This window comes from Salvia hispanica, chromosome 1 (genome assembly GCF_029641045.1).
Source record: "Salvia hispanica isolate PSC_SH4W2 chromosome 1, Shi_PSC_v1, whole genome shotgun sequence".
Lineage (NCBI taxonomy): Eukaryota > Viridiplantae > Streptophyta > Magnoliopsida > Lamiales > Lamiaceae > Salvia > Salvia hispanica.
Window position 1 is genome coordinate 65,973,574 of NC_142692.1, and position 139,326 is coordinate 66,112,899.

Consider the following 139,326-nt stretch of genomic DNA (forward strand, 5'->3'; position numbering starts at 1 on the left):
ATCAGCATCTTCATCATCCTCCAAACTTTTTATGATAAGAAATATGTCACACATCTCCATTAAAAATGAATGTGATGTGGCATACGTGGTGCCAGAGACCAGACGAGTCATAACATAAAACGATCTGAGAAAACTACATATCTTCTTCACTTCAATCCAATCTTCTTCCCCAGGAACGCCAACTGTGAGGTCGTTGTGTTTCAGGTTTCTCAAATCCCTACCAAACTGGGGAGTGATGTTGTTGTACAGCTTCATAGCCGGCTCATATGGCAATGCCGCCTCGAGCATTAAGTAAGTCGAGTTCCATCTAGTAGGTACATCTTGACACAAGATTTTTTTGGTATCAACCTTACATACCTTGGCAATATCCTTGAAGGTCTTAGACTTGTGGATGAACCCCTTATCCATTTCACGGCTTCTCTAACTCGTACAACTGCCACGCCTATTTGTTTCATGCCTTCTTCGACAATCAAGTTAAGTATGTGTGCAACACACCTCTGATGAAAATATTGCCCATTGGCAACAAGCATGCCTCTTGCACTGAAGGTGGACTTCATTTCCTTGATTGCCACACCATTGTTTTTAGCGTTATCAATGGTGCAACAAAATAACCTCTGAATGCCCCAGTTCGTAAGGGCCTTTATCAACACCTTAGCAATGTCATCCCCCTTATGACTAGTAATGTCAAAGAAGTTGATTATTTTCTTTTGCAGCCTTCATTCCTTGTCGATGAAATGTGATGTAACACAAATAAAACATGTGTTATTGACTCCGGTCCAACAGTCGGTGGTGATTGATACTCTACTCATGCCTGGTCTGGAGAAAACCACTTTCACCAGTTCTCTCTCCTCTAGAAACATCTTCACACAATCCGATCTTATCGTGTATCTGCTCGGGATATTAAGGTTTGGTACCATATCACGGCAAAATAAACGAAATCCCTCTCGTTCCACCAATCTGAATGGTTGTTCATCAAGAACAATCATCCTGCATAATGCGTATCTGCCCTTTTCTTGGATATCTTTCCTCAATTCATCTTGGCTGAGTGGTGTTTGATTCTTTTCCGCTTCATTTTTCTTCAAACATGAAGCATGATGCTTCCACATAGCGGATGTGCCATTGTGCTTCGGATCAGCAAGTATACACGTTCCACACAGTTTGCATTTCCCTTTTTGAATTGAATCTTCAAAAACTCTATCAAATTTTTTCCATATAGCTGATCTTACTACTTGTTTACGCTTTTTTGATGCCGGCGGCACCATTTCCTCTCCCTCTTCCTCTCCCTCGAGCCCTAGTTCTTCAACCTCAATATCTTCAAGCATATCTTTAGGTGGCTGATTGCTCCCTATGTTTTGGGTGCAAGACTCTAAATTTGACATCGTCAACTACAAGTATGAACAAAAACAATTGTTATGAAAGAAACACACAAAGTAATTTAAAACTAACTGGAACATGGATTTTTGGTAGCATATACTGTACTACTAAAAGTCTAAACCGGAGGAATGCCACAAGCCATAGAGAAACCACAACTTCTCAATTTCAGAAACCACAGTTTCACTAAAACGATGATATGAAAATGGTTGTCACAAATAGTGTTATAAAATTACAATTTAAGAAACTTAACAAATTAAATATTACTACAACTGTGCCACCATAGACAAACAAATTAACATTGTTTATGAAGAAACCATCCATCATAGATGGAGAATTTTTGAAAAAACCAAATAATGACGAGAAAAAGAAAAAGGCCACCATAAGAAATACTCAAGAAACAAAACAACAGATTTTATACTACAATTTTAAGAATGACGATGATGCTGTCTAGATTTTATACTACAATTTATACTGTATTAATCTATACTACAATCTTCATAATGATAAATTTATACGATGATGAATTGATGATAATCCCATTGTCCCAGAATCAAATTCAAAACATAAATTGAAAATTCCTCACAAAAGCTTCACAAAATTGGATAAAAACCAACTAAAAATCCAAAATTAATACTGACCGCTGACCGGGCTTGACGGAAACCGCCGGAGCGCCGCTGGTTGTGGACTCGTGGGGAAGGAGGAGTTGCTGCGAAGATTGAAGGAGGAGCGCCAAGCCGCTTTTGAAATTATAAGACAGTAAGACAAGTTAGGGCTCCGTTTATTTTCTCTGCTAAGTTTATATTTTTTTAATAATAAAAATAAAAGTAATCATAATTTAATACTCCTTCATCGGTTCTTTAATTGACTATTCGGTTAACCGATCGGTTATCGGTTAGAACCGATAACCAATCAATACATGCAGATTGGAACCGAATATGACCGATAACCGAAATTGGGCGAATGGAGCGGTTCTCGGTTAACCGAGAACCGAGGTGTTCGGTTCGGTCATCGGTTAACCGACTAACCGATGACCGAATTATCAGCCCTACTTTTAGTGAAATCTTATTCAGGATATAATTTGTCGTTAACACAGCCTCCCCCCACATGTTCTGGGTAAACCTGAATTAATCAACAGAGCATTCATCATCTCTTTCAGTGTTCGATTTTTGCGTTCAGCAACTCCATTCGATTGAGGAGAATATGGAGCCGTGGTTTGGTGAATTATACCACTTGCATGACATAATTCTGCAAACGGCGCCACATATTCACCACCTCTATCACTTCGAACACACTTAATTCGACAATTAAGTTGATTTTTGGCTTCATTTTTGAAGTTTTTAAACGCTTCAATTGCCTCATCTTTACTTCTTAATAAGTAAAGGTAACAATACCTTGTGCAATCATCTATAAATGTGATGAAATACCTTTTTACCACCTCTTATTTGCACAAATTTCAAATCACATACGTCTGTATGGATCAACTCAAGAGGTTTTATGCTCCGCTCTACCGAATGGAACGGCAGTTTAGCCATTTTGGCTTCAACACACACTTCACATCTTTCTTGTGAGTTAAACTTATCAACTTTTAGTAAATTAAGATTTACTAATCTTTTTATAACATTTAGATTTACATGTCTCAATCTATTATGCCATAAATCAGAGCTCTCAAGCAAATAAGAGGATGTGTCATCTTCCTTATTGCATATTCCTTTTTCACGGTGAATGACCGTAACATTTAGCTCAAAAAGCCCATTCACTAGGTGGCCTTCACCTATGAATTTTCCATTCTTGGTCAATATAACCTTTTCGCACTCAGATTCTAGTGAAAATCCATTATTTACTAGAAGTGAGCCTGACACCAAATTATTTCGGATGTCTGGGACATGCAGCACAATCCTTAAGGGTAAGAACCTTTCCAGATCCTAGTTTTAGAAACACATTACCCACACCAACCACCTCAGAAGAGGCTTGGTTTTCCATACGTACTTTTCCACCTCCAACAGATTTGTAAGTAGAAAAAACACTTCTCTCGGAGCACACATGACATGTGGCACTCGTATCAACAAACCATTCATTTGGATTGTTACCATGGTTCACGTCGGAAACCATTGCGACCATCTCGTGATCTTTGTTGTTTATAACAACACGTTCAAATAATTTGTACAATATTGTCTCCAACAATAAGTACACAATTATATTGGACCATATGTGCATTGGTATATATAACCCCACATGCATCCCAATTATAACTACCAAGTCTAAATTGGTCTTGTTTATCAAATGACAAACGATAAACACATTTCTCAAGAAAAAAGATCTCAAGGAATTAACCACTTCAGTGCGCATCGACATTGCGACTGTTCGTTTCTTCATTCCAGCTTTGGAGCTCATGTTTCCTCCAATTTTGATTGGTATAACCCTGTCTTAGAAGAGTACACTAATTTGTCTTGCGATTGTTAGAAATAAAGGGATAAAATTCCCAAGCCGTTACAGGCGGTACTCTAACTATTACAATCGAAGGAAGATAATAGCAATAAGTGGAATAAAAATTACAACAGAAATAATAAAACAAACCGAACTATAAGTCGAGTCGAGGGAAGCCCTTTTTCCGCAAGACAAATTACGCCCCGGCTAGTGCTCACGGAATGACGTATTGTCCCCAAAGATAAAACGACTTCCTCCTAGCGTGTAGAAGCACCTCAAACCCGCTAGGCACCGGCGAACTTGATGAAGTTCCGAGAATCGAGCTATGCAATGCTACTATGATGTAGAGAACTAGAGAGAAGAGATAGTGTTTTTGTTGGTATCAACTCTCAAAACCACACTATTTATAGGATAGGAGTGAACATATGAGAGGTCTTGCCATGAAGGCACCTCATAAACACTTGGAGGTTACAAAGGCCTTTCTCTTTTCCCCCATATTTCACACGTTTTTTCCAACATAAGATTCATCATGACTCATATAGCAATTTCTATATTTCAAATAGGGATGTCAATTGAATCTGAAATCCGTGGGTCAGCCTGAATAGCCCGGTAAAATGAGCGGGTTAGGGTTGTAATTTTATAATCCGAATACAAAACAGGCTAAACGAGTTGTTCCGAATGGATTGACAGGTTAAACGGGCTGGCCCGAATGGGTTGTGGGTTGGTCCGATGGGTTGCAACTTTTAATTAAAAAATATTGAGTTTTAGGGATTTTTTGTATTTTTAAATTTCATGTGACACAATCATTAGTCCTTTTCAATCTACATTCTGCACGTTTCTACTCAATCCCACGCTATCAACTTTCAAGTTCCACCTCAACTCATTATTCCATCGTCTCATCACCTGCCATTATTGTTTTACTACCACCAACACCAAAATTAAGAATTAACCCATCAAAATCTCAATATATTTATCATTTTAATAATTATTCATGTAAGATATGATTTTTATTTTTAAAATAATCAATTATGACCAATGCCAAAATAATGACACGAACACAAGCTTTAATTGAAATTAATCGATTTAACATTAATTTATCTTTGTTTAGATTATAGTTATTGAGATGAAAGATTTCTCTCCCAACTATCGTGGAAAACTATGAAAATTTTGAAGATTTTATATGATTCTATCACTAAGAAGAAGAAAATAATTAAAATTTAAAATCATTTTATTGAGGAAAATTTGATTACAAGAGATTATTTTTGAAAGTTCTTAGGCCCGAATAGCCCGATGGGTTAGCCCGAAATCCGGCGGATTAGGGTAAGGGTTGAAAATTTATGACCCGAAAATTTCATAACCCGAATAGCACGGACTCAAATAGCCCGACAACCCAAGTGGGTTGGCCCGAACCGAATGGGTTAGCCCGATTGACATCCCTAATTTCGAACTCTGATTTGATTTTTGATGTCGTTGATATTCCTATTACATTTGATTTATTTAGATTATTGGATATTTGGAATATATTTAGAAATTGGTTTACATATTTATAGGTGAAAATATTTTAATATTAAGAGGATATTTCAAATTTTATTAGAAAATATAGGTCTCCATTCTTTAAATTTGTACGAATTGTATGATACATTACGCATAAATTTCAATTCCACCTATATCTTCATTACAAAAATAAAATTCAAGTAATCAATTAATAAAATGCAAATTTTTTAATTTGATTGGTTTTACCCGCCAATGTATGGTGTGTGGCCACTTTTGGCCAAAGTCGGTTAAACAACCTCATGCTTCAATTTATCCCCAGGGGTCAAAGCCTTTTCAATGTTATATTTGATTATGTTTTTCCATTTTTTATTATCATAAATACTTGTGAAAAGTATTAGAGTATATAACAAAAAGTAAGAATAGCATTGCTTACACCGTTTATCATTTCACAACATATGCATTTTCCACTTAATCACACAGTTGACATTAAAAAGTGATATTTTTTCCACTCAAAACTATCATTAATTAACTCCCATGCTCATAAATAGTGTACACACTGTTAAAATATATTTTTAACATGAAATGTTTAAATTGAGAATATACTTTGCGCTTAATAGGAAAAACGTGAATTACCCTTTATCCGAAAGCTACTCAAGTAGTCTAAAGAAGTCGTCGTTTGAGTTTAGAGTCGGTAAACGCGCTCTCTCTAAGGCCTAAGCTATAGCAGCATAAAACTGGTAGCTTTTGGCCGGAAAATGAGAGAGAAGCCATTAAATTACCTTCACCAATGATCGTGTGAACCAAAAGCCCGAATTCGAAGACGAGAATGGAGATAGATTCGGTCCCGATTAGCCGGTGCTCCAAGGAGCACCAGAAGATTTATCAACTCTGGTTCTCTTGCGCTGATTCTGGTGCTTTGCTCTTCACACTTTAATTTCATTATATTTTTTTCTGTATTTACCGAGCTTCACATTGATTAATCAATGGTGAAATTTGTCAGATGGCGATGGGCGGCTAACTGGAGCTGATGCCACCAAGTTTTTTTCCCTCTCTAACATACCTCGTCAAGATCTCAAACAGGTAACTATTTATGCTGTTGCTTTTCTATGCTTTCTATTGATTTTGCACGCGGGGATTGGGAGTTTATGATTTTTCTGATTGTTATCAGATTATTTTCTGAAACATTTACTTATGTATGTACCAACTTTTATTTTGGGGGTTTTTGAAGCCCCTTGTGTATGTTTTGTGATTTATCGTACAAATGATGGCTTGAATTGCAATGTGATATACTTCGATTATTGTGCTCATATAAGGTCTTGCTGAGCAATATGTGTTTCCTTGTCTTGATTTGGTTGTCCCATTCTATGTTTGATTCTGCTGATCATGAACTTATGCTTCTTCCGTTTTGACAAGGTTTGGGCTATTGCTGATACAAAACGGCAAGGCTTTCTTGGATTTAAAGAATTTGTTACAGCAATGCAGGTTCGAATTCGATCACATTTGTTGTTCCATCCTTTTTGCAAGAACTATTGTTACTTTGATCCTGATCTTTCTTTACAATTTGCAACATAGTTAATCTCTTTGGCACAAGCCGGGCAAACTCTCACCGCCAATATCATAAGCTCTATAGGTAAGCTCAGGAGTCTCAGATTCTTTTCAGCATCATTAACTGACATGATTTCTCTGTATGTCTTTTTATTATGTTCCGGTCATAATATAAGTGACTGTGACGTGGTTGAATTATTCAATTTATCTGCAGTTGACTTTGAAAGCATACAACCTCCGACCATGGAAGGTCTGGATGCTCTACTTGCAGTAAGTGTTTTTTCTTCATATTCGTGCTTTTATTAAGTTTATATAACAGATATTAAAGCTTTCTTTCTCTTTATTGCAGAAGAAAAAACGTTTATCAAGAGAACCTGAAGATAACGGTGATGGTGAGATGTATGGTAGTATTTGAACTAGTAGAGTAGGATTCAGTATTTAACACTGGTTTCTCATGATTTAGGGACTCCTAAAGAGCAATCACCTGCTGCTGGTTGGTTTTCTTCTACAAAGTCCGCAAAGAAGGTAATCTAGCTCATGGCATTACCATGGCTTCTTTCTTGTTTATTTCATCTATATGCCGTCATTTCAATGCCAGTCACTCTCTACGATGTATAAATTGATTTTTGCAAGGCATCACTCTTTTTCATAGCTCCAGTGCATATGCCGTTCATATTCTAAAATATCCACTGCCTGTAGTGTATCTTAGCCTCTAATATCTTACCCTGATTGCTTTCCACTGAGTTATTTTTTTAGGTCTAACTCAACATGGTTTATTTATGCAGTCGGTTTTCCCAAGTGTTGATTGGCTGCTTTTCGGTGTCTATTTCAATAGATTTGACTTTATGATTTCCAAGTGCATGAGAACGTGATTGAATAACAATTTCTTTGAGTCTATTATCAATTTCTTCGATTTTTCCGCCTCTATAAGATCTTTCTACTTGGTATGTCTATGCACAGGTTAACTTCATTGTTCTATATTTTGCGGAGTAGCTAGATTTCTGCTTCTTCTTTTATCCCTTTTGTTATTTTTCAAAATTTCACTTTCTTCAGTAGATACGCTTCAGCAGTTCGGAATTCTGGAAATAAAAAATTGAATCTCTCAGCCATGAGCTTGTCCTATCTTTTTTTTATCTCTTCACCTGGCGACACCACATGCAGGGGTAAAGTCATGTTCATTATGTTGTATCAGTCACTTCCATGCATTTATGCTTTAGATCTTATTTATTACTAGGATACCTATCGATTCAAATATTGTTGTGTCGTCTTTATGAATGCTTACTGCCTCCTCTCTTCAACTCCTTGCTTTCATATGCACTATCAAATTGTTTGGTTCCTTGAATGGTTCTTCCTCCTTTATATTAGGTATCTCTGAGCTCTGTCACATCAATTATCGATGGCTTGAAAAAGCTGTATGTGCAGAAGCTGAAGCCCCTGGAAATGACCTATAAGTTTAACGATTTTGTTTCTCCTTTACTGGTAACTTCCCATCTCTGCCCCTTAGACTAAAAACACAAATTGCAATTGTCTGTTACTGTTTCAGTTCATATAATAATTTAGCTGATAATGTATGGCGGGTTGGCACTGACTCTGCAATAATGTGCATGTTCTGGTAGACCAATAGTGATTTTGATGCTAAACCCATGGTAATGCTACTGGGTCAATACTCCACTGGGAAAACTACATTTATCAAGCATTTGCTTAGGTCAAGCTATCCAGGTATGAGGTATCTGCCAAATAATATCCATTTCCTTTTCCCGATTGAACTTAATTTATTTTATTTCTTCTCCATGCAAATAGGTGCTCACATTGGACCTGAGCCTACAACGGATAGGTTTGTTGTTGTGATGGTATGCTATTTTCTTTCCTGTAATTCATGCCATATGAACTGTGTTAGTTATTACCAGCAATTTGCACCAGCTATATGATTCTGCATTTGATCATCGGTGGTATCCAATCCCAATTTGTGTGTACGAAATTCAGTTGAAGATATCACTTTATTACTACTATTATAGTTTTAAATGCCCAACATGGTTTTGTTTCAGTTTATTTATGCCGCCAATTGGTTCTTTTGTTTGGTCCTGATGTGTACTTTCTGCTTTAAGAACCTTTATATTTCGATTCAAGTTCAGCTGGTAAGGCATCCTGTGCACCTTTAGTTACTGGGGATTACTTTTCTTTGGACAGAATGGACCTGATGAGAGAAGTATTCCAGGGAACACTGTTGCTGTTCAAGCAGACATGCCGTTCGGTGGCCTAACTAGTTTTGGAACGTCGTTCTTGTCAAAGTTTGAATGTTCTCAAATGCCACATCCTGTGAGAACAAGCTCTATCTTTTAGGATCTTGAGTCCCTGCTCCTCCTTGCATGCTGCCTCATGGTTTTGGGGCTCTTTTCTTTGTTCTCTCGATTTTTGGATAGTAAGTAGTAACCCAAATAGAGAAGTCAAAAACCTTCCTCCTGCTAATCCAGCCTCGGCATACTGGCCATGCCTATAGCTAAAAGCATTTTGATCATTAGATAAATTATGAGTCAACCCTAGCTAACAATTGATTGACTCAAACTTGAACGTAAAAAAAGAAAGCATGAAACAACCTTCAGAAAAGACATTTGAAGATGGAATAATCTGACAATACCAAAAAGCATGTTGGCGGGAGCAGGAATTTTTTCTAGCTTTTATTATTTCTTAACATTGCAGCAAGTGACTTTTTTTTGTTTAACTATTGAAAGCTACTGGAACATATTACCTTCGTGGATACTCCTGGAGTTTTATCCGGAGAAAAGCAACGCACACAAAGAAGCTATGACTTCACTGGTGTGACATCTTGGTTCGCTGCTAAGTGTGATCTCATCCTGCTTTTATTTGACCCTCACAAGCTTGATATTAGTGATGAATTTAAACGAGTAATTGGATCTTTACGAGGACATGACGATAAGATACGTGTAGTTTTGAATAAGGCTGACCAAGTTGATACACAGCAGGTACGCCTAATTAGGGATGCTCCTGAGCTCATGTTGTTGCCTTTCTATTGTCACAAAGAAAGTTATGCTGTCTGTGCTAAATTGATTGCAATGGTTTCTCTCATTTTGCAGCTTATGCGTGTATATGGAGCTTTGATGTGGTCCCTCGGGAAAGTGTTAAACACTCCTGAGGTTAATCGTGTTTATATTGGGTAAGTTCTATGCTACTGTTTTTCTGTTGTGATTCTATAGTACGTAAACACTTTTCTGAGAAGCTCTAACAGTTGTGTAACAGCTACATTGTCACCAGACCACATACATATATGACAACTGTTGTAAACTATGCAGCATGTTAAATTTTCATTTATCTATTGTGATATTATGGCCTGGACTTTAATATCTTGAAGATTTGGCAATTGGAAAGTAGGCTGCATTTTTTCTGTTCCCTCGTTCCGAGCTCTTTTGGTTTTTGTTTTATCATTAGGATTACTCTGCCGTTACATTAGGGTGGTTCTTTTATGATCCTTATACCTTTTCGGATATATTTGTCTGATATCCCCTATATAATCTTGTAATGGATGGACTCTCACTTTGTCCTGTTTGTTACGAAGAAGTTCTTTGTTGAATTTTCTGTTTAGCCATTTATTTCTTGACACGACATTTTCCAAATATTCTTTCTTTGGTGGTTAAGACGGATGCTAGAGTTACTCTTTTATTGTCCTCCATCTTGAGTCACCTTCAACCTGATGATTCTCCTTTCCTGTTACACACTGCGGTCTAGGCATTTTCATGTTTATTTTCTATCTTGAAGATATTTTCTTTCGACTATCACCTGATGTGTTTTTCTGTTGTCACAGTTCATTTAATGACAAGCCTATAAATGAGGGTGCTATAGGTCCCATCGGTAAAGAGCTCTTTGAGAGAGAACAAGAAGATCTTCTGAATGATTTGAAGGACATACCAAAGAAGGCCTGTGATCGTCGGGTACGTTCAAGATCCCTATATTATGTAGATTTCCACTGCGAAGTGAAGTGTGATATATATATATGCAATGATCTTTACATTTTGCAGATCAATGAATTTGTAAAACGTGCTAGGGCTGCTAAAATCCATGCTTACATAATCAGTCACCTGAAAAAGGAGATGCCCGCAATGATGGGTAAAGCTAAGACACAGCAAAGGCTCATCGATAATCTGGCCGATGAATTTGCAAAGGTGTCTCTCTAGTCTCTACACGCACACACATCCACAGACACATAACTGTTATTGGTTGCTCATGACGACTATGAATTCTTACTTCATCATCTCGTCGCATTTTGTAGGTTCAGAGAGAACACCATCTACCGGCGGGGGATTTCCCTCACGTCGAGCACTTCAAGGAGAGTTTGAGTGGGTACAACTTAGATAAGTTTGAGAAGCTGAAGCCTAAAATGATACAGAATGTTGATGAAATGCTCGGATACGACATCCCCGACCTCTTGAAGAACTTTCGGAATCCTTATGATTAACAATGGCTGGAGATGATATGTTCTACCACACTGTGTTTGTAACAATAGCAACATGAAATTGGTTCATCATTTTTATATAAACTGTCACATGTATAGACTTTAGTCGGATTTAATACTGTATTTGCTGTACACCTGCGTTTGTTAATAAGGGTGTTAATTTGGATTTGTTAAAAAATTAGTATGGTTTTGACTTTTGTTATCTCGATAAGTTTATGGAGTCAAGTATGAAGAAGACCTAATAGCATTACTCATCCGATGTCATTTTTTATGGCCACGATTAAATATTAGCGATATCATTATACACAATTGTGAAATTTATAGTCGCTTTTGAGAATTTTGGAGAAATTATAAAAAAGTTGGATATATGTTATACTGTACTAGTATTATCTTAGGTTCATTTAGTTCAATTAGATTTTATTATTTAAATAATTTTAATGAATAATTTTTAAAATCAAGCTTATTATTGTCGTCGTAATGATGAGTAGAGTAATAGTTTAGATAAAAGTTTCAATCATCAATATTATATATGTATTATTCGTATAAACATTAACCGTATTATGTCTATAACTATGTAAATTCGAATGCTTATTGTATTAAAAATATTGCCAAATTTGGAAGCAATTTAATTGCTAAAGTAATATTATTGCCAAAAAACTATTTTTAGTAGTAGATTTGATTTATGCATATTGATTGCATAAAAATAATAATTTCAGAATTTGCATATTCCCCTAATTTCCAGCCAATATACTAGTATATCGCCGATTTCACAAAACCTTCTCAAATTAGAACGTCAATTAAGCAAATTGGTCAACCATCAATTGGCATGTTTCTCAATTATTGAAGGAATGTAGATGTATCATATATTGTCTATATAAGTAAATCATTTTCGTTAATATCCCTCAAATTATTTTAACCTATATATAATCAGTAAGATTTGTAACATATAATCCGCGTGTTGAATTATAACTACAAATATATACTCCTAAATAACCGGAAAGAATATTCATTTATATCGTATATTATCTTCCCTCGAATTTGCAACTTCACTTCAATTCAAAATTCTAATTATGGACAAGATTAAAATGTGCTCATGATTGAAGCATTTCCATTTGTCTGTAAACAAAAAATACACTATAAATATGTATCCCTAAACCACAATGTAAGCAGAAAACAAAAAAATACAATGAAGAAAATTCTCTTGTTATTTCTCTTTGTGCAAATCTGCCTTGTGAGCGAGTTTGTTTTTGTGAATGGATGTTTTCTCACAGCAAAGCATCATATCCACATTCTTAGCAATTTGCCTTCAAATTCTCCACAGTTAAAAGTTCACTGTGCATCTGGAGATGATGATCTCGGAGATCACGTCCTTTATCCAAATCAAGATTATCAATGGAGTTTTTGTGCCGACTTTTTGCCAACTACGTTATACTTCTGTCATTTTTGGTGGGGTAAAAAGAATCAAGCCTTTGAAGTTTTTCATGAAAAACTCACTAAACTCATAACGCATGAGTCGGTGTGGATACCGAAGAGTGATGGTATTTATTTTAGTAATCACACTAGATATATAAATCAGGCACAGAAGAAATATGATTGGAATAATAGTTAGATTTATAGATGAGGCGATTGGAATAATTAATTAGTAATATGACTTTGTGCTAGCTTTGCAGTGTAAGACATTTGAGACTATTTTGCGTACGAAACCATATTAATTTGAGCCATATTTCTCTCTTTTACATCGTATTGTCTTATCTTATCGTTTTATCGTTTACATTGTTCTATTATTCAACATTGGTGTTTATCTTCTTTTGTTGTTGGCCATTTAATAATTTGTTATTCGATTTTTGGTGGATGAAATTGTTTCAAAATTCAAATCCAAATATTTGAATTGTGATTATAATAGAACACGCACTTTTAGTTGCATATTTGTATTCACAATCCAAATATTTTATATAAGGAGAAAGATAAAAAATAGTTATAATATTATTTGTGAAAAGACAAATCACAGAACTTTTCATAATCTAGTGATAGTCTTATTGGAGTATATATTAAATACTAGTACTACTTAGTATATAAAAAAATTCGTTTCCAAATATCACTGAGCATTTTCCGAGCACATCTACATAGTCACAAAATATGTAAAATGATGTACTCCGTCCGTCCATGAAATAAGGTCTCAATTTACTATTTTGGAACGTCGATAATTTAAAGACCCACTTACTTTTTCCATTTTAGGTAGTGGACCTCACACTTTACTAAATTATTACAAACACAAATGACTATATCTTCACATTTTTTTAAAACATGTGACAAGTCAAACTGAGTCTTTAAATGAGAGACGGAGGGAGTATATAACAAGCGGTTTCCGAGCACCATCAGTGGTGCTCGGAAGCAATTTCGGCCTTAATAGGGCGATAGAAAAACTTTCATTGAAATAAGCACAATCTTTTATATTCTAATGAGCTCTATTAGATAATTACACTCTATTCATACAATAATAAAGTGTAACATTTCATTACTATATATTTGTAGTTAGAATATTTAAATAGCAGCACGCTTGTTTATAAGAAAATCTGTAAAAGAAAGACAATAAAAAGAAAAAAAGTAACAAGAGAAAAAAGGAACATAACAATAATAGCACCATTATAAATGAATAAACTATTAAGGATAGAAAGAAGTAAAATTGGAAACTCATATTTGTAATAAAACGACCGTGTTTCATTCCACAGCACAGGGTGCTGTGTTTAATACACAGCAGAGGATCCACTCCCGCGATAGAAATTATACTCCCAATTACCGAAATTGTGAAATTTATAGTCGCTTTTCAGAATTTTAATTGTAAAAAAGTTGGATAAATGTTATGCTGTACTATTATCTTAGGCTCATTTAGTTCAATTAGATTTTTATTATTTAAATAGTAAATATTAATGAATAATGTTTAAAAATCAAGCTTGTTATTGTCTTCGTAATGAGTAGAGTAATAGTTTAGATAAAAGTTTTAATCATCAATATTATATTTGTATTATTTTTGTATAAACATTAACCGTATTATGTCTATAACTATAGAGATGTAATCAATTGCTAACTAATTAGCAATCTCAAATTGAGACCAATTTTTAACCATTAGATTAGAAGATCTTGTGGTTAATATAATGCCAAGTGTAATATATTTTAAATTTAAATAATTATTAATTAAATTAAAAGGGTATTAATGTCAAATCCTATATGTAGTAATTATAACTAACTATTTTCTCTCTCCTCAAAATCATCTCAAATCTTTAAATTTACGTAACTCTCTCAATTTAAATTATTTTTTCGCAAAAAATATATTAAATTAAAGATAATTTAATAAGGATTCCAACGAGATCTCAATTGCATATGTTCCGACGACGTTCGGATGATGAAATTTGATATTTTTTATTTTAGTTTTCGTAAATGTTGATACCCAGATTTTTATCAATAAATACATCAAAAAATCTCAATAAAACCATGTAAAAATCTCAATAAATATGTGTTGATATTTTCTTGTACTAATGTTGATATTCTTATATCATATTGTTGATATTTGTAATACACAATGTTGATATAAAAAAACACCCACGAAAATTATCATATGATAACATAATGATGATATTACCCTTTTGTTGATATTTTGTCTACTATTTATTGAGATTTGTGAACTTTAATCTCATCCACTCGTTTTAAAATCCAAGGGTGGAGATTTAGTCTTGATTTTGGATTAGGGTGCTATAAGCATTAGAATAAGACCCTATAACTATATTATTGGTATGTAGATTCGAAAGTTTATTGTATTAAAAATATTGCCAAATTTGGAAGCACTTAAATTGCTAAAGTAATATTATTGCCAAATTTGAGACATACAGTTATGCGCAGGGGGGGAAACTATTTTTGGTAGTAGATTTGATTTTATGCATATTGATTGCACAAAAATAATAATTTCAGAAATTGCATATTCCCCTAATTTCCAGCCAATATACTAGTATATCGCCGATTTCACTTAACCTTCTCAAATTAGAACGTCAATTAAGCAAATTGGTCAACCATCAATTGACATGTTTTTCAATTATTGAAGGAATGTAGATGATCATATATTGTCTATATAAGTAAATCATTTTCTTTAATATCCCTCAAATTATTTTAACCTATAATCAGTAAGCAAATAAGTACCCCAAGTATAAATTTTCCTCAAAATCAGTAGATTTATAACATATAATCCGCGTATTGAATTATAACTATAAATATAACTGGAATAATATCATTTATATCGTATATTATCTTCCCTCGAATTTTCAACTTCACCTCAATTCAAAATTCTAATTATGGACAAGATTAAAATGTGCTCAAGATTGAAGAATTTCCATATGTCTGTAAACAAAAAATACAAACCCCTAAACCACAATGTAAGCAGAAAATAATAAAAAAAATACAATGAAGAAAAATCTCTTGTTATTTCTCTTTGTGCAAATCTGCCTTGTCAATGGATGTTTTTTCACAGAAAAGCATCATATCCACATTCTTAGCAATTTGCCTTCAAATTCTCCACCGTTAAAAGTTCATTGTGCATCTGGAGACGATGATCTCGGAGATCACATCCTTTATCCAAATTAAGATTATCAATGGTGTTTTTGTGCTAACTTTTTGCCAACTACGTTATACTTCTGCCATTTTTGGTGGGGTTAAAAGGTTCAAGTCTTTGAAGTTTTTCATGATAAACTCAATAGTAAACACATAACGAATGAGTCTTTGTGGATACCGAAGAGTGATGGTATTTATTTCAGTAATCACACCAGATATATCAATCAGGCACATGCACAGAATAAATATGATTGGAATAATAGTTAGATTTATAGATGAGCCAATTGGAATAATTAATTAGCAATATGACTTTTAGTGCTAGCTTTGCAGTGTAAGACATTCGAGACTATTGCGTATGAAACCATATTAATTTGAGTTACATCGTATTGCCTTATTTTAATGATTTATCTTTTACATTGTTTTATTATTCAACATTGGTGTTTATCTTCTTTTGTTATGGTTGACCATTTAATAATTTGTTATTCGATTTGTGGTGGATGAAATGATTTCTAATTTCAATTACTTATTCATTTAGGCGACAAATGATCGGTTAATTGTGATTATAATAGAACACACAATATGTACATTTTAGTTGCATATTTGTATCCACAATTCAAATATTTTATATAAAGAGAAAAAGATAAAAAAATAGTTAAAATATTATTTGTGAAAATACAAATGACTGAAAACTTTTCATAAATATTTTTAACTAATTTTAATGGAAAGATGAAAATAGTAAAATATGATACTTTTTGTAGACAAAGATAATTTAAGAATGCATGAGCAAACATAGTCACTTTAACTATAAAATTCGAATATATAGTCACTCAAAAAATACATTAGAATCTATAGATTGCATACATAAGCATTTAAAACAATTCCTATCCAACTCAATATAATCTGTCATAAGAAAATAATCATCAAGAGTGTATACTGTGAAATGCTATTCATTTATTTGTAGTTACTTTCTTTTGACATTTGTCTTTCTTTTGTTATGATTGGCCATTTGATTTGATAGGCAAATATTTTATCTACCAAATCGTTTAAAAATTGCATTAATGATCGGTTAATCATACTGCACTCACTCCTAATATAACTCCCAAGAATAAATTTCACATATATAAAATGGTTTCAACTTTCAATTGAAGTGAATACAACGAAGCTAAAACGCTAAATAACATTGGGTTGAAAATATTGTGACATGAGATAAGTTTAAAAGCAACATGCACCAGTAATCTAGTGAAAGAATAGTACCCTGATTATTTAGCCCACGAGCGCAATTGTATATATGGTTTTTGCACCATGGAAAAATCAAATAAAGGAAAGATTACTCAAGGATGGAGTACAAAGGATCAGTGATGACAGATGTGCATTATGCAAGGACGAAAGTGAAACCATATATCATCTCTTTTCTAAATGCAGTACTATTGTTTTCATCAATGAAACTTCTCTTACTGACCATAAACCAAGCAAAGGCAATTCTCCTCTCTTGGAATGAGGCGCCATTTGTAAAGTTTGATAGGAAGATTTATATGTTATTGTTCTATGTCATTACATAGTCCAATTGGTATATCCGTAATAAGGTGGTCTTTCAAAGCTTGAATCCAAATTGAGATTTTGAAAAAAGGAAACTGTTAGGATTGAAGCTTAGTATGTGAGTGTGAGGTAAGATTGAGAGATGTTGATGAGACGCGAAGAATCAAAAAGTTTATTGATTGAATCGGAGCTCGTATTGAGAGAGAACAATTTGGGGAAAAATCTGTTTCAACTAACTAAACAAAACTCACTTTTAAACTGTTGTAGCTCCGAAGCTTGATTGAGCTTCAACCTTGATCCTCGGCTTCACGGCTGAACTATCATCACCACAAATCTCAACCTTGATTGCTCAGCCGATCATCAACCTATTTTGCATAAACTCACAAGCTTCATACACAACTCAAGCTTGCTTCTTGGCAGAGGCTTTGTAAGCATATCTGCAGGATTTTCTATAGTATCCACCTTGAAAATCTTCACCTCTCCTTCATCTATCTTCTCCCGAATGAAGTGAAGACGCACATCTATGTACTTACTCCTCTCGTGATACACTTGGTGCTTAGCTAAAAACAATGCACTGTTGTTATCACAACCAATAGCCACTGACTCTTGAGCCACACCAAAATCTCCCAAGATACCCCTCAACCAATAGCTCTCCTTCACAGCAGCTGTTAAGGCCATGAATTCAGCCTCGGTTGTGGATAGAGCCACCACTGCTTGCTGACTACTCTTCCAGCTCACAGCAGCTCCATATAAAGTAAACACATATCCAGATTGGGACCTCCTTGTATCTACATTTCCAGCAAAATCAGAGTCTGGCCACCCCACCAAAGCATCACCAGAAACCTCCTTTCCTCCATCAAACAAGATCCCAATATCACTGGCCCCCTTCATGTATCTCATCAACCACTTCAAGGCTGACCAATGATCACTTCCATGGTTAGACATGTATCTGCTTGTAGCAGAAACGGCTTGAGCTATATCTGGTCTTGTGCTAATCATAGCATACATCACACTGCCAACTATGGATGCATAAAGAATCTTCTGCATCTCCTTTCTTTAAGCTTCAGTCTTTGGTGTTTGGTCAGCTGATAGCTTGTAGCGTTGCCCCATAGGAACTGAGACTTTCTTGAGATTATCCAAGGCAAATTTCTTAAGAATTCTTGAAAGATAGTCTGCCTGAGTCAGCCAAATCCTTTTCCCTTTTCTGTCTCTAATTATGGACATTCCCAAAATTCTCCTTGCTGGACCCAGATCCTTCATTTCAAATACTGCTCTAAGATCCTCCTTTACTTTCTCCACCCCATTCTTGCAAGCACCAGCCAAAAGCATATCATCAACATAGAGCAAAAGATAGGCTACATCAGCTCCACCTTCATGTTTAATGTATACACACTCATCATATTTTGAACTTGTGAAGCCACTGCTAACCATGTGATCATCAAATTCTCTATGTCATTGTCTACTAGCTTGCTTTAAGCCATAGAGACTCTTTTTCAGGAGACGCACCTTTCCTTTATTCTCTGGCTTGATGAAGCCCTCTGGCTGCATCATATAAATTATTTCCTTCAAATCCCCATGCAAGAATGCGGTTTTAACATCAAGTTGTTCAAGTTCCCAGTTGCTTCTAGCCCCGATAGCCAACAACACTCTGATGGAAGCATGCTTCACCACAGGGCTAAATACCTCATCAAAAACAACACCATGCTCCTGTGTGAAGCCTCTTGCCACCAGCCTAGCTTTGAATCTTACACCATCAGGCTCAGCAGCTTCAAGCTTTTTCTTAAAAACCCATTTGCAGCTCACAACTCTTCTACTATCTAGTTTGTCAACCAGAACCCATGTTCCATTCTTCAACAATGACTCTATCTCCTCAATCAGTGCATGCATCCATCTTTCCCATTCCTCAAATTGCATAGTTTCATTATATGAACTAGGCTCATAATGCTCTACTTCTTCAGCCACTAATAGAGCATAGAAGAGAAATTCAACATCTGAGTACTTCTTTGATGGTTTAGCAGCTCTCCTGGTTCTGTCTCTAGCCAATTTCCAAATCCTCAGACCACCTTCTGCCTCATCTTGCTGAACAGGTGCATCATTCATTACTGGAGCAGGAAAATCATCAGCCTGACTTTCATCAGACTTCTCAGGCTCCACCTCAATTGCAGATGTAAGCCGAATTGCACTTGTATCTCTCTTGAAAAGCAACTCAGCACCTCATAGTATTTTCGGGGCGTCTGAAGATTCGATCATTTCTCTACGATTTCTCTTGCACTGCCCCTTCCAACGGGTTTCGAAGAGAAAATCCTTTATTGGACCCCAAACTGACCTGGGGAAATCCACGAACTCAATTTGATTATTCTTTGCAGAAACGCGTCTATTTTTAGAGTCTGTCTCTGTAAATCGAAAGTGGAATTCATTTTCCTTTCCATTCACTCGGATTTCTTCCGTTTTATCGATTTTGTTCGGATCCGCCAGAAGACCACATCCCTACTAATGACAATCTTCCATTGCCCAGGTTCAACACACCAGAGCCTATAGCCTTTCACTCATGGCTGATAACCCAACATTACACATCTCAATGCCCTGGCTTCTAGCTTCCCCTGCTTTATATGTGCAAAAGCTCTGCACCCAAAAGTCCTCAACTCTGAGTAACCACCATAGCTTCCAAACCATCTAAAGTCAGGAGTATCACCATTAATGCTAGAAGATGGACACTTACTGATGAGCTTTACTGCAGTAGATGCTGCTTCTGCCCAGAATTTCTTCTCCATACCAGATACCAGAAGCATGCATCTCACTCTTTCTAGGATGGTCCTGTTAGCCCTCTCTGCTACCCCATTTTGTTGGGGGTACATGGGCACAGTCCTATGCTGCTTTATACCTTTCAATTTACAATACTCATCAAACTCCTTAGATAGGTATTCAAGGCCATTGTCAGTCCTAAGGCACTTTAGACTAACTCCCTTCTCAGCCTCTACCTCTACACACCATTCTTTGAATCTGATGAAAGCCTCAGATTTCTCCTTCAACACATATAACCATATTCTCCTAGAATAGTCATCAATTATGCTCATGTAATATCTCCTTCCTCCAATTGATTTTTCTTGAGCAGGGCCCCACAAGTCACTATGTGCATAATCTAAAGGTTGTGTAGAAGTATGAGTACCTTTAGGATAGGGCATCTTCTTGGCCTTTCCCAGAACACAGTCCTCACATGAGACTGCTCCCTTAGCATCTGTGCACTGAAGAACTCCCTTCTTCACAAGCTCCTGTAGGGTGGCCAAGTCTGGAGTGCCATTGAATCAGAGAGCTGGCCTCCACAGCATGGGCCTCACCCATGTTTTTACTGCAAACAAAAGCAGTCAGATAATACAAACTGCCCCTCCTCTCTGCCTTCATCAGAGCTTTTCCATCTCTGCTAACTTCCATCTTTCCACCAATAGAACTAAACGAGCAACCCTTTCTCTCAAGAAAACCAAGTGAGATAAGATTTCTCTTTACATCTGGGATATACCTCACTCCTGTTAGAGCCACCATTACTCCATCATCCCCCTTCAACCTCACTGTGCCAATTCCCTTTATATAGCAGACTTGGTTGTTTCCAAGGATGACTGACCCAGTGGCTTCCTCAATCTCCTCAAACCATCCAAGATTATGACTCATATGGAAACTACACCCCGAGTCATAATCCAAGATGACAACACCCTCCCCTCCATTACATTTAGGACTTCATGGGCCTCATCATCTTCAGCTCCTTTCGTGGAATTCACAGCCTTGCCTTCACTCTCTTGCTTTCTCTTCTAGGCAAAACAATCCTTCTTCAAGTGTCCTGGCTTCTTGCACCAATGACAAGAGCTGGTTTCCTTTTGCTCAGACGAATTAGCATTCTTGGATGATTCTTGAGGTTTCTTGAAAAGTTTCTTCCCCTTAAACTTCTTCACTTTGAGACTTTCAGCACTGCTATCACAAGCCTTCAACTCACCCTTTTGAAGCTCCTTAGCCCTCAGGGCTGTCTGAACCTCAAGCAATGTGATAGTTCTATCTCGGCCATATAGAAAAGCATCTCGAAATTGATCAAAAGAGTGTGGCAGATCATTCAACAATAGGATCACCTTGTCTTCATCCTCAAGCGTTACATCGATGTTTTCAAGATCGTCTACCGCCTTGTTGAATTGCTCTAGCTGCTCTAAGATTCCACTTCCTTCCAAGAACTTGTAGGAATAGAGGCGCTGCTTCATAAACAGCCTATTTACGAGAGATTTCGTAAGATAAAGTTCTTCCAACTTCACCAAGATACTCGCCGCAGTCTTTTCCTTTGCTACTTCACGAAGTACCTTATCGCCGAGACATAGAACGATCGCGCTATGTGCCTTCGCCTCAATTTCAGCTTTCTTGGTAATCGCCTTCTCATCAAGGACCTCATTTCCTTTATCATCCTTGTCTTCAACCGATAGAGCCAACGTCAAGCCTTGCTGAATCAACATCGCCCTCATCTTCATTCTCCAAAGGGAAAAATCGTTCTTGCCGGTAAATTTTTCCGCCTCAAATCTAGAGGCCATCGTCTTCGTGGATCCGCTTCCAAATCGAGAAAACAGAACAGCTCAAAACACCTTTCACTTCCGGTAGACGGCGCCAATTTATTAGGATTGAAGCTTAGTTTGTGAGCGTGAGGTAAGATTGAGAGATGATGATGAGACGCGAAGAATCAAGAAGTTTATTGATTGAATCGGAGCTCGTATTGAGAGAGAACAATTTGGGGAAAAATCTGTTTCAACTTACTAAACAAAACTCACTTTTAAACTCCTAAAGATCAACTGCTAGTTTGATCTAACGGCTCACATTAAATCGCCAAAACTAAAGCTTAATCTAACGGTTGTTGTAGCTCCGAAGCTTGATTGAGCTTCAACCTTGATCCTCGGCTGAACTATCATCACCACAGAAACTATTCTGGCAGCTTGGTCTATGGACTTGACGTTGGTGCCATGATTTTCCTTTCTATCCAGAAAAAGTTCTTGGAAATATAAATGAATTAAGGAGATGGTCAGACAAAAGACAAAGCTCGGCGAATTAGGGAATGATCTTCAGGCTTGACAGCTTTATCTTTGTGAGCTGTCTGTTTTTGTGTTGGTGTTGGTGTTGATTTGTTTGCTTTTGCAGGTTTGTTGTTGGGTTTTTACTTGGGTTGTTTTGGTTTTGTTTTTTGGCTTGGTTTTATTCTAGCTGCTTGATTGTGTGCTTTGTTTCTCTTTGTTCTTAGTATCAGTTACTAACCTTTTTTCATACGTGACCATTTTTATTTATACAAAAAAAAGAATAATGCCCTGATTTATAAATTTATTAAAAAACAAAATAAATAAATTATTTTTTTATATAAATTTTCAAAAGCAAGTAGTAAAATTGAATAATAAAATATATAATGTTCAACTATTAAAATTAAAATTTACAAAATTAAACAACAAAAATAAGCAAATGAAATCAAACAGAAGTTACTTTACGATTTTAAATTTACAAAATAAACAAAATTAAAATGGAGAATAAAATAAAGAATTTTTTATCATATAGAATGTAACAAAGTTAAGAAATTCTCCAAATTTTCGCTTAAAAGAAGTTGAATGTAGAACTGATGAAAAATACCGAAATATCATAATACTGCACTTACCGTACCAAAAAACTAACGAAAATATTGAATTTTTGGTATACCGCAATTTTTGGTACGATATGATACCTTACCGATAGATTTCGGTACAGTATAGATATTTGTATATGGCGGAATACCGTAATACACCAAACATACGGTATATACTGAAAACGGCAAAGATCTTTGATGTCATTGACGAAAACAGCAAAGATCTTTGAAATTCCTGTTAGCAACACCTTCGATAACGCCGTGACGCCTCTTGTGCATATTTATCAATCGTTGGGCAATCTGCACCATTAAACTTCTCAGATATGTATTGAGTATTAAAGCTTCGATGATCCATCGATAAAATAGTTTGAGACACTCATACCTCATTGAATCGACGACGATGTGTTTGCACGCACGTCCGTATGATTGGTTTACAGGTGGCACGCCCACATGCAGTTTAGACCGTGCACCTCTAACAGCAACGCTACGCAGATGTCCTAATAAATCATTTTTTTGGATTATTGAGTGATACATTTGTAGAAAGCATTACTTCCTCCGTCCCACATAACTCGTCCTATTTTAACCGGACTCGGGTTTTAAAAAATGTAATAAAAAATAAGTTGAAAAAGTTTGTGGAATGTGGCTCCTACATTTATATATTAGTTTTATAATAAAATGTGAGTATGAATGAGTTGGTGGAATATGTAGTCCACTACCAAATATGATAAAAATGAAATGGGACAAATTATGTAGGACGGACCAAAATGGAATACTGAGTCAAATTATGTGGGGTCAAATAATGCGGGACAAAGGGAGTATAAAGTAATAGCTCACGATTAAAAATGTACACCCTCCATCCCACGTTACTTGCAGCGTTTCTATTTTTAAAACAACATAATAGAATAATTTAGATTTTTATTCTCAAACATAAGATAATAAATATTTACTATATTTTTTTTCTCACAATTAACAAATTAAATCCATTTGTTAATCTGTACCAAAAAAGAGAATGCATCTACTAAAAAAAGGAATGAGTAATAAAGCGAGTCGAGAATCTGGTGAAATTGAGAGCTCAGAATCCATAAACTACAACACAGATTTTAAATCGGAAAAAAAAAACAAAATATCTTAAAAGAACTAGTATTGAAATCATGATAAAACCAAACAAAACATGGACATCTCTAGGCACCAACAAGCTCAGTTGGCTCAGCAACTGGCTCCTCTGCAGGCCTATCCAACTTTGATCCAATATCTTCTGTGTAATCACCATGAACCTATACGACAAAACATTCATGAATAATTCAGGTGGCATTGGCTCATTGAACAAACAAAAACATTTCAATCAACCAAGATATGATATCCTAGGAGCAAGGTCTAAGTACTTAGTTTAGGAATTATCAACATTAAGAAAATTCATGATAGGAAAAACATAGCTTACCTCCATCAACTTGCCAAGGTCAAATTTGGGTGCTTTCAAGATCTTCACTTTTCTGATGTACACATTCTGCAGGGGATAGATGCTTGAAGTAGCCTTTTCAATCTCTTTCCCAATTGACTCGGGAATGAACTTTAGAACCAATTCCTTCAGACTGCAGGACTGTGCTTGGTTAGCCATGATCTCACGCATCTTCCTCCGAATCTGAAAAAAATACAAGATAAAATTATACTGAGTACAGTTGCTTGATAACCTATTGATGATATATCATGAGTAATGGATAACATAAAGTTCAGTCAAATGCAATGACAACTGTATAAGCAAATCTATAAAGATAATTTACCTGGCGGACTTGGCTAGCCTTAGCATAGCATGTAACTTTCTGCTGGTTTACACGCTTCTTAGTGAAGGCAATGCAAAACATCCTAAGGGTGTATGCATCAGTAGTCTTCACATCGATATGGGCCTCAATAAGTGATTGCCTTTTCCTTACAAGTGATCTCAACTTGTCTGTGGTGAAGTCCATCCCCTAAAAGTGAATACCATAGGTTTAAGATTACAAATGTAATCATGTGAGAAACCCAAGTAAGATTTTTTTATGATTATGCGTACCCAGAAGTTAGTGAGAACATTCTTTCCCTGAACATCTTCGACTCTCAAGCGGATCTTCCTGTAAGCGTGATCCTCATCACCTTGAAGATCAGCCAAGGACGCCTCAATCACACGGTGCTTGAGACCTTCAGATGCGATCTGATGAGATGTAATAATGCCATTAACAAACAAATAAGACTACAGGTGAAAGACCATAGGCCAATGAGGGAATCCCACAGTATCTAAATTTGGATTATAGGCGCAAATCACATCTTTACAAGAAAGAACTACTTCTACCAAAGAAGGATCCATAACTTCCAACCGATCAAAGCTTTTCTATGTTTAGTAATGACATAAAAGTGTCTAATCACTAGTTCCCATATGTAATGCACTGAAATTAGTTCTAATAAAGATCCGGAGTAAATTATAGAATGCAAAATACACACACATTTTCATGTCTACAAGGTTATACATTCAAATGAAAAAATCGGGTAAAAATTGTAGTTATCATATATGCGTAAAACCGAAGGAATAAAATTAGTACCTTTGTACCCTGTGTTCGGGTAATTAGGGTTTTCCCAACGTTTTTGTTGCTGAAAACTGATGGAGCCTTGATATCATACCATTCCTTCTTTGCGAATGGATCAACACTAAACCAACACGAAATATTTTGTTTTAGTACGGGAAATCAGGATACTGAAAACTTCAACACTTAATAAACAATAGTAATTCACACAATCGAAATTAAGCAAAAGTAGCAACTCACGCCTTCTTCTTTCCTCCCTTCTTTCCCTTTGAAATCCTCTTGTTCTTTCTGCATTATATCAAACAAAAAATCAGCAATCGAAGATAATAAGTTAAAGAGTGGGCGGATTGGTTGTATGGTGATGAAGAAGGAAATATACCCGACGGCCATGGTAGAATCGCAGCCGAGCTTCTGCTTGAGATAGAAAGCTGATGAAGATCACATAAACCCTAATTGCAATTGCGGCTTTTTATGTTAAGAAACTATTGGGCTTTTTAAATGCTGTTGGGCTGAGTAATATTTTCTATTTGGGCTTTTTCAGTGCTAATGGGCTTAAAATATTTGGAATCACTTTTTACTCATATGTGCAGCCATATTTCAAAAAAAAAAAAAACATAAGATTTCTTGATTTAATTCTTCTCTTAGTTAATAATCAATCTCCAAATTTAAGGCGAGGTGTGAACATTATTTTTGATGTTTTTAGGGATTTGATTTCATTATTCTTAGTAAACTAGATTAGATTCGTTACATAAATGCCGTCCATCGAAGCCTATAAGAAAAATACACAAAGTTGTAAATGACACGAGTTTTAATGTATAATTGATAAAGTAAGATAGAGAAAGAGAAAATGCGGTGGAAGTAGTGTTAGTGGATTGTAGAATCCACATTTAGTAGAATTTGTGGATCCCTAACTAGGAGAATGGCTCTAACTAGATGCCCTTATTGAACGTTGTGTTATTGGTTTGGTACTACATCCTAGCTATAATGATTGTTAAACCCTTGAGAAATTGATTTGACTTCCGGCTCTTATTGAAGCATACAATTCACACAAGGCAGAAACAAATAATGTATATATCTACTTAAATGATGTAACCAACATATGATGTATCAAAACATAACCAATGAATGTACGTAACTGCCTAAATCTCATTTTTAGTGTAAAAAATTCTCCAACTATACACCATACTCAAACTCATTTTTGAGTTTTTTAATGAAACAACACTAAATTTAAGTAAACACCAAAATGAATAGCTACTGTATATATTTTTAAGATGTTGCATATCAGTCCTAATCATTATTTTGAGATGTTCAAAAAGTCGGGCATATTTTGATAATGTAGTATTAATGTAAATGAGTCTGCCATATTTTACACCTAACTTTTTTTGGAAATTTCAAAAGCTTTTTTATTGAAAAATAAATAAATACTAGGATTAGCAAGCTATCGTGAGACTATCATATTAGTGAAGTATGTTTTTTTTGCAAGTAGTAATTAATAAATTTAAAAGTAGTGTAATTTTTTGAATATAAAGTATATTTAATAAGTACAAAATATATTAATAAGAAAATTTTGTTTAATTATTTAATCTATACAAATTATTCTTAAAATATTGTGGGATTAATATGTAAATTAAATAAGTATGGAGGCATAATTGAAAAAGTACAGATATGGTGAATATTTTTTTGGGTGTAAGTTTGATGTAAATGATTGGAGTATAATTACTTTTTGGTATGATCCAAATTCAAAACTGGATTTGAGCTCAGTGTAAATGGTTGGATATGGCCTTAGCGTCGTTAGTTTTGTTATGTATATTTAGTTTGATTTTAATACAATAAAAATTGATATTGTCAATTTTTCATTTTACAAAATTCATAAAAATCCAATCTTGATTTATCGACAGTCAATTTTGACGGTTCCGTCAAAAAAAAGATCGAATCGACAACGATTTCGCTTGTTTAGGAGCCAATTTTTAAAAAAAGTGAATATTTTGGACCAACTTCTTATTTTGGCCATATGTTTAGGACCAATTTTGATCTTTATCAATAATATATCACCAGAAGTTTCTGAACAAAAACTTAAATACATTTGAGGAATTTTTATACTCTTTCTTTCCACAATAAGAGTCACATTTTTGCCATTTTATTCTGCCCCACAATAAAAGTCACATTTTACTTTACCATAAACGGTAAGTAGGTCTCACATTTCACTAACTCACTCCACTCACTATCTATTATAAAAGCAATATAAAAAAATGGAACCAATATTACACTAATTTTCCAACTCACAATTCTTTACACTTCTTTAAATCCTTGTCCACACCAAATGTGACTCTTATTGTGGGACAAAGGGAATACTATTTTCAGGCTTTTGTAATATTTAATTTTGTGCCACATTCAGTAAACAATTAATTTGGGGAAGTTGTTGTTGTACATAAAAAGTAACCCAATTATAAAATTACCTCAAAATCAATTATATTTATAACATGTAATCCGGAGTATTCATTTATATCATTATATGGTATTTGTTTGCCCCAGTTAATTTTAAGAAAAAACAAATATATTTTCCCCATATTTGCGTATTCGCTTCAATTCAAAATTCTAAGTATGGCAGTGAAAGCAAATCAAATGCCAATTAATTGACAAGAAGAATGAATCATTTCCATTTCTCTGTAAACAAAAATAAACTATATATATATAAATCCCTAAACCATAATATACACAGAAAATTTACGAAGGAAAAAGAAATACAATGAAGAAAATTTTGTTGTTATTTCTTTTAGCGGAAATCTGCCTTTTTGGCGATGGATGTTTTCTCACATCAAAGCATCATGTCCATATCCTTAGCAATTTGCCTTCAAATTCTCCATCTTTAAAAGTTCATTGTGAATCTGGAGATGATGATCTCGGAGACCACTTCCTTTACCCAAACCAAGATTATCAGTGGAGTTTTTGTCCAGATGTCACACCAACCACGATATTTTTCTGTCGTTTTTTTTGGGGCAAAAAGAAACAAAATTTTGAAGTTTATCACGAAAAATTCTTCAAGGCCAGACCAAATGAGTCATGGTGGATAGCGAAGAGCGGTGGTATTTACTTTAGTAATCACTCCGAATATAATAGTCAAGCACAGAAGAAATATGATTGGCAAAATCAATCGGGAATAAGAGTTTTGTGATATTTTGGCAATGTATGTATGTATTTGAGACTATTGCCTATGAAATAATCATAATTTGAGCTATACTTCTCTCTCTTTCAATCGTATTTGTAATTCAACACTGTGCCGGTCTTGTCTTGTTTTGTTTTGGTTACCACTTAATAATCGGTTATTCCATTTTTGGTGGACTAAATCATTTCAAAATGGGATTATTGGTTCATTTAGACGACAATTGATCGGTTAATCAAACTCCTAATATAACTCCTTTGTGGAAAACTGCGATTATAATAGAACAAAGTACATTTAGGTGCATATTCGGATTAACAATGCATATATTTTATATAAAAGATAAATAGGAAAAATAGTTAAAAGTATTATTATTAACGAAAAATAAGAATCGTCAAAAAATTATAAACTAATTTTAATAGAAAGATCAAAATAGAAAAATATAACTATTTTTCTTGGACAAATGTAGTGTAAGAATGCACGAGCAAACATAGTTGCTTAACTAAGAGATCAACTTTATCTCGTTGTGAGTTTTTTCTTTTGTCCTCTGTAACACGTCAAATAGCAGTATTATGTAACTGCATCCTGAGATTTAATTTTTCCCATTAATTCTATTTTCATTTCTCTTAACGTAGTATTAAACATAGATTAATTTGCTATAGTAACATATGTATTTATTAACTAATTTGTGCAACGTAACACGTGTGTTTTTTATACTGTAAGCCTTTGCAAACATATGTGAGGCATTTATATCATGTCATTTCGTTTGTAATTTTAGATGAAATGGTTATATCTATCATCAATTCGACACGTCATGTTTCATTAATATATGTAAGTTTCGTGTATATGAATTAATTTCATATATCCTTCATCTTGTGAATACCTCTATATATATGAAACAGCAATAACATACATTTGTGTAAAAGACTAATGGCTTCTCCAAAATTGATCATTGTGTTCGCTTTCTTGCTTGCCACTCTAGGTTCTTTCTCTGTATATTTATCTCTCTATTTATCTATCTGTTTCATGCATAACTTGACTCTTTTATTTTTTTACGATTGACAGAGTTAGCAAAAGGTGTGGGACTAACGTGCCAGAAGGTCGAGGATTGCTACGATCAATTGAAATGTCTCACATTTGAAACTGAAATATTGGCATGTGATAATGGGGAGTGCGTTTGTATCAAACAAAGCTTGATTGAAGCCGATGCCCCGGACACCCTCCCCCAGCAAGACGATGGCTTTCCAACGTGCCAGATAGACAAGGACTGCGAGCTTCTCGTAGCATGTATCGATGCCACAATCAGGTGCTTTGAAGGAAGGTGCCGTTGCATCAAGGATGAAAGCATTTGAGGAGTCATTTGATGATGGATCGAGGAGAAGAAATCATTTTTACGTATATTTTGCTAATAATTGAGTATAAGTTAGTATCAAACGTAGCTAATAAAATGAATAAACCTTTGAATGGATAGTTTATGTCAGTCTCTCTTTATAATCATAATTATTCACACAAAACAAACAAAAAATTACTTGAAATGTTTCTTATTTGTTTATAATGAAATCTAACGAATTCATATATTTAAATAACTATAAAATTCATTTAAATAGCATGATCAAAGTCCGATTTATAAAGTAAGTAAATAAAATCAACATAAAGAAATTGATCAATAAAAGTACTACAAGTAGGATTATGTAAAGATGACAACCCTATGTAAAGATGACAACCCTTTTTAAAGATGACAACCATTTTTAAAGTAACATAAAAGTAATTAAAATTAACATAAAGAAATTGATCTATAAAAGAACTAAAAGTAAATAGGAAAAAATGTAACCACGGAGTGAGTTAGAGCATAAGAATGTACTACGGAGTACTTCTCAAGTTTTTTTTACCCAGAAAATCATGATTTTTACTATTAGGTTTTGTAACAAAATTATATGCAGATAACTCATAACTTAGTACTCCGTATGCGAATATGTTTCAGATATGCATATATAATCACTAATAACGATTGATAACTATTTAAAAATTTTGACATAGGGTATCCGATTAAAATAGTTGACACTCTTAGTTAGTCTTAAAATTCTAAATATTAAATATAATGCTGTTAAGCTTTTTCTGTCTCTCTTCTTCTTTGATCTCTCTACATATTTTAGCCGGCCGAGATCTACCCACTTTCATTTAAGTCTTGTCTGACACTTAGGGTCTGTTTGGTACATGAAATTTCAAATTAAATTTGAATTTCATGGAATTGAATTTGAAGAAATTGAATAATAATTCAACTCGAAATCATTTGTTCGGTTGTCAAAATGATAAAATTGATATGAAAGTGTGTGTAATATGTGTTTGTATGTGTAGTATGTGAAGATGCTCAATTTTACTAACTACTTAGAATTTCAATTATCTATTTCTGACGTGAAATTCAAATTATGGAATTGGAAGAAATTAGAATTGTAATTCAATTCCAAATGTAAATATTTTGTGGCACCAAATATTGATTTTGGAATTGAAAACTCCAATTCGAATTCCGCAGACCTAGTTACTTGATATCGAAGGAATAGTATGTCTTACAATCTTGATGTAAATTGGTTAAATTCGTATCGGTATGCTAGAGTGAGTTTATGATAATCATGGAATAAATTAGCTGTGTGAGCAAACTCCGACAAAGGCACAAAGATCAACAAGGTCACAAAAGGCGAAGAAGTTTGTAGTTTTATCGCAACATCAGTAGTTGAGACAGCATCTCGGGTTACTCTATCGGATCGCCCACGGTCTCTTATCGGTATTTCATTGTCTATTCTGTGGTGTACATTGTCGAAACCAAAGTTCCAAAGTCATTGCCACAAAGAATGCTTGGAACCAATGGTATTGGTGGAAAGATGAGACTCCCAAAAGAGTTTTGGGGTCTTAGTCACAAAGCAATAATGTTCAAATCAAATACAAAATCATGACATTATAGTGCAATATAGGCAAGTTGAATAGTATTTGGTATTAGTAAGAGTAATAAACAGGGATAGGATTAAGAGATTCAGCTGAGTTACACTTACATACATGCCTACTTAATAAGTACTTACACCATTTAAAACACAAAGCTACTACTAACTAAACCATAGTTAATGTTAATCCTCCTCACTTTGCTCTTCACATCTCAGGCTCAGCAGTGTTTGACTCTGCTTCTTCATCTTCATTGATTTCCTACAGATGAAAACAGATGTTGAGCAACTCACATTTTCATCAAATTGAGGAACAAAAAAAGTAACCTGAGGTGGTTCTTCCTTTTCATTCTCCACACTTTTCATTTTCCCCTTCTCAATGGGAACAATCTGCATAAATCAAAATTCACTCAAATTCGCCTTCTAAATTAAGCCCCAAAATCAAAATCAGAGTGACTAGTACCGGAGCGTAGCGGAATTGGCGGCGCTTGGGCGGGTCATCGGCGGCGGATAGGGGGGTCCAGCGGCAGAGACGGAGGGGCGGCGCGTCGTTGCGCTTGCCGGATTTGGAAACGGTGGCGGCGGGGGAGGTGACCCACTGCTTCCTCCACTTCCTGACGCGGCCGGTGAAGACCGGCGGCGAGGGGCCGGAGGCGTAGCGGGAGGAGGCGCGGCTCTGTCTGGACCCCACGGCTTCCATGGAGGGGTGTCGTGGCAGATGGGGAAGACACGAGAGAGCTTCTCTTTACTTCGGTTTAGTACTAGGTATTGGTAATGCCAACACTAATTAATTCACGTTTCCCCAATTTTTAGATTCTCCTTTCCTTTTCCACCTTTGCTTTGGAACCGTTGGATGCATCTTTCAGATAATTTTTTTGTCATTTCTCGCACGAGTCACACCGACTCACACTCACACCCCCCCCATTTTATTCGGATATGGATCCCGTGTTGTGGCTTCAAGCACAAAAGGGGCTGCTGTTACACATAATAATTTTTTTAAATTAAAAAAATTACTCTCTCCGTCCCACGTTTGGAGTCACTTATTGTTATAGCTCGAATTTTAAAAAAAAGTTGAAGTGTGTAATAAATGAAGTGAGCTGGTGGAGTGTGTAATAAATGAAGTGAGATGGTGGAGTTGGTTGAAGGTGGTTCCCTTTTGACTTTTGATTTTTGTTTTGATTTATTTTAATGTCGATAATGACATTTTTATGTAATTTTGATGAAGAATGGAGTAAAATTGTATGACCAAATATGGAAAATTCTAAAAATGACTCTTAAACTGGGACGAACTTTTATGGTAAAAAGTGACTCTTAATCTGGGACGGAGGGAGTAATATATTATACTCCATCCGTCCACGATTAAGAGTCTCATTTCTAAATGGCGCGGGTTTAAGAAATGTTAGGAAAAGTGGGTGGAAGAAAGTTAGTGGAATATGGGTCTCACTTGTATATATTAGTTTTAAATGATACGTGAGTGAAATGAGTTAGTGGAATGTGGGGTCTCTTTACCATTTATGGTAATTATGAACCGAGACTCTTATTCGTTGACGGACAAAAATAGAAAAACGGAACTATTATTCGTGGACGGAGGGAGTATATTATTATAATTTATTATTACATATGTAACCGCAGCCCTTGTTGTGCTTGGAGTCACAGCAGGAGATCCAAACTCATTTTATTCATTGTCTCGTCTTTTCTTTCTCAAATTAAATATAGTAACCAATAACTCTTAAATTCTCATCTTAAATTCTCATGATAATTAAATATTGAATATCATCTTAACTAGAATATAAAGAGAATTAGAAAAGGATATTCTTTTTATTAGTATGTAATTATTATTATTATTATAAAAATCATAATGTATATTGACTAAAAAAATTCAAAAAGAAAACATTTATTTTTGGTAGTAATAATTTTATTTGGTGATGTTGTATATATTAAATGACGATGTTTTATAACGCAAAGAAATAGATATGTCTATTTTTATAAAAAGTCTATCAACTTTGTAACCTTAACAATTTAGCAATGTAAATTTGAATTTTGAGTTAGGCTTAGACCATCTCCAATTATACACCAAAAGTTATTTTTGGTGAAGATAAGATCTCCAACCATATATTAAATCCAAACTCATTTTTAAATTTTTCAATGGAATAACACCATATCAGGTGTTACTGGGAAATTTTTGTGACAAATACTCCAAAATGGTGTAAATGGTTAGAGTAAAACTACTTTTTTGGCATAACATATACTCAAAAATTGATTTGAGTTTAGCGTAAATGATTATAGAGATGACCTTAAAAGCGTGGGCAGAGCCAACATATGTTAAAATGGGGTAAATGCACCTCCTCAAATCATTAGTAACATGCCTCATCTGTCCCATTGGAGATGACTCATTTTTCTTTTTTATTTGTCCTAATCAAGATGACTCATTACTATAAATGAAAGCACTTTTATATTTACTTTATTTCATCTTTCTCAGGAGTACTTTATCCTCTCCACTTAACACAAAAATAAAATTGCATAAATTCTCGCTGTCCAAGAAATGAGTCATCTTTCTTGAAACAGAGGGAGTACTATTTTTTCCCCCAATTTTACAAATTTTTAAAATTTCTTTATATTTGTTCTTCTCACATTCTCAAATTTTCTTTGCATATAATTTTGCTCTCCATTCATTTATATTCCTGGGTCAGCCCTTACTTAAACGCATTATTGTTCCATTCAAAATTTTAAGCTTTAATTTTTTAAACTTCAAACAAAGCAAAAGAAACCAAGAGTACAATATCAAAAATTACGAAGAAAAAAATATAGAAAGAAGAAGGGAAATAAAAAGAAACGACGTCGCATTTTGTTAGATTAAAATATCTTATCCTGTTTATCTATCTTTCCATTGTATTGCAGCCTGAAGAAGAAGAAGAAGGTGGTGCTGCAATAACAAAGATGGAGTCTTTCTGTGCTACCACTGTCCAAACCTTCTTCCATCTCAAGCCCTCTTCTTCCTTTTCTCCTCCTTCTTATTCCGCTGTTTCTTTCCTCAAATCCCACTTCAAGCAATCACCACTAACTCATTCTTCCCGCCAATTCTCCCGAAGAACAAATTCCACCCCATTTGTAGCGTCGGCCGCCCCCGCCACTGCTGACGGCGCCGTTTCCGACAAGCTCCCCGCCGACCTCATTGTTACAGAAACCCCCGAACCCAACTCAAGAGTCAGTTTTCTTTTTCCCATGATCATCTCTCCACGTTTATTCCCTCTTTAGTACTAATTGAATTTCTTGTTCTGAAACATCTTTACGGATACTTGACACCACAATAAGTCAATTTTTGTTTGTGGCAGTTATTAGCAGTCCACAATTCTGATTCTCATATGTCTGCAGGTAAAGTTGAGTGTTGAGGTTCCCGCAGAGGTATGTGAGGATTGTTACAGAAGAGTCATGAGGGAGTTCACCAAACAAGCAAAGGTAGTAACTTGGACTTCTTAGCTTTTGATGCTTTGTCTTTATGGGAATATTCATATATTAGCCTAATTCAAGAACAGAATTTCACAAGGTTGTGTGAGGGTTGATTTATATCTATTTGATGTTAGCATCTGTTGGATTTGTTTTGTTTGGAGAATACTAGGAATTCTGTCAACTAATCATATTTGAGGTTTCTAGTTTTCTTTATTCTCTGGATGTTCAAGAAAGTATCTACAAACAATGGTGATGAGTCTCCAGATGTTCAAGAAATTATTGAGATTAGATTGATTTTTTTGGTGTTCACCTTTCATCAGAGATCACTCTCTCACTTGCCAATGTGCTAACTATCTTTTAGTACATCCCCTTGCAATTTTTCTATCTATTCAGCTGTATTGACCAGAGGATTTGAATAATGTTTGTTCTATCGTTGCAGATCCCAGGGTTTCGTCCAGGGAAGAATGTCCCAGAAAGTATACTTATTAGTTATATTGGGAAGGAGACTGTTAAAGGAGCCACAATAGAATCTATCTTAAAGAGAACACTTCCGCATGCCTTGTCTTCAGTGAGATTCATTTAATAGTTTCTAAAAATTGCTTCCCTTAAGATAAATTGTGATTATATTGATATGCGACTGGGATATCTTGTAAACTTGTTTATCGGTTCTTTTATGCACGTAACAATTGCTCATTTTAAGAAATTAAAATGAAGTAAATGTTGTCACAGCATTTGATATGATAGATTCAAATAAGACTGTTCTGTTACTATTTTTTTTTATCATACTTATAAAATACTGCAGGTTTAGTGTATTTGTTAACCATTTTTAATTCCTTTTATTTTGTAGGTAAGCGGAAAAGCCTTGGAAGATTCAATCCGCATTTCAACTAAATTTTCGGAGATGGAGAGTTCGTTTTCGTCAATGAAATCTCTGAGGTACATTAGCTATTTCAAGAAAAAAATCTCCTCACAATTGATGCATCAAAACAATGAGTTATGCTTGGCAAGTAGTATGTAAATACTATGTACTGAGATATCAGAGATTCTGACCTCTTGACCTTTACTTTGTTTTTTGGCAAGTAGTGATGATGGGAGTGGATCTCATTTTATGAGTTTTGCCTTGACCTTATAGTGCGTATGTGTAAAATATGAAATGATGTTCCTGGTACTAGGATATTTCATATATACCATGCATTTATGACATAATTCACCTAAAGATTGCTAATACACTATTATAAAAGTTATCATCTTAACACTCACAGCTGGAGTTCATGCTTCCGAACTTGTGGTCAGATATGATATATTTGTTGATGTTGCTCCTGAACTCATATGGAATCCTGAAGATGGATACAAGAATTTAAAGGTTGTTGTTGAGATTGATAAGGAGATAGATGCTCAGACTGCAGCTGAACAAGAACTACGGCGCCGTCACAAGGCTCTCGGTGCTTTAAAAATCGTAGTTGACAGAGGACTTCAGGTAAATTCAAAACAATATAGTTGCAATTCATTTCAAGATTTTGTGAAACATAAATTTCTTTTGTAAGATTTGAGGTTCCTGGAAAATGCAGTGTCTTGTGTTAAACTCCTGTAGTAGTAATTTTTTTGAATGTCTATCTTAGATCATGATCTTTTGCTACCACTGTGCTGAATTTTTCTTTCATTTCTTACGTAACTGAACATGCTAAACTTCTTTTTCACGTTCATCTAATACTTTTTGTTGCAAGTTTAGTTTTTATGTTCCTTATTTACAGTGATTATTCTGTTGATCGCATGAAGCTGACATAAGCAGTTGCTTCTGTTGTTAGTCTTGTAATTTGGTTCTTTCTCATTCGATGAAGTTATTTATAAGCTGAAAACCTGTTCAGCTAGGTGATGTTGCAATTCTTGACATATCAGCTGCGACGATTGAGCAAGATGAATCAACTGGTAAAAGTATACCATCTGCTGAGAGCAAAGGTTTGTTTCAATTTCTTTCTGTCATTCTTTATATTGAGACTCACAAACATATTCCTACGCATATTTTTCATCGTTGGTTTTTTGTTTCTTGAAGTGCTTATGCGGAAACTGCAGAATTTTGATTTACAATAGAATAGGGGATTGACAGATGAGAGTGAAAACATGAGCTTTCTGGTTTGATATTTATTCTTTTCTGTTTAGGTTGACACCAAATGTCTATCCTTCTGAGAGAGTAGACTGTAGATTGTATAGATTTTTGCAAAAAAGTGAATGCATCTTCATAAATGTGAAAGAGTTTTGTGAAGTTTAAATAAGTGGATGTTTGATTCGGCAGTTCCATGTATACATTGAGTTATGAAATTAGTTTTACATTCAATATTTAACATATTCCCTTATAGGTACTTACTATGATGATTATGGAAGTCATTCCTACCTCAAATCCATTAAAGGTTTATTATATTATTTTGCAATTTTATTTTTTCAGGATTTCGGTTTGACACTGAAGACGAAGATAAAGTCCTTCCAGATTTTATGAATTCAATTGTTGGAATAAAACGTGGCGAAACTAAGATATTCCCTTATACCTTCCCTGATACATGGGAACAAGAAGATCTCCGTGGTGTCCGCGCTCTGTTCACAGTTAGTTCTTTCATCATCACGCGCATGATGCACACTTGCTCGTATCTTTTTATACAGATTCCTGTCAGTTTGACTGTATTATCATTTTTCTTATTGCGCTTCATAACTCAGTCCAAACATAAAACATGTAGATATTATTGTTCTACTTTACATTGTTTAGCAGACTGAGTGAACATAAAACATGTAGTTCTTGACTAGAATTGATTTTCAAAAGTCATATATCAATGTGAAGCCGTGTAGATATTATTGTTCTACTTTACATAGTTCACATTTCCAATCCATATTTCTGGATAAATATATCAAGAGGTGTTTTGTGGTCGAAACATTTCATAGTTCGTAAGATGTGAACTGCACGTACAAATTTTCAATGAATATAATCTTTCATGTACGGAAATGGTATGTACGAAGTGATTCCCTAACCTTAATCTTTCATTACTTGTTCTTTTTAAGGTGGAATGCAAGGAATTGTTCTTCAGAGATCTGCCCGAATTGAATGACGCAACTGCTGAAAAGATTCTGGCAGGTTGCTCCACCATTGAGGAGGCAAGTTGTTGCACCAAACTTTTGCACATATAGCGAATTACAATTGGTATGTTTATCTGCACGGGACACACGACTTGAGATTTAATGTTGATTGTATCTTGATTTTATGCAGGTTAAGGAAACATTGTTGCAAAAGTTTCTTGAGCTGGAGCAAACAGCTAAAGAGCAAGCTGCAGACAATGCAATTTTGGATCAGTTACACAAAGTAATCTCTCTTTTTCTGTAAAAATAAATAAATAAATAAATAAAAAATCATGTGGTTATCGAGCTGATATACGACCAGTTCATGTCCTCGTTACTAAAGACTGCTCATCTTATCCTTGCTCATGCATTTGAACTGATACTGATGCATTCTTTGATTCGATTCAGATGGTTGAAGTCGATATTCCTCCATCTTTGTTTGAGGAACAAGGAAGGCAGCTTTATGGAGCACAACTTCTGCAAATTCAGGTTAGGCTTGCTGGAAATCTAACTGGTTATTTAGAACATCAGCAGTTTTCCGTTGAAAAAGTACTCACTAGATCGATTATTTACTTTTTCAGGCTAATATGAAACTCAATGAAAAACAACTGGAAGCCCTATCAAGTCCCAAGGCAGTGAAGGATTTCCTCGAAAACCAGAGAGAAAATATAACGAATATTATCAAGCAGAATCTAGCTGTTGGTGACATATTCAAACGCGAAAACTTGCAGGTATCGTAAAAATTTCCTCTTTCTTGAACCTATTTTATGCGGTTATCTATGTAGTTGTGATAAACTTGGTGGCACATTGAGAAATCGAACATGGATGAAGTTCTCGTGAATCATATTAGTGTAGGGGGTGTTAGCCTATGTTTATCGCAGACATGGTGGGGTTTTCATATTAAAAAACAGCAGAGTGTATATATACATACATTCGACTCCAAATTTCGTTCAGTTCAGTTTAAATCCCTCCCGTGTGTCACGAGCTGTTTTGAATGTGGTTATTGTGATTTGGTGTGATGCAGATAGTAACAGACGAGATAGTGAAGGAGGTTGAGAATTCGATCGATGAGTTTAAACGCCACAACCAAGAGTACGATGAGGAACGAGTCCGGGAACAGGTTACTATAACTATGTTATTCATTTTCTGCAATCTGTAATCAGAAAAAATAAACCTTGAAATCAAAAGCTTCTCATCCTGAAAAGAAGAGTGATGTTTTGTTGGTCAGGTACAAGAGGTGCTTGAGGGAGCAAAAGTACTAGAATGGCTGAAAGAGCGTGCAGACATCCAGTTCATAAACAAGTAAGAGAGCCAGAGACGGTCACACCCGATTTTGAAGGGAGAGGTATGAGATATATCAAGGTTTACACCCTTCCATTTCTCAGGTTTAGTATAGATTTGCACATTCTTTTTCGACGATTGGACATGTTCTTGAGCTTTTTTGGATCCATTTTAGCAATAATATAATGAAAATCAATTCTAGTTGTGTTTCATTTGCTTTGAGTTCGTTCCTACTCATAATATAATGAACTAAGGATCAAACAGTAATAGCTAGGCAGCTTATAAAGTTGGAATCTGTTTAAAGTTTGATTCACTTTGAATAGCCTTGAGAGATTTCTTGTAGTTAAATCTATTGAACTCGTTTCGAACCAATAATTCGACCGTATTAGACCGCGTGCGTCTTGACCATCGCGTGGAGCGTGCATGACAAGAGCCTGACTGAGCCGAATTTTTAAAAATATAAAACAACTAAATTCGACCGTATTTTATAGTAATTTTTTGCAATTTAACATCGGCGTGCTCACTTTCTCATATTTTATTTCTATCAATTTGGGCCCGTCAAGATTTGAGCCACAATTGGCCACATATCTCATATGTTCCCTCTTGTTTAGTATATTAGAATTGGCCCAAGAATTGATCCAAATATTATGGAGTATAAAATAAAGACTTTGACTTAATAGAATTATAGATTGACAAATTTATCCCTTTAAGTGGAAATGTGGAAAGGTGAAAAAGTGAAAATGTGGGATAAATGTAAAAAACCAAATCCATTTCTTGGTGCACTTTTCAATGCACACCCAAATCTTACCTATTTTGCAAGATTGAATGAAAATCGTTAATTATAACTATAATTTTAAATATGTAGCAAATTGAGTGTGACGTTGATTGATTGTATGCGACACCTAGCATCGATTTAGACATGTTGGCAGTCCGATCACATTATCCCTTCGCTGCATCTCAATCATTTTTATGTTTAACCAATTAATTTTAAAAGAATATTTGTTGGGACAAGACTAGTACACAGATTAAATCCTAAATAAATTTGGTTTACATCAAAAATATTTTAAAACTTGAATTATTAGTATTAATAAAACATTCAAATTATTAATATTGTTCTAAAAATATAGTCATTACTGTAACTATGTAATTTCAGCATTTCATTTTAGTACTATTATTTAGATTTGCAGCCAATCTTAGATTTTTGGCAAATACTACTAAAATTAACTTGCTATAGTATTTAATTACCAATATGCATATTGTGTTTTTAAAAGTTTATAAGTTTAAGAAATACTAAATTAATTTAGTAACTTGCTATTAAGAAATATTTTCATACTGCTTTTATTTGCTATTATAAAAAAAATTGGAGTATAGTTTTGTATTCATGAAAATGCTCGGTTGCTCTTTCAAAATCCAAGGGATAAAATTTACAATTTTTTCTACTACATTCATATTAAAGCATATGTATTAACTATTAACATATATTTTCATATTATTTATGAAATTTAGTACTCGTATTTCTAAGTACGTATCAAATTTTTTTAACATATGTATCTTGGGGTGAAATGAAATACTTTATGGTATAAATTCGATTTTATTATATGCCGTAGTCTCAAAAAATAATCGAGCCTAGAAAATAAAAAACACGACAAGATCAATTCTATCATCATGCATTGTGATTGATGTGTATATAATTGTCATGTTTCCCACCGAATATATGTCTTTTTTTCCAAAATACCCATCTTCTCCCGAGTCCCGTGATCACATTATTTTGGAATGTTTTAATTCTACCTACATTATTTTCCAGTCTAATAAAAAAAGGAGAAAGGAAAATGTTCGGCGGCCGACTGCTACAGTGGCCGCGTGCTGCCGCGAAATCAGCCGTGCAACTGGGCATTCCACCCCACACAAGACTAAAATTAGGGCCGCAGTGGCGCCTCGTTCTAGCCTCGTCAAGAGCAACCAAATCTAACCTCCAAAGTTCAAGAGCAACCTCGTCAAGAGCAACCAAATCTACCATCCACGAATAGATGTCTCATATTTGATCGATTTGAATTTTAAGAAATTATTTGATTTTGTAAAAGAAAATGGTTAATAGAAATAATTATTAGAATGTTGGTCCTATTTTTTTTTAATTTTATAATATGATATGAGTAGAGTAAGTTAATGGAACTTGAGGGTCATTTGCCAAAAATGATAAAAATAAAATAAATTATTTAATAATGGACAGACTAAAAAAAATAGAATATTTAATGGTTGTGATGGAGTAATTCTTTTGTGCAAAATGAATAATACTACTCCATATAGAATCGAATGATGGCTTTGTGGGGTGATAAAAAATGCAATTAATATTTCATAGAGCTCCAAGCCGTATTAAATTATTAAAATAGAACGGCTGATGATTGGCTATTCCTAAGACGTGATTTAGTAAGTGGCTCCAAATAATTTTTAAATGGACAAATAAACACACGAAAAAGTTAGGAGGTATTCATATTAAATAGGTTGTGAACATATTCCATTATCAATTGAATATACAATGGTTAGGGGCTCGAATCTGTTGGTCATATTCTATAATGCTACATATGTTGTTCCTATAATATTGCGCCGCAGGGTGGCTTGTGTTTTTATTTATTTTATTTTTGTTATATTTAATTAATTTATTTTTGTTTAAAGTTAATATTATAATTAAATAATTATGTCCAACAAAATAATTTATAGAGTTGTATTTTTTTTTATTCAAGTAATAATTGTAAGTGCTGAAATAGAAAATTACACTACCAAAAAAATTACTCAACATACAATTATTTATATGGGTTTGCTTGTTCTTTTTGTAATGTCTCAAATATAGTACTACTCCATTTGTTATCATAAATCCTATCAAGAAATGAGATTTTTGAAGAACCAATGACTCCGCCGCTAGCTTAATCGGTTGTAATGCATACCCCAGTTAGCCCAACCTATACACTTGGATGAAACGAAAAGTAGCATACCTTATTGCAAGTCCAAGTTTAAAGCTTAGATTATTATTGTTATGCTATGGAGAAAGGACTTTTTATCTTTTTATAGATGTTGAGGTTGAGTCACGGGTATTGAGCTTAAAGGCTGGAATATTAGGTTGGATTTTTTAGATCAAAGAGGAATAGGTTGGTAGATAGAGAGAGGTGGTACAGTCTAATCTTTCCATTAATGTCTAAGTAGGGTGAGTGATTTGGCGATCAAATTTAAAATTGATTGTATCTTTTTCTATTCGACTTTATCCACCTCAACCCTAAGAGCATCTACAATGGATGCAGAGAGGCTGCGCCGCCTGGGTTGTCCCAACGGGTGGCGGCGTCCATTGCAGGAGGGGGTGAGATGCGGGTGGATAGGGGAACGGGTCTTGGGGTTAGTGAAGGGTGTGGTGGAGAAAATATTTAGTGGTTCTTCCATACCAATATAACATCATGAAGTGGTGTGTCCAACCAATTATCTATTAATAAATAGGAATATAAAAAGTCACTCATCCAACTAGACATGCAATTATTTAGGAAACATTCATTATACTACTTTTATAGAAAATTGCATAATATAAATATGGACATTACCAATATATTTTCAGCTTTCTATATGTATTTCATATATATATTTGCACTTACTATAATAATAATAGCTAATATGTATCCCCATAAAATATGTAATCCTACATCATTTTGTTAATATTATTTTACGTGTATGATTTTCTTTTTCTTACTTATATACATACATAAATAGGGGCATGTTAGGGTGCCACCACCCCTTAAAATAACACCATACCACCATTTCTAGCCAATCATTTGTACACGTGGACGAATAATAAGCTGCCACGTGGCAAAAAAAAAATCTGGAAAAAGACGGGCAGCAATCTGCTGTTCTTTAAACAGCAATTTTTCTTGAACAGCAATATCCGACACACTATACAGCAATCTATAGATTGCTGTCTACCGTATTGAATATTGCTGTGTAGCGTTAATAATATTGCTGTATAAGCGTTGTCACGTTGTCATTTTAAGAGGAGTTGTCATTTTAACACAAACCTACATAAATATACGTAAGTATATAATTGAAAATTCTACACTAATTAAAAAAAGTATGCCCATAATGTAATTTTTCTATCTTTTTCTAGTGCATATAAATGATTATATGTTTACTAAATAGTTGGTTAATATTGCAAATAAAATTAAATTATGGTCATGTATAATACCATATGTATTTATTTATATGCATAATAAATAAGAAAAAAGATAATCATATTCACACCCAATATTCACACCCAAAAGAATATACTCGCAAGTGTTAGGATATGATTTTATTTTTTTTATTATATTATAAATAGGAGTATGCAATATACCAGTAGTAGTAATTTCCATATTTATATCATTCAATTTTTCATAAAAGTGGTATAATGAATGTTTCCTAAATGCTTGAATGTCTAGTTGGATGCGTACCTTTTTATATTCCTATTTGTCAATAGATAATTGGTTGGACACATCATCTCATGGTGTCATGGTGGTGTGGAAGAACCACTGAATATTTTCTCAGCGTGGTGGGCGTTGATCGCTTTTATTTCAAATCAACTTTCCATTAATATACTACACTTTTTTTTATACTCCAAATTAATATAGTATAAATACAACCCCATTTTTCTTTCATTAATTCCAATCTACTTTCAATTTTAGCAAATTTTGCTTTTATTACGGAAAAAGATTGATCCCAACAATATTTTCTTGTTCAACCTAAACGATCAAGAAAAGATGGAGGACTTTGCTTTGAGGTAGGGTTGGAACATGATAGGTTGTCAGAATCTAATTTAGCGTAGATGAAGTAATTTCACTACTTATTCTTTTTTCATATTTTAAATTTGCAATTATTTGAAGTGAAAACAAAATGCAAATTAATTTGAGAAGGGTGATACAATGCAAGTGTTATGGTTTGGCGCAGAAAAATAGAGGAATGCTATTATGGCGGAGGAGATAGATGATTAAGGATGCTTTAAGCAGTAATTAAGGTTATCTCTAACCATTTTATATCCATTTTAGTCCCAACTTTATATCAAACCCATTTTCTGAAATATCGATTTTAGTCCATACTTTATATGAAACTCAAATGTATATTCTCCACTTATACTTTTTCAATCATATCAATATAGTACATTTTATTTACATCACACATTAACTCACAATACTTTATTGATAAATCTTATAAAATTAATACTGTAATAATAGGATTTTTATTTAATATATTTATATATTGTACGTTATTTAGTAAAAAAAGTACACCACTATAAAATTTAATACGTTAAACATCAATAACGTTCAAACTTAAATTAAAATATATTTAAAGATACCATAATAACATAAACACATTATTTAATTGTTATAATTTATTTATTTTTCATCTATTTGTGTTTTTTATTTTTATAATTTCTATATTTTATACCTTTTTAATTATTAATATTATTTTAACTATTGCTTTGTCAAATTTCATACTAGATTAAATGAGATAATTAATTAAATAACAGTATTTATTAAATTAAATAAAGTAATTCATTTCATTATGTCAAATTATTTATTTAATTTCTCAATAAAACTTTAAAAGATAATTAACTAAACTCTTTATTAAATTGGATCAACTTATTAAACTAATCTAATTCAATACACATTTTTTTTATTTCTCTTGCACTCCTTTTCTATTTTGATAAAATATACAATTATTTGAATTATAATGTAATAAATAATCAAAAATTTAAAAAAGTGATTTTAGTTTATCATATAATATAAACCTTAAGATTAGTATTTAATTGTCAAAAATCTAAAATAGAATGAAGCTTGAGATGCGATTGAAATTATTTTCTTATTCTATTTTGGTATTTGGGATACTATTGGATAAGGTCTAAAATATCAATTAAATATGCATATTAAATTACTATTTTGGTATTTGGGATACTATTGGATAAGGTCTAAAATATCAATTAAATATGCATATTAAATTACTATGAAGTTTTTTTTAAGTAAGATTTTAAATTGTTGTGAAAATTAGAAATATGCAATTAAAACTGGGAGCAACTATTTTAGTAGGTAGTTTTTAGTTAATGCAATAAATACACTGACTCTGACAACACTTATAAATCCCAATCACGACTCCGACAAGGGCAAAATTGTCTTTCGCACATGCTAAATTCGCCCCAAACGCGGGCAATAAAACATGTTCCGCCCAAATACGACGTCGTATGGAGCCCCCCGACCCCACCACCCCATCCGTCCCCTTCCCAATTTATTAATCTCTCTTTTTCTTCTATCCTTTGCATCTCTCTCTCTCTCTCACTCACTCAACCATCACTCAAGCTACCATCAAAGTACAGTAGATCTGAGCCTACATATCCCGCTACCCGGCCCGCCTACTACGATCCGGTAACTTTCATCTTCATTTTCAGCTCTTTCTTCTGTAATTTGTTCAAAATGTTGAGAATGCTCGTGTAGCTTTGAGTGTTTTCACTGTTGTGGAGTTATATCTCGATTCAATCGACAATGTTCTTTTTAAAAGAGATCCACTTGCTCCGAAGTTGACTTTACCGATTATGTGCGTGTGCAGTGCTGCATTGAGTTTCTGATTATTGCCAATTTTTTTGTCGATGCTGCTATTAGATTAAGCCCTACCTGTACATTGATATTCAAAATTGCAGCTTTTGATCTTTTGTGAATTAGGTCGAGTTGATTTAAAGTGATTTTTGTGGGGTTTAAGTTTAACTCACATTAGGTGGTGGTTTACTAGAATATGGTGAAATTCATGATTTATCTTTTCTTTTCTTTTTTTTCCTTTCAGGTTTTCTTTGAACTAGTAGAATGGATATGAAGCAAACCACTTGCGGATCTTTGCTGCAGCAACTGCAGGTAATTCCTCATTAAAGGCTAATTTGGGAACTTTGCTGAGTGTTTCAGTTGCCCTCGAGTTGTTGCATTCTGACAAAGAAATGAATCTTTTTTCCTGCAGCAAATTTGGGATGAAGTTGGCGAAAATGACGAAGAGCGAGACAGGATTCTTCTTCAATTGGATCAGGAGTGCTTGGATGTGTACAAGAGAAAAGTTGACCTGGCTGTGAAATCTAGAGCCCACCTTCTTCAGACATTGGCAGATGCTAGAGTTGAACTCACTAATCTCTTATCAGCTTTTGGAGAAAAGACTTATGTCGGAATAGTAAGTGATGATGTTCGATAATGACATTTTCTTAAAGCTCTAGATGTTATAGTAATGCGGCAATCATTTCAAGCTAGTGGCATTTGTGTAAAATTATTCTTGCTGAAGAGTGTCAATTTACAAAGTTTGGTTTGTTTGCTTTTTTCGCAGCCTGAGAAGACGTCAGGAACGATCAAGGAACAACTTGAAGCTATAGCTCCTGCACTGGATAAACTATGGAAACAAAAGGATGAGAAGATAAAAGAGTTTTCTGATGTTCAATCTCAAATACAGAAGATATCTGCGGAGATTGCTGGAACTAGTGCCCAGGTTGAGAATATCACAGTTGATGAGTCCAATCTATCCATGAAAAAGTTAGATGAGTTTAATGCTCAGCTTCAAGATCTTCAAAAGGAAAAGGTAACGACTTTTTTACATGCGGAGTTTGTTAAATGCTTTTGGAGCATTTCTCTAAACAGTGAACTGTTCTTGGCTTTTCTTTCTTGTTTTTCTAGAGTGACAGGCTGCACAAGGTTCTTGAATTTGTCAGCACAGTTCACGATCTTTGTGCTGTCCTTGGCATGGACTTCTTTACTACTGTCACAGAAGTGCATCCAAGCCTGAATGACGCCACTGGTGTTCAGTCCAAAAGCATCAGCAATGACACCCTAGCTGGGCTGGCGAAGACTGTTTTAGCACTAAAGGAAGACAAGAAGCAGAGATTGCAAAAGGTTGTCACTTTTGGATGATTTATGATAATGAACTATGAACATTATACAACCACTCTTTTTACATTGGTCGAATGAGGCACACTTGATCAATCCATTCGATTATCGAAGCTCAACCCTCTGCATTTTGTCACCATACTACCTAATTCTCTCTCTTATTATAGAAAAATTAAAACCTACGGAAATACTCCAATTCCCATCCCCATTCCCATTTTGTTGATTCCATTGATTATGAACTTCACATATTAGTCTTTATTGCATATGTTTTATACTCTTAACTATATATTGCTGCATTGAGAATTTTGTGTTTGCATTGTAGACACTAGACAATGACAGCTAACTCGAACTTTTATGTTGACAGCTTCAAGAATTAGCAACTCAGCTAATTGACCTTTGGAATTTGATGGACACCCCCCCTGAAGAGCGCAGCCTGTTTGACCACGTTACTTGTAATATTTCAGCTTCAGTGGATGAAGTTACTATTCCTGGGGCTCTTGCTTTGGACCTAATTGAACAGGTACGTCAATGTATTTATTTGTTGAATGCTGTATGGCATAGGCAATCATTGGCTGATGTTATCCTGTTCCTTAAAAGGCTGAAGTGGAGGTTGAGAGGCTTGATCAGCTGAAAGCAAGCAGAATGAAGGAGATTGCTTTTAAGAGGCAATCTGAGCTTGAAGAGATATTTTCTCATGCACATGTAGAGATTGATGGTGAGGCAGCTCGAGAAAAGATTTTGTCACTCATTGATTCAGGGAACATTGAGCCTGTAGAGTTATTGGCTGACATGGATAATCAGATACTAAAAGCAAAAGAAGAGGCTTTGAGCAGGAAGGAGATATTGGATAAGGTTGAAAAATGGATGTCAGCTTGTGAAGAAGAAAGTTGGCTCGAAGATTACAATAGGGTAATACTGTCTATTGCATCCTTCGTTTTTATTCACTCTCACATTCTATATCTCACTTGTCTATGGCAATTAGAACTTGGATATATACACAACTATCATGAGGTTTCCTAAATCCTTAGTTATCTTGCTGAATTCTCAAGGTTGTGTATTTTGATCTTTTCTTTCGGAAATAGTGAATAGCAATTAGTACAGTGATTATATTTGCTGAAGTTGTGAAGAATCACATGAGTAGGAGTTCCACCAATCTCTTCCTCTCCTAGTTTGTCATATCCTATGAATCACTCTGTTTATGCTACATGCTATGCATTACTTGCTACGTACATGTGTTAATTTGATGGTTTCTTTAGTCATTTACATGCTGCTACACTAAGCTATTTTGTCAAACCGTTTCCTTTATCTGAAGCGCAACAGTGACTTTGTATATTCTCTCATTTCAGAATCAAGTATTGCCAATTATTTAAGCAGCCCTCATTTTTCACTTGGTCATCCTGATATGATCTTTGGTTTATGCAATTCTATCATTCATCAAGTGATTAAAAATAACACTCTGTATCTTCTGTAACTAAAGATGTCTTTTGAACTACAAGGCTTAAACTAAATCTGCTATCTCATTCACTTCTATAGTTCCCTAAAACTTGAATTGAAACTCACAATAAGGATTTCATTTGTGAAAACAGGATGAAAACAGGTACAATGCTAGCAGAGGTGCTCACTTGAATCTGAAGAGAGCTGAAAAGGCACGCATCCTGGTTAATAAGATTCCAGGTACTGACCTAATTATGCAATAATGTATTGCCATAGGAACTTCCAATTATTTGATCCTTAGCTCTATCTACTAGATAAGCCGATATGGAAGTACTCCATATGTTAATAATAGTTGCATTTCGTAGTCAGTAAAGGGTGGATCAATTTTTAATTTCATATGTTTTATGTATTTTTATCTTATTTTGAGTCCTTATGAGCAGTTAAGGCTAAATAAGGTTTGCCACCACTCTTGCATATTTGATGACTTCATGACTCTCTTCATTTTCTGGTTCTGCAGCCCTAGTAGACAGCTTAGTAGCTAAAACTCGTGCTTGGGAACAAGATCGTGGCATTACGTTTACTTATGATGGTGTTCCTCTACTTGCAATGCTAGACGAGTATGCAATGCTCAGACAAGACAGGGAGGAGGAGAAGAAGAGAATGCGGGTAGGCCTGGTTCCCTAGATTGTGGCTGTGCTTGCTTATGATTTATGACCATTCATTTGAAGTCAAATGTTATCAACTATGTTTGTGCTCTTTGCAGGATCAGAAGAAGTCCCATGAACAGTTCACTAAAGACCCGGAAGCATTTAGCACAACGCCAAGCCCAGCTCGACAGCCTAGCACGAAGAAGGCGGTGGGCCCACGTGCCAACGGAAGTGCCAATGGAAGCTCCACTAGGCGTCATTCGCTTAACTCTCACCAGAATGGTTCGAGGTCTATAAACAGAGATGGGAAGAGAGACACGAGGCAGGTCACCCCAGTGAACTACGTGGCCATGTCGAAAGAGGATGCAGCATCCCACATCTCTGGGACGGATACCCTGCCCGCCACACCATAGGTGTTCAAATCAAAACGTGTTGTTTAATAATATATATGTATAATGTATGTTGTTGAGATACCGGAGTAGTGATGATACTTGTTAGTGATTTGAGGGTAGAGTCTGCATGAGGTGTATGTTTTTATAAGGAGGCTAACTGCTAGTACTTGATAATGTTCTTAGGCGGTTATTAATATGAAATAAATAAAGAGCATGGCAGAGTGAGTGAGTTTATTTGTTTTACTGAAAATTTTTTATCTACTTTTACTGACTACGAAAGTAATATACTATTATTACCTATACTTACTCATTCCTTATCTAAGTACTCCCTCCATTCCATAGTAATGGAGGCAAAAATTTTCGGCAAGAAGATTAAGAAAAATTGTGTTATGTAAGCTAAGTAAAGGGAGAATAAAGTGAAAGATGAAAAAAGCTAGAGAGATGAAGAGAGGAAAAAGTAAGAGAGAGTAAAGTAGGTATAGAAAAATGTGTTGACTTTTAGTAAAAAGGGAAATGACTCTGTTACTATGGAACGTATCAAAATAGCAAAATAACTAGTATATTACTATGGAATGGAGAGAATAGAAAGAGGTCCAAACTCCAGACACCATATATCTACCTGCTCTTTTCAGAAAACTGCCTTGGTCGTCCCTCCATCTAATTTACTCCCTCCGTCCCGGATAATTCGGGTCACTTTGACCGGGCACGGGTTTTAAGAATTGTAATGAAAAATAGGTTGAAAAAGTTAGTGGAACGTGGGTCCTACATTTATATATTAGTTTTATAATAAAATGTGAATAGGAATGAGTTACTGGAATATGAGGTCCACTACTAAAAATGATAAAAGTGAAATGAGACAAATTACGTGGGACGGACCAAAATGAAAAACTGAGACAAATTATCCGAGATGGAGAGAGTATTTTTTTGGAGAGAAAAAACGACAAAAAGAAATGCAGACATAATTAAATGGAGAAGAAATGAGAACATAATTGGGTGTTTGGGCAAGTTATTATGTGCCGAGGTATCACCAATTCACCATATTCCTACGAAGAAAAGAGAAAATGTGTGCATAGGGAGTGGGGACGTGAGAAGAAAGAGCTTCCTACTCCTAATGTGAATTACATAGTCCCTCCATCCCCGCGTCAAAGAATCCTAATGTGAATTAGGATATTACATAATCCCTCCGTCCCAAGTTGAGTCGTACTATTTCTTTTTAATTTGTTTAGTTCAGTCATTTCTTAGAACTTCAATTTTATCTCTTATTTGATTTTTCTTCTCTTTTATACCTATTTTTTTGCCACTTTAACTTTTAACAAATCAATTTATTGAATCTAATACCCAAAAGAAATGCGCCAATTACTTTGGAACGAAGAGAGTACTAATTAGTGGTGGAAAAATTACCGAAATACCGCACTTACTATACAAAAAAAATATCGAAAATACCTTTTTTGGGGTATACCGCAATTTTCGGTACGTATGATACCGTATTGAAAAATTTTGGTACGGTAACGATATTAATTTTTCTATACCACGGTATGCCGTGGTATACCGAATATTCGGTATATCGCGTATACCGAATAATCGATATATGTTAAAATATTATTATATTATATTTAATATATTTATAATATAAATAGAATTAAAAAGAAAAATCTTTGAAAATTCTACTTTTAAATATTTTTGGTATAAAATTGACTTTTTTTTTGCAGTATTACAACGATATACAATACTGTATTTCGATATATTGTAAAAATACGGTATAATGGTATAAAAAAAATTAACCATACCGAAGTTGTTATATACAAAAAATTCGGTATGCTAGTGGTATAATATTTTGCCATAGTACAGTTTTCGATACAGTAAAGTGTATACCGACCCATACCTGGTTTTGCCCCTAATTAAACCATTAATAAATAGATATACAGTAAATCGGATTTGGCGTGTTTTATTATTCTGCAGGCATCTGTATCTATCTCCTTCCTTTGCACCTCTGCTAAGCTACTACTTTCCTCTGTCGTCCATGGCGGCGGAAAATGAACCGGCGAAGCTACTTCTCCCCTATCTTCAGCGGGCCGATGAGCTCCAGAAACACGAACACCTCGTTGCCTACTACTGTAAAACCCATCTCTCTCTCTCTCTCTCTCGCTCCATTAATTTCCAATTAGGTTTTGTTGTTGAAACAACAAAACGATTATGATAGAGAATCATGATTTTATCTAATCAAACAACGCCATCTACCTTTTTTTTAAATTATTTTATCAGGTCGATTGTACGCGATGGAACGAGGGTTACGGATTCCTCAGAGCGATCGCACTAAGATGACCAATTCCGTCCTTATTTCCCTCATGAATCAGCTCGAAAAGGTTTTTGACCTTGTTTCCCTTTTTCCTTTGCCTGATTAATGATTAAGCGAGTTCCGATTGGTTTTTATGATTAATCAGTAATTATGCATTTGATTGCCTAGTTAGACTCCAAATATGACCAAATTTTACAACTGAGATTGCCTGTGTTTGCTGAATTCTAATTCAGCTTTGTGTGGTTCCATCTTTTGAAGACATGAGTTGGATCTTCTCTTGCAGGATAAAAAGTCTCTGCAGTTGGGACCTGATGATCATCTACACGTTGAGGGATTTGCCTTGAATGTCTTTTCCAAAGCTGACAAACAAGATAGGGCTGGGCGAGCTGATCTGTATGCAAACTTCTTTCATGCTGTCATATCAATTTAGTAGTTTATGGGATTAATTATTACTATTGTGGGATGTGTGTGTGTGTATTTGTTAATTTCTTCAATGCATGAGCTTCTCTACCATGAGGTATAGTATCTAACTGATGATGATGCATTTTACCATATGGAACCATATCTGATGCTTTACAAGTCTTGTACTTTTGTATATAAATAATTTCTGTAGAGATTCTGTTGTATTTCTCTACAAAAATTGTTTGGTAACTCTCTTTATTGTACATTGTTTCTGCTGCATTATGAATGTTTGGGAATGTTTCACGAAGCTGTGATTGTTTTCTTTAGAAAAATCGGTTAGTGAGTCTTAATTTGAACTTAGGACTTTCTAGCCCATGGAGTTTCAAGTATTTTTGCAACTGTACCCCTGATTCATATGTAGATATATCACTTCCATTATGTGTTTTCTGTTGCGGAATTGTTTTGATGGGTTCATATCTCATATTTTTGACAAGTGATTCATACGAGGGACATATGTTAGAAATTTTGTTCCCCTTCTCATTGTCTATAGGATATGAACTCTCTGTCAGGAAATATGATTTATGATTTCATTTGGCGTATATGATAAATTATACCTCCTGCTACTGCTTGGTAAAATTTAATTCGCATTTCTAGTCTAAGCATACTTCATATCATACTCAATCAACTATGCCGAATCTTCATCATTCTGATATTTCTCCAATTCAGTATTCCTAGCATACTCTAAAATAATCCGAGCAAACTGATGGGGTTCATTTTTATTTTCTCTTGCTATTTCTGATCTAATTACTTTTTCCTTGTACAGAAATACCGCAAAAACTTTCTATGCTGCAAGCATTTTTTTTGAAATCCTGAATCAATTTGGCGAACTTCAGCCTGATGTAAGCACTATTATATTCACTAAAATATTTTAACGTTTTATATGTCTTATTCCTTGATCATCTTTGTTACAGCTTGAACAGAAACAGAAGTACGCAGCATGGAAAGCAGCTGATATAAGGAAAGCACTAAAAGAAGGGAGAAAGCCTATTCCCGGTCCTCCTGGTGGAGAGACAGATTTATCAGTGCCATCAAGTACATATAATGGCGTAAATGTAAGTGTAATATGTGATTTTCCTTTTCTTAGTGATATCTTCTATGAAGCATGTTGTATGTGCTTCTGGTGTATTAAAATAAGGTGAAGCTTTCAATTTGCTGTTTGATTGCTGATGTCGGTCAGGTCAACTGAACTTTATACTCCCTCTGTCCCATTAGAAATGAAATGTTTTCCTTTTTGTTTGTCCCATTAGAAATGAAACGTTTCTAAAAATGGAAACAATACTCTCTCTATTTTTTCTTCTCACTTACTTTACTCTCTCTTCATTAACTCACAAAATAACATTACATAAAATTCCGTGCCGAAAAGCAAATGTTGCATATTTAATGGGACGGAGGGAGTATTTCCCAATCTTTTTCCTTCCCACAGATAGATATCATATTATCTCTAATGTCTTCGAAAACAAATGCGTTTGTTGTTCCTAGCCAGTAATGAAAAATTCATATCTGAGATCAAACCGTTAAGGTGAAACCAAGTTGGAAAGAGTTAATCGCGTCTTGGGTTCTTATAATTTAGATGTTGTTTCAGGATCTTGAACCAAGTAGAAGTGACGCAGCTGATTCAAGCACCAGATCCAGCCTGGCGAGATCAGATTCTGCCGCAAGAAGTGCACCAGGTCCAGATTCATTTCCTCAAACATACGATCATGATAGTCATCAGCAATCTACAGATTTCTCTCAACCACCGTCAAATGTTATGGGATCACCTCCTTCGGGCCTTCCGCCCCAATCTCATCACCCTTCTGACAATTACTCTGGAGTAGATTCTGCTGCTAGAATGCCACCAGATTCAGATTCATTTCCTCAAGCCTATAATCATGATAATTTTCAACATCCTGCTAGTTTCTCTCGACTACCCTCCAATGTTACACCCCCACCTCCTCCGCCAACTCATTATCCTACCGACAATTATTCACCTGAAAACATCCACCAACCACCAAATGGCTCTGAGAATTCTGTTTATCATCACCAGTCACATCCTCACCCGCCATATCAGCCTGAACCTCATCAGAACATCCCCCAACACTACCCTTCCCATGACATACCCTCCTTCTCATCATACCCCAATTTCCAATCCTACCCGAGTTTCACTGAGAGTAGCCTCCCTGCAGCTCCTTCTCATTACCCTTCCTATTATCAAGGTTCTGATGGTGCTCCCTACACCAGTTCACCAGCCTCTAACTCAGCAGCAGCATATGCTTCAACTCCTCAGTATAATTCTGGTGGCGTGAACGGGAACCATCCAGAAGTTCCACCGCCAGCCTCGGAAAAATACGAGTACGACAGCAGTTACCAGCCTCCACCTGAGAAAATCGCAGAAGCACACAAGGAGGCGAGATTTGCAGTCGGGGCCTTGGCATTTGATGAAGTTTCTACTGCAGTGGACCATCTTAAGAAAGCTCTTGATTTGTTGACAAATCAATCAACTGCCCACTAAATCCTCTTTCAAATGGATTCCATACAAAGATTGATATTTCTTGCTTCATTCACTTGCATGTGAATCTACTTGTTAATTGTCCAAGTTGTTGCATGGATTGTATTGTATTGTATATAAGTATTTGTTTATCTTTATTTTCTTGAAGCTTCCCTTGATGCACTTTCCTATGTATTTATTTTTTATGTTATAACATTCGCTTTCGTAAATATCAGGGTTATGCATGGGCTTCGAGATTTATGGATTGTACTGAAAATCGAACTGAAAATATCATGTTGATTATATGATTTTCTTTGAAATTGCATCAACACGAGTATTGCCCCCAAACAAGCGTGTTGGGGCTCATTTGGTTTTCTAGTTTTATAAAGAAAAAGATCCTTATAAATTCAGATAATAGCTTAATTGTCCTATCAAGTCAAGCAAATAATGAATTATTCCATATAGTACTATGCTAATTGCTGACACATTCCACCAAACATTATATAAGTGGAGTATGTATACTACTTATAACGCTTTACATACTACAACCATTTTCTTGTGAAGATGTAGCCTTTATCCCATAATAATTTAAAAGTACAATAATATAATAATTCATGGAGCAAATTATAATACTATAGTTTGTGTTTTTTATTTTAATTTTGCTAATATAGATTTTATCTTTTGGGAGGTGAAATCGTCAAATCGAAGATTCGATTGGTAGCATGCTTGAGATGCCCTTGTTACTCTATATGATCAAATGGGATCGCATTGCACATTCTAACAATTTACTAGTGAAGGGTAGACAAAATAACACGACAAATTTGTGCATTGGCTTTACATTCCTCCTTGTTTTCACGAATACTAAGGTTTGAACAGCCTTGTTCTAAGTTAGATTCAGACAAAACTACATAGGATCTTATTGAGTTACAACGGTGAATACAATGTTGATTCTCACTCCACTACTCTACTTATCTGCTATGCTCACCTAAATTAAGCCAAATATCGAAATGGGTGTAAGTTTCTGCGGTCTCCTGTGTAATGGTCCTAGTGGATCGTTGCAGAAGGAAGCCGTAGAACCGGAGAGAAAGGAAGGTGAGAAGAAAGTGGTAACTCTTGAGGAATTGATCCTATCTTCACCAGGTTTCAACAACACAAATTTTCTTGATGCTGATGATGATGCTGATGTTGACGACGATGATGATGAGTACTATGTCAATATGATGCATACGCAAGCATCTTCTTCGTCAAGAAAAATCCATCCATCCTTATGTGGCTCATGCTCATGCGATGGAGAAACCAAACTGAAGAAGAAGGTACGGTTCAGATCGCCTGAAATAGCAGATATAATCAGATACAAGGCTGCAACGGAAATCACTCTTTGATTTGCCTAGAAGATATTCATGCATGCATGGATTATTAACACATTCTTCATCTACTTATCTCTCATTTCCAGAAATGGGACTTGTTTTAATTGAGGTACATTTTTTTTATACTCGCTCAAAACAATGTGTTTCATGAATTGATAAATTCCTCTCTAGTTTGTATAAATAATGTATGTAATCACTTGCCTTCCTCTTCTCAATCGCTCTACAGAGGAACATGATTATTGGGTTGATAAGCCCATATTTGTTCAAATTTATTCCTAAAATAGCTTTTTGATAATGTATAAACTTAATTCACTTGTCCTTATATTGCTAAATTTTGTTCCTTATGAATTGCCCCAATTTTTTCAATTATCTGAATATGTACTCAAAGCAGAATAGAAAATAATTTTATTGTGTCGTCGTAGAAGTCGGCAACATTTATTAGCGTGACAAGAGAAATATTAGTACTCCTCCGTCCCATAATAAATGTCACACTTCTTTTTTAGTTTGTCTCATAAAATATGTCACATTTGATTTTTTGAAAAAAAATTCTCACATTAATAGAAGTATTTTTTTTTTCTCCAATTAACACACAAAACATCTTTTAAAATCTAATGACACTCCCGAAGTATGTCATTTATTATGGGACGGAAGGAGTATAATTAATAACAACAATTGATATAAAATCAGATTTGTAGTTAACATGCATATGTTAAAAATCATGTTTAATCAATTGTGGCCCAGGAATCATGATGTCATGCTAATGGGCTGAGCCCACTAGGGTAGGGGCCTGTCTTAACTATAACAAGGCTACTACCAATTTCATGATTACAGCTTTTTATAGGTATATCTGGGCCTGACATGAGTTTATGATTATACTTTTCCACCCCAACCAATACCATGCACGAGATATCGTTATCCTTATCTTAAATGATGAATAATACTTCTCCGTAAAGAACATGCATTTTGAGCTCGTCACGGATTTTAATATAAAATTGGTTAAGTACGAGAGAAATAGAGAGAACAAATAATTAAGGTATTGTTATTGGGGAATGGTCTCACCTCATTAGAAAGAAATGCATTTCCAAAAAAGTGCATATTCTTGGAGACGGACTAAAAAGGAAAGAGTGTATATTTTTGTGAGACGGACTAAAAAGAGAAGAGTGCATATTTTTGTGAGACAGACTAAAAAGGGAAGAGTGCATATTTTTGTAGGACGAAGCTAGTAGTATATAGATTAGTCACGTGGTGTTTGAATTTATAGTCCCATTATATGTAAATCCTCTCCTTTTTGCCGAACCGCAGAAATAATTAAATTAGGGTTTTAGGATCTGGTTTTTTATGGATGAGATGCACTGATATATAAATTATCTTCGCCTTCGTCACGAGTCTATTTTACATCAACTTGGGGCAAATAAGTCATATAATATTAGGAAGATTTAACTTCATTCCAGTAGGTTTTTACTTCATTCCAATAGGATTATTACTTCATTCCAGTATATACAGGCGGTTTTGCCGTTGCGTACCGTTTTTTCTCTCTACAATGTCTATCACCGCCACCACGACGTTGACAATAAAATGGAATGATAGCCTAATTGAATGGTGTAATAAGGACATGGAATGATGTAATAAACTATTTGAATGAAGTATGTGTAGAAACATTTAAAGTCCTGCTGAAATAAAGTAAAAAAGCTTGTCCAATGAAGTAATAATGTTATTGAATTAAGTAATAAACCTACTGGAGTAAATTATCTTTTTAAAATTGAATAAAGAAAAAACTTAGTTCAATGAATTCAAATAAAGCATGTGTTGAATCATTTCACCTACGGGAAGTAAGTAAAAACATACTGTAGTTTCAAGGTATTACATACAGAAATGATGTAATAAACCGGTTAGAATGAAGTAAAATGGGCTTGTAATGAAGACCGAAATAATTTACACATCAACGAATCTCATCAAAAAACTAGATCTAATGCACCTAATTTGATCTTTAGTTCGGTCTTTAAAATTGGTTCGACATTGATTAGAACTCTGAATTTATATACTTATATTAGTATTCAAACAAAATTACCACTATATTTTGTTTTTGGGGTTGACCACTAGTGTGCAGCAGCATACTGTTGCCCTGCCATTATTGTTGTCATCAACCTAAATGAACTGATCACATTGATCAGGAGAAATTAAGATGAAAGATGAAAAGTAAATTATAGAAACATTTAATTTGTACATCTATATGTAAACATCATGTATGTTTATCATATACTAACATTTTGCATGAAATCAACGTGCCTTTATGAATAGTAAAAATCTAACAATTTTTAATGGACAAGAAAACTCAATTGTGTGTTTTTTCCTAAAAAGCCTTTGACAAGTGAAGCATCCTTCATGTGTTCATGTAATAATGTGTGGTCTATTTTTGAATCTTTATGAAGGGGGATGAATCCATATATATTGCTCCATACATCTGTATACTGAAAAAGAATATAGTGCAAAATAGTAGAAGTATTTACCTTTACATTTATTCCCTGTCCATCCCATTAAGATAAGCTTTTATTTTTCAAGATTGAACGATGGTGACTTAACATGCGACAATATTATGTAGACACATCTTCTTGCTTACATTTTCAAATCCAAATTCCACTATTCAAGGCTGTTTCAAAAGCTTAAAGTCGATGTTACTGTTGCAATTAATCTCTAGACATAATCATGACTTTTACCCAACTTTATAAATTCAGCTTGACTTTGATCAGAGCTCAAAAAGCCCAAAATGATAACTAAAAATCAACTGCCACATACACCTCTACTACACTACAACACATTCACTAATTAATTAATAACACAAATTAATCAATATTAAGATACTACTAAACAACACAATTAATTAAAGAGTAGTTGATTAATTAATTAACCTGCCAACAACATAGCTAGACAGTTTTTTTAGGTCTCTAATTTTTCTAATCAAGCTAAAGATAGGGACGCCACAATGTGAAAGAACTGGAGCTGGTCGAGGAGCTCCTTGGCTTGGCTCGTGGCTCGGCTCGCGACGCGCGAGAAAAGCTCGTCGCTGAGCTGGTCGCCGATGTGCGCGTCGACGAGGACGCCGCTGACGCTGCGGCAGCTGTTGGCGAGGGCGCGGCCGATCTCTGCCGCGTCGTCCGGGTGGTTCACCACAAGCGGGCTCCCGCCTCGGAAGACTTCCAGCTTGTTTATCACGAGCGAGCCGTCGGCTTCCACCACCTCCTTGAAATCCTCTAGGCTCGGCGCGTAAACCGGAATGTTGAACTTGTCGCGTTGTTCGCTTGTGATTAGGCCCTGCAAATCGGTCACACCACACTTTTTTTAAAACGTGTCTTTTATTCGCGGACAGATGAATTATTATATTGAAATAGTGTGCATGTGCCACACACACAACTGTTGACTATTGACTATTTACCAATTACTTTAATCAATCAATGTGTCACACACACTACTATTAAGTGAAAAATTGGAACACTAGATTTTATCCTAATTAATGTTAAGATCAACGAGAGTAGGAAGTACCTCTTGAACAAGATCTTCCCAAGCATCTTGAAAATGAGTACCGAAGAGAAGGCCGGCGCCGCCCTGGTCGGTGGGGTCGGGGCAGGTCCGGCCCAAACAAACCAAGAACATGGATCCACCTCTTTTGATCTCTTTGGCCCTTGACCTCAAAAATCCACCCAAATCACTCTGAAATTGCTTCTTGTAGGCATTAGCTGTGCTCTCATTAGCACCGTGGATGAATATTCTCCCTTTATTGTACGCCGTTGATCTCTTGTCCAACACAACATCAGGCACCTGCATCCATATTTAATTTATCAAACACTGCTCACAAAAAAAATACTACACTTTTTTGTATTTTTTGAAAATCATGCATGCATGAATACAAGTAATTTAGCATAAGAATATTTGACTACTAAAATAGTGTATACTCCTATAAGAATATTAGTAGTAATTTATATACTTATGTTTTTGATTGGGACATATCATCGTGTAACACAAACCAAGAATAAATTTATAAGGGCAAAAAGTTAGATCATTGAACAAGTCCATAAAGTGGTTTGTGATGAAACTAGGGGCCATTCTCAAACTACTTTTATTCAATATTTTTTCACCTTTTTTCAAAGGCTTAACCACCATAACACAATAATCATCCTCGATAATCGACAAAACCCAGTCAAAATTATTCATTTTTAATTATACCTAACCTATTTAGAGGACAGACATTAACCTAATTTCCGGCGTCATAGCTTGAATGAAATTAACTCTAGTTACATCCGTGACACGATTTTATTAAAAAGTAGTAGTAAAAAAATTTGTTAACTTTTGATAATTGTGAACTAAATTAAAGTACATCTATAAATCAAGTTCAATAACATGCCCAAAATTAGATGAGTAATTAAATCTAACAAAAACAAGTACGACAACAAAAATTACTAAATGAGACTTTAAATCGCGGACGTTACAAAAATGGCAAAATGAGTCATTATTTAGTTACCTGAGATAGCCAGTGGAGAGAAAAGGCGGAATAGAAGACGTCGACGGACTTGGCCGGGAAGAGGCGGCGGTAGAAGGTGCCGGGGACTCCAGCAGCAAAGTAAGAGCGGTGGGTGTCGGAGGCGAGGCACTCCTCCATGCTGACGCCGCCGTAGGGGGGGAGGAGCTGGAAGAGGACGTTGAAGTCGTTGGAGGGGAGATCGGAGAAGAAGGCCGAGAACTCGGGCGGGTGGAGGCCGGCCGCCTCGTGGCGCTTCATCATGTGCTTTATGATGAAGTCCACCATGTATATGGTGTTGCTCCCGCACGAGCACCCGAGGTCCGCCACCACGAAGGGCACCTCCTCCTCCGCCTCGCTCAGCCGCACCCGGTCGAGGGTCTCCCTCAACAGGTGCACCATCGACCGGGCATGTTGCGCCTAATTAATTAAACACACACATGCATCAAATTAGTAACATTCTAGAATCTTCTATTATCAGATCATCAGAAATAGGTCACTCAGCCCCTTAAAAATAAAATGTCTTATAAAGAAAAAGTTGTTATAGAATATAGTACTATAAAAGAGACAAAATCATTAACAAGACGATGTGGGATAAGAAATTGAAATAAACCTGGGCTTGAGAGTTGTTGACGTAGCTAGCTTCGCCTTTGCCACCTTTCATGCTGAGCATTCGCTCGAGTTTGATGTTGGAAACTACAACATTTTCAGCAGTGGGAGCCATGGATATGAATAGAGAGAATTAAGAGAGGTGAATTTGGGAGTGATGATTGATTGGAGTGAGCAAGAAAAATGGGGAGTGAAGTGGGGTTTATATAGGGAGGGTGAGAGAGTGGATAGGGATCAAAATTCATGTACAGATTTCTTTACTTCCTGACATTGTCGGCTCTCTCTCATATTTCAACACCATCAACGAATTATGCTTCTATTCATTGTGTCACCATAAAGATACATGTATAAATTATTGATTTGTTTTTTGCAGATGAAATTATAGATTAAATCTTAATTAAGTTTGGTAGTAATAAAGTTGAAAAGCGAGAATGGGCCTCACATGCAGATTCAAGAAATCAGGCCCAAGATTGACGCCGGGTTTCAATGTTTGAATCTCTACGTAATTCTCATTTAATCACTTTAGGGTTTTCTTACTAAAAGATTGATAATACTATTTCTATACTATATAGGAAGCTCAATAGCTAATCATATAGATCATCCTTTTTATGTACTATTATATAGCTCGAATTTGTACTACACATGGTATAATGTCATAACACTAGTTAGATGTACAATGTCATCACACATGATATACAATGTTATATAGTGTGCTTTATATACAATGCCATCACATCATGTAGCATATCAGTTGTACAATATCATCACATCAGTTATACAAAATAAACACATGAATTTGTACAATGCAATTCTAGCTCTAACTGTCAAGAAGGTGTCATCATAACTATTATATGTTCATCCAAAATTCATTTTATGAACTTATTCAATTATGATTTTGTTAGACTACTTATAAAATTATACTCCCTTCGTCCTAAGCTTGAGCAAGAGATTTAAGAATTAAATGATGTTTAAAGGTTAAGGGAGGAGTGGAAAGGAGACGAAAATGGCGATGGATGAGAGGGAACGAGTCCGCCGTGGAGAGGAGGAGAAAGGAAGGGACGTTGGGAGGGGAGAGGGGGAAATAAGTCTTTACATTTTCAAATTCCTTTTAACAAATTAAGTAGATTCATATCTTCAGATTGATTCCCCTCCAATAAATGGGACCAATGTACAAGCAAGCAACATATCTTTTTTTAAATTAATTGAGATGATTTTATTTTATAGTTTTCGATTTGAGATTTGGTCCATGGAGCTTGACCATTTCTGAAGAAAAGATGATCACGCAACATCCGGATATTCAAAAAAGAGAAAAAGGTGTTTTCATTCTTTATTTCACAATAAGACTTTTCTAGGTGGATTTTACTATATAGTTAATTAGTACAATTGTAAATGCCGGAAAGAGTTTTACAATATGTGATGTTAAATGAGTTTTATTTTGATTATATGTTACTTCGATATGACGCTTTTGAATGACATATGTGATTTTTCGATGTAGAAATTAACGATCATATGAAATTACTAATTAAACTAAATACTAACAATAACAATTTTCGATTTTTTTTTCTTGCCTCAAATTTCAAGATCGCAATTAGCTCCGCCGAGTAATATTAAGATCAGAGGTACCTCTGATCTTTTTTATAACTCTAATTTTTCCAATAATTTTTATTTATTTTAGATATACATGTGCTGCTCAAGTGAACTAACCAATTTGGACAATCAGTTTATAAGTTATTGTACTGCTTTTATTTAGTTAAATGAAAATGGAACCAGAAAGGTTAGTAGCAAGATTGAAGGAAGATTCTAATCATCAAATTCATAGTTAATAGTATAATAAATTTCAAATCAAGTTAAAGATATAACTGATTCAACGGCTTGCACTAATTAAGTGAACTTTGCTAGTTAATGGACATAGGGTTTGACTTAAGAGGTTGCAATGTCTCATGAATTACGCAGCGCAGTCACGGGGATTGAAATTTTAACCCTACACAAATTAAATTTCATTAAATAAAACAAAACTTGTGATGGTTTTTTAGCATAATAGAAATTTATGTGTGTAAAAGGAATATAAAATATAAAATAAATTGTTTTCAACCATTAAAATGAGGAATTATATTATACAGATAATATGAAAGTTTGATTGATCTTAGGTTTCGTATATTAAATTATTGGGAATCGCATTGTGTGGGCCCTGCATTTTTTCTGATTATTAAGCCAATGCTACTTAATAAATTAACTACCAACGGTAAAACTGATTTCGCCATATCTAATTAATCATGATTAAGAGACTAATCAGTGTAGTCTACCGTTCATAATCTTTGTCATGTTCTAAAAAGTGGGATCATTATTTAAATAGTTATACTGTAATGAATTTAAAGGGACGTACTAATAAACAGTTCTTTCCACTTAATTTTCTCATCGGTATGATTGAGAGATTAGAGAGATCTCAGCAAAGATCACATGTTTCCCAACAAACTAGTCGAAATTCTTTTTCAACTTAATACTCGTAAGAAATAAGTAATAAAATGATAGTTTCGAATCTTTTTATTAGTACATAGTCGTCTTTACGCAAATTTGAAATGTCATTCCCCAATTCGTTGAGATATTAATTATAGATATTTTGAGATTAATCTATTTCCCCATATTAATCTAGCATATTTTTGTTTTCAATAATATCAAATTCATCAAATTAGACACATCTTTTAATAATAAAAACATAGTACTCCATGGACTACTTGGCATATCACTAAGTTTGATATTTTTTTACTCACAGCCTCAAATTTATGTAAATACTTAGTTTTTATCCATTGTTTGATAGGCACTTGCTCAAAAATGTATCACAAATTCAGATATTAGTATCATTTAGTACTTATTTCATTTTTCAGAATAAAGTTGCTCTACAAATAATTCTAATGATCGTAATATCAACGTTCCCGCTTAAAATTACACATCGATTGAGTAATTGGTGCGTAATTTTGGATAATCAACGTGAAATTTCAGTTGAAATGTCGATATTTTGTCGATATTTCGATAGCTAGAGAACTTTTCCCTGCATTCTATTACCACAAAAATTTAATTTCAACATACCCAAAACAGGATAAAATCGAACATTTACCCTCGTCAAATTTATTACTATACTACACTTGAAATCTCCTAAATATGAGTATGACTCTCTCGATGCAAACAAGACATTAAATAACTCCATAAAAGACAAGAAAAAAGGCAGATGATATTTGAATCCGACTACACAGTTGTGCATGGTGGCAATGTGGCAGCCATTACAACAATGCTGTCGTCTCAAATAGCATCATATTTATCATCTTCCTTTTTATCATTCCACATCTATGATATTAATTATAACTAACTCATGCCATTTTAATTAATATCTATCCCAATTCCCAAACAATAATAACCAAGCCTTAGTCCCCACACCTTGAAATCGATTTATAATTGATTAAAATGGAGATTAGAGGTGAGTAGTGCGCGGAATTGTGTCTGTGTTTATTTTGTCGGACCAAACAGTAGCTTTTCACTTTATAGCCATTTTATTCAACCTAATATTATTACAACACTTGGCCACGATAATCGCCTAAATCCAAATCGCCCATCCCTATCTCTACCGACATCTTATACAACCTATATTGTACATACTTCGATTTAATAAGATGTAATGTCAACTTCTCAAAAAAAAATATGTAAAGTCTCAATGACTCGTGGCATGTTGGTTTGGTCGGATTATGTTCTGGAAAAGTAATCTGATTTCATATTTATATTTAGGGGTGGCGAAACGGGTTACCCGTGGGTACCCGCACCCGACAAGTCGGGTACCCCGTACCCGATTTTAGCCAAATTTGTTGTTCCATTACCCGCCCCATGACATATTGGGATTACCCGATACCCGTGTCGGGTATCCCGTACCCGACATTGCGGGTACCCACACCCGACCCGAAATCCTAATAAAAAATTTGAAAACCATAATAACCGTCAATATTCCTTAATTTACTTTATTAATATCGATGGTAAACGTTGAATAGATATAGAATAAAAGTGAGGGGACACTATAGCTAGTTCCGGTGAGTTTTCAATTGTATGTTCGTTGGAATATAAAATGTTTCAAAACAACTCTTAGATTATATAAATAAAGTACTCCCATTGTTCGGCCTTAATAGAGTCATTTCATTTTCTTCACTCATTTTAACAATATAATAATATAAATACTCTTCTCTACATTATTATCTCTCTTACTTAATTTTTTCTCTATTCTAACTATTTATTTTTAATTTTTCAAAATGAGTGTGTGTATGACTATTATTACTTAACTATTTATTTTTTTTCTCCACTTTAAATATTGAAACACCTCTATTAATATGGAACGGAGGGAGTGTTAAAAGATGGAATATGGCTATGACTAATAATAACGGGTATTATTGGGACTAACGGGTATACCCGTGCGGGTAATGGGTATACCCGCTACCCGCAAAAATCTAAAACACACTATCCGATCCCGCCCCGTTTCCCGTTATCATCGGGTAGCGAGTACCCAATACCCGGCGGGTAGCGGGTCGAGATGGGAATTACCCACTACCCGCTACCCATTTTGCCACCCCTATTTATAATATACAGCATGTTTCGAGCGGCATGTATATGTAATTCTACACACTTTTATCCAATTATGTGAATAAATAACTTTTGAACACATTGTGTTTTGATTACCGTTTATGTTGTGTTTTACAGGTAATTTTGTCTAAAAGTAAACAAATGTAAGTCTTTTGCATTGCATGCAGAGGGTGAGTGAGTCGGTTCCTCGCAAAAGTAAAGCAGTAATTCACAAACTATATAAGTTCTGATTATCTATCGTGAAAGGTAATTTATATTTCTATCCGAAAAATTTCTTGACTTAAGACCAAAAATCTTTGTGGAGGAATGTAAAAGGAACAATTTTGAACTTAAGTCTTAAGATTATACTAGTTGCTAGTTGAAGTACGTCTTTTATCAATGAACAAGATGTTATCATGACAAGCTAAAGTGGCAAATTAATGATATGGTTGCTAGTTGAAGTACGCCATTGTGTACATTGGTTGTTTAAGCCATGTAGATGTTTTGGACATCCATTTGTGGCATTAATTTGTAAACAATTGACAAGTTTATTGGACTAAAGTTTATGTATTGAAGCCCAAATATCCTCATATAACTCATTTGAAGCTTTTATGGCACAAGAAAGAAGAAAATAAAATCCATTATCAGAAATATCAATGATCAGGGTTATTCAAACAAAACACATTCGTCTTTTGTTTATACTATAAAAGTACTCACTATTGAGTATTGATCCTCTAGAATTTGTTATGTATTTGTTGTGTTTTAATTATCGTCATAGCATTCTTGCATTATACGCTGGATTTTATAGGAAATAATTGCATGCAGACAGCTTGGAGTAGCAGCAATTATTTGTGCATAAATATAGTGTAGTTATTATGTTTGAGCACTGGCCCATATTAATATATATTTTCTTTTTATAAAATTATTATATACGGACGTACTGAAAGTTATTGTTTGTTGCATTCGGCCTTTTTTCCTTTTCATTTGTTTTTTATATTTTATTTTGTTTGCCTTTTTGGATTGAATTGCCCAAGTACTACTAATTAATTGAGTGTTCGAATATTATTATTGCATTGCATATTTTTTTGTTTTGAATTAATATTATTACGAACGAAAGCAAATTAATTGAATTGGCATCTTACGTTATGTGGGGCATCAGTGTCACAGGTGCAATTTCTTGGTGGGTCAAAAGCTGGATTTGCAACTGTAAAACACTGTTGTAAAGAAAAATATAATTATGCTTAATGTTTTTGCAAGGAAATTTTTTTCAGGCTTTGTATCATTTGTCCTCCTTGAATATGACCCATGTCGCACGCACAACCAATTTTGGCAACCATTCTTTTTTCAAAAACAAAAATAATTTAGATGAAATTCCGACAACAAAATCTTTTCAAGAATTATAGCCTTATTTTTGCAATGCAATCTTACTATCACATTGTCAACTTTTGGTTATTTAAATTTACTAAGTTCGCTTCTTCTTCATATTCTGTCGCAATTTTTTGCATGTTAAGCGTATATAAATACTACTTCCTAATAATTAATTATTTGGAAATGTGATTTACTAAAGTTGATTTTGTAAAAAAAATACATAAATTCACAGGCCTTTTTGGTACGATAGGATGGAATGAAGATAGGAATGAAATGACAATTTCTTTGTATTTTCATTTCGTTATCTTCTTCGTTCCATCTCATCAAGCAAATGAATATAATGGAAGTAGGGCCTGAGGAATTTTATGGCATAATCCAACGATGAAACAATCTTGAGACAGCGGCAGTAGCAACAGGCAGAGCAGTTCATAAAGATGTTCATAGCAGTTGTGTTTGTCGCCCTTATATTTAAATCCTTTTAATATACATCACTAATACTACACTCTCTTTCTTGTTTGTATCTCCAATTGAAGGTCTACCTTTAAGAACTTGTGTACGTTAGATTCTATTAACACATATATAGTAGTAGTATTTGACTTTTAATTGGCACAATCCAAAGTTGATTCTTGCATCAAATTTCTCCACGCTAAACTTTGCAAAACTTGAAGTATATATCTGATGTATTAATGTTTATTCATCTTAATTGAATGGTCGTCTCACAAGAGGCACTTGGACATTTATCAGGAAATCACTTATGAAGAGGAAGATAAAAAACAACATTGCAACCACTGAGCACATTTAAAATATTAAGAGACTTGGACTTGCTCTAATACCACTCTTGGAAAATCAAACAAAAAATAAGAATAATATACTTCCTCCGTCCCATAATAGATGGCATAATTTACAGAATGACGTGAGATTTAAAATAATGTTTTGTGCTTTAGGTGGAGAGAAAATAACATATTTATATTAACGTAAGAGGGAGCTTTTTCTAAAAATATAATGTGATATCTTATGTAGGACAAACTAAAAAAAGAAAAGTGTGACATCTATTATGGGACAAGCAATTTAACTTGAAAAGTGGAAACGGTAAAGTTGGATAAAACCACAACTCATAAAGAAAATTCACAATATGATAACAATATTCTACAATGACACATTATTTCTCTCACGAGAGAAACTAGCATCAACGAATTTTGAGTATAGTTAATCACAATTACAAAATAGTGATAGGTGCAATTGTAATAAAGACACTTAGGCTTCTTACATAACTTAAGAAGTACTAGCTCCCTTTGATCACAAAATAGACATGAGACAAACTACATTTATAATACAAGCAAAATGAAAATATAAAGAGTGTGTATAAATCATTGTCTCAGTTAAGAGTTGCACATGCCTACGTATTAGTATTATATTTACATTGATTTCATTTTTTTCAGGAAAAAAAAAGAGAGAAGACAAATACATAAGTTGTAGGAGGCTAGATAGGTAGATGTGTATATATAATATATATGAAGTACTATTAGATAGCAATTATTTAGACAAGGGTTTCTATTTCCAATAGAACAGCATGCAGGTCTGTAAGGAACACATTTTCCTATATTATTCAATTATTTCAACTTTGTGTTGGGGATTTTCAGGCATAATTCCAACATGGCCCCGGTTATTTGGTCAATTAATCAACAGCAGTTAATTCAATTGTCAACTATAATTGTATAGTTTACTATACTTAACTATCACCAACAGAAAAGAGAGTAAGAGATATTTTTGTTTATGTAATTTTGTGGCAGTTTCTTGATAAATTATTTATAGGTTGCATCACTCAACAATAAATTTCAACTGCAGAGAGCTGCCGATTAGTAAAAGAATATATAATCATCCAAAAAAGTCAATAACTGATGTTTTAAATAGAAAAGGGAAAACATAGACTATAATCTTTCAAATAGGAGTACACATTAAAACACTTATTGTGATTCATAATTTTATTTCACAAAATTCTATGAGCAACGAAGACTGAGGGGTTTTCTTGAAAAGGGAAACTGTGGGGTGTCTCCATCAGTTTATACATGATATGCATACATGTAGGGAATATATGAGACTAACAAATCTTGAAACTTGAATGAATTTAATGGAGATCTATTTAATTATAGTAGATTTTGTTTTCTTCTTTTTTTGGATCTTATGAGTAGTAACAAAGATATTAGGTTTAGTAGACCCTATCCTCTATTGCGTGTTGTGAGTAATCAAATCCGCACTTAATTTTGGACTTGTTCAAAAATATTAAGTTGTGTTGATCGGCGTGGATTGAGCTGCCATCACTTCATCTCGAGGCACAATCAATCCTTTTGTTTTTATATCACATATGATTAGGGGTGCAAATTGAATAGGTTAGATTGTTATCGGATCAACATGATTACAACCGAACTCAAAACACTTATTCAAAATTCGACATGTTTAAAAATCCTCAATCCGAACACGAATCTGGCATACTCCCTTCAAACTCGATGAGTTGACACAACAGAATATGACATGAATCTAATTTACACGTTTAAAACTTATTACTACACAACTAAACCTGATTCACATGATCAAAACGTAATTTACACGATTAAAACCTGATATTACATGATTAAAACCTTAATACACAAACCTAGAGAATAAAACCAAAGTATATCTTTTTTTAAGAGAATACAATTAATTAAATAATATAATTTTTTTAATTGGCTACTAAAACCCAACCCGAAATTATCAAGTGCCTAAGGGATGGATTAACCTGATAAGGAGACAACCCCAATAAAGTTTGACACAAACCCATAAATTTTGAGTGCATTCATGTTGGTATCTTGACTAAAATTGTTAGCTCAATGCTTGGCTAAATTCATAATCTTCCCATTCTATTTCAATTATGTCAATTGGCAATATTGTAGTAGTGAAATTGGAGTTGGCAATGTCTACAACCTACTTCACAGATGCATTCCATCTGGCAAAGAGAAGATATGATGTTATGTTATATCTATATGACACCTCACTTTAAATCTGTGAAATAATTCGTATGCAATTGATATGGATAATATGGATTGTAGAAAAGTAGAGAAAACGTTAGCAGCCACAAATATAAGTATGTTGAAGTTGCTGAATAGGAATGATATGATACTCTTGGGTAGCCGACAGCGTAATTACTGTTCCACAAAGACAAGCATCCAACAAATTTGTATAGGCTTAGGCTTGTTCAAATTTGAGGTCGAATTGAATCATGTTCATCTCCTATCATTACTGTTTATGTGGATGTGACAACCCACCTCCATAACTAAATTATGAATTCACATCATGCCTCACCTTTATTTGGACGTCAATTCAACATATAATGCAAAGTATACAACCTAACTATATGGACTACTTTCCTCAGAGAAAAAAATTCTATGAAATTTGGGCCCAATCACCAAGACAAGAAGCCCAGAACCAGTGAGGCCAAAGGACAGCATATGTTTCTTCTTAGTGTACATTTTTAATGTAGAATCAGTTTGTATCTAAATAAGTAGGAGCTAACAAAAGTAGTAGTCACATTTACATTCAACAATCATATATTATTGGGAATGCGCGTTAAAAGGGTTGCAAGTAAATCCGCCTAACCACATAATGATACACTACAGAGTCTACAGGCTACAATTAAGAGCTACCTATTGTACACAAAACTGGATTTCAGCATCATCCCGTTTGCTATACCCGTTACAAACTGCTCCATGTTACACCGAATTGCGCAACCTTCTGCCGATCTAGCACGAGGTTACTACGGGTTAACGACAGCAGAAACATTCATAATCAGAAGTGTAATTTACTGAGGACATGATGAGATTTGAGATGGAACAGTGTAAGATGCACAGCTTAATGGACTATCGAATCATATAAGGTACACAGCAAAACATTATAAAGACGAAACTTGACCACCCGGAATATTGTGTGATTCCTAACAGGTATGCATGTGCTCACTTGATAAGAATGAGATGTGCTAAAAGAGATCAATATAATTAACTCACTCACCTAATATGATCGCAACATTCTTTAACAGGAAATGTCCCGGAATAGTCCTTTTGCTTCATCATAAATCCATCTGTCACACGAGAGATGTATTTAACAGAAGGTACCAAGAATGCATGTATATATGTATATATGCAGCCGTTTTTATTAGGTAATTCACTTGACAAACAGGTGAGCTTTTATGATCAATCCTACTAAATGTATCTCTTATTGCAAGTAACTACTAAAGCTGATAATCCATTGGGTTCTTCATAACCTACTCTCATCTTCGAATATCATAATGTATTGTAATTAAAACCAGCTCAGAAGACCAGCCACCATTACAGAACAGATACATACAGTGGAGACTGGGAACTGAAGAGTATGGGTAGCAACAAAGGCATATATGCTACTAGTAAATATGTCATGGTATCCATTTACTCGCATAACCTGAATAATAGCTAGTAAGGAAATTTTGGTTACTATTGAGGAGCAACAGGCTTCTAGCCCTAGAATACATCTCACAATCAAAAAGCCAAATTTATGACCAGCCATGCACACTGTTTCTCATAGTGAAAGAGATGTAACTCAGTAGTAGCTACGCATTTAGCAAATTAACTCACTTGCACAGATAAACTGGAGGCAAATTGTCAATAATTTGTCTCCCGGAACGAATTCTCCTATCACTTTCTTCAGCAAATCTTCTTGGAGTGAGGACTTCACAAGGGCCTTCTATTAAGCCAGCCATCACTGATCTACTACAAGTTGACTCATAAACCTGAAAAATTCACAAGAACAAGATGTCTATAAATGGAGCTTCACAAACCACTCATTCTAGTTAATAAACCATGTCAGTAAGTCACCACATTGACAACATAAGAAACCAAAAAATATCGACAAACTAAACAGGACTTCACCTCACTGCTTTCAAGGCCGCATGGACGGCCAACAGCCTTAGGCAAATCACCAGGAAAGTAACATTGATTCACCATTACCCACTTTGTTGCGGTACTTTTATCCTCCCACATAGCCTGCAACAATGAGGCAATGTTCATGATGTAAGAAAACCAACACACAAAATATAGCATATTTTGTCCCTAACATAAAAAATTAGGAAAACAGTTCTGAAAAATACATCATTCCGATCAATCCAACAAAATCTATATGGCGGCCTCATCAAGGTTAGTCAGTCATTTCAGTAGATTATCTTGGCATAAAGCACTGGTCAAACCAAGAGCAGATTTATACTTATTAAATATTAGTAAAATTTAGGCCCTATAACATGATGGATAGTACAGACTCCAGAAAAATCCATAAATGCATGATGCACAGATGCTAAAATCTCTCTCTTTGAAAAAATAATTCAGAGTTCCACAACTAATCACAATTGTGCTGTAAGAACAATGTTGAAGAATGCAAAACCATCTTTTATGCACGGTATCCTAAACTCATAGGTGCAAATTGAGTAACAAAATCCAAACATAAATAAAATTATACGGAGTAGCAATTTCCTTGCATTGAATTTTCTCTTGTCATAAAAACAGCTGTCTCAATTATCACCAGGAATCAATTCAACAAATTCATCAGGAATCATAAGAGTGAATTTGTAGGCCCATTATCAGATTTCATAATATAGTATCACTATCTTAACTAGCTTGATTGGGAAAAGGTGCCTGAAATATTTTTTTTAAGACAAGCATGTAAGACAATACTAGTCAATCACTTTAAGCAAGTAACAAAAGATTACAGGGGAAATTATCACAAGCTGACCTGTAGCTTTGAAGGTGTAAGTTTGCCATTGTCAAAGTGAATAAGAACATAATCCATAAGTTTATATAGATGTCCACTGATGCAGCAAGATGAATAATAAATTTTTTCATCCAAAATCTGGACAGGGTCACCAGTCCAGTTGACAGAATGCAAACTGCGTGATGAAGAGTTTTCCTGGTTTGTTTCCTCAACATTCGCAGCAATTTCTGGAAGATTACCATACACAACCTCTCGATCGTTCAGGTGATCTGTGTTGTTTGAAGATTCATCACCATGAGATTCTTTTGCATCTGTTGGCAAGAATTGATTTTCCAGAGATTTCTCCTGCGGACTTGCTTCTACAGACTTCGGAATTTCCTCCAACTTATCAGATGTGTTAAGAGCTATTGCTGGCTCAGTCAAAGAATTTAATTTTATTTCAGCAGATTTCACGTCATCTGAGTTTATAGATGAAACATTTGCAGAATCGGTGGTTATCACCTTTTTTGGGAAATTCCCAGATGATACTAGGTCATCCATCTTAGCACCAATAGAGGCATTAGCATTCTCCGGCATTGGTTTATTTTCTTCTTTCTCAGATCCAGATGTCTGGTGGCTATCTTTATCACCTACAACTCCACTTGAACTGTTTTCCACAGTAGCACTCCCATTAAATATTTCTTTCATCTGGCTGACTTTTTCTTCTGAAGTACCATGTAATTTACTTGAAGTAGATGTAATAGATGCTGGATTTGATGGCAGTTTTGGTGTATTGACATTTCTCATGACACGGCCATATTTAGGAGGCAAAGGTTTGCCATTGCTTGCAGATAAACACGTTCCACAATGCCACTCCCCTCTTGGAACTCCCTTTTGATTAGTAGTTTGGAGGCACTTTATATGATACCCTTTCTCACAATTATCACAAATGAGTATACTATCTATCTCTGTTACCATCGACTTGCAAATCTGACAAGTCAAAGCCTTACTCATGTAGTCCCTAGAAGGAGGAATCCAAGTAGGTCGTTCAGTGATCCGTGGTTGCAATAATTTCTGGACAATCTTACAAATCTCAGAATGTGTATTTCCCAGTGGAGAAGGAGGCTGGACATGGCTAGTGCCTTGTGACAGTGGTCCTATCTGAGAACCAACTGCCCTAGCTGTTGCTTGGGGGGCTAGTACAGCCCCTCCCTCAACCTTAAGGGACATATTTACAGGCACCTTATTATCTGATGCCTGATGGGAAGGAAGTACAGGCTGTGGGTGCACTGACCATGTTGAAGTCCTCACAGTTGAGTTAGTAGAGTAATTAGCTGCAAAATGACATATTGCAAAAGTTTGAATATCAAATAATGAGCAATGAAGTACACTGAGAAAATGCTACATGGTCCTACAACTCCTATTGCAGTACAAAATAAGACACCTTATTAGATTACAATAGAATAGATATCTACACTGGATTACCTAATCTACGTTTAAAGTGATGTGCTAGCAGAGTAAGGTTTCAGCATAAGTATTAACCTTGTGCAAGCAGAAGCTATTATCTACGATGAACAGTTTTCAAAGATTTAACTACACAGCAGAGGAATTAATCCTTCAACACTTAAAAGCAAGCTTCATTTTACCTTGAATTTGCTGAGGGTGTGAAGAACCATTTGGTCTTCCATCTGATCTGATGTGTGACCGGTCAACTCTTGGTAGTGCTGCAGAATTCAAATGGCTAGGTACTGGTCTTATCTCGCTAGTAGGAAGCTGATATGGTAATGGTGCAGAATTTACTGCCGCAGTATGGACTAAAGGAGATTGGAAACTTCCAGAAGATATTGTCATGTGAATTGATTTGTCAGACTGAGGCATTCGAATTGGATGTGCCATGTTTCGACTTTCAGCAGCTGATCCAGAGTTTGGATGAAGACGAGATGAATGAGGAGTAGATGGCAGTGAGAAATTTTCTGCTTTCTCCATCTAACAATAAAACACAGGATAAAGCACATGTTACTGGGAATTCAGTGCTGTGAGAGAAATGCAACAAACCTCCTATATTAATTCTGCCAATGGACTATACAAGCTTTTAAAAGCAAATGCAGGATCCTATATGTTGTAGCTATTAGCTAAGCGCAAAAAATATTTGTTACAGTACTACCACTACAAAGAAACCGTATAAGATGGGAAGTAATATTTCAGACCACAGATCCGATTATGAAAGATATTGTAAATAAACCATGTTTTAACAAAACAAGATGCCATGCAATCCAGCAATCCCTATATTTTACATTTTCCTTTACTGTCATTAGCACTATTTTGCTAAGCGTCTAATATTTTCAGAACAATCCCTGGAATTCATCATATGCACATAGAATAAACAAAATGAAATTCACACATTAAAAACTTGAAAATCTTAGATGTACATACTTTGTAAATTTTAAGCCACTCTCATCTTATCAAATCTTGTTTATTGCCAGATATAATCTTCTCGGATTATAGTAGTCCAAACTTTAAACCAAATATCCATAAAGCATGGAAGAATTATTCCTTGAAGTTTTGACATCTTTTAAACGAATCACCACAAAAGCAAATGTGGATGGTTCAGGATTCAGATAACGAAAACTAAAAGCTAAGATTTCCAACATGTAGAAATCTGTCACCTAGTGTGACTGTTTTGTCTTGTCATAAAACTATCTAGTCAAGGTAACCTGAGCTTCAGTTTGCTGCAACGAATAATTGATAGTAACCATCCATTAAATTCCCATGAATATGAATTATGAACTAAGAAAGTTTTAAGATTAATGCTGAAAAAGACGCACAAATGCACACATGGGATTCAACTTTATGATGAAAACACAAAAATGTAGAAGCAAAATTTGAGTAATCGAATATAACAACTGTAAGCCTATTTGTGCAAGTGTAGGTGTACAATGTATCAGTGTAATCAAGTCAAACATGGAATTATGTTGCACCGGGTTTAACAGATACCCATAATGACTAATCTCTATCTTAAAGTTACCATCCTAAGCATAATGTGCATAATACTCTATCCTACTCCTTGGGCCATGGCGTTTGATATTAGTAAGATTATACCACTAACAAGTTTCATATAATTTTCTTTTTTCTTGAAACTTGATGACTTCCACGTCTAATCCACATACTTAATCACATCTTAGCGAGTATATAAGTAGATTTATTTACTGCACAGCTGAGGGGCCGCAAAATTATACGCATAAATGGGTACAAAAGCACGAAGAATTAAATGATTCAAATTACTGTACATTACACTTGAGAAACACAAATATTTCAAGCAAAACTTTCTACTTAAAAGGTACAAGAACGGGGGTAACATTCATAGCACATTAAACGAGACACTGGGAGGCTTCCACCAAACACAGAAACACTAGAAGCATGAGAATGATTGCATGTGTAGAACAGTTTATGAATTGAATATCCTCTAACAGTGGAATTCCAAATCTATAATCCATCCAAAATCCTCATGAAGACAATTTTCACTGTTATTAGAGGCATGATCCCTAGATTACCACAAACAGCACCAAACAAAGTAGTCAAAATCTCAAAAATCAAAGAGCAAACCTTTTTCTTAGATGCCAATAGCTTCTCCGCTATGGACATTTTAGGAGGCCGAAACCCTTGGTTCTGCTCTTTCAATCTATTAAGCCCCAAATCCTCAATAACACCCCCAAAACCCTCGCTCGGGAAAACGTCCTTGGGGGCAAAACCCTCACAAACCAGGGCCAACTTGTTCCGGGCCTCCGCCATCAATTCCTTCTCAACATCAGTGGGGCCCTTTCCTCCCCGCATTTTCCCCATGGCAGCTAACACCAAGACCATCTCAGCTACCTTCCGAACATCCCCAACCAAATGCCGGTCGCCCAATCCTCTACTCCTCTTCGGAGGCGGCGGCGAGGCTTCTTTAGAGACATCCAGGTCCTCCTCCGCTGCCCTCTTTTCAGCGACAGGCTCCGATCTCGCCTCCGGAGCGGTGCCGACCGCTGATTCCATCCGAGAAAGAGCAGTCGCGTGGAATCGGGGCAAGAATCCGGTGAAACCTGCAATCAAGAGAGCGAGCCATGATAATTGACACTGAGAGAGGGGAAAACAAACCCTAGGGGGATGGGAGAGGGGGGAAGATGAAATTAGGAATCGTAATCGTAAAAAAAAAAACTTAAAAATAAACCTTTTGGCGGGTAATAGAGAGGTAGAGAGTGGAGCTTTGAGCGGTGAGTAAATCAAAAATCAAATCGCATGTAAGTGAATAGGGGTTTGGGGGTCGTGGCCAGCAAAAAAACTTGAACCAGAGAGGAGAGAGAGAGAGACAGGGTTTGGGTGTTTTTACGTTTTAATTTTCCCTTTTTTCTTATTTTCGCCTTTTATATTTGCTGATTTCCAATTGGCTGATGCTACAGTCGCATTCACCTACTAGTATCACCAACGGGTGACTTACTTTTTCTACATTTATTTTCTAATTATTTATAGAGGGAACGTCTTTTTAAGTCTATGAACTTTGCCAAAGTATCATTTTAGATCTATCAACTATGGGTTAATATCATTTGAAATATTTTGAAATTTTTTTGGACAAAAATGCCCTTAAGACCTTCAAAAATGAATTTGGACAATTCGTTCGCCAATCATCTTGCGTCAGAGACATAGAATCCAACTATTTTTAACGGCACATTTTTATATTTAAATTCAATTTAGATGTTAATTGATCGAAATTCATCTCCAAATGACAATCCAAATTAATAGCTATCTAATTTCAAAATAAATAAACTAAAAAAATTCACTCATCACCTATTGCAAGTTATTAAAATGCAGTATAGATTGAAAAAATAAAATAAAGTATCAAGTCCCAATTCACTATCATTAAATAATTAGTCATCTAATAATTGGAAAACTAACACATATTTTTTACGGCAAATTTTAATTATATTTAAATTCAATTTGGATGGTAACTGAATTAAATAGTAGTAAAAAAATTGTTGGACTCTAAGTCTTTGACGCAAGATGAGTAGCGAAAGAATTGTCCAAATTGCCCTTTGAAGGCCTTAAGGGTATTTTCGTCCAATTTTTTTTTCAAAATACCTCAAATGATATTAACTTGTAGTTCACGGACCTAAAATGATATTTTCAAAGTTCACGGACCTAAAATGATACTTTGGCAAAATTCGTGGACCTAAAAATATGTTCCCTCTTATTTATAAATAAAATTTAGAGATTTAGAGGGAACATCATTTTTGGTCCACGAACTTTGTCAAAGTATCATTTTAGGTCTGTGAACTTTGAAAATATCATTTGAGGTCCATCAACTATAGAGTAATATCATTTGAAGTATTTTTTTTACTATTTTCAAGTCTTTTTGGACGAAGATACCCTCAATATTTTTAAGGGTATATATTTTTAATAAACTTATGATATACTCATATTTTTTATAAATATCTTACTATATATTTTTGATGAATTTTCTAAATATAATTTGACCTTCAATATTATCACTTAATTTTGTGACATGCAAGAAATAATCCTTATTCAAATTTTTTATTATTAAAGAAGTTCTATATACAATTTTAAAATTCTTTAATATAAATAATTGAAGAAGCAATTTAACTTGTATGTCACAAAATTAAGTGATAATATTGAAGGTCAAATTATATTTAGAAAAATCGTCAAAAATATATTGTAAATATATTTATAAAAAATATGAGTATATGATAAGTTTATTAAAAATATATACCCTTTATAGTATTGAGGGTATTTTCGTCCAGAAAAACTTGGAAATAGTAAAAGAGTACTTCAAATGATATTATCTCATAGTTGATGGACCTCAAATGATATTTTCAAAGTTTACGAACCTAAAATGATACTTTGGCAAAGTTCGTGAACCAAAAAAGAAGTTCCCTCTAAATTTAATACTCTGTATTTCATTTTGTCTCGTTATTTCGAGTTTATGTATCATTTGAGAAAAAAAATGTTACGTAAAAAAATTCAACGAATATTGATATAGCAACTGAAATTATACTGCTACTTCACTTAATTACGTGGACATAAACATATGATGTGTTCTAAATTGTACTACCTCCGTCCCCCAAAATTTGCTACACTTTGACCCGACACGGGTTTTAAGAAATGTAATGAAAAGTGAGTTGAAAAAGTTGGTGGGATGTGGATCTACTTTTAAAGTATTAGTTTTATAATAAAATGTGAGTAGGAATGAGTTAGTGGAATATGGGGTCCACTACTAAAAATGGTAAAAATGAAGTGTATCAAATTTTCAGGGACGGACCGAAATGGTAATATGTATCAAATTTTCAGGGACAGAGGTAGTAATTAGCTTGAAATATGATGTGCAATCTACATTTTAGCTTACTCGATTTTGCCTTTTCGTTTATTCAATTTTGTCCATAACGGAGAATTATAATTACATTAGTAATTATTATATTGTTCTATGTAGAAATACCAAAATATACATTTAAGGGTTCGTTTGTTTGGTATGATAGTCCTAGATAAGACCTTCTATCTAGGTTCTTCCTCCACTTTGTTTGGTATGAAATGCCACCTCAAGAACCCGGTAAAGTATGCACGACCCGGTACGGAATAAGATACCTACATGCAAAACCCATACAACCCTACCCAGGTCGATAACACACTATGGCACCGATCCAGATTGTGTGATAAACTCAGCATTGTCTAAAACACCCCTCTCTTCTTCCTCACACCATCTAATTCAACCATATTTTGGGCGACACTGCGGTCGGCCTTCCACTCCGACCTCCACTGGCAGCGAACATTGTATGTGACTGCCGCTAGACCTACCCAAGGTTTATCGAAATGGCGGTTAAAACCGAAACCGTAATCGTCGGTTACGGTTCCGAACCGAAACCGTCGATTTTTGAACCGTGGTTCGGTTCAGGTTCAAAAATTTTCGAACCGAAACCGTATCGGAACAGCCGGTTCCGCGCGGTTTCGAACCAGAACCGCGAAAAATCATCGGAAAACCGTGAAATCAAGCCGGAACCGCAAAAAACCGACGGTTTGGAACCGTGAAAAACCGTAAAAAAAATCGCCGGAAAACCGCCGGTTCGGAACCGAAACCGAAATCGGCGGTTTTGGAACCGTAACCGTAACCGCGAAACACCCTCGCGGTTCGGTTCCGGTTCAACAATTTCCAAAACCAGAACCGGCGGTTCCGAACCGTAACCGTCGGTTCCTGAACCGTGGGCACCTCTAACTGCCTCCGACGAATGTAAGTAATTCACAATCTTATTTAACTGTTCAATTTGCTAATTTCCGGTAACACCTTTATGAATCCAAACGCCGACGAAAACGCAGTTTCCTCTACGGTGAAGTTTCTATTTGGAGATTCTCTTCCTGGAGAACTCGTTGCTGTTGGATAGGACATTAGCTTCTGCTCTTGCCAAGTGCAAGTACCAACGGAATTTGATCGAGGATTGCTTCCGGCTGCTCTGCGAAGAGTATGGCGGTGGGAGAAATGCTTAGTAATGGTTCGAGATTCTGTGTTTCAAGAGCAGCGCTGTCGATGATGGACACGCCCAAATTGGGGTATGTGGTTGAAGTGGTGGATCAATGCGCCATTTTGGTGGCATTAGATGTGATTTGTGGATTGCAGAGTATTGTTAAGGCAATACTTTATGATGCTATTTTGCCTGAATTATGTTTCTATGCTGAAAATACTAGAGATAGTCATTCTAATTTTCATGCATTAACTGTGATGCAAATATGTCTCCTGCAGATAAAAACATTACTATTTTAGGTGATAGTAATGCAGAGAGAGGTCAGGAGTCGGGAGTGGAGCCCTCTTGGAGACTTGTTCACCCGAAACGCGGATAATTATGATCCGATACCTGAGGAGATGGGTGCAAGGATATTAAATAGTGTGGAATAATTTGGAAGACCCTCTGTCTAGGGCCGCGTTGCAAGGGAAGATATGTTCCTTTAGCCTAGAAATGAATACGGATTTGATGTTCGAAACTGCAAATGCTTAAATTGATGATGATGTTTGATGTGCTTCCACAACATTTCTCAAGTGTTTACTTGAGTGTTTAAGAGATGAATATTGGAGCAGTGATGGTGTTGAAAATGGGTATACAAAATATAGACGTCTCTGCTTGTTGCCATTTTCACAAGGGCTCGTGTTTGGAGTCGCCAAGCTGCTCTCCAACATGAATACTTATGCGCTGCCAGCTCTACTTGTAAGTTACTCCCTCCGTCCCCCATTAAAAGTCACACTTTTCCATTTCGGTCCGTCCCCAATTAAGAGTCACACTTCATTTTTACCATAAATAGTAAGTAGGTCCCACATTACACTAACTCAATTCACTCACATTTTATTATAAAATCAATATAAAAAAATGGATCCCACATTCCACTAACTTTTTCAACCAACTTTTCTTTACAATTCTTAAAACCCGTGTTCGGTCAAAGAGTGACTCCTAATAGGGGACGGAAGGAGTATATGACATTACTTATTGATTGCTTGCTCGGCGACCGCTCTTTAATTTTCGTTAATCTCTTCCGACCAAGGATCGATCTTGGCTAAAATTTGAGAGAGACGCGATTTTTAATTGGGCGCCATTTTGATTTTGGAGTGTATGACGTAGGATTTTCCAAGGACAAACTGGTCATTACAAAAATTTAATGAGGGCATAGTAGTAAAATCTCGTTGCTATTAGTAGTTTTTTTAGGCCAAATCAAAAACCACATAAGTTATCCGAGATGCACTGTCAGGCCAACCAAACATCCACATGAGATATATATATCATAGCACTATCATGTAAAACCAATTTAAATAACCATATCAAGGTTTGCACTATCAAGGCAATCAATAGCACCCTAACTTTTTACAAACTAAAAAAATGTGTACGTTGAACGTACAATGTCACATTCGCAATTAATTGATTGTACTTATGGAAAAATAAATTTAATTATTTTTTAATATTCGAACAAGTGTTTCACTTATAATCAAAGAAATGCATCGATCTCTTTAATTTTTGCAAATGATTACTAAAAATGGTTATCCGTTTTCATAACTAAAAGTGTGAGTATTTAAACATCTTCGTATATTGAAATCTTTTGCTTCATTTCAGATAGTTTTTCCGATTTCTTTTTTTATATCTATTTTTGTTTAGTTTCGATTGAATAGCAACATGTTTAAAAATTACTCGTAATTATTAACTTCCAAAATTAATTGGTATATTAAGTATATACTAAGACGTTAGTCGCACGAATGGCTTTACCGGTTAGTCGCACTTTGCTAAGGATAGCAAACGCGGTTTATCGTGACTAGGGGAAAGGGACGGAACCACCAGCGGCCAAGCCCCTGCTCCCGGAACTTCCCCCACCCATGGTCTCCCTCCGTCGCCGTTGCACTGAATCCAAAATGTTTACGGTTAGACGCTGCGGCGCATAAAAATTTGGGAAAGAAGATGATTATAATTGGGCTTTTAGCATATTATTATTTTATTGAGCCTTAACTTTTATTGTGTTTGCTGGACTAGTATTAAATTCTAAACAATTACACCGTTGTCGAGCCGACAAATTCTATTTCACCAATTTTGTTTTATTCTTTTGATTTACTTGCTACCTTTTTTTTCATCCCATTTTATTTTCATTTCTTCCATCAAGATCTTCCAAATTATAGTTCCTAAAAGAACATAATGTTTGCAAGCACAATAATTTCAATCTCCTCACCTTAAAATTGATATTTCATTGATAAAATTATAATGAATCCGTTCATCGGCAATCTATACCGGTTAATTTGACGAGCGGTCTCCGCCACCTCTCCAACAAGTAGAGTCCTGTCATGTCCCCCAAGCTAGGATTCGGCCTTGGTTTAGATGGATTTACCTTTATACTTACAAAAAAATATATACATGTGACCACGGTTGCGAGCGGCGTTGTATGGGCTGACGGTATGAGACAGCTCATACGAAAGGGAAAACTGGCGACCGCTCGCCTGACGTACGCGGTACATGTTGCACGCTCAACTATTGAGATGGTGTCAATGCCGACATTCCCTGGAATGCGAGCATTCGAGCATTATCTACCGATTTTTTTTTTTTTAAAACAATTTTTAATTATAGACATCTAAATAGTTTATGAACAATTAAAAAGAATAAGCAATTGCTAAAATTCACAATGATCCATGCATACATAAGTCGGCCCCTGAATCTGTAAAACATTATACTTTGTGAGATACGGTACTTAAGTAAATCCTACACATTTGGAAAGTTTTTATCAGTTATTTTTTCACCCCATTTGTTAGTCTATTTGTTGTGGCATATATAGACTAAATTAATCATGCACATTTAGGGAAGTTTTTATAAGTGTTTCTCCACCTCATATCTCTATGTATTTGGAAATAGTCTTCCCACACGAGGGAAACTAATAGTGTAATCAACTTTATAATTTTGTATATTCTATCAACATAATAATATTGTAATTGATTAGTTTGTTCATTTGAATGTAACCGTTTCAATTCATATGAATGTAACATTTTCAATATTGGAGTCATTTATATTTCAGCGGTTATTTCATGTTTTATTTCACACCCTATATTTACAAATATTTAAATTTATACTCAAAATTCATAAATATTTAAAAACGGCCCAAAACTCACCTTTTATATATGTACAGATTTTTATACTTATTTTTTAATACTAAAATAATTATGTGTATTAAATAGTAAGTACTTAGTATTTATTTTTATAGCGAGTACTAGGAAGTAAGAGATCATGCAAGAAAATAAACTAAAAACATATGTGGAGAATATCTTGTAATAAGAGATTATGAAAAAAGAAAGATAGGTTATATGCGGAGAAAAGTAGCAGTGATTTTTGTTAGAAATATAGGAAATTGGATCTTTATTTATAAAAAATGAAAAAATTATGAATTTTTATATAAAATTTTTATGTTTGGTAGATTATATTAATGATTAATGAATATTAGTAAAAATATTTAAGCACCACTAAAATTGTACCCAGTGATAATAGTTTTTTGTTGCACGAAGACCAAGTGGTCTCTTTTCAACATTTGGTGACCATAGATCTTTCATCTTGAAGTGAGAGGGAGACCATCTTGGATTTTATAATTTTTTAAAGAAATTTATATTGAGAAATTGCAGGTCATTCATAATGGTACTGGTCTAATTTATTTATAACTAGGGTAATTATACTGATTATTGAGACATAATTGTCTCGAATGTAATAAAGTTAAATTAGTAGTAATTTTATATTTTCTATTAATGTCTCCAAGTTTTACACGCACAGATTTTATATGTATAACTTTCTTATTTTGTTTGTGTCCCATTTTTCGATTGCCGTTTTATGTGGTTAATTTTATAATTACTAGTATGATTTTAATTATTCCAATAAAAGCATAGATATTTAAAATTTTAATCGTGGTTAATTAGTAGTAGTAGTTTAAGCTTCGTTTTTAATTACAAATAGTAATTCAGGCTAATAACAATAATAATAATATAATTGGAAAAATATGAGATGTGAAAAAGGACATAGAATTTGAATCGGTTAAATTAGGAATTTATTGATTTCCATAATTTCAAAATTTATTGTTGTTATCAATTTATTTATCTATATCCAAAAATAGTTCTAGGCGCATTAATTAAAACATGAAATATAATTCTATATTGATTATTGATTATTGCTAAAATGATTATTATTATTATTATTATTATTATTATTATTATTAAAATAAATAAATAAATAAAGTGCTTTGGTTTGGACCCAACCCAATCCAGATTCTCGACCTCGAAATAAGTGAAAGACAACCAAACAGTCGACTTTGCTACTTTATAGAGAGATTTCAAAATTTCCTATTCAATAAACTTTTTCCATATAGATATTTGTGTTTCCCCACTCAAAATTCATATCTCCTTGAAAAATGAAATAAAATTAGCACACTCCCCCAACTCTAAAACCTCCATTAACATAAGTTTAGCACAAATGTTAAATCTATCTTCTTAATAATGCAAAAAAGCAAAAGTAGTAAAATTAAATTTTAATCTTATAACGACAGGTCTGGTTGGAAACCATACGTGTGGCGAGGCGAATATCCAGATCGCAGCTCGTGTACGACACCACGCGGAAATCCAAAACCACCCGCACTTTCCCCGCCATCCTGATCGCCGTCTCGAACCGCAGCGTGCCGGAGAACGCCTCCGCGTAGAAATCGGAGTCGAAGATCAGCCGATCCGTCATCAGCGCCAGCGTCAGGTCCAGATTCCTCGTGTCGCGCGCCCCGATCTCGCCGCCGGGGATCGGAACCTCGCCGACGTCGCCGCCGCGGAACCGGAGGACCGCGCGGCTGTCGCCGTACCGGAATCCGACGCGGTTGGGGTTCCGCACGGTGACGTTGGTGCCGAGGCTGAGGTTGAGGCGCACGCCGAGCCTCGCGACGTCGAAGGAGAAATTGAGGCCGGAGACGGCGATTGAGTTGACGGTGATGACCGGATGCCTGGCCTTGAAGACGGTGAGCGCGAGGATGAGGATCAGCAGCGCTACGGCTAGGGCGGCGGCGATTACCGCCGCCAGCCATTTCAGTAGTCTTCTTCTTCTCTTGTGGGGAAAAGCCATTTCCCCTGCCTTGGGGTTTAAGTAGGGAACGTCAACACTTATATACCTGCGTTTTATTTAATTCAATTGGCTGATTACTTGCTAATCATAGCGCTCTAATATGAATTCCGGATTTTGCATTTATTCCTAATTGTTTATCTCCTTCTATATAGATTTGATGTTATGCGGTAATTACGTGCTAACATTTTGTGATTAGCAATGTCATTGATTTTGTCTTTTAATAATATTGATCGTTTTTTTTATATATGGGGATGTGTTAAGATAATAATTTTTTATATATAGGGATGTGTTAAATAACAATCCTCTTTGTTGTAACACCATATCGCTATTTTAGGTCATTGGATCTAAAAATTGCATGCTTGTCATGCTGCTACGTGTAAAAACACGGAGGGGTAAAATAAGAATTTCTAATTTTACGTTACTAGATTGCAGTGTTGTTCATTGAATATTGCAGTTTTACCACAACAATATTGCAGTTTACCACGACTGCAATATCTAATACAATAGACTGCAAACCCGTATTTTTTCACGAAACTTAATCCCAGACGTCCATAAATGAGATCTAACGAACTACATTAGTGGTATGGTATAGTCCTATCTATGATAGCACCATAGTACATCCCTAGTAATAATAAATATTTGATGAGCATGGCTGTTGTGTTTCATTGAAAATGTTATACTATAATTTACTTGGTATTTAGTTGAATGTGGTCAAACAGAAAATCTCCTTATAATTTAACAAAAAATTCAATAAAAATATCATTTTTTATCCGGAACTTTTCGAATAAATTTATCACGTCATAAATTATTCTTTTTTTGTTCCTTCACTATCAAACAAAAAGAGAGATAAGATAACGATGATGTAGTTCGGAGACGAGGATGAAAAAGAGATTACGATGGCAGCAAATGGTATGGGAGAAGGAACAATATTTCATTGTAATGATATGCTTAGATGGTTAGAATAACCTTGAAATTAATGGAAGATTCAGGATATAATCTTGGAGGGGTGAACCAAGAATGAAAGTGAATAAACGGTGAATATTTTGTCTATTGATTAACATGTTTCATAAAATCTACATGGGTTTTGTTAGACTCCGAATTGAGGTTAAGAATATACGTCCAAGATTTACTTGTCATTACCTAATAAAAATTTGAAGTTAACAACAAATCTTATATGATTACTATATTTCCGAAAGTTCTCAAACTTATAATAGTAGTACAATTTTGATTGAGTATACTGGAGTACTTCATATCACTGAATTATATACGAGGAGAAATAAGTATTATGACTTCATTTTCAATATTTGGTCAAATTAATTTACTAATGATGTACTAACAATTAAGTTAGTGAAATGCATAAATAGATTTTAATATTACAAACATACTCCTATTTAATAATAAGATATTTTAGCACAAAATAAAATATGGAGTCCGATATAAAATATCATCAAATTTTATTTTAATTAATAAATAAAAACATAAAGACAATATAAATAAAATAGTATTCCTACTCGTCAAATATTTTAAATATTTATTTTGGTAGGGGTGCTTTATATTGGTATCTCACCCTTAAATTGCTAACTATAACATAGTTGTCATAATATATCAATCTAACGTCAATGTTAAATTGATTGTGTTGACATATTTAAGGAATCTTATTGATATGTTTAGTACACTATATTGACAATTTGATTCAAAATCCTAATTTTCGTAATTTTCTTATTTTTTAAATTTAAATAATAATAAAAAATGAAATTACACATGACGATTTATAGACCATTAGATCTCTAAAAAGAGTAAATGCCAAAAGTGGTCCATAACATATAGTCGTTTTATCAATTTGGTCCTTAACATTATCTTTTTGATTATTTGGTCCCTCACAAATGAATTCTGACCCGAATCGGTCCCCAATTAACAGATCCGTTAAAAAATAGACGGTGATTGCAAATTTGACTAAATTAAATTACTAATTGTAGTTAATTTGGTCGGTGGGCGCCCACCGCCATGGGCGGTGCTTCCCCTTTCCCCAAATTCCCCCAAATGAAACATCTCGATCGGGTCAGCTTGATGCAGGCGAACGTCGCCGATTTGGTCAGGGATGCTGTGTGTTTAATTTTGTTAAGATTAAGAATTTTAATTAAGTGTAATTAATTACAATTAGTAATTTAATTTAGTCAAATTTGCAATCACCGTCTATTTTTTAACGGATCTGTTAATTGAGGGATGGATTCGGGTCAGAATTCATTTGTGAGGGACCAAATAATCAAAAAGATAATGTTAAGGACCAAATTGATAAAACAGTCATATATTAGGAACCACTTTTGGCTTTTACTCCTCTAAAAATCTTATGGTCTTAGATTAATTGTAGTTAGCCGTTAAAAATAGAGTTAACAATTGATCACACCTCTATTTTGGTACACAGAATAATACTCCATGTAATATGGTTTACCAAATTGGCATTGTATATAATTGCAATTACACGCTATGCTTTATTTTGTTTCACAATGTTTTACTTTGAAGCTTAGAGCATCGTGGTCATCATATACGAAATTCTGTTATATATGCATGTACTAAACTACCAACTCATGAATTTTGTAACACGTGACAGTTGGATACTTTAATTCAACATTCGTATGAAAATCAGAAAAGCTGTACAAAATGATGCATCCAATTACAGTTATGCTCAAAACTACATAAAATGCTCGAAACAATTTCCCATTAAGTTTGTCAGAGAAATTACCCATTTTTACCTGCTTCTGAGAATGGCCACGTCTGTATACAATGATCATCTGAAATACAACACCTCTATTCTAACAGCAAACAATTTAGAAAATACAACAGAATCTAGCACTAAGTAAGGTTGTGAGCAACCATTGCCTGCAGATTTACAACTCACCTAATATTGTTGCCACAATCTCCAATAAATTAGCACTTCACTCCTACAAGAAGTAATCGGGAGGTGGCTTTTTCACAGGCGCTCCTCTTGATTCCTGAAATATCAAGAGGTTATAATCATGGCTACTCAATAACATATCATACTACTACAACAGAAAATCTTTCATGTAGATGCAACACCTATCGGTGCACATGTACAATCGAACGATCAATCGTATCTAAGTTGTACCTGTGGTGCAGCTTCAAAAACACGGAATTCACTTTCGAGGTTTTCATTCAGCTCCAGGATTGCAGCCACATTTCCACATCTGTAGCGCAGGCACAATACATAGATGGTTCAAGGAAAATCAGAAGACAGGGCCGAAACGAATTGCAGTTTACCTGTAACAGTAATTTGGGGCTGACCAGACCGTAACTATCTGGCTGTTAAACATCCATTTATAACCTTCCATTACCAACTGATGAGCACGGCATATGTAGTCGATATTATTGGTGTGATTGAACGAACTGACGACACTTCCACCAAATAGGAAACCTGCTCCACGAGGGCTCAAACCCCAACCATCAACAATATCTTCTGGATCTGACCATAAAAGATCACACATGGCCCCATCATGAGGAACTTCTTGCTTGCGGTCTATTACACGTATCTAAAATATCAATGATGTCAATGCCTATAAACGTTGTACAACAAATAGTGGAATTTTGGATTCAAAATAAAACTTAGACCTGGTCTAATGTGGAAATGGCAGGTGAAAGACCCCCATGAACACTAAATATTTTGTTCTCGATGAGCGCTGAAAGGCTGCAAAAGATGGGCATGGAGGAAAAGATATCATACTATTGCAGCAGCCTTTCCAATTATAAACTATGCCAAGGACAACCGGAATGTTAAGATATGCTCATGAATACATAAGTGGAGGTTATATTATGCATGTCTATTTATGACCGTGTATCACTATCTAACTGAATTATTAATCCATTCAGCCTTCATTTCTATTTCTTTTGTTATATTTTAGCAGCCTGTAAATATGCAATTCAAGAGTGCACCAATTTTTTCACTTTCATTTCACAAAGACCTGATGAAACATCTAAAACCCTCAACCTTAAGTAATCAAAAATATCAGTGCAATATCTCCAAACATTGACAGAACCATATTTCCGTAGGCACTCATCATAGAAACCGTACACCTGGAAGAAGAGAGCAGTCATAAATATTTATGCGACATCATAGCTTAAACTTCACACAGAACAGAAACTAAACCTGTGTTATCTGCCGGCTCTCATGGTTCCCTCTTATAAGAGTTATCCTATCAGGATATCTTACCTGTTCATTGCCCATATGCACTATCTTTTAGCAAACGTGAAGCATTATACCATAATTGCCAAACATAGAATACTAGATAAGTGTTCATCGCATATACTGAGAGTCTGAGACCACTCAATATATAAGTAAAAAAAAAGTAGTTACCTTCAGTGCAAGCAGAAGCAAAAAGGTCTCGACTGAGTAAAATCCTCTATCAACAAAATCTCCAAGAAACAAGTAATTTGTCTTCGGACAATCACCACCTACTCTAAAAAGTTCTTTCAAGTCATAGAATTGCCCATGTATGTCACCACAGATCTATGTCAACCAATTTACAAAAAGAGAAATATTTAGAATTAAACCAATTAGTAACAGAAAATAAATAGATGAAAGCAAATGCATGGCAGAACATCTTCAAATGTGGAAATACAGCATCTATATCAGTAGCATCAGTGATTTAGCACAAAACTACAGTATATACTAGATAAACGGTTGGGTAAGAGCCTAAGAGGACAAATTTGGATTTTTGTTTTTCAAATCTTCTCTTTTTCTACACGTGCGCGCACACACCCACTCACACACCCATATCACTCTCAGAGTTATTGGACTTAGTACACAGGCTACAAAATTACTTAAATGCATAATCAATTCAACTGTCACAGCAATTAGAGGGAAATCATGCCATTGTGAATCTGTGATAAGGAAAAGTCAGCAATTTCAAACAAAAGGCCACACATATTACTATCAAGGAGTAAGTTACTTCAATGCAAGGACTAGACTGACTTCCTAGTAATTATTAGCCCCTGCAATACATGTTGCATTTATTTCTCTGACTATTGCCTTAATACAGAAAGCTATATAAAATTCCTGAGGTAATCTTATTTGAAAGCTTCTGTATTGATTGGGAGGTAAAAGGGGTTAAAGAGTTATCCCAATATTGAAGCCCTAACCAGAATTGCCTAATTGTCTTCTAATGAAAATGTAAATACTCTCTGCGTTGGATGCTTTAAACAAGTGAACCATTTTAATAAATGATAACACACTTTTCTGAGACTCATATTCCCCAGTTTAATTCATTAGCAACCTCAAAGACTCAATTAAACCTGGCTCGTTTAAAACATTAGATTGTCCAATAGAAGCTTCGTAATGAACTGGAGCTTGTTATCCCCTTACTCAATTACGAAACAAAAACGTTAAACTGAATTGTTTTAAGAATTTTGGCCCAATATAGTCAAAGCTCAGGGCAGTTGACATGTGAGCATATAATATAGGAAAGAGGCATGTGACCACTACGCAGAATCAAATTCAGGGAAACATATCCAGCTGATGTGTAATACTAGTATTAAGCAGCTAAGCAACTGTCAAGAGAAGTATACTTCATAGCAGTTGTCCAAGGTAAACCTATTGACTAAAGAATAAATATTAAGGGGGACGTGCCGACATATTAAGTCTTTTAACTGCACACATGATTTTGGACATCAGAAACTTCAGGATTGAATGGTTCACTTATTCTACCTTGTGCTTTAAATGCTTCAAGCACATCACACAAACATAACAAGAACATATGTAGGTGGTCTCTGGTTACAATGATTGAAACAATAAGCTCGGTTTTCCAGCAATTACCATTCACCCATATCAATTGTTACATTCGGAGACAGTTTCACTATGTTATTCGACTTGAGGATTTCAGCTTTAAGTAGGGAAAACGAAACGCAAAAAGGAAAAACATGATTTTCCGTTCACATACTCTAATACAAACTCAAAACTAGACATGATTGCAATAAATCCAGGAAAAATAAGATTCTATACTTGGTGGTTGTATACTTACGGTGACTGGTGCATCTACGCGCTGAACATTGCTCTCTTCGACGAGGATTTCCATTGCCTTGAGGCAAAGCGCCTTCACCTCAGTTTCCGTGAGCGGTTCGCATCTCTTGAGCTGCTCGATTTGCCGGTCTAGGTCTGACATCTCTTTCAACGAAGATTAACACTTCCCAACCCCTACTTATGCTCTTTCTGGCTACCAAATCAAATCCACTTCAAATTTCTAAAAATGTTACGCATCCAGATAGCGTTGACGACGCAATTGTAAACTGCTGCAAGCTTGCAGCTGGAATCAGCTGAGGTTGAGCTGGGGCTTGCTTTTTCTCGCAGCTCTCAACACAAATGGGTTTTCTCGATTCGAAATGATTATCAGAATTTAGAGTTCCACTCCCTCATTTCCGCTTAATTAACATTTAAGTCCATATACTTCTTCAAATGAAAATAACGGAAATCACTAAATTTTGAAACAGAGTATTTCTATACTTCAGTCTTCATTCTTCACCTATTTTTCTTTTTTTTTTTTCTTCAGAAAGTAACTTCTAAAGTTCCAATTAAAATAGTTTATCAAATAATGCCAAAAATACATTAAAACTTTATATTAATTAAAATAAAAATAATGTCATTTTTGTTCATAGAATTTCATTATAGATGAGTTATCTACCCTACCAAACATGCATACTGAATTCATCCACAACTACTCATTCAGAAAGACATAACGACTAGGCCCTACCAAAGATGCATGTTGAATTCATCCACAACTACTCATTCAGAAAGACATGACGACTAGGGGAGTTGGAGTAATTGATGGTTTCGACTCATAGTATTTAAAATCCGAGATATATCCTAACATGTGTTCAGCTTGTTAATAGGTCGTGAGACATACTTGAACAACCTTTTGTGTGCTACTGACTTAACTGAGTTGTCCGACCAACTTAATCCCAACTTAATCCCAGTACAAAAAAAATCTTAGATCAGACAAATTGTAGCTGAGCCAATAGCTCAAAATATGGTCCAACAAATATTCCAAAGAACAACCCAAAGTCCAAATATAAGTGTTAGGCACAAGCCTTAGCTCAACTATGGATAAATAACTTTCAATTGAAATAGTTGTGAATAAAAAAATAATAAAAATACATGAAATATTTATGTAAATTAATAAAAAAATTATTACGTATATAATAGTAGTCAATTCATCTACTGCTTTACAAATCAACACTTATGCCTATTATTATTACTTTTGTAAATTGTAATAATGAAATCCCTCATGATCAATCAATTACAAATCAACACTTATGCCTATTATTATTACTTTCAGCGCAATTCCTGTTTTTATAAAATTACCAAGTAACATATTTATTCTCCAATAAAAAAATGTTAAGACATAAAAAGTATCACTTCATAATTTAACATTTTAAACCTCAACATTCTACCAAAGTTGAGCCATGAAAATGGACTAATTTAACACAGGCAATTATAGATGCAACTAAAATGTTTCACTTTAAAAAAAAAAAAAAAAAAAAAAAAGCTCCTCGACATTTTTATCTAAAACATTTTGTAACTAATTTTATCAGACATATTTAAATAAAAGTCTAAAACAACAATTAAAAAATAAAATTGTTAACGATCACAAGTGGCAGTCTAGTGACGTGGCTGTGGGGCCGGGCTTATTTGAGGGAAGTAAATCCTTGCAGCAGCAATTTTTAAGACTTTGCCCACTCTTTCTGAATGTCAAATGTGTAGTTGATCTCCAAATAGCACTTCTTGTCATCATCTATGAACTGAATAAATACATCATTTCATTTTATAAATATTACCATCACACCCAAAAAATAATAATAGAATAAAAGTAAGTGTTTTTACTAAAAGAATTATAATTATACTAAAGATGAATTTTTGGCATTTCTTGATTAGAAAATCATCAATTAGGTCAATTTGCCTTGCATGTATTCACCCTAGCTAATTAGTAATTATATTATGGGTTTTTGGCTTTTTAAACTAAAACCTTTCCCCGAATTCCGATTTTTCCATGAACTATGAGATTTGTTTTTAAAACCACGAACTTACATTTCGTTAGGATTTTCCCCCGGCGGGTCAACGACGAAACCCGGATTGTCTACATGTCAATTTTAATCCTATTTGTCACTAAATTGATTACTTGGATCCTATTTGGCACAATAATACATACAGTCACAAGTATTACATAACAAATGACAACTTTTGAATAAACAAAACACAACTTTAATATTTTGAATTATGCTATTCGGGTCGGGTTGGGAAAATCCTAACGAAATGAAAGTTCGTGGTCCAATTGAACAATAAATTTTAGAAAAAGAGTACCTTAGTTCTTGCTGAATACGAGCCTCTAGCAAAAACCCCAGACGGAGTAGTCTCTTCGTCCATTTCGTGCAAGTAGGGCTCCGCCTGAGGGCTAAAGGTTCCGAGCATTTGTTTTGAGCTATCGACTTATTTACGTAAAAACACAATACAATGATATGTTAGCCAATCAAGAAGACCTATAACAAAAAAAAGAGAGTATGCATAATACCTTTGATGCCAGACTTCCACACCGTGTTAGTGTACCTGAGGCCTAAAACAATGTCATTGCTGACCTTGATCGAAAATCGGAGACGGTAATGGCTTCCTTCCTTTAGCGTGAACCACAACCCTTTAATGTTCCCCGACTCCGGGATCGGAAGCACAATGTCCGGCCTCCCCTCCGATGATATCATCAGGCTCATTATCTTCACATCTGGCTCTTGAGCCTCTAACAAATTTTATATTTGAATTAATTTGTTTTCAATTTACATCCCTATATACATATCATTATTTATATTATTATTTGCATGAAAAAATTTAAATAGATACCATCAATGGCGTTCACATCCACACCTCCTAGGAGTTGTTCCTTCCACTTCCTCAAGCTCTCATCATCCTAAAATAAAAGCAATTTTATTATTTCTCGAGAAAAATTAATATAGTAGTAGTAAGGAGTAGTACTATTTATTTTTAAAAAAATTTATTAGAAAAAAAAAAAAAAAAAAAAAAAAAAACCTTATCTTTTTCGAGATGTTCCTTGATTGTACATTTAGGACCGATCTGGATATGGCCGACTTCTTCGTCGTCCTCAGTGTACATGGAGGCTTCACTCGGATTCCGACTAACTGGTTTTCCATCGGAATCGGATAACTCCTCTTTCAACGACGAACTACCCTCCGAAGTCATTGTTTCTCTCTTTCTGTCCGATCCCATATCAAAATATATGTATATATTTTACTAAAACAATGCATAAGATTTTGTGGATAAAGAGAAAAGAAAGAAAACACGCGTCCCTTGCAACAAAGTATGCCACATTATGAGAAAGAAAATATAATAATTAAAGACAAGAGAATGGGAAAATGATGGAACATACCAGAAAAAGGGTAAATTAATGGGAATGTTGTCTTAACTAACAGATTGCCAACAGCTTCATAATCATGAACGCCTTCTAGAAGAAGAAAAGGGCAAATGAGAAAAAAAGAGAGCACCAAATATATGAAACTTGTTTAGGTGGTGAAAAATGATGGGAGATGGTCATCGATCAAAAAGGGGATTGCGACTTTATTTGTGGTGATCCGATATTATACAGGGAGATTTAATAATATTCATGGAATTTATGTATTTATTTATTTATATTGAGGGAAATATTAATATTAGATGTCCAAGAAATGCGGCCTTCTTCTAATTTTTCTTGACAAATCTGTGTTTTGTACCCCTCATATTTTTGGTCATAAATATATGCTAAGTTGCTAACTCATTGGAAAAGACTTCCATATCACATCACATTTATATATATAGGTCATAATCCCCTAAGACCATATTCCATTAGGTTATAATGTGATTTCCATCTCATATTATATCGTAAAATAGATGATCTCGATTTTCCTGACTTTTATACCATTTTGTTGATTTTTGAGTGTCAATTGGTATAAAAATAATTCAAAGATATACTACTAGTACTATAATAGTATTAGACCCAACTTTCTTTTGTTCAGTTTCAAGAATTTGTTTTGTACCAATCGGATATGTAAAATTACAATAAAATTGTTATTATTAAAATATACTCATGTTTTGATATGCAAACTAAGGGTCGCGGTAAAATTAAACCAACATTCTAATCCAGAACCCAGAACTATCTCAATATTATGTATTAAAATTATCAACACAAAGACAAAACTTTCTCAATAGATTTGTGTTGATAAAATTATTTTTTGTGTTGAGATTTAAATTTACATATTATGTTGATAAAGATATATCTATATGTTGAGAAATTTACAATATAATGTTGAAATTCTGGGTTCTGAATTGGGAATTAGTTAACATTTGATTGAAATTCTGGATTCTGAATTGGGAATTAGTTAGCATTTGATTACCCCTGCAAACTAATACGTATATTTAACTTATAGATGTGGTTCTCATTTAATAATAACTCATAAGATTACTGATATTGTGTATAGTTGAGATATTGGTTGGTAAACAAAAATAATTCATATACTTACAAAATAATTTGGTCATCCAACAAAGGTGATCCAAGATTTGTGTGTCGGCTTTTTTTTTTTTTTTTTCTATTAGAATTTTGTCTGAATTGTCATTAATTAAGTCCCAACAAACCAGCGGAGAACAAGTATGATATTAACTAACATTTTGCTGCATCCAAATTATATAATAAAATATATCAATATTACATTAAAGAGTTTTGAGACATTTTATTCAATTACATTTTCGTTAGCAACAAATAAATAAATTTAACTAATTAGATGGATTCAATTTAACTAATTTCTCCAGAGGGGCCAAAAACGACAATTCTATTCTTCTAGTCCGAGTGAAACCGTTTTTCAACCAAAAAAAAAAGACCTGAATCAACGAGATGTTACACTTGATCATAGTAAAAAAACAAGTGTGGCTGATCACATCGGAAAACCAGATCCCTTGTAACTGACCTCCGACCATATTCATGCAGCGGCATTTCCACAGTCTCCCTCACGGTGAGCTCTGGTCACTTGTCGGGCCGCCGAAAGTTGGCCTCATGTAAGCATCATCAAATCTCCGCCAGAAGGAATGTATAGTATAAACAGGCCTCTCCATCAGCCTCGTCAGACCATCTTTTGCTCGGCTGAGGTTCGTCGAAGCTGATTCCTCGAACGAAAGCAGAGGAAGCCTCATGTCCTCTTTGGTAAGCGTTGGATCACGGTCTAGAGTGTTGGTGCCTCCCTGAGGGAGTAAGTAGTGTATTAGTGGCTTTGTTAAGAAGCCGAAGACCTGCAATTAGATTCTCATCATCAGAGCTCTATTCATTCGGGACAAGGAAATGATCATATTTTGTAAACGACTCACCAATGTGCTAAAGACGACTACTATTGCTGTCGTTGTCACCATGGTGGCATTTACTGGGTCTAGTGGCACGCCGTAATGAGTGAACTACAATGTGTCCAAGAAGAAAGGTTTTCATTTACTTCTCTTTTCAGAAACAACAATGGCATCAGTAACTGAGCATATGCCTTACCTGCTTGAATGCCAAAGCAATGGAGACTGCTCCTCTCATCAGCCCGGCCCACCAAATGACGACCTAGTTGAGCAGAGGAACTATATATAAATCGAATCGTGGGAGTTTATGCAAGAAATGAGTACACAGTATAGTCGATCCATAGATTTTGCCTATACTGATTTGATTCTTTACTTATTGCCGGCTATCCCTATAGTTACATTTCTACATATTTACACTGGTGTTTTTATGGACCAATAAACTAATGAAGTGCCGCAGCTTGTCTTCAACATCATAAGTGATCATGGGCCAACCTTGCCTAGCAACACACGATAATTTTGTAGTAAAAACTTAACAAGTGTGCTAACCTGGTGCTTGAATGATATTGGAGTTGATCGGGTTGAAGTTCGGTCCATACAATTTGATATTGCCGATAGAGGAAAAACAAAAGCAGCACGGCCTAGTAATATCAGGAACATGACGCTACAGTATATACCAATTGCATTCCAGAGACTGTAAGGAATATTTGTATAACATTTTAGTCCATAGATAACAATTTTCTGAGAGATGCAAAGTATGAAAATCATCACATACTTTCTTGAAAACCATCATACAATCAACAACCACCGTTATAAATTGGTCTCACTCACCCCCTTATAACGCCTTATAAGAGGGAGGGTTATCCGCTCACCACCTTAAAAAGGTAACTATTGGGTCAGGAAACTTGCTTCATGTTTGTAAACGCTATTTAAGACTTGAAATAAGGCAAGCACAAGAAACATATCACTAAACCATAGAGTTAACTACTATACTATGTTCTTACCATTAAAAAGTATTGAAAAGGGAAAAGTTAATGGTTTTGAAAGAAGAGTTGCTACCTTAATTTGCTCATTTTCCATTTCTCGATATCCAGGGCATCCATTCCCACGTATAAGAATATAAATGTTTCTGCAATAAAGGACATCATCGCAAACACATGCCTGCAAATAAAATTAGTTAAAATGTCTAAGATACTGATTCATAATGAGGACTTTGCTTCATTTTTCATCTGTATTTTTGCATTATGTGGCTATTTATAAATTTAGTATCATCATCGTGGGTGTATAACATAACCACAACAAACAAGTATAATGATCTCTTCTCTAAATCAAAGTGTGACTTGGAGTAGAATAACACCCGATATTTGCAAGCCTAAATAATCGACATACTTGGTCGTGATTCTTGAACTGTCAGTCACATTATGCCATGCATAATGAGACATAAAAATCCCAGAAAAGAACACAGTCAGAATCCCACTGAGGTCGAAAAGCTGTCAAAACAAGAACATCCCAGTTAGTTTACAGAGACGTTTTTATATGAATATACTTCAGAAAGTATGTTGCACGGAAATATATCGTATTCAATTTGCATGTAAACTATGAGGTAGCTATGGTACATTGATTCCATTATTTCCATTACCTCAGCCAACATGTAGGAAAGGTATGCCATAAGGACCATAAGAGCGATCTCTCGAATACTTGAATGTCTACAGAGAATATAAACCAAAGTCCTCCTTATATGATAGAAGAGTTATCAAACTTGTTAAAACTAACACATAGATAAATAGAAGTTTACCGTCCAAAGCATAAGCCCTTGAGAATGTATGCAGTCACAAGGCCAGACTGAACGCACAGAGAGAAAATTGGCTTTTCAATTCATGATTCGAGAACTAGAGAATGGATAAATGTAACATAATATTCAAGCTCAAACTCACAGCAACTCCTAAAGCAGTGCTTGTGGAGAATAGGTACAGGAAATCTACTAAAACTCCGGCTGCTTTCCAGCCATCTATTTTGTTGACATCAAGCTTTTGAATTGCATTAAACAGAACGACTGAAGTAGCATCGTTTACTACCCCTTCACCAAAGACTAGGCTGTAGAGCAATGGAGTGTCATCTTGATTCAGAACCTACATCAAGATTCATGTCATTTCTTGAGCTCTATAACTACTATAGTCTATAGTTATCCAGCTTATCCTCACCTGCAGAGTGCATACGGTGTCTGTGGATGAAAAAATTGTTCCAATGCCTTTTGAGGAAAGAAGGTTAGATAAATTAGCACTCACCATTCGAATTTGACAAAATCAAATAACGAATGAAACTAATGAACGAACCAAGAAAGTCGCGATGAGTCAGACCAACAAAACCGAATTTGGGGAAAATGAACCAGCTGCCTACAGAAACGAAGATATGGAAAAATCAAGCTATGCAGAGGTAAAAAAAATAGATGAATAGTAGTACAATATAAAATTACCAGCTGTAACTATGGATGACGATATGAAAACTCCAACAATCCCAAACAACATTATGGGGAAGAAGTTATGGAAGAACTGTTTCTTCTTAACCTGGAATCTACACCACACAATAAACGTAAATTACATACACACTACTACTACTGAATGCAATTGAGCACAAAATTCTCACCCTGCATTGAATATGATGGGCGGAAGGAGATAGATGAAGAAAATCTCTTCATCAAATCTGAGTATGTGTGAACTCTTCCCTTTGCTAATCAACAGAACGATCGTCCCCGTGGTTAATCCCTAAAATGAGAAAAAATAAGAAATTGATGGAGAGATGTGCAATTTAGAGAAAATGTGAGTGTATGTACGATAATGAGAGCGGTGATTGATTCGTTGACCCATCGATTCTCTTCGAGTAAGTGGCCGAGGATCAAGCAGAAGCAGAGGACGGCGACGAAGACGGTGAGCGGAACCACCTGCTGGTGCGAATCGGCGAGGTTAGCGGCGGTATTCCATAAGGTATCCAGTTCCATTGAAATTGAATGATCGATTTAGGGGTAGTGAGAATTAGGCGAGGATGATGATGATGGTGATGATGGAGAGAAGGGAAGGGAGTGATGTGTAGAGGTAGAATGAGCCAGGTGGCGCGAATTCGAGGGCGCATAGTGGTACGTGTTTCACTGCTCCTGCTTCTTCTCTCTCTTCCTCACAGTCGCACCGCCATAGGCCACACTACACCCTCTGCACCAAACTGATTACTGGACCGAACCTATTTTGATTTTTTCCGATTTCCCTTTTTTACTGTTTCATTGCAAAATTGGATAAGCATTAAGTATGAGTATTTTGCTAGCTGCATGGATACAATCTCATCCGCTCAATTCTCTCATCACCCATGCACGTTTTCAAATGATTTACTACCTCCATCCTCCAAATATTGTCCCACTTTGATCCGGTACGGATTTTAAAAAATGTAACGAAAAGTCAGTTAAAAAAGTTAGTAGATTGTGAATCCTACTTTTATACACTCCTTCCGTCCTCCAAAATTCAACACCATTTGACCCGACACAAGTTTTAAGAAATGTAATAAAAAGTGAGTTGAAAAAGTTGGTGGCATGTGGGTCATATTTTTATATATTAATTTTAAAATAGAGAGAACATCTTTTTTTGTCCATGAATTTTGCCAAAGTATCATTTTAGGTCCGTGAACTTTAAAAATATCATTTGAGGTCTGTCAACTATGAGTTAATATCAATTGAAGTACTTTTTTACTATTTCCAAGTTTTTCAGGACAAAAATACCTTCAATATCTTTAAGCATATAATATTTTTAATAAACTTATCATATACTCATATTTTTTATAAATATCTTTACTATATATTTTTGATGAATTTTCTAAATATAATTTGACCTTCAATATTATCACCTAATCTTGTGACATGCAAGAAAAGATCTTTATTCAATTTTTTATTATTAAAGAAAAGTTCTTTATTCAATTTTAAAATTCTTTAATATAAAAAATTGAAGAAGCAATTTTACTTGCATGTCAAAAAATTAACTGATAATATTGAAGGTCAAATTATATTTAGAAAATTCGTCAAAAATATATTATAAAGATATTTATAAAAAATATGAATATATGATAAGTTTATTAAAAATATATACCATTTAAGGTATTGACTATTGAGGGTATTTTCGTCTAATAAAACTTGAAAATAGTAAAAAAGTACTTTAAATGATATTAACCCTAGTTGATGGACCTCAAATGATATTTTCAAAGTTCACAGATCTAAAATGATACTTTGTCAAAGTTCGTGGACCAAAAAAGATGTTCTCTCTTTAAAATAAAATGTGAGTGGGAATGAGTTAGTGGAATGTAGAGTCCATTACCAAAAATGGTATAGTAAAAGTGAAAGGTGACAAATTTTTAGGGACGGATGAAAAAAAAAATAGATGACAAATTTTCACGAACGAGTGAAGTATTAGTTTTATTAATAAAATGTGAGTAGGAATGAGTTAGTGGAATATGAGGTCCACTACTTTTTAGTAAAAAGTAAAATGGGACAAATTTTAGGGGATAGATAGAAATGGAAAAATGGGACAAACTTCCGGGACGGAGCTAGTAGTACATTACAATGGCTATCACATCCAATTCGAAAAACTAATCAACTTGAATTTTTTAAAATCAAAATTAAATTTGTTGGTCTTTTGGAATATGAGATCCGGACACTAAATTTTCCATTTTAAGGGTTTCTTCTTTTTTTTTCTCTTTTTTTAATCCTTTTTCCTTGTTAGAATGCGAACAGATCAAACCACCCATTGTCTTATTTTATTCACGTGACAATTTTGGGAGGATCGACCTAATTAGCGGCAAATTCACAACGAGTTGTCCATGGTTTATTATTGCTAGGTTGATTGGATCAATCATCCCAATCTATCACACGGATAAATAAGAAAAGATAAGACAATGGACAGTTTAGTTGGTTCACATAATTTGTGATGGAAAAGAATAAGAAAGAAAGAGAAATTAGCAAAAATATAAAAGATCCGCTTATCTTGATCCCATATTTTGAAAGAAGTACGAATTAAATTCCCCAAAACTGAAACATGCGTATATCCATTTATGCGGAGGTAGAGTCGCACAGTGCGAGGCTACCGAACGTGCAATTTACGATAACTCTAAAGACCAAATTTAAAACTCCATCCTTCTCTAAAACATATGAATATTTGATTTGACACAAGTTTTAATGCATAATTGGTGAAAGTAAGAGAGAAAAAAATTTAAAGTATTGTTAGTGACTAAGGGCATTTTGTCCTCCGCCACTTCCACCTGCAATGAAGCGGACTATAGCCCGCCCTAAGTATTTTATCTACTATTTGAATATTTGAATACTTCAAAATTTGGAAAAAAAAACTTCATTTCATTAAAATTAAAACATTACACTACGAATGTGAAAAAACTACAAATTCTCAACGGCGGTTGCGGTTCCAAACTTCTTCAATCATGTCGGTCATAAGCTGAGTATGGTCTTGTTGGCTGCGCATTAAGGTCTGTCGCTGTAGAACCTCACCGAAACCCATCGGTAATCCTCGAGTGACAGGCGGGGTCGCCGTGCTGGAGCTAGGTCTGGCTTCATCATCCACCCAATCAGTGACATGTCCAACTTCTTGTTCGACTATCATGTTATGCATAATGATGCACGCATACATGACGTCACGATGACTTCCTTGTACCAGAAACGCGTCGGACCTTTCACGATTGCTTACCGCGATTGGAGCACCCCAAAAGCCCACTCCACATCCTTTCGCGCAGACTCCTGCTTTGCCGCAAACAAGACTCTCCTCTCACCAATTGGGCAGCTGATCGTCTTCAAAAAAACAGGCCACCTTGGATATATGCCATCGGCCAAGTAGTACCCCATATGATGTCTGCGGCCGTTGGCAGTGAACTCGATGGCCAGTCCGCGACCCCTGCACTGATCCGCGAAGAGGGTGGACGAGTTGAGGACGTTGATGTCGTTATTCGACCCGGCTACACTGAAGTAGGCATGCCAGATCCAGAGGCGGTGGTCAGCGACGGCTTCCAGGATCATCGTAGGGTGGCTGCCCTTGTAGCCGCTGGTAAATTGGTCTCTCCACGCCGTAGGGCAGTTCTTCCACTGCCAATGCATACAGTCGATAATCTCTAGCATCCCAGGGAAGCCGTGCACCGTCTCGTGCATCCTCATCAGCCTCTGGCAATCATCAGCAGTCGGGCGTGGCAAATATGTGTCGCCAAAAGCCTCCACAACTATCTTACAAAATTTCTTGAGACATTCGCGGCCAGTTGTATCCCCGACGTGAAGGTACTCGTCGAACATATCCGCCGTGGTGCCGTAGGCCAACTGCCGGATCGCAACCGTGCACTTCTGCAACGGCGTAAGTCCGGGTCTGCCGATGCCGTCTCCCCGATACTGGAAGTATATATCACGTCCCTCCAACGTGTGCACAATGCAGAGAAAAAGATTTCGGCTCATTCTAAAACGGCGATGAAAAACATTCGGGCCCCACCGTGGATTCTCTGCAAAATAATCTGCGAACAGACGTTCATGAGCTACGTCGTGCTCGCGCGGGATATACGTCCGACGTCGTATCGGCCGAGGGACCCGTGCCGCCACCGCCGCCGCCGCTGCCTGCTCCCGCTGCATTTGTGCCAAGCATTCCACCGCGCCTTCATTAACGACATCGAACAAGGCTCGAGTCAAGGCCCGTCTGCAGCCATCCGATGTACTCAAATCGTAGTCGTCGGGATTATTTTTGAGAAGATGAGAGAATAATTGAAGAGAAATTGAAGAGATGTGAAATTGGAGTGTGTGAAATGGTAGAGAATTGTGCTGTCTAAATAAGAAAAAAAATTGAAAGAAAAAAAAACGCGTGAGCATCGTCCGCGATGCCACAGTGGCGGACGATGCGACGGACGATGAGAATCGTCCGCGCTTCATCCGCAGACGATGGTTAAGCCATCGTCCGCCCCATTGTGGATGCTCTAATGAATCCTTACACGGATTGGTGTTAGTGGCTACAGTCTGAAATGGAATTAACTTAATCATATAGACTTTAATTTATGAAATGACGTAGGATATCCAAAAAATTACTCCCTTTTGTCTCATTTTATCATTTTTCGTCCGTTCCATAAAATTACCAATCTCTTCAGTGTGAGACCCTTATTTCACTACACACCCCAATTTAATACAAAGTCAAATAATTTTTTAAAATCTACACTGGATCAAACTGGGACAAACTTTGTAGGACATAAAGAGTTACTAATTTCATCTTATTATTAAAAAAAATATATTTTAAATTTTATGTTAGCAATATTACCATACTGCCTCCAATTTACTTGTACTGCTATATTTTACTCAACGAATTGCAATTTATTGGGCTGAATTAGTAGAAAGCCTATCACTATATTTTAATTACTCCTTTACTAAATAAAAATTCGAGGCCCAGGCTATCAAATTGCAACGCGATTCGTTGCAAAAGATTTGATTATTAAATTTCAATCTCATCAAAGCCACGACGGATCTAGCACTCCCCATCACCGGAAGATTTCGCCGGTCACCGTAATCAAGGTTTTCCCCACACCGATGTTCATTTTTACTTCTCTATTTGATGTCGAGGTTTCTTATCAATGCATCGATCCCGTTAAAATTTCAATTCCAGATCATCTCATTCTCGTATTTTCTTTTTTCAGAAAAGCTAAGATATCAAATTGTTAAATTCTAGATTGGATTGGTGATGGATCTGTTTATTGAAATTAGTTAATTATATTATCTCGGCAGGTAAAAGCGTTGATTATAACTGTATTTGGGAAAAGCATCGGAAATGGGGTTTTTGGTGACTACTCTGATCTTCGTATTGGTTGGCATAATCGCATCATTGTTAACCAGAATCTGCTGCAACAAAGGGCCATCCACTAACCTGTATGTTGACATTTTAAGATTTTCTCCATTAGGTTGCTTTTTTTTGGCATGTGGTTTCTGAAGTTAATTATTGCCATGATTTCTGCTGTAAGTTTTTATTTGTAATTTCTATTGAGCTATCTTGACTTTTTGGTTGCTCTAGAACAATGTTCTTACCTGTTGACCATAATCTTTGGTTATATGTTATTCATCTCCATGCTTTATTAAGTGATAGTAATAGCGAACTGTCTCGGAACTCAGTTTAATTTGTATGTGTCCAGCTATTTTCTATGTTTGGTAGCTGGATTTATCATCTGTTGATCTAGTTAAATAGCGAACTGTGTCTCGAAACTCACTTTAATTTGTGGAAAGAGTTTATGTTAATGCAATTGTATTCTGCAATGCAGGTTACTTCTGACATTGATTATTACAGCGACTGTTTGCTGTTGGATGATGTAAGTTTGTTCTCCTTGTTTACAAAAAAGTGATGATGCATGTTGTTGACCTTGGTAATAAGCATTCGTCGGTATCTTTCTTTTTTTGCATAACTTAAATCATCTATTCTTCCAATAGTGTAGCTGAGGTGAAGTTCTATGTACTAGTTTAGCTCCTTTGACTGGAATCTGTGTATGTGTGCAAAATGGGCCAGTGGCAGTGCTCTTCTTTTCAGCAAAACTGAAATTCCTGTCTCAAAATCCTTTAAACAAGTTCCCTTCTTAGAACAATCCTTGACTTGATCTTATTGTTATCATTTTAACAAAGTTTTAAAAACATTTTAGGTACTATTGCCTTGTAGATGAACATTGACATTTGGTTATTTTTAATCCTCCACATATTGAGGGAAGTGACCAACTACATAAAATTTGGTTATACATTAATTGACAACAATGTTGTTAACTATTTACGTGACCAGTGATGTCTAGACTTACACAGAATTTTGATGGGCATCAGTTGGGGTCTGGGTCCTTTAGGTTAGATCATAGCGGCACATTTAAGAGCATAATCTCTCTCTCTCTCATGTAAGCTTGAGTTGGGGAAGGAATGTTACCTGAAATTGTGAAAAACACATATTACATTTCTCTCCAACTTGTATAAATACAAATAAAGTACTGGTGGGTGGCATGCTTGGTCTAGAACTGAGAAGGATTTCAGGACTGCTAGAATCAGGATAATTTGTTTTTGAGAAAAATGACCTGATGGATGTCACATTATGTGTGGAAAATTGGATTATAACAATGCTGGACACTAAGGGGTAGTTTGGTAGGGAAGATAGATACAGCAAAACATGATAAGAACACACATTTTTGGTCATTTTGGGTAAGATAACTCCAAGATAAGAGTGTAGAATGTACTTGTAGGCCAAAACTTGACATTTTTAACTGGATACTTACATTTCTCAAACCACATGTATCCTCTTATATCAAAATAGTCAAGTCACGCCTCTTGGTTCTGCTCATATAATAAATGGTGGAAAGAGATGTCTTCTTGATTTAGTGAGCTACTCTTTTTCATTTTTGTCATAGTTGTAAGATTGTATGTTGTGCATACGCAGGTGGGCGATAGTATACTTGGCACAGATGAACCCTCTGATTGTTCCCATTCTGAATGAAGAGGAATGAGATCTCCAAGTGCCCATGAACCCTGCATCGTTGAGTGTTACAGGGGTAAGCCAAAAGCAGTGAATTACATTGGAACCCTCTTATGTAATATTTATATTACATTTTTGTTAATGAAAACATCTTCGAAGTATTTATCAGATTGTACGCCATTTTCCTATTTGTAATCCTTTCCATGGATCTTATTCATTTGTTGAACGTTGCTATCTTGGTTTATGTACCTTGAGAGAGAATAAATATGGTTTGTGTTATTGTGTATCTGTTTTCTGCTTGAAAACTTCCATGTTTCCTTCTACACTGCACCAACAACATGATCATCTTTGTTGTGTTTAATCTTCGAATCGTTGAATCAAATCAAATTCAACTTAATTGAAACAAAAGAATCTAGTACTATATGTTTTCGTCTTCTGGCAATTAACTATATATAATTTTACATGACGAATCAGATTAATTTTGTGATTTATCACTACAAACCTTCAATGGGTCAATCAAATTTATCCTTTGGAAAAATGAGAACATGTTATGAAGCACGGGTGCATACAACTGGACTGGAGCAGTAAATATAGCAGTGGAAAATTGTAGTTTATGAAATTACTTGAATTTCAGAAAATACCATAATCTGTGCAGAGTTCTACAAAACATAGATAGCATATAATCTAACAATCTTTCCTAATTATGCGAATGAATCTACATTAGTATTTTGGAAATGTGATCTTCGTTCCCGAAGAACAGAACACTAACCAGGGAGAACATATCTGTAAAAAGACGACAGCAAACACTAATTCTCTTGTGTAGGCATTGGGGTGGAGGAAAGATCACAAGAATAAGGACGCTTCGGGTAAAGGAACAAATGTTAACATGCTTTCACCAAAATATTCATACAGTGAGGGCAGCAATTGTGCGGCATCTGTATCCTCCTTCCACGCCTGCTCAAGAGCAGATGAAGTCTTGAATCCTTGACCACCAACTATCTCTCTTCTGCTGCTTGATCCAGCCACATTGTTGTTCCCTGAGGCCCTTGATGAGTCTGCAGCTCCAGTATTTGTTGAATATCCACCACTAGCTCCTGCTATGTCTGCCGGCAGAGAGTTTGCACCCATAGAACTGTCTGTTGCCAGTTTCTTCAACGGTGCTTGGTGCATCATGTTATCCATGGTGGCTTTACGTTTATCTGAACACAATTTGGAGCAGATAAATGCATTAGACTCTCAACATTGATGGAAGGAAGTGCAATTTCAAAATTGTAAATAGTCCCAAAAATTAATCAGCCTCCTAGGATAGAGCTAGCGAGACAGCAAACGATTTATTCATTTTCATGCTGGTCATATTTTGAGTTCAGAATACTACTTTAAACAGAAGAACAAGTAGTTGAAACTAAGCATATATACATTATTTTAAATATTAGTTACACAAGAGTACTAAAACACCAAGAGCCACCCCAAACCCCAAATATTAGTTACACAAGAGTACTAAGACATCAAATGATGAACAGTTTCATTGAAATAGTAAGTGAAGCTGAAGAGAAACATACTTGAAGTAGTCACGACTTTGCTATTGCTCCTACAGACAGTACGTGCTGGTGGAGATGGCAGAGAAGGTAGCATCTTCAGCCGATCATAGACGCACAAACCAGCTGCGCGCTGATAAGATAGTATCTCATTAGTTAGATTCAGCTGGGGCCAAATGTGCAATGACAATCTAGGTACAAGAAAGGACAGAGCTACCACTAAATACAACCTTTGGGGGTACATACAGCTATTCCATTCCACAATCATAGCAACAAATGAAATGCAGTTCAGATGTTGAAATTCAATAATTATAAATTCATTGGTCCTCCACTTGTTGTACTGAGTGGAAGAATAGTAAGTGGCCTTTGTTTATGATAACGCATCTTGATCTACTTCAGGGCTTAGAACACTCTACTAGTATTTCAGTATTAACAAGACCAGTGTTATACTAATTTGAATCCTCCCAAATCTTTTCGAGATAATAGAACTTTCCATGCTTAGAATACACCATAGAATATCACTAGTCCGAACTAACATAGTAGCCAACAACTCCCATGTGCCCCCAAAGAAGATAATTTATAATGCAAAAGTCCCCTATGAGAAATAGTAGGCTCGTTAATAGTTTGCACACATCATGCAGTTTTAACAGTTGCCAACTGTCATTATTAACAAGCCACTCACCCTCAAATTATCTTCAGACAAAGAAACTGGAAGTATAAGTACCAATTTACGGCATTTGCTATATTTCCAGTTAATGAACTTCTTGAAAGAGAATGTACAAAAATAGTAAGAGGATTAGAAGACATCTTTCAAATAAGGTCCTCAATACACTTCTACAGATGGCAGCAGAAAAACAAAGTCAAAGTATCATCAAAGACAACAGGAATTTGGAAAAAAAACAATCTCATATATATCTGGAAGAACCTTCTCAGATAGCACCAGATGCACATTGCACAAGATATTTTTAGTAACCATTCTTTGTCACGGAAAAATGGGTCAACATATCTTACCAATAGAGCCCCATATACAAGCCAGGCTTCATGCCTCTTGATCTCATTCTTTTGCTTCTCTAGTTGCATTTCTGGCTCCAGAAGCCGCAAATAAGGATCAAGATTGGGAAGAATAAGTAATCGAACCTGGTTAGCATGTTTAACAGAGGTCATCTTAGGATAGTTAAGGGACAGTATTAAACAACACAACATATAGTTCTGGTAGTGTGCACAAAGTCTCGTATTTTAACATTGTGCATTTTTTTGCAAATAAAATATAAATTATCATGGATATTACAAAGAGTACATACATAGTCACACACATCGAGAGGGGAAAAAAGGGGGAAATACCACATTAGCTCCAAGGGCTGCTATCCCCCGAACAGCACCATAATGTTGAGGGAGAGTTTTTGATGGATCGATGAAAGCAGTCAACATTGTCTTGGTCACACGTGGCTGGAGATTGTAATAAACCTGGCCAAATCTGCAGAGTAGTGTCATAAAGAAGTTAACCTAAAAATTTATTGAGATGATAGATAGCAGGTTGATGCAAATTGCAAAGACACGTGATGCACCCAACTTTTATAGAGAAACAGAAGAGAGCCACATCATACATTATGTAATGGAAGGTATATATGACGATCTCTCACCTCTTGCATATTGAGGCAACTAGACTAGCGGTGAAATTTCTCAGTTCCCAGTGATTGTCAGAGAACTTATTTCCTAATCTTTTAGCAACCAGGCATGTCAGCACCGAGGGCATCAGTTGGTGCAGCTAATTAGAAGTTTGAAGTATCAGAATTCAACATTCATGGAGATCAATTCAAAAAAGAAAAAGTAAATTGCTGCTTGAAAAGCAAAAGATCATGCACCATAAGATACACAAATTGCAACCTCAAGTGTTTAAATGAGGCCTAAGGAGCAAAGAAACTACTACACGCCAACATATAACTAAATAAAGAATCCAAAGACTAATTTTATACTAAGATTAAAGTCACCTAGTACTAGGAGAACACTGTGACACACACTATATAAATCAGAAAGCAAGAAAATCTGAACTGGGCAAAATAAATGAAAAGGGAGTATATGCAAGAATAACTTACATATGGCTCGATGTGTATATGAGGATTCCGAAGAAGGCTCCGGACAAGACGCATCAAAGCAAAAAGTAGAGAAAAGTTATTCAAATTCCGAGAAACCTGCCATTGTTACTGTTCAGCATTTATAATCTGGAACCGTTGTTAGTCTAGATGGAGATTACATTAGTTTTACCTCATCAGCAACAAAAAGTGTAAAATAAGGAACCAAGGGGTGAATCCCTGAGTCAGTTGCCAAGCTCACTAATGCAGCTTTAAATAAAGGGGACTCGGATCTGGTCACAGTCAACTCGGTAATTTTTTCAAAGTAAAGCTGCAGCACAAGGCAAGAAAAACATGAGATGTATTATCTTCTCGACAGGCATATAAAAAAATAAATAAAACCATCAGCAGCACCTGAAGTTCCTGTGAAACCACATGCTTTATAGGTAATTTAATGTCAACAGATGCTCCATCCTCTTTGACTTCAGTCTTTCTGTTATCCGCAGGAAGTGAAAGCACTTCCAGAAAAACAACTCATCATTTTACAAAAACTGAACTTTAAGAAACACATATGCATTGCCATATGGAGTAATTATTTGGTCCGGCAAGAACAGGAAGGTGGAAGAGGATAGAGGAATATCATAAAAGGAACATGCTGATCGACAGTATTTAACACATGTGCATACAAATGTAAGATACCGGTGCTATGATATATACATACTTTGAAGAGCTTCGGGAGGGGGATTTTCAGGAATAGCAGGTTGAACTCCCTCAATAGCTAACCAATGAGCAACTACTGTGGTGTCCAGTGGGGCCTTAGGTAGAGGAGCTTCAATCACCTAAGTAAGGTAAAACCATACAATTGTGACTAATAATTTTACAACAATTGTCTAAGATTTTATTCAGCAGGCATTCATGATCACATACTTCCTTGAATTCCACATCCTTTTCTTCTATATAGAACAAATCCTTGTGCCCTGCTGCCCGTTTGAATCGCAGTGGATCTCCAGAAGCAAATCCATATATTGGCTACACAATTGTCAAAACCCACAACCAACAGTCACAAACAATGACCAATAGTTGCACCAACAAGAACCATGAAATGCACAACAAAGTAGAGCAATATACTTCGAAGGACACATCGAGAATTACATTATTCCATCAAATACTATCATGAGTGTATAAATGAAATTCTATTTGAATAAAAGCACCTCGACATTTCTTAAACCGAGGGCACTATCAACGTCATCCGTAGTTAAAGTAGTTCTCTTCGAATGCCTCATGCATTTGATAGATTCCTGCAACAAATTCACAATTTAAAACCTTACAGGCACCAACCGTATACATCAAAATTGCGCACAAAAAGCAAAATCAACAATCGAGAAAATATCAAAGACGGAAATTTTATTGACCTGCATTATTTCTCGAATACGGTACTCGACATCGGCAGCCAGAGCAGGCAACACATCGGGAGATAAATTGCTGATGCCAATGCTCTGGGCTATAACCTCAATTGTTTCCTTCGGTACGATGCTCATCGTCACGGAAACTTCAGCGCTTTCTGAGATTTCGAATTCTATCAATACTATGATTAAACGGTAGAAAAACAGCTGATTAACCTAAAATTGAAAAGGAGCATGAATTTCTTACTTATTCGATGGTTGAAAAAGGAGGCAGTGAGGGCGGCAGCAGCTGTGCCGGCTGCTGGCGTACCGGCAAGAATGGAGAGAAATTCAGGCTTGAAATCGCTTGTGTTCACGAAGAGGGATGCGAAAAATAAAAAAAAGTGAACTGACAAACAATGGCGAGAGACTAATGGTGCGGTTTTGCAATTTTAACGATTTTACTACTGTAGTATTTTAATTTTAAAATACAAGTATATTCCAAAATTCCAACAATTTATTATTTTCAAGTCGAACCTAAGTCAATAATTTAATACAAACTTGGCTAGGTTAGATATGAAACAAATTCAATCTAAATTTATTCATGTCTGGATAGTAAAAATTCAAGTTAACAAACAATTTTAAAAATCTACAATATAGGAGTGTTTGAATTGAAAAAAAGCATATATGTCATTCATTTAATACTATATAATTACCTGCAAAATTATGAAATTTGGCAAAATAAGATGACATCAAAATAAATCTAATTTTAATCAGCATCTAAAGTAAAAACAATGAAATGATAAACTTTATCCAGATCATCGTGGTACTGGACTCTTCTTTGTCGTTGGTTCGAATAGAAGAAAATACGTAAAATATAAAAATGTATAAAATATATAATTAAATGACATATTTGACTATCATTTAAAATTGACTAAATAAAGACCCTAAAAAAACATGCAAAGTACAAATATTTATATATCGAATATTTTAATCTACTTCTATTAAACAAATTCTACACCGTAGTTACCTAATTTCATGACCAAACCAAAGAGTGGGAATATGAATATCGGTAATTAAATTTACCCGTACCCGACTCAATAGTCGTAGGGAATTAGATACCCAATATCCAATTTTATGTGACCGGGTACAAATTTGAGTAATAGAGTTTAAGAAATAATGAGTATTGGGTAACACTTTTGGGTATCGGATATATCCAAATACCCAATTAACACCCACTTTATTGTTTAAATTTTTTTTCCATCTGTATAATGTATAATTCTCATTGTAGAGATCATTTAAACAAGAACTGCATATTTTTAAAGCGTGCCACGCCCCATCTATTAATCACTAGCATGATTTTTTTTTATTTAACTATTACTATGATTCATAATTATACTATTTGATTGCTTATTTATTAATTTTTACATTTTGCATTGTCAATTCTCATTAAGTTATTCGTGAGTTTTAAATTAAATGTGACAACTACCTTTTTTAGTTTTATATAAAATAAATGTAATATAAAAGATATTAGTCAATTTGAATTTTCACGTAATATTAATCTGTCTTGAAAATAAAATAAATACAACAAAGTAGTTATATTTATTATTATTGTATTTTGTATTTTCCAGCATCAAAAAGACATAGTAAATCGTATTATTTGCATAACAAATAAAAGAATTTCATTCATTTTTATTGAAAAGGAGAATTCAATTCCTAGTATATAAACAATATCAGGTATTTGGGTACCCGATTCATCAGGTTTAGATACTTGTGTCGAATATCGAATACCCAATACACACTTCGGGTCAGGTTTGTGTATACGTTAATTTTCGGGTACGGGTAATTGATATTTTCGGGTCGAATAACCACGAGTATCTGTATTCCCACCCTTATCCAAACTCGTAAGTGCGGGCACAGAAGTCCAAATGTGTCTTTGCAAATACACGATCTGATTTGCAGGTATCCGAAGCCGAAATCTGATTTTTTGCCTACTAATACCTGGTTCTGAAATATTTTCGGGTACCATGACTTGAGTATCCAGTCCTGAAAAATACTAAGATACTCAAAAACTTGATTTTAAAAAAACAAGCAAAGGGGAATGCATCTTTCACAATCTAACGCCGGAACTGAGTATTATATCCGTGACATCTTTCTAATAAAAGAGTATTTTGTGGAAGACATTATATTAGCACTTACCAAAGTTTTTGTGAATATATAGTCTCTAAAATATGTCAAAATTCCAAGACAAGCAAAATTTGAGATAGAACTAGAATTGGAGACGACGATGTTAAATGTAGAAGCAGCAGTTGGCGGTCTCAACGATGACATAAAAATCAGAGTGACTCCTAATAATAGACAAAAGAAGTATAATAGAGTTTGACTTCGTCATAATCGGATAATAGAGCAACATCCAATCAAGTACTAATTCGATATACCTAAATTTATAGGATAAATGGAAAATTACTTTTAGAACCCGAACTCATTATCTGATTTTTTGGATATCGAATACCTGATGCCCGACAATTTTTAAGTTTGGCTCGTATTTATCCAATAACCGAACTGACAGCCAAGATACCATTATTTGCATTTACGCCCCATAAAAAACAATAAAATGAATGGAAACAGAAAATAACGAAAATAGAGGTGACGTGTAGAACGTGAAGTGAGGTGTTGAGAAATGCAAAGCGAGTGGGATGCAATCCACAGCCTCACGCGCCTTATCGAAACTGGGCCTCCACAAACTGGCCTCTGTTTTTAGCGTGTTTTGTTTGCCTCTCAAATCTCTCTCTCCTCTTTGCCCTTCGCCAAAGCAATTGAATTGCATTCCCACCTCCGTTCCTGCACCAGATTCTCATCGTCGCACAGTCAAAACCTTACAACGCCGATAAAAAGGGATCGACAAATCAAAATCCTGTCCCCCAAAAATCCCGGATTGTCTCGACAGGTATGCATGTAATCCTGAAAACTGCTCGGCAACGCGTTTCCTGTTTCATTAGCGTCCTTCTCTCGCCATTTCGAGATCCTGCAACGTCTGCATTTTAAATCATTGATTGATTTTCAATCATTGCCGGATTGAATTTCATATATTCCGCTTGCCGGGAATTGAAGCGCATTGATTGATTGGAGATTTGCCAAATCTGTTTTTGCATGGTTGGTTTCCTGCTTATCCGCTTACGTTTTCTCGTCTGTTGGTGATTTTGGATTGGAGCAGGGATTAATCTCGGGATCGTGGACCGTTGGGGCTGCATAGCCCATTTCCAAATAATTTTAGGGTGATCGGTGACAAATTTCCCCGCGATTTGGTTGAGCGCGGGGCGAGAAGAGGATGTCTAAATTTGCGGGAGTTGTAGTTTCTGATCAACTTCACAGCCAGTTCACGCAAGTCGAGCTTCAAGGCCTTAAATCCAAAGTAATCTTCCTAAATCGCTTGTTTTTTTAATTCAATAAATAGTTTTCAATCTGGTTTCAGGTGATGTGTTTCCGGACTTGAATTTTGTTTGATTTTTTTCTTTTTTGGGCATTGGCTCCTGCGTTTTGATTTGCAGAATTGAAGCAAGCCAGTCAAAGGGCATTTATGTTTAATTGATCTATGATATATGGGGTTGTGTGATTATGTTTTTGTTTTGGGCAGTTTGAGGCAGTGAAAAATGAGAATGGTAAAGTTACGGTTGGAGATATACCCTCCTTAATCATGAAACTGAAGAGTTCGAATGATGTATTTAACGAGGAGGAGATTAGACAACGATTGGAAGAATCACATTCTGACATCAATGACGAGGTGGATTTTGAAGGCTTCCTCAGGGTAAGTTTTTCTTTATCCTTCCTACTTTTAAGTTGGTGATATCCCAGGCAAGTGGAAGGTGCTACTTTTGAATTTGATTCCTAATGATTGTAGTGCTGTGACCGCATCAAAGAAAATTTGCCGATAATAATTGTGGTATCTAGATAGCTCTTGGTTTTTTTCTGCTTGAGCCATAGTTGGATGAATGATTATTTACTTTTCTGTTGTTGCATTAAATAATCAGTCATATGAAGATGAACGAAATAAAGTCAATGAAAAATCTGGGGGTGCAAAGACCCCTTCATCCTTCCTGAAGGCAACCACAACAACTCTTCTTCACACCATTGATGAAACTGAAAGGGCTTCATATGTTGCACATATAAATAGCTACCTCAGGGATGACCCATTTTTGAAGCAGTTCCTTCCACTGGATCCGTCCACAAATGCTTTATTTGACCTTGCAAAGGGTGGAGTCCTATTATGGTACTTCATACTTGAACTTAGCAATCTCAGAGTTTCGCACCTGATTGACTTCAGTGTTGGTAACTTGGATGATTTAATTTGCTATTGGTTGTTTCAGCAAGCTTATCAATGTTGCGGTGCCTGGTACAATAGATGAGCGGGCTATCAACACGAAAAAGGTACTCAATCCTTGGGAAAGAAATGAGAATCACACACTATGCCTCAACTCTGCAAAGGCTATTGGATGCACGGTAGTCAATATTGGCACTCAAGATCTTGTTGAAGGAAGAGTAAGTTGAGATCGCTTAGGCTTGTGTACAAGGTTCAATTATTTTAGATTACTTTTTAATTATGCAAGTTGTTTCATTCATGCAGCCTCATCTGGTACTTGGATTAATTTCTCAAATTATAAAGGTTAGTTTGTTTTTCTTCACAACATTGCTTAATGTATCAGTTTCTTTTGTTTGAATAGTAGCTGGAAAGAGATTTCAAGAGGATTTGGTTACTACAATCCGTACAGTAGAGCAAGTTTCGTTGGAATTGTGGAGTCTTTACTTATATATATTCTTTCCTTGCATTTGGTTGCATTTTCAGATCCAACTACTGGCAGATCTCAACCTCAGAAAGACGCCCCAGCTTTTAGAAATTGTGGATGACAACTGTGTATAGGCTGCACTTCCTTTGACTCTATGACTCTACATTGATATTTTATTCATTCTAAAATGTTAAATCAGAGCTGAGCTAAATTGTACACTTTGATCAGGTGTCCTTGATATATGCAGGATGTTGAGGAGCTTATGTCGCTTGCTCCTGAAAAACTTCTGCTGAAATGGATGAATTTCCATCTTAAGAAAGGCGGCTACAAAAAGACAGTGACAAACTTTTCTTCTGATCTGAAGGTTGCGTGTTTTCTTTAATAATTGTTGCAACTGTCCTACTTTATTTTATTTGAAGATTGGGTTGACGGTGACATTATTGTCACCTGGTTCTAATATTTCTAATATCACACACTAAATGAGCTGCACTTTCCCTACCCTCGCTCCTTACCTTATTCTAATGCGGAGGTTTTCTTTGGGAAACCATGAAAATCAGCACACAAATCACCCCTGTTTTAGGCTTAGTGAATTGAGGATCAACTCTGGCTCTTGGTAATTTTTCTGTCATTGATGCAGTTCAAAACTGTTGTTGTCCACTTAACTATCTATTGCATTCGAGATTCTTTGCTCTCTTCTTATAGTTTCCGCGAGTCTATAGCTGTTGCATTTTACCATGTTCTGCAGGATGGAGAGGCTTATGCCTACCTGCTTAATGTACTTGCACCGGAGTTTTGCAACCCCACCACCTTAGATACAATGGACCCCTATGAACGGGCTGATTTGCTTCTTGAGCATGCAGAACAAATGAACTGCAAAAGATACCTTACTCCCAAGGACATTGCAGAGGGGTCCTCCAATTTGAACCTTGCTTTCGTTGCACAAATATTCCATGAAAGGTGCAGGAATAGAATGCTTTCTTTGCTCATTGAATCTTTCAGCAAATGAATAACTAATTAGATTATGAGCAATTTTATGCTTCATGAATTGTTATAAGTTTTTCTGATAAAGAAATGTGGTATTACATGATCACAAAAGAGACGTTCTCTCATATTTGCTTCCTACGTGCCTGATCTCTGGTTTGGCGATATACTTGTTTATTTCGCCACTACTATACTTCGATAAAAAAAGCTATAGCTGGTTGATGTAGTATCTCCACATTTCTTCTAATTATACATTATAGACTATTAGGTAGTTATCATGTCTCATTCAAAAATTGTAATTTTAATGTTTAGTAAAACCTATAATTCGTACAGTTGCCTTTATTTTGTGTCTCAAATCTCTTGGACTTCTGAATTAAATGAATTTTTTCCCCCAGGAGTGGCTTGTCAACAGACAGCCATAAGTCATCTTTTGCAGAAATGATGACAGATGATGAGCAAATATCCAGAGAGGAGAGGTGCTTCCGCCTGTGGATCAATAGCTTAGGAATTTCCTTGTATGTGAACAACTTGTTTGAAGATGTCAGGAATGGGTTAGTATTACAGCTTCATAAAGTCACCAACATTCTTTGAATCCCATATCTTTTAAGAGGGTTCTTCTGTTTTACTATACAAGAACTACATGTCTTGTGACGATTTAGGAACTGGAGTTGCACACTTGCACTTGCATTTCTCTGTATGGTTATTTTGTTAGCTTCTCCAGTATATATCTAAACCAAATAATGGTATGTTTACAGGTGGGTTCTTCTAGAAGTGCTGGAAAAAGTTTCCCCAGGATCTGTCAACTGGAAGCATGCTTCAAAACCACCAATAAAAATGCCATTTCGAAAAGTAGAGAATGCCAACCAAGTTGTTGAGATAGGGATGAATTTGAAACTATCCCTAGTCAATGTGGCTGGTAATGATATTGTGCAAGGGAATAAGAAGCTTATACTTGGTAAGAGGGTGCTTTCGCTTGTCAATAAAACTCAAGATGGTAGTTCTTTGTTGTATGCATTATATGAATTCATTGAAGTGATTGAAGCCATGTGCAAGGTGGATCATATCTATCAGAATATTCTATCTCACTTTCCAGCAAACTGTTAGATTCTTTGCACATAAACCATCTACAAGTTCTTTGCAGAAGAGATGGTCCTTTCGAGTAGCTTTTGATAAACCGGGCCAAAAAATTGTTTTGTTTCCATTGTTTTTTAATTTTAATTATTATAATCTGAACTATTTTCATTTGTTTTTTTGGTGAATAAGTCATTTACTAATATGCAATTGTTCTTTATACCAAATATTTCCACCATGCATTGCCTGGTGCTTTCGCCTAATTAAATATATAAGTCAGCTTTCAATTTGATGAATAGATGAGCAAAGAGCTAGTAGTTCATGAATTACTACTACAATGATTAAACTTCATATTCTTATTTTTAACTAGTCATTAATACTCTTTATTACTTTAAACTTGAGGACTCCTGAAATTTAGAAGACAAAACATGGCATAAAAGATGAATGTTTGCAAGTGTATGAGTGCCTATTTGTTCAATTTTGGCCATTCCAAGGTGTTTTAACTATTCGTCATTTCTTGTAAATTAATTTGACGATTCGGTGAAAATAGTGTTGCGCTGCTGCATGCTTGATGCTCATGTTTCATTACCTTTGTTTTTCTTGCAGCTTTCCTTTGGCAGTTGATGAGGTATAATATGCTTCAACTTGTTAAAAAACTAAGAACCCGATTTCAAGGGAAGGAGATTAGTGATGCTGATATACTGAGCTGGGCCAATCGAAAAGTCAGGAGTCATGGCAGAAAATGTAAAATTGAGAGTTTCAAGGTGGGGGAAGGCTTTTGTTTTCCTTTCAGCATGTATTGTCTCTACGTGTAATATGTGCACATGATTTGTCCATTAGATGCTCTGGCATTCTTTTCCCATGTTGTTGATAGATTTGTTGAATTCTTATGTAGGACAAGAGCATTTCAAATGGATTATTCTTTCTTCAGCTTCTCAGTGCAGTTGAGCCTCGAGTTGTTAACTGGAACCTCGTAACCAAGGGTGAGAGTGGTAAGTTCTCATCTCACTTTCGTAGAAATTAATAATCTTTGTTGGGTTAGGCTCCCTTTTTGAAGTGAAATTTCAGCTGCCTCTTGATTTTTAAATCTGTCAGTAAAATATCTGAGACTGTGAATTCAATTTATGCACATGCTTATAATATGTGGCCTGCAAAAAAGAAGTAATTCTATTTAAGTGGTAGGTTTCTACCAAATAAACATTTTTCTCTCTTTCCATCTAGTCATTGGGGTTGTATGCGTGTGTATTATCCATTGTGGGCCTTACTTCCTCACATGTATTCTCTGCTTGACGTGAACTACTTTTGCTTATCCTTGTTTAGTTATCAGATGGCTTGTATCATATATTTTCTGATTTTCAGCTTTTGACTTTTTTGAATGGGAACTTGACATTTTGTTATTTTCTAATAGATGAGGAGAAGAGGCTAAACGCTACATATATCATCAGTGTTGCAAGGAAGCTTGGATGTTCAATATTCTTATTGCCTGATGATATCATAGAGGTGAGGGTCCAATTTATGCTCTGCTTCTTGAAAAACATTTCATTTGATTCTGGAAAATAGACCACCACACATAAAAGTAAACCTATTACAGTTCCACTTCATTCTGGTAATGAATGAATAGGAACGATTTAAACAAGTTTTGTACAAAAGATCATGCCAGCATTTGGGCCGATTTGAGTGCTTCTATCAACCATAGAAGGCCGCTTTACAGTGCATCCCTATATTTCCAAGTGTAAAAAATGACATTGTTCTTGCCATTGTATTGGCAGGTGAACCAAAAAATGATCCTGACTCTTACGGCAAGTATTATGTACTGGAGCCTTCAGCAGCCTGTCTATGACTCAGACTCATCTTCCGCAGCTTCGTTTAGTCGTGGGACGTCACCAGAACCTGTAGCCGAGGAGGCTACATCCCCTGCATCTGTTTCTACTTCAGATGCACTAGCTACATCGGCTAATGGATGTCCATCTTCAACGAATGGAAATTCATATCCTAGTGCTGCAGCTTCTCGCGATAAGCCCCCGACCCCATCAGCTTCTGGGGATGATGTCTCAATTGTTTCTGAATTATCTCAACTGACGATGGACGACACAGCATCTGATACCGTCATATCTGCATCGGCTGATGATCAGGTATCAGATACTGCAACGTCTGCTCTGGCACCGGAAAGCGATGAGGCACAGTTGGCAAGTGAATAGCCATGTTTGGAAAAAAAATTTTGGTTGGAAGAAAGGAGAAGAAACAAAAGAACAGAAGAATATACACCTTTAGGTCAGTCACTGGGAGTAATAAAGTCTTATATTGCACACAGAGGTATATATATGCCCATAATTTAAAATGAAAAAATGCTACTATATTTTATTTGTTGTTTTTTTTTTTCACACAAATTTATTCTTCAATTTTTCTGTAAATTTTGGGTTTGATTATGGAGCAAGTCCCCTTGCAGTTTATATTTGTATCTGAGGTTGGGAACTTCCTGAAATACAGGAAATACATTGTAATGATCCTTGATAATTAATAAATTTTCGTAACACAATCGAGCAAATGAAGGTTAAATTCTGGCCGTTGGGTTTTACTATATACCAATGTTAGCATCATAAATCATACTTTGCGCTATTTAGGGAGTTAATTTAATTAGATCGATAATTAATTATCGACTAAGGGCATGTTTGATAATTGATAAGTTAGTAATACCAAGATAGAGAATTATATATGGACATTTTTAATTGTTTGATATTATAGTTAAGCTTAACTCAAAGCCCAATATAAGACTGGGACCCTATCTAATCTTACCAAAATTATAAAATTAACCTTGTTTATGTATCTCACCAATTTGTCAAGTTAAGCCATGTTATTTAATATACAATACAAATTTAGATAATTTCTTTTCTATCAAACAACAACGAAAAAAAATTATATCTTTGCATATCTTGACATGAAGCCCGTATTTCTTATCTTGTTTTACATATCTTCTCATATCCCATCCTTTTTTATCAAAAGAGTCCTAAATATATAGTACATGTAGATGCCTTTGAGAAAAGATTGGTATGCAGCTATGCATAGACCATAGATAAATTGGAAACATTGCTTCTTGGTTCGGAATTAGATCTCGATGATGAGATCGAATTTCAAGTCATAATCGACCTTGATGTGCCCAATCAAACTGACTTATTAGTTTTACTGATTTAATTCCAAATCCAATATTTTCAAATTATAATTCAGCAATTAACCACTGTTTCTCCTGAAACGGGATAATACTGGGGAAGGATCCCCTGCTGTGCCATTTCCCACGGGTAAAATTAAATCAAAGAAAAGAAAAAAGAAAAAGAAATAAAACAAGTGTTGCTGCGTTTTGTTCATGGAAAGCTGGGTTTTAAACACAACCCCTTGCTGTGCACATCTGGGGATCCATTTTCATAAAACTGTTGAAAACTATGAAACCAAAATTATCCGTGGAATTTCTTCCCAGATTAATATAGTTCTAATTTTAATGGAATTCGGATAACCAGTTAGACGACATCGCCAGATGGCTTAATCCAAATTTGAAGTACTCTATCCGGTCCCCATTAATTGCCTTATTTCACTATTTTCGTTGATACTTATTAATTATCTTATTTTTTGATAAATAAATTTAATAGTATTGTATAATTATTAAGTATTTTCTTAACAAAGTCAAATAATTTTATAAAAACTATACCAATAAAAAATGTGACAATTAAAAAAGGTGAAGGAGTATTTGAAATCGTGGAGTGCAGAATTACAAATTAGGTTCTTTCTGTTCATATCATTATTCCATTAGATTTCTGCAAAAACCCTTATCGATTACAAAGAGCGAATGCTTTCCGCCTCATCCAACACCGCAAAAATCTCGGGGATAATCGGGTTTCTATTTTCCAGTTCACTGTTGTTCGTCGCAGTTGCTGTGCTATAACATAACAGGTATTCGAAGCCGAGTTTAATGGGAATTATGCTTATTTAGCGTTACTTTGATCTTTTTGTAATTAACTGAAATTGAAGGTTTCTCTATGTGGGAAATTAAGGGTTCTGAAAACCTTTTTTTTTTTAATTTTCATTGCTTCGTTTATTTGTTCATTATAGTATATTAAAGTGAAATCAACATATAAGGTGAAATAGAGAATGATGCGTGAGTGTAAGATGTTTTAGATTTTCATGGAATTACAATTATGATTCAAGATTATGGGATTCTAGTATTTCTCACTTGTGGATTTATATGGTTCTGAACAAGTGTGTTTCTGAGTGAAGAGAAATTGGAGACAAAAATATGGCATCTTCTGATGATGAAGGCGACGTGGTAACAACCACTGTGTCTGATTATGAATTTACCGGTGGCGTTGATGAGGAACCGATTTCATTTGCCAAGTTACCTGTGGAGTGGAGTGAAGGAAACACTGGTGATGGAAAGCAACTACAGATATACTTGCGCGGAAAAACAGATAATGGGCTTCGCACAATTTATGTCCAGGTTACCGCTTGGAAGTTTAATCTCCCAAAGGGGAAGCCCGAGATCTCAGTGTTGCAAGCGCAGGGTAGTTGGATCAAGCTTCTGAAGCCATGGAAACCTTATTACGAGATAATCAGAACGGCTCTGGTCACAGTATATGCTTTGCACTTTGCCAAGTGGAATCCTCAGCGGTCACAAAAAGCTTTGTGGGATAATCTTAAAGATACTTTAAGGTTAATATAGGTGTTTCCGCTGGAAGTTTTTGCTACCTTCTCATCCTCTGCCCTAACCTGTATATCTTGTGGACGTGTGTCCTGTTATGGCAGTCGATTTGGGGTAGCAAAATTCCCCGGTTTCGTATGTTTGATATCTTGCTTGAAAACATCATTGCGGGTTGAATCTCTCTAATTTTCTGCTATTCCGCAGCATGTTTGAGAGAACGCCCTGTGTGGATGATCTGGCAGATCATGTACCATTAATTACAGAATCCATTAAGTGGGATACAGAATTGGAAAATTCCAAGGTTAGTAGTGTTTTGTTTTCTGGACTGAATAAAGGCGATCAAGTTTTTTTAGCTTTTTAGGCCACAGGTTATTTCCCATGATTTATCTTCTTTTTTAACTTTATTTGGAAATTCTGATATCTTGTAGGTGCTTCCATCTCAAATTTTAATGCTTTACCTTTTTAAATACCGTAACTGTTTGATCTTGTACACTTAAAGTTGTTAACTAAAATTATATGATCTGTTGTTCATTTTGCATGCTTGCACTTGGGAAATCTTTTTGGTTTTAACAGCCGTTTCCTTTACCCAGCTTTTGAGTGCATTCCTTGCGGAAAAACCTTGGGAGAAGAAAACTTCCAATGAGGTTGCTGTCTCTCTTCTTTCACTCTGACACACATGTGCACTCAGCGTACAAAATATGCTTATGCCGATCCTTACCGAGAACTGTGAAGTTAGTATGATAGTGTAAGTTGCTGCTTTGCAGAATGTAAGGCCTTCCTTCATAGTTGATGATACCAATTGGAAGGAGGTTCAAGGGGACTCTGAAGAGGCTGATAAAAGTGAAGATAGTGAGCCTGAAGAGGGGGACAAGGCTGATGAAAATGATGATAGTGACTCCAATGAGAGTGACTGTTTTGATTCTGTGTGTGCAATCTGCGATAACGGCGGTGATTTATTCATGTATGCTTTTCTTGAATCTCATGTCACATATAAGTATTCTACCTGCTAAGTTCCATCTAATTGGGTTGCAGTAAAGCGTATTATGCTTTATTAGCTTTATACAACTTTCATGCTCATGCTTGCTTTATGATTTGTTTGCGTCGTCTCTATAGCACATAAATAGTAGATTTAGATTTCACTAAGGAGACCGAGAGTGTATACAGGACTAAAGATTAGAGGACATTCTCTGTGAATACGAATGAATGGAACTTGCGGGGTTGGAATGGGGTATACAAACAGTGAATCTATCCAACACCTGAAACATTAACCAGTTTACATGTGCGATGGAAGTGGAAATTATATGAGTGATAATGAACGAATGTTGGCAATAATTGTCAGAAAGTATTGGGTGAATTGACGATAGAATGGATGACGAGTGGAGTGGTGGCTTGATCAACCCCCTAGTTAGATCGTTGATGGAACGTAGGCGACTTCTCAAACTCACATTCTATGGTTACTCTGTTCTGGGATTTTATTAGGTAGAATGATGCCACATTTGAATGCGAGAATTCGAATGGTAAGTCGATAAACTTTAATGATATCGAGCATGATGCCACAAGAATTCTAAATAGGAATTCAAGAGATTAAACTCAAGAAAAAAATCAAAACTATAGTATTAAATCAAAAGCTCTTATAAAATCTGAAGGTTCATAGCCTTTTGTAGGAAAAGCCAATCAAAATCTATCATAATCCTTATGAAGTTAGCACTAAATGGACCTCTTATCTATTTACATAAACAAATAAATAAAATAATACAAAGATAACTCTCGAGATATTGAAGTATATCTCTTGGCCTTTTCCTTGCTAACCGTTGAGTTCTGCTCAAACTCAACTTCCTCAATCTGGGCCGAGCTTAATTGGCTGGATGCACCCATGGTATGATTGCTATCATTATTTTGTGTTTTGAGATTGTCCTAGTGGTGCACTGGTAACTTCAACTGGCAATTATTTTGTTTGATTGTGGATGCACTCATGCACATATTTGGAGGGTCTCAACTTTTCATAGTTCTTATGTGGTAGATGTTGTTGACACAATATCATCTTTCTTTTTGGGGGAACTGTAATAATTTCTTGCCAATATGGAAGTTGCATTGTTTAAGGAAGTTGAACAGACCTACTAGTTATGATGGAAAACAAATGTTTGACTCATCTGGGCTGCTATTTATTCTTTACAAAAGACTACATTGTTTCTTAATTCCCTTATGTCAGCCAAATTTGCTCTTGCTTGATTAACCTACCCAGCCTATTCCTCCCTCCACATACAAATTTATCAAGCAAAAGATAAATGGCCTCATTTACACCTGTTACTAAGTTTCTTACTAAATCTGGTTGTGCTGCAAATGCATAATGCATCTCTTATTCGGTGTTTCGAAATTTTGTTGGTTTCAGTTGTGACGGCAAGTGCATGAGGTCATTCCATGCAACTGTTAAAGATGGTGAGGATTCCCAATGTCTCTCTCTGGGGTTGACTAAGGCAGAACTAGAAGTAAGTATCCTAACCTACCCCCCCCCCCCCCCGCCACGATCTCTATCTTTTCATTATGCATGTAATCATGTGCTCTTTACCTTACTCTGATGGTTTCTGATTTTATTGCCAGGCGATAAAAAATGTTCCTTTTATTTGTGATAATTGCAAGTATAAAAAACACCAATGCTTTGCATGTGGAAAATTGGGATCTTCTGATGAATTATCCAATCCTGAGGTATGTAATCCTTTAAATCTCCGGGCATCATCTTTCGTCAATCTATGTGTGATTGATATCTTGTAAGTTGCACATTTTCTTTCTAAAGTACCATGGTGAAGATAAAGGTCAGGCTGCTAACAATAGATTATAATTATTTATTATTTTTCTACTGCCTTAACATGTTCATTTTTAAATTTTAGACAGTTATGTGTATGTTTAAATCTTGTAATTAACATCAAACACACTTTGTTACACCTTTTCTATTAATGTTTTAGGAAAGAATTATATGGTATCTTCTCTATTAGTAATGCTATTCTCTAGTGAGAATGACAGCTTACAAGAGTTGTGGCTATTATAAGATATATTTGATGTCTTAATCTTGGTGTTTTATTCTTTTCCTGACAAGATTTCCGTTAATCGTAGCTGCTATCCATGGCTGATTATCTGCAGGTATTTTGTTGTGTTAATGGAGCTTGTGGGTACTTCTATCATCCTCATTGTGTAGCTACTCTTCTCCATCCCGGGGATGATGCTGCAACTGAAGAACTAGAGAAAAGAATTGCAAATGGGGAACCATTTGCATGTCCTATTCACAAATGCCATGTTTGTAAGGAATTAGAATTGAGGTCGACCCACGAAATGCAGTTTGCTGTGTGCCGTCGCTGTCCAAAGGCATATCATAGAAAATGCTTACCAAGGTGTGCCGTAAGTTTCTTCTGAAAATCTTTTGGACGCAAATCTCCATCTCTTACTTGAGTAAGTGTTTTCAACATTTTAACAGTGATATTAGATCTGAAGATGATTCTGAGAATGAGATTGTTCAAAGAGCTTGGGAGGGTCTGATACCTAAGCGCCTATTGATTTACTGCTTGTAAGACTCCTTCAAGTTTTTAGTTTGGTATTTCAGTTTTGTCCTAATATCTGTTCTCAGCTGATATTATACTTTCTCGTCAGAGCTCATGATATCGACGAAGATATTATGACACCTCCTAGAGACCATATAGTATTCCCTGGCTCTCGACAAGAGAAAAAGAAAATGCTCGAGTTGGAATCCAGTCAATTTAAGCGTCTACCAAAGGGAAAAGGTTTAGCTTTCAAAGACAATTCAGGGAATAGAATTTCTGAAAAACAACAAAAAGGGAATGGGGCAAAAGGTGTTGGTCTATCTAGAAAAAGATTGAAGGAGCTTCCTACTTCATCTTCTAAAAAGCAGAAATTAGCCAATACAAGAAATTATCAGCGACAGTTTAAGCGATCTTTAAATGATGAAGGAAGAATACCTTCAGTTGACAGGTCATATGCCACCTTTTCAGATACAGAATCTGAGCCTCTGAATCCACGCAGTGTGGCCACTGGACATGCCGAGAATACTAAGGAGGTCAAGCCAAATGGGAAAACAACAGATAATACTTTTACTCTGGATGCTGATGCTAAAAGAAGGTAATGCAGTTTTTTTAGCATATTATGTTCTCTTCATCCTCAATGTGAATAAACTGCCTCTATATAAGGGAATGGTCACTATGAAATGTAAACGTCTTTCACAGGACTGAACACTTAATGCACCCAGAAAAACACTAAATATTTTCTTTGCTCTATCTTTCTATTCTGTGTTGCATTGATGCAGAGTATTGACTTTGATGAAAGCTGCATCATCTTCAGTAAAACTTGTAGATGTTAAAAGAAGGCATAAACCACCATCACAAGCCCTGTATTCAAGATTTTCTACAGATAATGTTACAATGGGGAAGGTGGAAGGCTCTGTTCAGGTGCGTGCAAGGTTTCGGTGATGTTATTGTTTCATCATATTAAGAGTTAGTAATTTACATAGTAACTGTAGGCTGTGCATGCTGCACTCAAGAAATTGGACGAAGGCAATGTCCGAGATGCTAAAGCAGTTTGTGGGGAGGAGCTTCTTCAGCAGGTGTTAAAATGGAAGGTATGTTCCTTGTGTTTGAAATATACTGGAATACTAATTTTTGTTTCTTCCTTGTAGATTTATCAAACCAGTGTTTCCTCACTCTATGGTATTCATTGCTAGTAAAATATATAGCTTTGCTAGCTCTCTTTATTTCTAGCGGCTTTGGGCTTAGAAATTATCTATTATAATGGGTGGAGAAGGATAACTGGTGCATTTGAAGGGATAATGTAAAATGTGGCACACGTTGGTGTTCCTAGAAGAGTGTGGGAATTAATGTTTTAGAAAAGAAACATACTATGCTATGCCACTTGTATGGACACAAATTGTTTAAGTTTACCTACATGCCATCATAGAGAGAAATAGACACTCAATTTGCCTTCAGTGGACAATGTTACAAGAAGCACTTTGCTAAAGGGAAACCACTCCGCTCATATCGTGATATGGACTTGAGATTTGTTGTTTTTAGCCTGTGGAGTTTAGATACTGGTAGTTGCATTGATATCTATTATTACAACTTGAGTGAATATCTGAAAGGAACTGGCCTTAACACTAGAATGTCTTTCAAGTCTGAATTGGCAAGCAGCTGACATTCCTTTTACTTTCTACTTCGTTTAGATATTTCCTTGCAAACGAGACTTGGTGTGAAATTGTAAGTTATGCCCTGAACAGGGGCAAACTCTGCTAAAGCCAACCATATTCTTAGGCCTAAACTTGTTCCATGCTTTGGAATTACGTTTAGTTCTTCTATAAGAATATTTTATGGTCAAGGAACTGATTCTGTTACTGTTCTTTTAAGTGCAAATTATCTCATGGACAATATTGAACAAGTGCGTGCATCACCTTGAAATTATTTGCAAGAAGGTGGTAGCTACTTGTATGAGATCAAAGTTGTCTAGGTGGAGAGGCAAGGATTTATCCTCAATTGACTGCTAAAAGTATCAGTTGTCTGTTTCACAATTTCTTACTGTAGATTTAGATGGCTGGCGTAACTACAATACTACATCTGAGATGGCCTTAATTATGATGACGTGTCTACTCTACTGTTTTCCTTACCTTGAGATGCATGTACAGCCCTACATTTAGCTTAACTTATGGGTAACATTCAAGTCACAACTAACATATCTGTTGGGTTTCTTGGGTATCATGTTTTCCTTATTCTTGTTATATGATTGGAGTGTTTGAGAGCAGCGACTGGAATAATATTATTGTTTGGTTTTCTAATACTCCACGCCTTCCTGAGATGGCATTAGTTTCAAATTGTTTTGATGCCCGTGCTCATATAATGATCTATACTTGCTTTTGCTTTTGCAGGAAAAGCTGAAAATTTATCTTGCTCCATTCCTACATGGCATGCGCTATACATCCTTTGGTCGCCATTTCACCAAAATGGATAAACTGAAGGAGGTAATGTTTTGTTGACCCTTTTCAATGAGATATTAACTCTGCAGTTGAAAGAATGCTTGTTGGCCTGAGGAAAATATTTTGTTAGATTTTAGGAAATGGTGGTTATAAGTAATCTTTGAAAACTAAAACTGTCAGGATGGTAATGGCCTAACTGGATATGTTCTTAGTCTGGTAGGTGTAGTTTCTCTTTTGCTCACCTATGCGAATTTGTATCGTTCACTGGAATATATGCAAATTTGACTAAAAATACTTTCTGCCACTTTCTTGAACAAATTATCCCCACAAACTTGCTAAGGAGTAAACCTGTTGGCATAGGTTAGAAACTTAAATTAAAATACTGCAGCCGTCCTTCATGGCATGTAGTTAGTGATAAAAATGAAACCATATCTGCATTTTTAGAAGCCTTTTTGAATACTTATGAATTGTCCTCATAATATCATGTAAAACTTGGTGTGCTGCATGCTTGATCCATTCCTGATATTTTAGGTATTTCATTTCTGATTGTCTTATGATGTTTTAAATTTAACTTGTTTGTTGCCTAACTGGATTCTTCGTCGTCTGTGTTGGTGGCGGTATCACTGTACAGATAGCTGATATACTCCGTTGGTATGTTCAAGATGGTGATATGGTAATAAAAGTTATTTTCCTTCCCTAGCTGTCTACAATTTAAATCATATTATTTTGTTAAATCTCTAATTATTACACTGAACAGACATGGTAGCTGAATAACAATTTAAGTTACTGTTCATTATTCCAAGAATTTAGATAAATAAAACTTTGAAGATACTGTGAAGTTAGACATTCCCTGTCTTCGGTAATTGGTAGTGAAGATGATTTAGCTTGCACAGGGGCTACCTGCCGAGGTGGGTCACGTATGGGCCATGGGGTTTAGCTTGGAACTGAGCTCATTGACTTTTTGTTTAAACTAAATTGGTTGTGTCTCAGAGCTCCCAAAGATTTATGCAATTTGGATTTGGATTCCTAAAAAGTGGCATTGTGAATAAATCTCATGATAAGCTCTAGGTTCTACTGAACATTCGTTTAGTTTATTTGGTGAATCACCTGTGTTTCAGTTTCCTATTGATTATTTCTGTATGCTGTTGTCTTGTGTATGTTAAATTATTCTAGATTGATGGAAATAGGGTTTGTTTAGTTCTTAAGTATACTTCTAATTTATTGTCCTCTCACTCTTTAACTCCAGACTTTGTCTATTCTCTTTTCAGCTAGTTGATTTTTGCTGTGGTTCAAATGACTTCAGCTGCCTTATGAAAGAGAAGCTTGATGAGATGGGGAGGGTATGCTCATTCAAAAACTATGACATCCTACAAGCTAAGGTTAACACATAGAACCATTTTCATTTTTCTTGGTTGTTTCTGTGGGGTCTATATCTGAATAAATGAATCACAATAACCTTGAATGCCTTCAATGCAGAATCATCTTGCCTCTTGGGTGTTTTACTATGCCTTTTTGTATAGAATGGGAAATGGTAAAACATTCATCCAACTAATTCTGATAAGTTGGGCATGGCTTAAAATATGAGTATCTCTACATTCCCTATAGACCAAGGACCTTTTCCAACTGGAAATTAGGCTGATTAAGTGCTGTTTCTTGTTCATGGATTTTTAATGGGTCAGTCGTCAGTAATACACTAATTTTAACTTGTGACTTGTCACTTGTCAGGTCATGAATTGCTTATATTACCCCATTTCTCAATTAGTCTGTTAGACTGGTAATAAGTGGCTTGTGGTGAAGATATTATATGAGTATTTAAATAGTAATGTATCCTTTTGATGGAAACCACTAATATACTGATGTATGATGATTTATTCACCATTGTTAACTTTGACTTAGTGGTCACTCGAGCATGCATATATCCCTACAGTGGTTTATTCACTAAGTGATATCACAGTTGCTTACAAAAGTGCACTGTTTGATAATCTATTTTTAGAATCATTAGATCTTTAAGGATATCGGCCAGCTCTGCTTGCATAACATTTTGGGTTTTGTCTGTAGAATGATTTTAATTTTGAGCGAAGAGATTGGATGGGCGTTAAAAAAGAAGAGCTTCCAGATGGGTCGAAGTTGGTGAGACTATTGTTTTACTGTGCTTGAATGCCTGCAATCCATTTATTTGCAACTGATATGATATGTTTGGGTAGATCATGGGGCTGAACCCACCATTTGGAGTGAATGCTGCACTTGCTAACAAATTTATTAGTAAGGCTCTTGAATTCAACCCAAAACTATTAATTCTGATCGTTCCTCGAGAGACACAACGGTAATTTCTCTCTTTACACTTTCTCCTTCAATTGAAAATCAAAACCAGAAGGTTGGTTTTAGAAGGCTAGTTTTACATTTGCTTTTCATTATCAGGTTAGATGAAAAAGTACCTCCATATGATCTGATTTGGGAAGATGATCAGATGCTTGCTGGCAAAGTAAGTTATCTGTCTCTTCTAGTAAACATTGTATTTCTTATGGTCGTGTCTGCCAATATATTTCATGAATGAACTGTGTTTGTTTCAGTCATTTTATCTACCCGGGTCTGTTGATGTAAATAACAAACAAATTGAGGATTGGAACATTTGCGCACCAGTGCTTTATCTCTGGAGTAGTCGTGCCTGGACCAGCAAACACAAGGCTATTGCTGAAAGTCACAGCCACCATTCTGGTGCTTTGAAGAACTGTAGATTGGATACGAATCACAATGAGCCGCACACCACTAACTCAGGACAGGTATGTCATGGTAAATCTTCTTCTGCAAGAGGCGAAGATAAACCTGCAGATACACCTAAATCCTTGGGGCAGAATGCTGAGGAGATTGCTCTATGCCATGGGGAAGTCTTGGACAACGAAACTGTAAGCCACTCGGAAGGTGTGCCTGGTGATATCAACAGCACACTTAAAGACCTGGAGCAGAAGGAGAAGGCAACTATAAGCCGCAGCGATGGTTTATCACGCAATATCAACAGCTCATCTACAAACCTGGATAAGAAGGAGAGGAAGACTATCAGCCACAAGGATGATTTGCCACACAGCAAGGGAGTGGGTAAAAGTCCCGCTGCAGTGAAGAATCATTCCGAGACAAGTCCCAATAGTGTTGGGGGGAGAGAAGACAAGAAAAGATCACCAAATAACATGTTTCCGAAGGACAGATCATCTGGCAGGCTTACAGTGCCTCACTGTCTGTCACCAGATGTGAGTACTCGTGTGCAACCTTATCCAACTGAGAATCGTGAAACTACATCACAGGTTCGTTCTGAAAGAGGTGAGCGTCATCAAGTTGCACCGGTTCCTCTTGAACAGGGTGACCGTTGGCAGAGTAGACAAGTAGCTGGAAGGGATGACCATCGTCAGCAGCAGTTGAGTCGGGGCAAGTTCCCAACACACCAGTCTTACTCTCAAGCAAAAGATAGTGTGGAAGTGAGTGATTTGTTGAAGAAATACGGTGCTGAAGAACTTCAGCATGGTATGCGTGTTGAACAGGCTTACGACGCACATCGCCTTCCTCAAGGACAGGCATACATCCCACATCACCCTCCCCAACATGATATTAGTGGCGGACAGGCATACGCTACACATCACCTTCCTCAACATGGTATGAGTGGCGGACAGATACATGATGTGCATCAACCTCATCAACGTGGATGTGATTGGAGAAGCAGCCAGGGTTATGCTTCTCCTGCTGCATCTGTTCGATCCTTGGGCTCTCCTGCTCCTCCTTACACATCATACTCTGGGGATGTTCGATCCATAGGCTCTCCGGCTCCCCCTTATAGTACATCTTACCCAGGAGAAATGAATGTCCGGAGAGCAGAGGTTCATGAGTGGAGTCAAGAAAGTGCAGTTCCTCCTTACCAGGGTTATTCGCATCAGTACGGACTAGCAGGTGCCTCCTCATCAAGTTATGGGGAGATGAGAGCACCCGCAGCGCAGCGATATGCAGCTCGGTTACATGAGCCCCATCATGCAAGGATGGACCCGAGACCTCCTCTGAGTCAAGGCCCTTTAGGTTTTGCTCAAGGTCCCTATTATCCTCACAACACTAACTCGGGCTGGCTTCGTGACTAACTCATTAGTGGATAACCTTTTAAATACTACCTTATCTCCTCTTATATTCTAGCCATATATCAGACTTTTTTCTTACGTTTTTTAATAGTTATATGTTGTCGATAAAACGTGCGTTGTGGAGCTTGCAGTTTGACTGCTCAACTTTTGGGTTGTGAAGTGAGATAATGATTTCAACTTTGCACTGTGGTTTTCCATGCTTTCTCAATATTATAATCCTTCTTCCATCTCTCACTAATTGAGACAATCTTTTCGATAAGAGATTAAATAAAAACTCAGATTTTATGTAAGAGAGAAAAGGTAAAAAAAGTAAATGACCATTTATCATAGGATATCATTAGAAAAAAGATACTCCATGATTCACTTAGTATGGGATACAAGAAGAGAGAAAATATAAAAACTATATTGAGAGAATTTTTTCTAAAAATAAAAATGTGACATTTTTATTGGACAAACTAAAAAGGAAGCGAGACATCTTTTATGGAAAGGAGAGAGTACCTTTTTCTTGGCAAAATTACAAAACCAATTTGTGGTTCTAATTTATACTCCCTCCGTCCAATAATAAATGTTATACTTTCCTTTTTAGTTAGTCCCACAAAAGATGTCATATTTCATTTTTCAAAAAAAGTTCTCACATTAATATAAATATAATGTCTTCTTTCTACTTAACAAATAAAACAACATCTCTTCAAATCTAGTGTCATTATCAAAGTATGCTATTTATTATGAGATGGTGGAAGTAGTATTATACCGTACATTGAAAGTGCGTGGGTAAGATAGATTAGAATAAAGGACATGTAATCAGTGGCGGAGCCAGAAATTTTATCATGGGGGTGCAAAATTAAACTTCAAAAAAAATACATAAATTAAATTATAAGATTCAAAATGTAAAAGTTAAATGTAATCACATCATAACATTTGTCTTCTATTCTTCATCTTCTGAAATCGATGCATAATAGTTTCATTAGTAATTAACTTTAACAAACACATCTTTTTCGATGTAAGGAACTAAGCAATCATTCAATAGTTGGTCTCCCATGCTATTACGAAGAAGTCTTTATGATCTTCATTGTTAAAAGACTCTTTCTACTGATGCAGTAGCAACATGTAAGATCAATGACAACTTAACTAATAAATAAACCATTGAAAAATACTCTCCCCGTCCCCCTTTAGGAGTTACACTTCCGTTTCTGCACCCGTTTTATAAAAATGATAATAAATAGTTAAAGTGGAGAACTGGTAAAGTAAGAGAGAATAATATAGAGAAAAGGTTTTGATATTTTCTATACTAAGAATAGCAAGATATAAATTATACACAAAAAGGATCAAGTTCATATTATAAACTCCACAACTAAAACAATAAAGAGTAACCAAAATATACAATCTGCTTAAATCTAAAAAGTTGCAGTTAAGAACAATAATTAATAAAATAGTACGGAGTATAAAACTATTAACACATACACATCAAATAAAGAATGGGGTTAAAGAATTCCAACGACAGAACCGGCATAGCCATTGAATTACATAAGCTTATCTTCTTTCTCCCCCTTTGAATTTTATGTGTACCGATTTAGAGCTTTAAATGTGATTATTTAGGCCTCAATTTACATAATTATTGCCGCCAAACAAAGAAACAACATATGTAGAAAAATTAATTGAATTATATTTAAGTTTTGAAATATATCTAGTTCTAGATAACCAGATTTTAGATTACATACTTATAGAATGACAGAAGGAGAATTCAGATTACACTTATTAATCGCAAAAAGGAGAAAGCTAAATTAAAAGGAAATGATTCATATAAATTTTGTTGAGAGGAAACAATGCATATAATTTTTGCTGAAACCTATCTTTAACAATATATATACTATGAATTATAATTAATGCGAAATTACTAAAATACCCCTAGGTTTTTTTAGAATTGGTGGGGGGACCATGGGCCCCCTGGCCCCACCCTCCCTCCGCCCCTGCATGTAATTCCTCCATTCTTATCTTTTATCCTCACCTCCCTCTCACTCTTCACTTAACATGTAACAATATTTTCAGCTCATTAACTGAATTTGTTGAGCCCATTGTGCCAAATACTAAAAGAATTAATTAGATATTTCTTCGTTGATTAAATATTTCTTCATTGTCTTCTCTTTGTGTATGAGAAGTTGTGGGCTTGGAGCTGGTCACCGAAAGGCGAAGAACTTCAGCATGGCAAAATTGTCGAGCATAAAGATCTTCACTGAAGATGGATTTAATAGTTCAGGACATTGATGTCATTGACAAAAACGGCAAAGATCTTTGAAATTCTTGTTAGCAACAACTTCGATAAAGTCAAGACGCCTCTACTGCATATTTATCAATCGTTGGGCAATCTGCACCGTTAAGACTTCACAAATCTATCCTAATCTAAAGTGACAGTTTGGTGAAAAGATATTTTTACCCTTTTTGGAGGAAAAATGTAAAGCTATTTTTGTGTACCCTTTTGGTCATTTTAAGAAATATCAACCATTGGATAGAAAAAAGGCAGCTGTGAAAATGAGTCCAATCAAATGCAAACTTCTTGAAGAAGATTTTAAACACATTTAAATAGATGCACTAGAATCTGAGTCCAATCAAATGCAAATTTCTTGAAGAAGATTTAAAACACATTTAAATAGATGCACTAGAATCTGCATTTTTTGGTTTTATAATTGCAGTATAGCAGGTGTGGCTCTGCTTGGAATCAGACGACGTGAGGCGACGAGGAGACGCCGGAGAGGAAGAGGAAGCGGCGCCGTTGATACTGTCATGTGAGGAACAAAGGTGAAATCTTTTGAACACCAAATGACCAAAACTCAAGTTTTAAATTAGAACTCTTAGGAACATGAAATAAAATGAACAAAAAAATATCTCACCCCACCGATGAAGGGAGACGACACTGGTGATGGCGGTGAGTCTAGCGGCTGAATGCAGTGGCGACAGTGACGTCAACAATGGTGGTGGCGTGAAACCGTGAGAGAGGCGTAAGAAAAAAACGAGAAGAGGAAAGGGAGAGGAATGAGAAAAATCAGCAAGGGGGGCAGTGGGCGACGGCGACGGAAAGAGAGGTGAGAAAAGGAGAGGGCGGCGGTGGTTGCTGCCCGAGAGAGCTGCCGGAGATCACCACAGCTAGGCTGGCGTGTGAGGGCGGGTGACGAAGGCGAGGAACGATGGCTGGGCGAGCTATGCAGTGTGGCGGGTGTGGAGGAAGCAAGTGGGCGGCGAATCACGGACGTCGAGGCAAGCGGAAGGAGGCAGGCGGAGCGGGCGGCGGTGGCGCATGGAAGGGAGGAAGGAGTAGGGTACAGTTGAATGGGAAGAGAGAGAAATGAGGCGCCTCATATTAATTTAGGGTTTCTATTTGCTAATTGGGCTCTAATTTTGGGCTTTTAATGTAGCATATAATTTGTGTTCTTATAGCGGATTTATACATGATTAATGTTTTTTTTATTAAATAGAATTTATGTTAAACTCTATTATTATAATTATCATACTTTAAAGCTAGGTTCTAATTTACACTTTAAATTTATTGTACTTAGTATATATATTTTTAAATCAAATTAAATTTTATATTAATTTCTTGACTATTTTTTATAACTTTTTGTTATATTGAAATTACTTTTAGATTGTAATTATGTATAAAATTTTATTTATATTTAATATTCAATCACTATCATTTATAAATATACAATACTACTATATATATACCTATTTAAATTCAAACCTAGCTTTAATTTTGTTTTATTATGTATAAGTCTTATCTAAACTCATAGAAATTACGCATTAATATTATTTTAATATTTTTATATGTATTTCATAGATATTATTAGAAAAAATAAATGACCTCCTTTAATTTTAATGGTATACATCCCTCATAATTATATGATAACAATCAATACATAAATTTATATAAAAGTGTACTCGATTTTTTTCATATGATCATACACAATTAAACTTTATATAATTTTTATATTTATATAATAAACTGATTTTTTTTCTTTGTTTTCTACTCACACATATTTTCTTTATTTGTATATCATATTCTAACTAACTCATACTACTCTTTAATTATTAGTCACACATCTCTTATTTGTCAATTATATTACTCCACTTATATCATAAATCAAATTGTATAAAATTGTTTACTGAATTTGAAATATTTTATTTAGGAGTAAGTAAATTATTGATTTAGAGTGGGATAAGATAAAGCATATATATGATTTTGTAAATATTTCTATTGTTATGAATTCTTATTTCCTATAGTTTCATTGGTATTAGTATTCATTATATGAAAATTCTTATGTCCCGTGCATAGCACGTGGGTTAATACTAGTATGTATTGAGAACTAAAGCTTTGATGATCCATCAATAAAATCTTTTGAGGCACCTATACCTCATTGACGCAACTACGATGTGCTTGCACGCCACGACCGTGTGATTGGTCTGCAGGTGGCACGCCCACGAGCGGTTTGGACCGTGCCCATTAACCGCAATACACGGCCCGACTCCTCCCTGCCCTCCAATGCAGATGTCCTAATAATTCAGTTTTTGGATTATAGAGTGATACATTTGTTGAAAGCATTATATGGGATTGTTCGGTATGAAAAATCATAGCTCATGATTATATATGTACTCCCTCTGTCCCAAGATATTAGACCCATATATCATTTCGGGATGTCCCAACATACTTGACCCATTTTTATTTATGGTAAAAATTTACTTTATTACCAACTCCACTTACATCACTAAACATCTATTATATTTGGTTGATAGATTAAATCACACAATATAACCCTAAATGAAAAATTAATCATAACAACCCTCCAATTAAAATAATCTCAATGCTTAATCCTACATGGATTATTATATGATAATTAATCATGCCAATAGAATGACATATTTTGTTGCACATATTCTTACACCTGCAGTAATATATTCCTGGTGGACCAATGCATCTAAAGAACAAATTTAGACTTCGAATCAGCAAAAACACAGATTAATATTTATTACTATAGCTACATAATAGAATAATTTAGATTTTTATTCTCAAACTTAACATAATAAATATTTATTACTATACTATATGTAATATTTTATTCTCACAATTAACAAATTAAACATTCATTGTTAATCTGTACCAAAAAAGAAAATGCCTCTACTAAAAAAAGGAATGAGTAATAAAGGAAGATGAGAATCTGGTGAAAGTCAGAATCCATAAAAACTACAACACAGATTTTCAATCGAAAAAAAAAATGGTAAAAGTACTTGTATCCAATTCATGATAAAACCAAACAAAACATGGACATCTCTAGGCACCAACAAGCTCAGTTGGCTCAGCAACTGGCTCCTCTGCAGGCCTATCCAACTTTGATCCAATATCTTCTGTGTAATCACCATGAACCTATACGACAAAACATTCGTGAATAAATCAGGTGGCATTGGCTTTTATTGAACCAACAAAGACATTTCAACCAACCATGTACATAAGGTATCCTAGAAGCAAGGTCTAAGTACTTAGTTCAGGGATTGTCAACATTAAGAAAATTTATGATAGGTCAAACATAGCTTACCTCCATCAACTTCCCAAGGTCAAACTTGGGTGCTTTCAAGATTTTCACTTTTCTGATGTACACATTCTGGAGAGGATAGATGCTTGAAGTAGCCTTTTCAATCTCTTTCCCTATTGACTCTGGAATGAACTTTAGAACCAATTCCTTCAGACTGCAGGACTGTGCTTGGTTAGCCATGATCTCACGCATCTTCCTCCGAATCTGAAAAAAATATAAGATAAAATTATACTGAGTACAGTTGCTTGATAACCTATTGATGATATATCATACTATGAGTTATTGATAACATAAAGTTCAGTACAAATGAAATGACAACTGTATAAGCAAATTTTTAATATAATTTACCTGGCGAACTTGGCTAG

At 35.4% G+C, this 139,326-nt stretch overlaps 18 protein-coding genes across 26 annotated transcripts in view; 8 read left to right on the top strand and 10 right to left on the bottom strand.

The window, feature by feature from the left end:
• The first annotated feature begins 6,018 nt into the window (after window positions 1-6,018).
• EHD1 (EPS15 homology domain 1) lies at window positions 6,019-11,556 on the top strand. Of its 2 annotated transcripts, XM_048127770.2 has the most exons (16): window positions 6,025-6,203; window positions 6,293-6,372; window positions 6,706-6,774; window positions 6,865-6,922; window positions 7,052-7,107; window positions 7,187-7,229; window positions 7,301-7,362; window positions 8,203-8,316; window positions 8,454-8,556; window positions 8,638-8,687; window positions 9,025-9,153; window positions 9,567-9,818; window positions 9,930-10,009; window positions 10,655-10,781; window positions 10,869-11,012; window positions 11,120-11,556. In XM_048127770.2, the coding sequence occupies exons 1-16, from the start codon at window positions 6,119-6,121 to the stop codon at window positions 11,303-11,305; spliced, it is 1,638 nt and encodes a 545-aa protein (XP_047983727.2). In that variant the 5' UTR covers window positions 6,025-6,118; the 3' UTR covers window positions 11,306-11,556. The 2 variants fall into 2 exon arrangements, with proteins under 2 accessions (XP_047983726.2, XP_047983727.2); XM_048127769.2 differs by having other exon boundaries at window positions 6,019-6,203; window positions 8,454-8,687.
• A 12,535-nt stretch (window positions 11,557-24,091) lies between these two features.
• LOC125185489 (small ribosomal subunit protein eS1) lies at window positions 24,092-26,061 on the bottom strand. The gene is made up of 7 exons (XM_048082019.1): window positions 25,992-26,061; window positions 25,853-25,900; window positions 25,631-25,736; window positions 25,108-25,245; window positions 24,839-25,024; window positions 24,499-24,699; window positions 24,092-24,334 (listed from the first exon to the last, which is right to left on the bottom strand). The coding sequence occupies exons 1-7, from the start codon at window positions 26,000-26,002 to the stop codon at window positions 24,242-24,244; spliced, it is 783 nt and encodes a 260-aa protein (XP_047937976.1). The 5' UTR covers window positions 26,003-26,061; the 3' UTR covers window positions 24,092-24,241.
• Window positions 26,062-29,695: 3,634 nt separating this feature from the next.
• LOC148934432 (uncharacterized) lies at window positions 29,696-30,229 on the top strand. The gene is made up of 2 exons (XM_089066490.1): window positions 29,696-29,751; window positions 29,835-30,229. The coding sequence occupies exons 1-2, from the start codon at window positions 29,700-29,702 to the stop codon at window positions 30,119-30,121; spliced, it is 339 nt and encodes a 112-aa protein (XP_088922616.1). The 5' UTR covers window positions 29,696-29,699; the 3' UTR covers window positions 30,122-30,229.
• Window positions 30,230-31,732: 1,503 nt separating this feature from the next.
• On the bottom strand, window positions 31,733-32,495 carry LOC125223611 (uncharacterized). Its single transcript, XM_048126828.2, has 3 exons — window positions 32,163-32,495; window positions 32,027-32,089; window positions 31,733-31,961 (listed from the first exon to the last, which is right to left on the bottom strand). The coding sequence occupies exons 1-3, from the start codon at window positions 32,397-32,399 to the stop codon at window positions 31,908-31,910; spliced, it is 354 nt and encodes a 117-aa protein (XP_047982785.1). The 5' UTR covers window positions 32,400-32,495; the 3' UTR covers window positions 31,733-31,907.
• A 2,088-nt stretch (window positions 32,496-34,583) lies between these two features.
• LOC125218441 (trigger factor type chaperone family protein) lies at window positions 34,584-39,738 on the top strand. The gene is made up of 13 exons (XM_048120110.2): window positions 34,584-34,903; window positions 35,072-35,155; window positions 35,586-35,714; window positions 35,994-36,082; window positions 36,440-36,623; window positions 37,012-37,102; window positions 37,587-37,741; window positions 38,192-38,284; window positions 38,397-38,489; window positions 38,654-38,734; window positions 38,827-38,976; window positions 39,270-39,365; window positions 39,474-39,738. The coding sequence occupies exons 1-13, from the start codon at window positions 34,637-34,639 to the stop codon at window positions 39,549-39,551; spliced, it is 1,590 nt and encodes a 529-aa protein (XP_047976067.1). The 5' UTR covers window positions 34,584-34,636; the 3' UTR covers window positions 39,552-39,738.
• Window positions 39,739-45,803: 6,065 nt separating this feature from the next.
• MAP65-1 (microtubule-associated proteins 65-1) lies at window positions 45,804-50,159 on the top strand. The gene is made up of 10 exons (XM_048126441.2): window positions 45,804-45,948; window positions 46,361-46,428; window positions 46,529-46,732; window positions 46,883-47,131; window positions 47,227-47,442; window positions 47,801-47,956; window positions 48,034-48,345; window positions 49,023-49,110; window positions 49,388-49,536; window positions 49,634-50,159. Exons 2-10 carry the CDS (start codon window positions 46,381-46,383, stop codon window positions 49,928-49,930), a joined length of 1,719 nt encoding a protein of 572 aa, XP_047982398.1. The 5' UTR covers window positions 45,804-45,948; window positions 46,361-46,380; the 3' UTR covers window positions 49,931-50,159.
• A 1,688-nt stretch (window positions 50,160-51,847) lies between these two features.
• On the top strand, window positions 51,848-55,292 carry LOC125223227 (protein HOMOLOG OF MAMMALIAN LYST-INTERACTING PROTEIN 5-like). The gene is made up of 6 exons (XM_048126264.2): window positions 51,848-52,023; window positions 52,172-52,272; window positions 52,489-52,598; window positions 53,431-53,506; window positions 53,579-53,719; window positions 54,250-55,292. The coding sequence occupies exons 1-6, from the start codon at window positions 51,930-51,932 to the stop codon at window positions 55,156-55,158; spliced, it is 1,431 nt and encodes a 476-aa protein (XP_047982221.1). The 5' UTR covers window positions 51,848-51,929; the 3' UTR covers window positions 55,159-55,292.
• A 3,947-nt stretch (window positions 55,293-59,239) lies between these two features.
• IAMT1 (IAA carboxylmethyltransferase 1) lies at window positions 59,240-61,879 on the bottom strand. The gene is made up of 4 exons (XM_048121727.2): window positions 61,625-61,879; window positions 61,015-61,431; window positions 60,039-60,314; window positions 59,240-59,810 (listed from the first exon to the last, which is right to left on the bottom strand). Exons 1-4 carry the CDS (start codon window positions 61,733-61,735, stop codon window positions 59,457-59,459), a joined length of 1,158 nt encoding a protein of 385 aa, XP_047977684.1. The 5' UTR covers window positions 61,736-61,879; the 3' UTR covers window positions 59,240-59,456.
• A 9,245-nt stretch (window positions 61,880-71,124) lies between these two features.
• On the bottom strand, window positions 71,125-77,678 carry LOC125222423 (uncharacterized). Of its 3 annotated transcripts, none has more exons than XM_048125017.2 (8): window positions 77,531-77,678; window positions 76,927-77,402; window positions 74,970-75,309; window positions 73,366-74,657; window positions 72,513-72,626; window positions 72,219-72,373; window positions 71,620-71,689; window positions 71,125-71,346 (listed from the first exon to the last, which is right to left on the bottom strand). In XM_048125017.2, exons 2-7 carry the CDS (start codon window positions 77,353-77,355, stop codon window positions 71,641-71,643), a joined length of 2,379 nt encoding a protein of 792 aa, XP_047980974.2. In that variant the 5' UTR covers window positions 77,356-77,402; window positions 77,531-77,678; the 3' UTR covers window positions 71,125-71,346; window positions 71,620-71,640. The 3 variants fall into 3 exon arrangements, with proteins under 3 accessions (XP_047980974.2, XP_047980973.2, XP_088912167.1); XM_048125016.2 differs by having other exon boundaries at window positions 71,125-71,354; XM_089056041.1 differs by having other exon boundaries at window positions 71,125-71,368.
• A 7,516-nt stretch (window positions 77,679-85,194) lies between these two features.
• LOC125217945 (uncharacterized) lies at window positions 85,195-86,002 on the bottom strand. The gene has a single exon (XM_048119526.2). The coding sequence runs from the start codon at window positions 85,956-85,958 to the stop codon at window positions 85,377-85,379; it is 582 nt and encodes a 193-aa protein (XP_047975483.2). The 5' UTR covers window positions 85,959-86,002; the 3' UTR covers window positions 85,195-85,376.
• A 2,651-nt stretch (window positions 86,003-88,653) lies between these two features.
• PPX2 (protein phosphatase X 2) lies at window positions 88,654-92,353 on the bottom strand. The gene is made up of 8 exons (XM_048081933.2): window positions 91,988-92,353; window positions 90,325-90,477; window positions 90,118-90,180; window positions 89,959-90,044; window positions 89,583-89,658; window positions 89,235-89,503; window positions 89,083-89,161; window positions 88,654-88,948 (listed from the first exon to the last, which is right to left on the bottom strand). The coding sequence occupies exons 1-8, from the start codon at window positions 92,126-92,128 to the stop codon at window positions 88,898-88,900; spliced, it is 918 nt and encodes a 305-aa protein (XP_047937890.1). The 5' UTR covers window positions 92,129-92,353; the 3' UTR covers window positions 88,654-88,897.
• A 1,065-nt stretch (window positions 92,354-93,418) lies between these two features.
• LOC125224222 (rho GDP-dissociation inhibitor 1-like) lies at window positions 93,419-95,541 on the bottom strand. Of its 2 annotated transcripts, XM_048127587.2 has the most exons (6): window positions 95,393-95,541; window positions 95,035-95,218; window positions 94,849-94,915; window positions 94,529-94,747; window positions 94,321-94,445; window positions 93,419-93,761 (listed from the first exon to the last, which is right to left on the bottom strand). In XM_048127587.2, exons 2-6 carry the CDS (start codon window positions 95,203-95,205, stop codon window positions 93,684-93,686), a joined length of 660 nt encoding a protein of 219 aa, XP_047983544.1. In that variant the 5' UTR covers window positions 95,206-95,218; window positions 95,393-95,541; the 3' UTR covers window positions 93,419-93,683. The 2 variants fall into 2 exon arrangements, with proteins under 2 accessions (XP_047983544.1, XP_047983543.1); XM_048127586.2 differs by lacking the exon at window positions 95,393-95,541 and having other exon boundaries at window positions 95,035-95,331.
• A 1,266-nt stretch (window positions 95,542-96,807) lies between these two features.
• On the bottom strand, window positions 96,808-100,545 carry NHX3 (Na+/H+ (sodium hydrogen) exchanger 3). 2 transcript variants are annotated; one of them, XM_048081859.2, is made up of 14 exons: window positions 100,151-100,545; window positions 99,964-100,082; window positions 99,794-99,891; window positions 99,654-99,713; window positions 99,522-99,568; window positions 99,255-99,449; window positions 99,116-99,162; window positions 98,960-99,026; window positions 98,710-98,810; window positions 98,380-98,481; window positions 97,870-98,014; window positions 97,523-97,585; window positions 97,354-97,437; window positions 96,808-97,230 (listed from the first exon to the last, which is right to left on the bottom strand). In XM_048081859.2, exons 1-14 carry the CDS (start codon window positions 100,313-100,315, stop codon window positions 97,000-97,002), a joined length of 1,524 nt encoding a protein of 507 aa, XP_047937816.2. In that variant the 5' UTR covers window positions 100,316-100,545; the 3' UTR covers window positions 96,808-96,999. The 2 variants fall into 2 exon arrangements, with proteins under 2 accessions (XP_047937816.2, XP_047937815.2); XM_048081858.2 differs by having other exon boundaries at window positions 96,808-97,278; window positions 100,151-100,543.
• Window positions 100,546-104,731: 4,186 nt separating this feature from the next.
• LOC125222020 (V-type proton ATPase subunit e1-like) lies at window positions 104,732-107,094 on the top strand. Its single transcript, XM_048124403.2, has 4 exons — window positions 104,732-104,890; window positions 105,101-105,241; window positions 105,628-105,675; window positions 106,773-107,094. The coding sequence occupies exons 2-4, from the start codon at window positions 105,144-105,146 to the stop codon at window positions 106,837-106,839; spliced, it is 213 nt and encodes a 70-aa protein (XP_047980360.1). The 5' UTR covers window positions 104,732-104,890; window positions 105,101-105,143; the 3' UTR covers window positions 106,840-107,094.
• Window positions 107,095-107,399: 305 nt separating this feature from the next.
• Window positions 107,400-112,223, bottom strand: TAFII59 (TATA BOX ASSOCIATED FACTOR II 59). Of its 2 annotated transcripts, none has more exons than XM_048124401.2 (13): window positions 112,063-112,223; window positions 111,825-111,973; window positions 111,624-111,710; window positions 111,340-111,441; window positions 111,134-111,251; window positions 110,827-110,930; window positions 110,606-110,743; window positions 110,437-110,532; window positions 109,984-110,108; window positions 109,685-109,817; window positions 109,355-109,480; window positions 108,368-108,476; window positions 107,400-108,007 (listed from the first exon to the last, which is right to left on the bottom strand). In XM_048124401.2, the coding sequence occupies exons 2-13, from the start codon at window positions 111,948-111,950 to the stop codon at window positions 107,652-107,654; spliced, it is 1,620 nt and encodes a 539-aa protein (XP_047980358.1). In that variant the 5' UTR covers window positions 111,951-111,973; window positions 112,063-112,223; the 3' UTR covers window positions 107,400-107,651. The 2 variants fall into 2 exon arrangements, with proteins under 2 accessions (XP_047980358.1, XP_047980359.1); XM_048124402.2 differs by having other exon boundaries at window positions 111,825-111,988; window positions 112,063-112,220.
• A 2,315-nt stretch (window positions 112,224-114,538) lies between these two features.
• On the top strand, window positions 114,539-121,163 carry LOC125222001 (fimbrin-1-like). Its single transcript, XM_048124372.2, has 15 exons — window positions 114,539-114,741; window positions 115,009-115,206; window positions 115,429-115,599; window positions 115,823-116,061; window positions 116,159-116,330; window positions 116,416-116,454; window positions 116,635-116,703; window positions 116,823-116,939; window positions 117,321-117,532; window positions 117,952-118,107; window positions 118,312-118,511; window positions 119,234-119,391; window positions 119,523-119,619; window positions 120,036-120,127; window positions 120,397-121,163. Exons 2-15 carry the CDS (start codon window positions 115,123-115,125, stop codon window positions 120,823-120,825), a joined length of 2,235 nt encoding a protein of 744 aa, XP_047980329.1. The 5' UTR covers window positions 114,539-114,741; window positions 115,009-115,122; the 3' UTR covers window positions 120,826-121,163.
• Window positions 121,164-122,352: 1,189 nt separating this feature from the next.
• Window positions 122,353-133,569, top strand: LOC125218939 (protein ENHANCED DOWNY MILDEW 2-like). Of its 3 annotated transcripts, XM_048120751.2 has the most exons (20): window positions 122,353-122,566; window positions 122,891-123,322; window positions 123,516-123,612; window positions 123,902-123,955; window positions 124,076-124,272; window positions 125,701-125,797; window positions 125,910-126,014; window positions 126,447-126,694; window positions 126,778-126,867; window positions 126,951-127,436; window positions 127,621-127,762; window positions 127,834-127,932; window positions 129,226-129,318; window positions 129,905-129,946; window positions 130,542-130,652; window positions 131,332-131,403; window positions 131,478-131,596; window positions 131,692-131,755; window positions 131,844-132,053; window positions 132,126-133,569. In XM_048120751.2, the coding sequence occupies exons 2-20, from the start codon at window positions 122,910-122,912 to the stop codon at window positions 133,386-133,388; spliced, it is 4,002 nt and encodes a 1,333-aa protein (XP_047976708.2). In that variant the 5' UTR covers window positions 122,353-122,566; window positions 122,891-122,909; the 3' UTR covers window positions 133,389-133,569. The 3 variants fall into 3 exon arrangements, with proteins under 3 accessions (XP_047976708.2, XP_047976707.2, XP_047976706.2); XM_048120750.2 differs by having other exon boundaries at window positions 122,874-123,322; window positions 131,844-133,569; XM_048120749.2 differs by having other exon boundaries at window positions 131,844-133,569.
• Window positions 133,570-138,550: 4,981 nt separating this feature from the next.
• The window catches only part of LOC125218253 (small ribosomal subunit protein eS1), a 2,031-nt gene continuing 1,255 nt past the window's right edge, over window positions 138,551-139,326 (bottom strand). The window contains exons 5-7 of the mRNA XM_048119890.2: window positions 139,310-139,326; window positions 138,965-139,165; window positions 138,551-138,795 (exon numbers count right to left, since the gene is read on the bottom strand). The exon at window positions 139,310-139,326 is cut by the window's right edge and continues 169 nt beyond it. Of these exons, the coding sequence (XP_047975847.1) occupies window positions 138,703-138,795; window positions 138,965-139,165; window positions 139,310-139,326 (311 nt within the window). The 3' untranslated portion in view covers window positions 138,551-138,702. The remainder of the gene's footprint in view (window positions 138,796-138,964; window positions 139,166-139,309) is intronic.

Excerpts from the sequence above, each read along its gene's own strand:
- PPX2 (XM_048081933.2), bottom strand. The coding sequence starts at position 92,128 with ATGTCAGACCTAGACCGGCAAATCGAGCAGCTCAAGAGATGCGAACCG. Across the intron at positions 89,504-89,582 it reads CCATTTCCACATTAGACCAG|ATACGTGTAATAGACCGCAA; the intron begins GTCTAAGTTTTA and ends TTGATATTTTAG. Across the intron at positions 88,949-89,082 it reads TTTTTGAAGCTGCACCACAG|GAATCAAGAGGAGCGCCTGT; the intron begins GTACAACTTAGA and ends TTGATATTTCAG.
- LOC125224222 (XM_048127586.2), bottom strand. The coding sequence starts at position 95,232 with ATGGGATCGGACAGAAAGAGAGAAACAATGACTTCGGAGGGTAGTTCG. Across the intron at positions 94,446-94,528 it reads GTGGAAGTCTGGCATCAAAG|TCGATAGCTCAAAACAAATG; the intron begins GTATTATGCATA and ends TACGTAAATAAG. Across the intron at positions 93,762-94,320 it reads CGTATTCAGCAAGAACTAAG|TTCATAGATGATGACAAGAA; the intron begins GTACTCTTTTTC and ends GTATTTATTCAG.
- MAP65-1 (XM_048126441.2), top strand. The coding sequence starts at position 46,381 with ATGGATATGAAGCAAACCACTTGCGGATCTTTGCTGCAGCAACTGCAG. Across the intron at positions 47,957-48,033 it reads CTTTGGACCTAATTGAACAG|GCTGAAGTGGAGGTTGAGAG; the intron begins GTACGTCAATGT and ends GTTCCTTAAAAG. Across the intron at positions 49,537-49,633 it reads AGGAGAAGAAGAGAATGCGG|GATCAGAAGAAGTCCCATGA; the intron begins GTAGGCCTGGTT and ends TGCTCTTTGCAG.
- EHD1 (XM_048127769.2), top strand. The coding sequence starts at position 6,119 with ATGGAGATAGATTCGGTCCCGATTAGCCGGTGCTCCAAGGAGCACCAG. Across the intron at positions 7,230-7,300 it reads ACCTGAAGATAACGGTGATG|GGACTCCTAAAGAGCAATCA; the intron begins GTGAGATGTATG and ends CTCATGATTTAG. Across the intron at positions 11,013-11,119 it reads TGGCCGATGAATTTGCAAAG|GTTCAGAGAGAACACCATCT; the intron begins GTGTCTCTCTAG and ends CGCATTTTGTAG.
- LOC125185489 (XM_048082019.1), bottom strand. Across the intron at positions 25,737-25,852 it reads AAGGGAGGAAAGAAGAAGGC|TGTTGATCCATTCGCAAAGA; the intron begins GTGAGTTGCTAC and ends GTGTTGGTTTAG. Across the intron at positions 24,700-24,838 it reads AGGCTAGCCAAGTCCGCCAG|ATTCGGAGGAAGATGCGTGA; the intron begins GTAAATTATCTT and ends TATTTTTTTCAG.
- IAMT1 (XM_048121727.2), bottom strand. The coding sequence starts at position 61,735 with ATGGCTCCCACTGCTGAAAATGTTGTAGTTTCCAACATCAAACTCGAG. Across the intron at positions 61,432-61,624 it reads TCAACAACTCTCAAGCCCAG|GCGCAACATGCCCGGTCGAT; the intron begins GTTTATTTCAAT and ends TTAATTAATTAG. Across the intron at positions 60,315-61,014 it reads CTCTCCACTGGCTATCTCAG|GTGCCTGATGTTGTGTTGGA; the intron begins GTAACTAAATAA and ends ATATGGATGCAG.
- LOC125222020 (XM_048124403.2), top strand. The coding sequence starts at position 105,144 with ATGGGGTTTTTGGTGACTACTCTGATCTTCGTATTGGTTGGCATAATC. Across the intron at positions 105,242-105,627 it reads AAAGGGCCATCCACTAACCT|GTTACTTCTGACATTGATTA; the intron begins GTATGTTGACAT and ends TCTGCAATGCAG. Across the intron at positions 105,676-106,772 it reads ACTGTTTGCTGTTGGATGAT|GTGGGCGATAGTATACTTGG; the intron begins GTAAGTTTGTTC and ends GTGCATACGCAG.
- LOC125217945 (XM_048119526.2), bottom strand. The coding sequence starts at position 85,958 with ATGGCTTTTCCCCACAAGAGAAGAAGAAGACTACTGAAATGGCTGGCG.
- LOC125218939 (XM_048120750.2), top strand. The coding sequence starts at position 122,910 with ATGGCATCTTCTGATGATGAAGGCGACGTGGTAACAACCACTGTGTCT. Across the intron at positions 127,437-127,620 it reads GATGCTGATGCTAAAAGAAG|AGTATTGACTTTGATGAAAG; the intron begins GTAATGCAGTTT and ends GCATTGATGCAG. Across the intron at positions 129,319-129,904 it reads AAATGGATAAACTGAAGGAG|ATAGCTGATATACTCCGTTG; the intron begins GTAATGTTTTGT and ends ATCACTGTACAG.
- LOC125222423 (XM_048125017.2), bottom strand. The coding sequence starts at position 77,355 with ATGGAATCAGCGGTCGGCACCGCTCCGGAGGCGAGATCGGAGCCTGTC. Across the intron at positions 74,658-74,969 it reads ACACCCTCAGCAAATTCAAG|CTAATTACTCTACTAACTCA; the intron begins GTAAAATGAAGC and ends GTCATTTTGCAG. Across the intron at positions 71,690-72,218 it reads CCTCCAGTTTATCTGTGCAA|ATGGATTTATGATGAAGCAA; the intron begins GTGAGTTAATTT and ends CTCGTGTGACAG.
- TAFII59 (XM_048124401.2), bottom strand. The coding sequence starts at position 111,950 with ATGAGCATCGTACCGAAGGAAACAATTGAGGTTATAGCCCAGAGCATT. Across the intron at positions 111,252-111,339 it reads AGGATGTGGAATTCAAGGAA|GTGATTGAAGCTCCTCTACC; the intron begins GTATGTGATCAT and ends TACCTTACTTAG. Across the intron at positions 109,481-109,684 it reads CAGCCCTTGGAGCTAATGTG|GTTCGATTACTTATTCTTCC; the intron begins GTATTTCCCCCT and ends CATGCTAACCAG.
- LOC125223227 (XM_048126264.2), top strand. The coding sequence starts at position 51,930 with ATGGCGGCGGAAAATGAACCGGCGAAGCTACTTCTCCCCTATCTTCAG. Across the intron at positions 52,273-52,488 it reads TCATGAATCAGCTCGAAAAG|GATAAAAAGTCTCTGCAGTT; the intron begins GTTTTTGACCTT and ends CTTCTCTTGCAG. Across the intron at positions 53,720-54,249 it reads GTACATATAATGGCGTAAAT|GATCTTGAACCAAGTAGAAG; the intron begins GTAAGTGTAATA and ends ATGTTGTTTCAG.
- LOC125218441 (XM_048120110.2), top strand. The coding sequence starts at position 34,637 with ATGGAGTCTTTCTGTGCTACCACTGTCCAAACCTTCTTCCATCTCAAG. Across the intron at positions 38,490-38,653 it reads TTTTGGATCAGTTACACAAA|ATGGTTGAAGTCGATATTCC; the intron begins GTAATCTCTCTT and ends GATTCGATTCAG. Across the intron at positions 39,366-39,473 it reads AGGAACGAGTCCGGGAACAG|GTACAAGAGGTGCTTGAGGG; the intron begins GTTACTATAACT and ends TTTGTTGGTCAG.
- NHX3 (XM_048081858.2), bottom strand. The coding sequence starts at position 100,315 with ATGGAACTGGATACCTTATGGAATACCGCCGCTAACCTCGCCGATTCG. Across the intron at positions 99,892-99,963 it reads CCCATCATATTCAATGCAGG|ATTCCAGGTTAAGAAGAAAC; the intron begins GTGAGAATTTTG and ends TGTGTGGTGTAG. Across the intron at positions 98,015-98,379 it reads TGGAAAATGAGCAAATTAAG|TCTCTGGAATGCAATTGGTA; the intron begins GTAGCAACTCTT and ends TATTCCTTACAG.
- LOC148934432 (XM_089066490.1), top strand. The coding sequence starts at position 29,700 with ATGGCTTCTCCAAAATTGATCATTGTGTTCGCTTTCTTGCTTGCCACT. Across the intron at positions 29,752-29,834 it reads TTTCTTGCTTGCCACTCTAG|AGTTAGCAAAAGGTGTGGGA; the intron begins GTTCTTTCTCTG and ends TACGATTGACAG.
- LOC125223611 (XM_048126828.2), bottom strand. The coding sequence starts at position 32,399 with ATGGAAGCCGTGGGGTCCAGACAGAGCCGCGCCTCCTCCCGCTACGCC. Across the intron at positions 32,090-32,162 it reads GCCAATTCCGCTACGCTCCG|ATTGTTCCCATTGAGAAGGG; the intron begins GTACTAGTCACT and ends TGATTTATGCAG. Across the intron at positions 31,962-32,026 it reads AAAAGGAAGAACCACCTCAG|GAAATCAATGAAGATGAAGA; the intron begins GTTACTTTTTTT and ends TTTCATCTGTAG.
- LOC125222001 (XM_048124372.2), top strand. The coding sequence starts at position 115,123 with ATGTCTAAATTTGCGGGAGTTGTAGTTTCTGATCAACTTCACAGCCAG. Across the intron at positions 115,207-115,428 it reads TTCAAGGCCTTAAATCCAAA|TTTGAGGCAGTGAAAAATGA; the intron begins GTAATCTTCCTA and ends TGTTTTGGGCAG. Across the intron at positions 116,455-116,634 it reads TAATTTCTCAAATTATAAAG|ATCCAACTACTGGCAGATCT; the intron begins GTTAGTTTGTTT and ends TTGCATTTTCAG.